Source organism: Perna viridis, chromosome 15 (genome assembly GCF_037379345.1).
Source record: "Perna viridis isolate PV_CMFRI_1.1 ecotype Kerala chromosome 15, ASM3737934v1, whole genome shotgun sequence".
Classification (NCBI taxonomy): domain Eukaryota; kingdom Metazoa; phylum Mollusca; class Bivalvia; order Mytilida; family Mytilidae; genus Perna; species Perna viridis.
Genome location: NC_142459.1, coordinates 18,004,241 through 18,126,136, shown reverse-complemented (window position 1 = coordinate 18,126,136; position 121,896 = coordinate 18,004,241). Strand labels below are relative to the sequence as shown.

The following is a 121,896-nucleotide window of genomic DNA, read 5'->3' as shown; positions in this document are numbered from 1 at the left end:
TTCGCCAGCTACCAAAAATAAAGTGCAAAATGATATTGAATGAGGTAAAACAGTGAAACAGGTTTTCACTGAAAATTTTAATTCTGACCACCAACCTAGAGACTTAAAATATATTCAGAATTTAAAGTATCTAATATAAAAACCTATTCCAAATTTGCAAAGCGCTCCAGATGAGACTAACAAAAATAAAATAAAAATTAGAAAACACAAGTTACTTCAATATCTCTAAATTCAAAAATTGAACAAATTACAAATTTATAAAACAAAGAAAATCCGAAGAAATAATTTGGTCTTTTTAAATTTGCATTTAATTCTGTTATTTTTGGCAAAGCGTTACTGATGAGACTTAAATAGCTGGAACACGTGCCTCAAAATTTTTAAACATTTTTATTTCATTTTAAAATTAAAAAATAAAGAAATTGAGAAAAAAAACCCAAAAAAACCCAAAAAACAAAAGCAAAAACAAAACAAAACAAAAACAAAACAACGATCATTTTGGAACTCTGGTCAACTCTAAGCACGTGTATAACGCAAAAACCACAAAGAAATATAGCATCTTAAATTTGTATATATACAGATGTATAACTTTACTATTAAAGTCACAAAATTTATTTTGCTCAAAGAATCATTTCCTCTTCATTCTTTTGTCACTATCTTTTGTATTTTAACCTTAAATGGCTTATTCATATCAACAATGCATGCGCAAATTGTTTTTTTTTTATAATATAACTTCTTACAATATCAATTTCTTGTTGCTTCTTGACGCTTCTTGTCGGCAATTAGTGAGACCCCAATATTGGTAGTTTCTCTGCTCCCTGCAGTTATACGATGGTGCATTTGTTGCGTTTTACCATACCTGTTCCTTTTCCTTCCGTCTGCCAAATTACAGTGTCACATGTGATACCAATAAATTGTCATTTATTCAGCATGGTCAGAAGATAAGATAAGATCGTTTATTCCCATGAAAAGACCCTTTGATAGAGCAGAGAATTACATACAAGTGATTGACATTATTAATTAAGACATATGGAGACAGTGTGATGGATAAACGATGTTCAATAACAATTGTGGGATGGGGCAGAGCCAATATATAGAGAATATTCAGAATTATAACTATATACATGTAAGTAATTGATTTCAATCATAATAACTATGGTAGTATTTTCTGTGACTTCTTGGGCGATATATTAACCAGATTCAACAAGATAGATTATATGCAGAGTATTGAAAATGAGTATCATTTTGTGCTATAGATGGCCCAGCATATCGCCTGTTAAGGTTAAAATATTTTTTTTCCAATTATTATTGATTATTGTTAGTGGCCAAATCTAAAAAAAAAAAAAATACAACATCGTGTGCTTCTTAAGAGTGAGTTGGGGTATTAGGTCTCATTTACATTCATAGCTATTTACAGTATATCTAAATTACATGCAATTTTGCTCTCTGCAGTTACTAAGTTACTACTCAACCCCGTATAATTGTTTATGTATAATATTTCGTGATTGCAAATATTTTCTTTATTTATATCAAGGATTTACATTTAACTCCTTGTTTATATTATTGTCAAGCCGCTCATAATTGATATTTTTTGTAAATGCTGACGCAATAATGTTTCTTATTCTTCATGTATGATTTTAGTTACTTTATGTTCTTTGTTGTGTATGTCTGTTTTCCATGTCTGGTCTTTTTACCTGGATTACATTTTGTTGATTACCGCTATAACCTTGGTTCTCTTGATTACTCTTTCACTTGTCTTCCAAATGTACTGGTAGATGTGGCCACTTTATAAGTACAAGTAAGAAACTAAATGGCTACTATGAAAATTGGATTTTTTTATTTAAAAATTAAACTTTCAACTTATCAGACATTAATATGCAAACACACTGTAAAATTATTTAATTTCAGTATTAAATGATATAAAAGGTATGATGAAGAACAAATTTTTAAAATTTACAATGGATATTTTCACTAAAAACCTCACTATATATAAAGAGTGACTTTATTTACCGCGACTTTTTTATGTAACTTTTTATACGTCACATTTTTGTGTTGCTTCGTTCCTTAACTCGGGTGTTGATGGTTTAATCTTGTGTTATACACGTCATACGCACTGCAGCCGAATAAAATTAAATGCTGAGAAACTTTCAGATTACATCAACTGCTTGCATTAAATGTTGTCGGCAAGACATGGTACCATACATTATATTTTTTCTCTTAATGCTTCGTACTGTATAGTAACATAGTGCACATATATAATGCATATTTGTTATATTATATGTTTATTTAATCCATTAATTAAAAGTGGGCAAACCAGGATGACACCTAATAAAGTTATCACACCTTTGATCATTTGATACATATTAATTAGTTATGTTCCGGTCTTTGTTTAATCTACTAATCCACATTAGACAGTCATTAAAATTGTCTCTCCACAGTGCCCTGAGGACATATTTAGACACCCAAATATCAACATTATTTTGAATTAGAAAAGGTGTGAAAGTGATTAAGAAAGTGTCAAACAAAAAATTATAAAATAGTGTGTTATAAAGGTGAATTCCTTTCTATTACATTTTGAAACGTATATGAAAAAGCCAAATACATTTTAAAAGTCAAAATAATTGCAATGTAATGTATTTGACAAATTTCCAAAGTAATTGAAAGTATTAAATTATTTTTGAAAGTATGTAAACCCATTCCTGTTCTATAATGATATTTCAACATTGGTAGTAGTATGGAAGAGTAATCAAGGGAACCAAGATTCTAGCGGAAATCAAAAGAATGCAATCCATGGACAAAGACCAGACATGGAAAACGCACACACACACACACAACAAGGAACATAAAATAACCAAAATAATACATACAAAGTAACAAAAGTAAATGAGCAACTCTGACTCCACTAAAAACTGGAAGCATGGACCAGGTGCATTGGAAGGGTAAGCGTCCTCTGCTTTTGACTCGCCGAGTTGCTCATAAAAAGTCAAGTCAAGTGTAGACCAACTATGACACGTCGAACCACGTAGAACAAATCAGTTTTCATGTATGGTGCAGATGCATGGATACACCGTTACGATCCACGAGTTCATGAAGACGACTATAAAACTTCTGTAGTGATGACTTAATTTTGTAGGAAAATACACAGGATATGATCGTGTGTTCATATCATATGTAATAATTCTCTCGTTTAAATACAGGTATAAAGACAGCATGCCACAAACTACAGAAGGTGTATACAGCAAAAAATGAACAGAAACAGTTGCATTGATTTTTTAGGGGTTTCCGGAGTCTTAAATAGTAACTTTATTATTTCTAATGATTGTTTTGCGTGTATATTTCTTTCACAGAAAGGATGTAGGAATCTAATCAGAGGGGTTTGCTCCCATTATCAAATATACAGCCCCACTAGTATATAACCAAAGAGTTAAATATATTTAATTCCTTGATATAGCCCCGTGGTTATATACTAGTGGGGCTGCATATTTGATAGCAAACCCCCATGTTCAGATAGAAGAGTTTTGGCTATTCACATATATCTCAAGGATTTCGAATTTCGCATAGCTGTGTGCATTTTACAAAAGAGCATTTTGCATTAAAGGCTATTTATTTTAGGTTACATGAGTCTTACATGTGTATGATTTTTCAGAAGAGCCTAACTTAATGCAAAGGTGGTCTTTCCCTTAAATGCAAAATTATACCCACATAGAAAATAACAACGAAAGGAAACTATGTACCACCATTTAACAATCAATTTTCCGTATAATCGTATGAAACATTTTCAACTTAGATATTGATAGAATTAGATCGTTTAAAAGAACATAGTTGTATAAGTAAGGTTATAATGAAAAAATGTATGCTTCACGACACACAATGTTTTAGCTTAATGATTGAAAAGTTTACAATTGCAAAAATAAAACTAAAAAGCTTTTTATTTTGTCCCCGTAGACTGCATTTTGTAATATTTTTGTATAGGGGTTATACGATAGTATTCCGAGATTGCTCATACGGTCAATGGTTGAATCACGAGAATCATGGAGTAAACTATTGTATAATTTTATAAAAATAGACGGTGTGTAAATTTAGCACAGAGTGAAAAACATGTCAATAGTGTTGTCTGATGTACATAAAATAATAATAAAAAAAAACTGTATTTCCTTGAATTTACAGAATTTCGACTTTCTAGAAAAGTCTCATGTTTTTGGTATGGGACAAGCTCTGACGTCTTCGGCCCCATGCAGCTTGTCTGGTATATCAGCCGTTGGACATCTCGACATATGTCACACCTCCACCTTACAACTACTGATACAAGTACATGTACATTATAAACAGATAACTGTCCTATGTTTAAGTTTAAGATTGATACAAGTGTAAGTGAATGAATAAGTGCAAAACCAACGGTACTATAAAGCAACTCATAAGTGACAATTGTCTAGAACATAATGTGAAATGGAAAGTAAACCTGATTTCAAATCAAGCCTTTCCTTGCGGGATTCCAGGCTGTACATATTTTTTAATAGACATTTTGAGTTTTGAAAAGAGTCTAGGTCGGGCACTTGATTTCCACTGGCATATTTTAATTCACAACATTCATGCAAATTATCTTTTGAATTACGCAGTGGAAGATTCAAATAGGGCGGAGGGGCGCTCGTGTCCACGTTTTATTGAAACAAATGTATATTTTAGCACGAAATCTTGATCGATTTTCCACAAATTTACCCGGCCTAAATCGTTTGGCTCGATGCGCTCGGCATTAAGGGCATCTAATCTGAAATATTCGCTCAGCCCTTGTAAAAAAATAAATGTGAATAAAAAATCCTTACCGGTTATGTGATAAAAGAAAACGGGATCGAGAGCGGAACTGAGCATGAATTTAGATAAATGTCGTAATTTTAGTATTTGAAATTTTTTGGAATATATTAATTGTTGAAAATCAATGCCATCTATTGACAATACGAAAAAAGAAAAGAAAACGTAAGTAAAGCACATCTCAATTTTTTTAAGAGGGACCATAAATGTTTACGACATTAGAGCGTTTCGCTCAAAGAGCATGCGCAGTAAAAATACCAACAATGGAGATCAAACTAAATCGCTTGATTGTAAAAACTTTTAAATTTTATTCCGTTGAAGACGTTACATAGCTGTGATTTGCAGCATGAATAGTGTATTGGCATGTCAAGATGCATTTAGAGTAGATATTGTTCAAATCGATCCTGTTTTTTGGCCACAAAATGCGAAACAAGCAACACAAATTTCTGACAATGCTAATGTTTACAAAATGTCACCGTCGAATAATAGTGATGTAGGAGAGAAGGAGACAAAATCTAGGTTCTCCCACATAGAGGAAGGCCTCGAATCATCTCTCAGGTAAATTTGTGACTAGATTAATAGCTTGTCATTGCCCAAAACGGGTTGCCAATACATGACAATGATGTATGTACCTTCACTTCAGTGTGACCCAGTTTCATGACAAATAATGAATTACTCATTCCAGTGACTGTATTTTCTTAATTTTGTAGTTCAGTGCTTTTTCAAATGCCTATTTTAACAGTTAACTGTTGTATGTCCAACTTATTTGATTGTATTAGAGGTTAATTTCAGTTAATGGATCCTAATTTACCAGATCACAGATTGCAAAATATTTTTTTAAGAGGAACCATAGATATTTACAACATTATAGTGTTTCCCACAAAGAGCATGTGCAGTATGCATTATTTTTTTAAAACCTTAATTGCTATAAAGGACCCCATTGGAAATAAGCTGTAAAGTTTTTATGGGCCATCCTAGGTTAAATATCAACAACTGTTACATACTTTTATGGCTTAAACTTTGAATTTTTACATTTGGCCTAGATACATTATTGGCTAGGTAATATTTTAAGTATCAATACGAATGTGAACTTAGTAATGTATAAATGTATTTATATTATGATCTAAGTGTATTTATATTGTGATGTGAATGTATTTGTGATGTATGAATGTAATAGTAAAAATGTATGTTGATATTCAATCTAAATAAAGCTATCTATCTGTCTATTTTCAAAATGAAATAAAACAAAAAAATGATATCTTAATATGAGTAAGGCATTTACCTTAAGTGCAAGTGAAGCATTGAATAGGTTCCCTTTTGAATAAAATGGATTAGGAATTAATTTCATTTACCGTTTGTACAACATTTGATTTAGGATAACCCAGAAAAAAAGGACATTCCAAATATTTGTAATTTTATTGGTAAAGCAGTTCTCGGTACAGCAAAGAGTCTTGTTTTACTAAAATCAGAAGTAGATTTTTTTGATAATGTCCCAAGAGTTCCAATCAAATAACATGTGGGTCTTCAAAATGTTTAATTTAGCAGGTGTTTTACTACATTGCAAAAGCTTTAATAGATAGAGATGTAGCCTTTTGCTTTGATTAAAGTTTCTCATGTGGTCATTATGATAAAAATTTAGATGAATTTCTATACATTTAAGAATGAGCTTCATCACCTATTACCATTTAGGCAATTTGAAAAATAAAAATATTGATTATATTCATGGACATGTACATGTACATATGTACATGTGTATTTTGGCCTTATTTTGACTGGTTATGATATTCCCAATCTGCATTATGGAGTTAACAACTTTTTATACTCAGTTTTTATTAGTGATTATAGTTCAGGGTGAGACAAACTTACAAAGAAAGCAGATACGTTTACATGTAGCTCTACTACTCTACAACAACAGGCACTTGCAAATTAGCACAGAATGATGAAAACAAAATTTGCCCTGTCTGGTCTCGCATGGACGGTGTATTTTTTTGGGGACATTACATAATATATAACTTATTTGTATCTGTTTTTTCTAATTGTAGCAAAGAAGCTCAGAATACAATCAACAGAATAGTAGTAAGTGTACACAACATGTATTTAGTACCAATCCATATAAAATTCAGACACTACGTGCAATGTATAGTGGAGGTGATTCATGTCTGTAGAAAAAACCCCAAAGGAACAGAAGGATGCTTTAGGGTCTACATTTGCTACTTAACATTAGTCCTTTCTGTATACAGATCTTTTAGAGAAACCCATGCGTTCATCTCTCACTGAAATCAACCAATTTAAACTGAATCCAAAACAATTTAACTTTCTCAAAGTGACTATAGAATTTTTATCTTGGAAGTGCACAACTGAATAAGGCTAAAAGAAATGCTAGGTTCTCAGGCCCCGCTGCATCCCTAAAAACAATCCTGCATCTGGGGTTTTTATTACGGTAAAATCCATAAATTTGATATCTGTACCGGAAATTTCCATATTCAGTCCAGAATTGACCCTTATTTAGTTAACGGAGTCATCTGCGCGCTTAACAGAAAGGTAAAAAGTATGATGCGAATGAGGCTGTTATTTATCATTGAACATTTAAAAAAGTTTGTCTCGTGGCTGAGAGATGGCTTTTATTACTTGCCACATCTCATATTGCAGTAAAGTTTCAATGCCATGAAGTATTTTATTTAACTTCTCAACCCACTGCACGTTTACAGAATTGTTCAATTCATTGAAATTTCTCAAAAAAAAAAGAAAACTTGCTACTGATCAAAAAAAAATAAAAAAGCCTCCCTCCTGCATCAATTGAAAAAAAAAGTGACATGAGAACTTAGGCATTTTTTTTTGTATGGCCTAAGACTGATTATACGTTCTGTAACTGTTTCTGAATACGAAAAAGAAGTGAATTTGGTACATTAAATTGCAGGTTTTTGAATGAATCACCCCATCTGATTATTAGAGAGATTTCCAAAATTTATATTACATTCCATGAAATTATAGTACAAAATGTATATACATGTACATGTTCAGGTATACGTATATTGCCATCTGTGTTTTATAACAAAAAAAATAGCTTTGATGTGAAGATGACTTCTTTGTTGAAATATTGATATTATTACATCATATATGTCAATTTATTATCTAATAGATATAAAAAGTGAATCAATAAATATTTTGACTAGTTTGGTTAGATATTGTAAATATATAAAGTTACACTTAGTTGATGTTTTGTGATATTTATATTTTAAAAGTAATAAAACCTTTTTCTCTGTGAATATTTATCTGCTTGACATTCAACATCTGCCATGGCAGAAATTTATGCCTTCATCCGAGTTGCTCATTTGCTTTTGTTACTTTGTATGTATGATTTTAGTTACTTTATGTTCTTTGTTGTGTATGTCTGTTTTCCATGTCTGGTCTTTGTCCCTGGATTGCGTTCTTTTGATTACCCCTATAACCTTGGTTTCCTTGATTACTCTTCCAACAATGAGGTCACCATTTGTTGCTGGAAAATGGCATGAGAAATATCACAATGTGGCTTCCAACCAATGCGGTGTTATAAACAATGTGAAACAAACAACCAATCAGATTTTGTAGACAATAACACAACAGCCAATCAAATTTTCTAGAATTTTTATATGATTATCAGGCCAAAAAAGTTGGTGTGTTTTTGATTACCCGACTTACCCTATCTGGTCCCATAGTTTTTTTTTACGCTTTTTGGGGTAAAATAAAAAATCCAGCAAAAAATTATGATATGTCTGTGTTCCTGTCCAAAACAACAATGGCAGCACACTTGTTGGCCACAAGAAGTCTGCTGGCTGTGCATTTGGAAACAACTTGGAACAGTATTCTTTGCCTGCTTACCATCAAACATTGCTGGTTTTCACAATATGCCACAGAGAATTACCTAAATGCCACACACTTGTTGTAGAGTGCAACACGTGCACTGACCCCAAAACCAGAAAATGCTTTTGAGGTACAGTCCCATTTACTAGTTAAAGATTTAGTATGGATTGTATGCAAGTCAAACTGGTCAGTTTTGTGTCAACATACTATGTCCATGTTCATTCAACCCTGTCAAAAAAGAACAAAAAAAATACCTACCTATCCCATTTTGAAACAATGTACTTGTAAATGGGAAACACATATATTTTTATTTTGGCCTTATAGATATTATTTTTGCTTTTTGCTACATGAATTTTTAAACCATTGAAAATTAGGTCTGAATGAATGCTGAAGTAGGCACATTGTACCGAACCATTTTACAAAAATCAATGTCAATTTTACTGTTTTTTTTTTTTGGTTTTTTTTTTCAGAGTGAAGTAAAAAGTTTATCAGATGTAGAGAAGCTGTTTCTGTATCTGAAGTTACCTACAGGGGACTCCTGCAAAGATTTAAGAAAGTAAGAACAAAAGCTAGGTAACATGTAAAAAAAATTTCAGAGGTCCTAGGTCAGAGACTGTTAGTCCCTGACCTCGGACCGACATTAGTTTGCACCTTTGGCAAGTTTGAATAAAATAAGGTTGGAAGAATCAATGAAGATTATAACCAGTAGATATTATCCATCACAGTCAGAATTACCAGATGTTTGAGTTAATAGTAAACATACAATGAACCAAGGCCTATTTTAGATGTAAATGAAAAAAAAAAAATGAGCGATAACTTCTCCTTGTTTGTGCTAACTTCTTCCATTTATCTTTGACAGAAGTTTTTGTAATAGATAACATAGACGAAAAGCCAATTTGTTATTTTTCAAAAAGAATTCACTAAAACTTTTCCTTGTCTTTGATATCTAGATTACATGTATCTAGTTATCAGCACATATACATGTACATGTACATTTTTTTTCTATTTTCTCAGAACTCCTACATCAGTGGGAATACAGAAACCAAACAGAACACAGCAGGCTCAGACATATACATGGATAAAATCACACCTGGAGGAAGATGAACAAATATGTCTACCCAAACAGGATGTCTATGAGGATTATAAGTACGGCTAAACTAATTTTATTTTCCACGCATGTACAAGTCACTAGTTGTGACATCGTTATTACAATACATGTACACTGTTTTGTAAATGACATATTTCAAAATCATTTTTTAAGCAATGTTTCTGATTTTAACATTTTGTATAATTTATTATTATTATTATTAGAATTGCAGAGTGTGAAATAATCTATGTTAATAATGTCACAGACCAAAACATTATACAAAAAAACCAGATTTGCATAAAGGGAATGTCCAATAAGAATGCTTGTTACAAATCAACTTCATGTATATCTATATACTTCAATTTTATTCATATTTTAAAGGTTTATTTAAGTTTTAAAAGACACATTTATTTTTCCAAACAGACCAAAAAATACCCTAATAACCATGAAACACTGTAAATGCTTAAGGAAGTAGACCTAGGGTAAGGGACATAACTATTTAAATCAGTGATATGTTTGTATCATATTCAATTTTACCTCAGCCTACCAAGCCTTCATTTGAAACTGAATGAAATCAGTCCAAGTTACTTTGATGTTTACATGAGATTGATGTAAAATGTTGAATACTAATGTTTCAATGATTTATAAGAGTTATGTTCCTTACCGTAGATCTACCTCCTTAAATCATGATATTTTGTATGACCGGATGTGAAGTTGATTGGGATCCCTTATTCAGAATGCAATGTGACTTTTCTACTGTTAAAGCGGCTTTCTACAAGATTTAGACCACCGTTACTAGTAACTCCAAAACAACAAAATACATATTGCATAAGGACAAAAAGAGTAATCAAGGGAACCAAGGTTCTAGTGGAAATCAAAAGAATGTAATCCAGGGACAAAGACCAAACATGGAAAACAGACATACACTGCAAAGAACATAAAGTAACTAAAATCATACCTACAGAGTAACAAATCTGGGATAAAAATTGTCAGTCGCCAAGTAGTCCATGGCCTGTAGATTTTAAGCTGGTTTACCAAACTTTTGGGTAAAATTTAGTTGAACATAAAGAAAATATATACTTGCTTGTATTTCCTAATATTTACCCCTAAAGTTGGATCAGTTAAGCAGACTCATATGGTTGACACACTTACCTATAACCTTACTTTCAGTGTGCAGTCCTAGGTAATAGAAGCAACTCCTCAAAACACTGAATGTACTAATGTACAATATTAGGTTGTCATCCCACTTGAGCACACTATTGTCAGATCACAAGAGCCATTTTATTTCACAGAAAATTGAACAAAGGCCATGGATCTTTATTTTTACTTATAGATAGATATTTATATTTTTTCAGATGGTATTGTGAAACCCATGATATCAAGGCTTTAAGTACAGCGGACTTTGGGAAGTTAATGAAATCCGTCTTTCCAAACGTTAAACCACGAAGACTTGGGCAACGAGGACAATCTAGATATCCTTGACTACCATCAACTTTAACCGTTCTTTTTGTACTTACTACCTAATATTTTATTTCAGTAAACTGTCGTGGTACTTAAATTGGAAATAAATATATAGTAAAAAAAACGTTTTTTTTGTACTTACTACCTAATATTTTATTTCAGTAAACTGTCGTGATACTTAAATTGGAAATAAATATATAGTAAAAAAAGTTTTTTTTTTGTACTTACTACCTAATATTTTATTTCAGTAAACTGTCGTGATACTTAAATTGGAAATAAATATATAGTAAAAAAACGTTTTTTTTTGTACTTACTACCTAATATTTTATTTCAGTAAACTGTCGCGATACTCAAACATATTATACTGTGATTTACGCTTACAATTTTAAGTAGAATTGACAATGAACAGAGTAACACCAGATTTGAATGTCAGTGATGCTTTTTTTTCCGTTTTTTCACGGAATTCCCTGTTTCATTCAGATTTTACTGTCAGATTCTTTTTTTACTATATATTTATTTCCAATTTTGCCAATTTCTGCTTTGTTTGTAGACCTGGTTAAATCATCCCTGGATTGTCTCAATGAAGCATCACATTTTGTCCTATCAGCCTTATACGGATATTTTCTGTCTTGACGTAAAAATCTCTTATTCTGTGCATGTATTACCGGTCATTTAACCTAAGTTCAAAGTCAGCTCAAATTATTTATGCTCGAAGCTGTCTAAATCTTTTTGAGTGTATTGCAGATATTGAAAAAGTCTTCTGCTCAATTTCTTGATTTTTAATATGGTTGAAATTAATTGAAATTAGAATAAACAATTTTAAGTAATTGTACTTCAAAGTAGATAACTAAAATTTTTAACAGCATGACTGACAAATTAACAATTTTTGATACTGTGAAATTATTATTGTTCGTCAGGTACCATTTTTTTGTTGGTCTTGTAAACCACGAAATTTGGGTTCTCAACATAAAGGAAGTTCCCCATTTGTATGATAGAGTTGTCAAATTCACAAATTCAAGAATCTATGAACTGATCAATTTCCCCTAAACCACAAAAATTGGTACCCACAAATAAAAGTACTTTCACAGTATTCCTGTGAAATACAACTGATAAAAATTGATTAAGAAAAAAAGGCTTAAAATTGTATTTTGTAGGTTTTTTTTTTAAATGACAATATAGAATATATTTTTACACAATAAATCCTTCTTTCATTTGATGTCATTTGTACAGAATGAATTTTTGTTTTGATGTTCACTTGACCTATTTATGACCTATCAAAAATATCGATATTTTTATCCTTGACTCTGTTGCACATATTGTTATGGAGGGCTCAGAAAGAAGCTTGATGTACAGCCTCCTACATTACCAGAACTGGAGATCGCACCCACGACTACTGTAAGTATTGTTTAAGTACAAAAAAAGAAATCAGTTTAAAAATTTGGGTTAATGGATACCTAATTGGTAGTTGGTATGACCCCTTGAATTTAATTTCACAATACTTATTGCTGTTTTCTGAGAGTGGTTTCCTCAGTTTACATGTTTGTGTGTTATATTTTCAGTAATATGTTGATTTTTTGTACTAATCAGTATGGCTATTTAGATAGGCCTATTTATCACACCTATAATATCTTAACTTTAATTGCATTAAAGTAGAAAGAATGTTCTCCCCAGCTTCTGATGACCTGTAGAACTTTTATTCTTCGTTGCTTGGCATTTGGTGGATTACTATCTCATTGGCAGTCATAACACACCTCCTATTATTATATTCTGTCCTAATTGTCTTATTTTCAGTTAGGTTGTGATATAGGAGTTTTAACTAAGACATTTTTGTTCGTACATGTACTCTTACAAACCGTTACAGAGTTATATTGGAATATTTATCCATCAGTGGTCCTTGTAAACTTTACTTACATGTACATCAACTTGTCAATGAATTTGTGATGTGATTTGGAATGAAAGTTGGACATCATATGAAGATATATATGAAGTTAAATGCTTATAAGGGAGATAATCCAAAGTATATAAAGGATGAAGTCCTCATTACTGTACAGATTTAAACTTTAACCTTAGAAGCACTGAAAGTCCAGTTTGAGTCCAACTGGAAGTTAACCTGTTATATTGAGTGAGGATCCTTTTTAGTTTCATATCTTTAACAAAAACAAAATCTTTGTCAGTTAATGACTACCATTTTAAAATTTTGTTAAAATACGAAAAAGAATTTATCATAGTTGATGGAAAACTGTAAAAGGCATGATTATTCAACCTCATCCTCTTATAGATTAAACCTGCTTCATATTAATTGACCTAATGGCAGTCCAATAGACAATATAAGGAATCTTTTGTAAGTTGTACATGTAAAATTAGTTTTAATTAATGATTTCATAAACAAATCATTGTGACTTCAATACCTACAACAAATTTTAGACTGACAACTTCTTGTTTCAGTAATCTATTATACATATTGTTTTAACTTCACAGCCAGGAAATGAAGATGATGAAATCCACACAGCCTCCTGCCAATTAGTCTGTGAATGGGCACACAAGTTACTTAATGCTAACTTCCAGGGAATCAAAGACTTGGCAGAGTACCTCATCAGTAATCTATGTGTTAACAGTAAATCTGTGGCAGCGTTCACTGTCATCGCTGCCATGGAAGATGCCGGCATTCAGAACATTAAAGGTTGGTTTTTCGTGTACAAGTCATGTATGACTTTAAAAAGATTTTATTATTGTAGACCTGTCAGCCAATACTATTTAAGTGTAATGTTCATGACGTTTGGCTCATACTACTGTTTTATGCATTTAAATGTTCATATTACAGTTTAAAAAAAAAAGACCTTTTTTTTTCATTTCTTATCCAAATTTGTTTGATGTTTTAGTTTTTCCAAATATTCAATTTCAATTTGATGCTTCTTGAAAATGCATTTAAATGTTTTAAAGCCAACAGTAGTCTCCTTTGACAAATGCAACTCTCCCCTTCTTCTTTATGCATTTAGAAATAATCAGATGGCTAATATCACTCACTCTGCAGCATGACAATTGCAACCCTCCCCTTCGCTAGGTGTTTTCAGCTCTTCCACTGCTTTTTACTTATATCTCTCAGTTGACAGGTCTTTTATAGTAAAACTGTCTGTCTGTTATTTTCTGTTTACACATTGTAGAATATGATTACATTGTGTAGGTAATGATACCAATAGGTGATAATATGGACTGCACTTATTTTGGAACATAAAATCATTTTCTAAAGCCCGATTGAGAAACATAACTACAAAAAAAAGTGTCACTGTAACTAATCATTGAAATATATGACATTGAAATGAATAAAATACAAGGAAAAGGAAAGGAAAGCTGAACAGTTTTCATGGCACAGATGGATACACCTGAACGATCCACAAGTTCATGATGACGACCATAGAACTTCTGTAGTGATGAGTTCACTACAGAAAAATATAAAACGTACAAACTGAAGAGAAGAAAACTAGACTGCATACAAAACTGATACTGTTGTAACTAACATTCAATCAATAAGTCATTGTAACTGTTGAATGAATCCCTCTGTCAATGGAATTATTTAATGAACCATAATGTAATTGTAACCTATTACTAGCACATCGTTATTTTAAGGAGGTAGACCTAGTGTAAGGGACATATTCAATTTCACCAAAGTCTTTCAAGCTTTCATTGAAGCAGAATAAAATGAATCCAAGTTAATTAGATGCTTATAAACAAAAATGTAAGATTGATGTAAAATTCTGAATACAAACGTTCCAATGATTTTTAAGAGTTGTGTCCCTTACCCTAGATCTACCTCCTTAATCAGTCATCATGTACATGGTATAAGCCTATGTAAGAATCAGGCAAAATGGGAAATATCTGAAACATGCATGTAAGAATGTAGTGATATGCCAATATAGTTTCAATTGAGGAAGTGTTCTCTGTATTAAATTATTTTTTCTTGATATCTGCATCACTGTATATGAAAATTATTCATTAGAATGATGAAAGATTAAGGATTGTGACACAGTTATCTGCCCATGAAATGTTCAATGGCATTGCATTTCAATGATGTTACAGTGTATTCATTAAGTTTTTGAATAGAAGGAACATCTCAGGAAGAAAAGAATTCACGGGCTGGGGAAATCAGAATAACTGGAAATATTACACCAATATCCAGTGATTTTTGCCATCATCCAGCTCTAAATAAAAACACTTATGTTGTAACTCATTTGACCAAAAATAAAAAAAATATTCTTATTCCTTGATCATGATTGTCAAGCTCAACGTGACAGCAGAAGTTCGTTTCCTCTCTTACTTACCGCAGCAGACAGGCCTTTCGAAACTCAGGCGTTATTCAAACCATATGTCATTTGACAATTGTAAAATCATTCACCTTTTCCCGACTTTGCAAGATTCTTGCAATTTAAGAGAAGGCTGGCTGCCGCATCTAGAGTAAATTTTGAACTTCAGACACTTTTAAGTGCTTGCCTGATTGCACAAGAAATACACTGTCAAAATGGTGGGGTTTCACCAAAGGCTTGATTCTTACCTAGACTGATATGTGAAACACTGTGTCATTGTAACTTTTTATCTGTTTTAGAGCCATCCTTGTTTTCCAATATCACTGGTGGAGACAGACGCAGAGAAACACAAATGCTTCTTCAGAGGAAAATACAGGAGGGTAAACTTCTTCGTGAGCAGAAGAAAAAACTTCAGCAGCAAAGAGAGGAAAATGAACTCAAGTTAAAAGAATGTCAGGATAGGCAGACTCCTTTTATCACTTCCCCGTCAGTACATGTGATGAAATCTCCCGCTAAAAGGCTGTTCGAAGATAGCAACATTGGGAGGTCAAAAAGTGTGCAAGGGAAAGTTCTGCAAAGTCAAGCATTTATTGTTGAGCAAAAAAACAGTGAGAAAAATGAACGTTCAAAGTCAATCTCTGATGCTGATGTTGAAATGATTAGTGTTGAAAAGGAACCATCTTTGCAATCAATTAAAAAGGTGCAAAGTAATATATCTGAGCCAAAAATTGATAAACAGACAAAAGATATACAAAATGTGTTCATAGAAAACCCCCAAACTTCTGTTATAACACAAGGCATTCCTAATCAAGCCAGAAGTGTTCAAGTTACAAATTGTGTTGCTAGAAAAACTGAACAAAACAAAGACTTTGGTACTATTCCTTCAATAGATTCATGTGAAATTGGGTCTTTGAATAGAATTATACAAGACGAAAGGAGGACTTCTGATGAAGTTGATGGAAACCGTCCAATTAAAAAAAGTGTTGTGTCTATAGAAATAAATCCTGACAATCTGTCTAGTCCGTCACATCATGTCATTAGGAAACCGTCCGTTATCTCTGCCAATGACTGGCACAATTCTCCGTCAAATAAAAACATTCAGTCTGTCAATGACAATTCAAGAAATGACAATGGTCAGACTAATAGAGAAAGTAATGATAGTGATGCTACGACTCTGATCAAAACTTCCAGCCATTCATCTAGGAGTGCTTTTGTCCCATTCTCTCAGATACACAATAGGAAAGAGGGCAATGCCGATATGTGTAAGAGTCCGCCAATAAGTTTGACACAAAGTGATGGTCAGATTTATGTTACTGTTCCTAATAACTTTGATATCACTAAACTTCCGTCCCACTTACTTGAACAAATAGAACAAGTTGTTGGTCCCAGCCAATTGGTCAAAGTCGAAGATACCAAAGTGAGTGTTTCTGAAATAACCCCCAACTGTGCTGAACCAGTTTCTAAAATAGCATTTCAACCAGTGGTACAGAGTGGGATAATAGCTCCCAGTAGCATGGCAACTTCAGTGGCAAATATTTCCACTAGTGATCAAGTATCTGTTTCCCCAGCTTCACATAAAGCGTTGAATTCTTACGTTGTGAACAATAGCAGCTTAATATCCCAACAAATTGTAGCTGTGGATGGAAAAATTATTCTGCCTGCAAATATCAATATTGGTGGAAGCACGGGCATTATAGTTGGGCAAACTAATTTGCCCGAAATTGGAAAGAATGTTGCCTCTCTGCCAGCACAAGTAATGGCACCTCTTCCATTGCAGGTTCCAACTCAGTCCGTTTCAATTCCAACCAATCAGCCAACTTCATGCCAAGATTCCAAAATGGCACAAAATTTGCCTGGAGTTGTTGTCCAAACTGAAAGCTCACATATTCAAAATATTGTAATTCAGTCAACATCCCAGGCTAATCCAAATATATGTTCAAAAGGTGAAAGTTCAGCTGTTGTCAACAGGTCAAGGCCGTCTCTAGGAAGTGTGGTATCCAGTCTACTATCACCTTGTACCTCTGTACCTATTACAGTAGCCATGCCTTCTGTGACTACTGCCTCATTTTCCCGAGCCGTAGCTTCACACAAGCAGCCCGTCACTCCAACAACACCAATCAGCATCACCATGACAAATATTCCAATTATAGTTTCATCTTCATCTTCTACAAAAGTAGTTTCTTCACCATGCAGATCATCAGCACCATCTTTCACAGGTGTATGCTCAACATCAACAACAAGTTCAATTTCTTCTGCAAGTAGCCTTGTAGAAGTGACTGAAACGAATAGTTCAAATTCAAACAATCCATCCACACCTAAGAAATCCTCAAAGAGTCGATTTGTATCTATTCGTCCTAAAGCTTCACCTGTGAAGACATCCTCTACTATTTCATCAATTTTAAAGGATACAAAAGTCATGCCATCAGAGCCATTTGTTTATGACAAATCTAAATCTGTTTCTGAATTGTTAAAAGAAAAACGAGCAAGGGAAGCTGAACTTAAAAACAAACAAAAGAATTTAGATGCTCAAAATGTCACTGGGACCACTGGCCAAAACATATCATCAATACTGAAGCCTTCTGGTACTGCCAATCCACAGGTGTGTTCAACTGCAGATGGTAAGTCTGTTTTACCATCTGCTGGATCATTCATTATTCCAGCAGAGAGAGGTGATGGGCCTGCTAGCGTGAAAAATCTGTTTGCCATAGGCATGCCAAAACAGCCTACACCTAACACGTTAATTGCCAGTGCTGAAATGATAGAAAAGTTTCAGAGTGGACAGGTTATACCTCCTGGCCTCATTCCTGTTGGCAAGTCTGGGGACATAGTTTATGTAATTAACCCAGTTCCACAGATGGTAGAAAAGGCGCTTGAGAAATCTCCTGCAACCAGACCAAATACACTCTGCTTAGATAAAGATGGTGAGAAGAAAAACGAAGAATCCTGGGAGAAAAAGAAGAGTGTCGAAAGTCCCAACTTGAATGATGAGGACACAATGGATATTGATGATCTGATTAGAATGCAAGGTGGAAAAATGGATGAAGTTAGTTGTGAAACACCATCAAAGTTTGCTAAAATTGAAGATGGGGACCAGATAGTACATTCTAGACCAGGATCCAGATGTTCTTCTGAGATTGAGCCACCTGGTGGTAGGAAAAGAAAGTTCCTTAACTCTGATGGAGCTCCATTTAGATGTTTTGGAAGAAAACGTCTTAATTCTGCTGATGAAAATGATATCATAGAATTGGATCTGTTTGAAGAAAACAATGACAGCAGGAAAGAAAGCAGATCATGTACAATTGAGATAGATAAAGGATATTCTGGTATAATGTCAAAAACATCAGCATTGAAACAAAGCAGAAGCCAGCATTATCCTGATATAAGCATGCTTGAGATTGATGCCTTGGTAGATCTCGATAAGCAAGAACATCCTACAAATAATCATCCACAGAAAATAGTCCAATCTGCATCAGTTGGGGTGAACTCTTTATCATGGAGGAAATCTCAACAACAATTGTTGAAGGAAAAATCAAAGCTTGATCAAAGTGTCAGAACTTTCCTTCAAAAAATGGACAAACATGAGACAGGGTTTAGTCAGCCTAATTCAGTACCTTCTCCACAGCCTCGGCTTAACTGTGCTACAGGTGATGCTATAGTCTCCACTTACGTTTCTACTCATCTCTGTGAGAGTTTCCAGGCAAATCAGTTAGGTGACACCCATATTCTACTAACACCAGCTCAGTCAGTTAATGAAACAGCTACTAAATCACATCAGAATATGAACAATATTGAAAATCTCCAAGAACAAGATCTCTCTAGGATTCTTCAGAGTAGTTCAGGTTTTAGTATGACCTCTGATGAAAACACACCGATGGAAGAAGACAGTGACTTGCCCAAAGATGTAGCTGATTTCATAACAGATATTGTAACGGGTAGAATTTCTGCAGAGATTGAAAGTAACGGTGCCAATTATTCCAGTTTTGATGGCAATAATCAAGTTATTGACAAATTGGGCTTAAAACAACAAAATATGGACTACTCTGAAGGTTTGAACCGGAGCTCAACATTTACAAATGATCTTTCACCTATGGGAAATACTAACACAATCTCAATTCATAGCCAAAGTTTGCCAAGTGCAATGCTTGCTAGTCAAAATTTAATCATGGAAACAAACAAGTCTGGGTCAGTTCAGAGATTTGAAAAACCTACAAATCTGGATGAGGGAAAGTTTGCTAGTCCACAAAGACCAGTCAGTAGAAGACAGAGAACACCATCAGTGGAACGGACCAGTTCTGCTGTTGATAGACGATCTGTTCAAACGCCAACACTTTTCCCTAGTCCAATACATTCCTCAACAATGAAGAGACGGGAACCTTCTGTCGATAGAGTAACCAATCAGACACCATTCTCAGACCCTGGTTATGGTAGCGTAGGGGCAAGCCCTATACTCAATCCCACACCTGTGTCTCATACTCTAACATGTGACACATCAGTTACATCAGGATATAACTCGAGTTTTATGTCAACAAGAGCAGACTCGGCTCAGAGCATTGCTAGTGATGCCAATATGTTCAGTCCGGTATCATTGACTATATCTCCACGTTTCCAAACATCTACTCCTTACCCGTTACAATCGCCTTGCCCGACCCCAAGTCGGAATATTATGCAGAGTCCAATTGATGCTGTTGGACCAGGTCAGTCTTTTGTTCCAATTCAAGGCTCACAACTTCAGATCAGTAGTAATGTAACCCTGATCAAACCAGTTGTTACTGTAGCCAGCTCTCAGCCAAACTCAGCAGTACTCTCCATGCAAGCCAGGGAGCAGGGCAAATTAAGGAAAGATCTTATAGGTATAGGTAGCATTCTACCCAGAAATGAACATTCGTCACAGAGGCCTCCCCCATCTTACAGTGATGCTCTATTGTCACAACTTCAGGGTACAGTTGATAAAAGGGTGTTGCCTAACAACAAGGGAGCATTTAATGCACCACATCAGAAAGAGGCTGTGGTAACGGAGGATCATAATAGTAGTTCGGACCAGGTGCTCGCAGCTCCGTTTTCGTACAAGTTAGCAATGATGTCCAACAAGTATGATTTGAAAAAGTCGCGCCCATCAACAGATTTACACAATCTCTCATTGCCAGAACATTTGTTACAGAGTAATGATGTACGACACAATCTACCTCTGACTGATGACGAAAAGGAAAAATCATTTCAAATTGAGTCTATCAAAGCAAGCTTGCAAAATAGCTCAATGCAAGCTCCCAATTACATTTCAAATTTCAATGAACAAGAGGTTATTTCAGACCCAAGTTCACAGGTCATGAAGCCACAAAGAAAGTTCAGTCATGGAAGAATTGATGACCACATGGTTAATGATGTAGTGGATGATGACATTGAATTTATGGCTGCCAAGAAAAATCTCTCTCTCGATTTAGAGCAGAATACAAGTTTTAATGAAGATGACTTGGAAACAACCCTGGAGGATTTAAAATCCCTAGATGGACAATACTTCACACAAGATAACATGTGTGATTTTCAAAGACAGTAGAACTTGTGTTGTACACATACAAGTTCTTGTTCTAATTTACGTGAAGAAGCTGTGCTAAATTAAGTCTACATTTTCTTAATTCAAAATTTAGTCATACATTTTATTGTTTGATTGTGTTTGTCAGGGAGCAACCATTTAAATTTTTATGGGGATAAGATCAAATTTTCTATCCTGACTTATTATTGAGAAAATATAGGTCCTGCCTTTTTTTTAATTTTTGATACAAAAATATTTTTAGAACAGTAATATATCCTGTCTTCTTATTTTTTAAATATATTGAGAAAATATAGGTTTTTTTTGTTTTTGATAAAAAACATATTTTTAGGACAGTAATATATCCTGCCTTTTTATTTTTTGAAAATTTCAATCCTGCATTTTATTTTAAATTTGATCCTTGCACCTCCACCCATAAAAATCAAGTGGTAGTTCCCTTTGATCAGAATTCAAAATTTTTATTAGTGGATCATGTCAAAAGTAAATTAATTTACCAAATTTTTATTCTTCTAAGGTTAAAAGTACAGGCAGATTTTTTTCTTTAATTTAAGGATATTTGTGTGTGTGTGTGTGTGTGTGTGTGTGTGAAAAACATTTCTGTGCTGTTAAGCACTTTTATTTTTCCTTAACAATATTTGTGGTCTGTCAAAATTTTTTGAGTGGATTTTTGAATAGCCTCTAAAACATCAATGAAAATTTTATATTTGTTCAAGAAACCAAAAATTGAAAAAAAAATGCAAACATTGGTACCCTTGAAACAAGAATATTTTGACTGCAACTTCATGTGTAAATTTAAGGCATTTTTGACCATGACATTTTGTGTCTGTTGTGGGGTAGGTTTGATTTTTGTTTTTTATACATGTATTTACCTGTTTAAAATTGGTAATTTGGGATTTTATTTTTCTGGCATTGTATTTATTTTGGGCAGGAAATTATTGTATACATGGATTTGTGAGCTTTGTTTTAAGTTGAGCACTGCCATTCCAAGTTGCATTTAGACATTTATGTACATTACAGCTAATACCAATTTTTGTCATTTCTACTTGTTCATAGAGTTTGTGTGAGTTTCAAAACCTGCTTAATTCCACCATTTTTAATAGAAATGTGTTTTCATAGTTTAAAAACACAAATGAATATATCCTTTAAGGCACCAACCATTTTATTGGTGAGGGAGGTCCTGTGATTTTTGGAGAAATTGGGGTTCAAAATTTTTGAAAAAAATTTTACTCACCCATTAAAAAAGAATTAAAATTTTGTATTTTCCTAATTACCTTACAAGGCAGATATACAAATAAAAGTATTTTTATGGTTGCTGTGGAAACCACCCCCACCCCCAACATGAAAAAATGGTTGGTATTTAATGATATAGTTCCTTTGAGTTATCATTGTTTGAACAATTTTTCATGTGAACTGATAGAAATGACGCCTTTTTTAGCCACATTGGGGCTGCCTACTGATTCTGTTAAGTGAACAATTGTGCCTCCTTTTTATACAGAGTTACTCGTATATATATGTGTAAACGGTAGGCAGACCCAGTGAAAGATGATAAAAAGGGGGCCTGTCTATAAGTTCCAATGTACAATTTGTGAATTTTTACAAAGTACATATTTTTTACTGAACTTTTGAGAAGTAGTTAGTGCTTTTTATACAAAGATAAGTGCTGTATAAGTGTTCCTTATTACAGAGAAATGCCAATGAGTTTTTTTGTACAGTATTTTTAATTTTAACATGGTATTTGTATATTTTGAATCTGGAATTCTTTTTAATTTTTATATGCCTGTTGACAGACATACAGCCTCTATACCCCTTGGATCAGCCACTGGGGTCTTTGGACCAAGAGGCAGAAAATTGGTTTATTGATGTTTTGAAATTTTATATTTCTTTTTTTTATTCTGTTTTGTGTTCATTTGTACAAATCTATAATAGTTCCAGGTTCAAATGATTCTGTTTTTGATGTCTCTACCATTATCCATTTGTGTTCCCAAGGAGGTAGACCTAGGCTAAGGGATGTAACTCTTGATATTTGTGATGTGTCTGTATCATATTCAATTTTCCAAGGGCTATCAAGCATCTGTTTGAAGAAGTATGAAACGATCCAAGTGACTTTGATGCTCTGATGGGCATAAAATATTATGGGGTGAAACTTGCAATGAAAATTTGTCTTCTTACTGATTTAAGGGGCGTAAGTCTGGCACACCCAGTCCTTGGATCTGCACCCACATATGTCTCATATACAGCTATAACCATCCAGTATGTACAGCAAAACTCTTCATACTATGTCAGTAACTTTGGTTTTTATTTCGCTATTGTTATTATGACAATAAACTTACTCTGGTGCTAACTTTTCTATGGTCTTTTCTAATCATCACATGCAGATGTTACCTTTATTTTTTACAGGTGACATTATTAGAAAATTATACAGTATTTTCAACCAAATAGTCTGTGGTTAATGAACCAATAATTTGAAAAATTAGTAGGTTTAAGTTTTTCATAATTTTTTTTTCTTAAAAAGATTAAGAAGAGTTTGCAACTATATCAACAAAGTATATTTTCGACATTGCACCTATATCAACAAAGTATATTTTTGACATTGCACCTATATCAACAAAGTATATTTTCGACATTACATGAAATTTGGTCCTTTGCTGTACATATAGGATAGATTTAGCTCCTTAGGTATAAAGCCAAATATGAACAACAAGACTTAGAAGTTGAATGTTAAAGCGCTATGTATTGTGTACATTATACTTTAGTTTTTTCATCAAACATTTCTATTCATTTAATATTTGAGAATATATGTAGTTTTGTAATTCCTGCTAGAATGAAGAGAAATCCATTCAAAATAAGTGTACTTTCCGCTGGTGTTGAAATTACTGTTTTTAAGGATCCACTGAAAAAAAGAAAGAAAATTTCTTAAGCATTGGATATCTTTATATTGTTTAATGATATGGTGCTGTCATTGTCCATGTCTTTGCAGTAGATGCTTGGCTTTTTGTGCAATAACTTGAATAAAGATTGTGGACTGAAAAAAAGACTAAAACAAGCATTTGGGGCGGAGGAGGGGGGGGGTTAATTAGACAATAGCTTAAATAATACTATATGGGTCTGTAAGAAATTGTTCTATGAAGTTCAATATCAAATAAGGTTAGACAGTTATTAGTCAACGTTAAGGAGGTAGACCTAGGTAAGGGACATAACTCTTGCAAATCATTGGAACGTTTGTATTCAGCATGTAACATCAATCTCACGTAAGCATCAAAGTAACTTGGACTGATTTCTTCTGTTTCAAATGAAAGCCTGAGAGGCTTTGGTGAAATTGAATATGATACAAACATTTCACTGATTTCAAGTGTTACTTCTACCTCCTGTCCAAATACATTTTTTTCTGAAACATTGTTTACATTTCATTATTCCTGTATCCAATTTCCAATTTTAAAGTACTATTTGTACATTTGTAATTGTATCAAGCTGCACCATGTGAAGTATTTCATTAGTGTTTGATATTTAAGGTAAATTCACTCATTTCCTTTCAAATTGGATTCAGAATAGACGAGAAATTCTCCCAACTCTCAGGAGGGTCATTCTTTTATATATCAGTGTTTCAAATATGTCAGTGTAAGGTTTACATAAGTAATATATAAAATACAATAGCTGTATTAGTTACTTTTTTGCTTAAAATTGTGATTTCTATATAACTAACCAGCGTTAGCTTAAGCAAACCTGATTTTCTCCCGCTTTAATGTGAAACTCCACTTTTTCAAATTCATATATTACCGTTATAATTTTTTTTTACTGTACATTTCCTTCAATTATCGCTTTGTTTGTTGACCTCGTGAAATCAGGTCGGCTTAGAATGTTTGCCTTGTGATATATAGCATGTCTAACAAATGTAGTGAAACTTGGATCACACCAATCAGGGGAGTCCAGCTTTAACTGAATACTGGAAAGTCACTTTTATTTAAAGTAACTCATCTGTTCAGTAACTAATTTCAAATTTTGTTGACATTTTGTTGTTTCTTGTATTTAAGTAAACAATTAAAGTTTTGAACTTTTCAATTCATGGTTTTATCCAGCTATGAAAATTATAAAATTGGATCCGTGCTAACTGTAGATCTTCCACCATAAAATGTTTTAGAAAGAAAGAAAAAAAAACTCCAGAAATGGTCCAGATGTAGATTGGTTGGTTAACATTGATGTTAATTTAATTTTAACTGCAGCCATCTTACAAAAGGGGATATTGGTCTGGTGCCTATATGTGCCTTCGTGGTTGGCTATGATTTTTTTCAATTTTTTGGCTTAATTCAAAGAACGTGTATGACAAAATTGGGAGTATTACAATCTAGACAATTCTTTTTTTTTTTTTTTTTGGGGGGGGGGATGGGGAAGTATTTTTCCCCATGTTTTTAAAATCCTGGATCCTGCCTAGGTGAACCCAGGTTTCACTGTACAGAATTGTTCCTTGTTATATATAGTAAAGTATATATAGTTTGTATAGTGATAATTTATATTTCCTTGATCTCATTGTTACATGTATATCCTTTTAATTAATCAGTACTAGTTTTTATTGTTGTGTTCAGTCCTCTGATAGGCAAAACTAAGTCTGCAAAAAAAGATTTGCAGAAAATAAGAAGAAATATTTATTTACATGAGTCAAAAATGTTGATGAACAAAGATAGTCCGCATCAGAACAAATTTCTTGAAATTTGGAATAAGGTTAAGATTTTATATATAGGAATTAGATACATTATTACCTGTGTTGAGCCTTTCTTTGGGAACAGTTATTGGTGCATACAGTTCTAACATCTCAGGGGAACTGTCAGAAGAGGTGGCTCTATGACAGTTCTACAGGTGTCATAGAACAGTTATAGAGCCAGTTCTACAAGCAAAACCAGCTTTGCAATAACAGTTCTACTACTAGAGCCACTTCTTCTGACAGGTGTAGCAGAGCCAGCTCTTCAAGAACATTTTTACTAATAGAGTCGGCTCTGCAAGAACTGTCAGATGAGCTGGCTCTAGAACAGTATGCGAACTGTTCTAAATCTGTCAGATGAGCTGGCTCTAGAACAGTATGAGAACTGTTCTAAATCTGTCATAGAACTGTTGTTTTGACTGTTCTAGAACAGTTGTTTTGACTGTTCTAGAACAGTTTTATGAGAGGTTAAAACTGATCTCATCTGTAGTTTCTTCGTTTCAATAATTGACCTCTTGCCTTACCTTAAATGTTGGTCTTTAACTTGTTGACCATTTGAAGCATGTGAACCCCCCTCCCCCTTGAAAGATTTGATGCCCTTGTATGGTTATGGTTCAGTAATTTTTCATAAATTTTACCCTAATAATTTATGTCATAATCAGAGATAAAAATTGCATGCTTTATTCTGTTTTATGTCGGAAGATTTTATTGTAAATTGTTTTAAAAAAATTATCTCACTATGTTTATTACACAAGAAAAATTGCAAAATGTTTTGAGGGATTCCTCGTTCATTGAAAACCCACGGGTTGCCTTGAGCTGACTTTTCTCATCCTGGTGGGGTGCTGTCTCTGTGAAATATTCTCCTTATATTTAAAACAGATGGAATCATTTTTTTAGAGCCATAGAAGGTTTTAGTGCCTATAAATCCAGATGGAAGAAAATGTTTTCAAAAATTACATGAAAATCACATCGCTTCCTAAAGAAGACTTATAATCATCATATAATTTTCAACAACTTGTTTTTCATGAAGTTTTAAGCATTTGTTTTCATGGTAGTACTTTACAAATGAAAAACACACGAGAACTTTGTTTTCAGGTGTTTTCAATACATACGCAGGGCATAATCTAGGATTCAATGAATAGGAGAAGTGACTTCTCCCTTTCAGGAGTGATAGGGAGAAGTGAGTCTGGAAAGGGGAGAAATGATGTGTTACAATTTTTCTTGTGTACACTAAGTGCAACCATGTATTATGCCTTCCTATATTTCTTTGTTACAAGTTTCTGTTTGTTTTTTTTTCTATTTATAGAAGTATTTATGTGTAGTTTTAATACTCTCTTATTTAACATAGCTATTTATTTTATTTTCATTCCATTGAGTTTTTCCGTCCATATTTTAAGTTAATTCCTGCTTCATTTTCTCATCCTAGAGTTAGTTTTACCTTAGAATTATCTTCAAATTTACATCATCCCTTTGAAAGTTTTAAGTCTGTTTTAGCCATAGCTAGAATTTTTAGGTTAAGCTACATCACTGAAATATACAACCCAGTTTTTCTTTTGTCCCAACATCTAACTTATTTTTTAACTCAGTAAACTTTGCTAAAAGTTCTAAATCCGGTGTAATCATTGTATTCCTGATATCTTAAAGTTGATTTTAGTTATGGGTTTTAAAAAATACCCATTTTTGAGACGTGAATATAAACCAACCTCTCAAAATGATATACCTACCCCAACCCCACCCCCTCTCACTCTGAGTGATGAGTGAGCTGTGGTATTTTTGTAACAACTACCCTATCTGTCATTCCATGATCCATCATAAGTTTGTCACAATTATGTCCCCTCCCAATGGATGAATTTTATTTCAAATTTGGTATCGGGCTTTATATTATAGATGGAAAGTAATTTTTTGTTGTTCAGTACTAACTTCCTGTTTCGTGAGATTTGTAAAAGTGGGGGTATACCTAGCACGACAACACGTGGATCTTCGTGTAGTGGTCATGTTGTTAAAATAATTCTGAATGGTTACTTTATTACTATGGTTTCCATTGGTTATTAATTATACTGTGTATTATAATATTCAGTGCTTTAGAAATGGAATGCATGATTCATTTTCTAATTCTTTTCTTGTTAGAATGAATCAGATCATTGTTAAATTTATTGTAATTGTCCATTATTGTGATTCTATGCTGTTTTAAAAATAGAATTTTTATGAATACAGATTTTATGTAGATTTGTTTTATTTTCTTTTACCTCACCATACACCTGCCAGACATATTGTTTTATAAGGGCCCTGCCACCAAAAGTGGCAGTTGTCCTGCAGTAATCATCCTGTCTGTCTGTTACAAACTTGTGTCCAGGCTGTAATTTTGTTTGTTTTTCGAAGTAGGCTAGTGGGTAGATCACCCGAAAACAATGCATTGCATACCATGGATAGTGGCCTATGACCTTGAACTTAGACCTCAAGGTCAAATTTCTGTTTTTCACTGACTAACTCGTGACTGCGCGGACTTTTTTTTTATCTTTTGATGTGGGCTTTTCATATTCGGCATGTGGGTAGATCATGTAATGGCAATGTGCCCCGTACCATTTATAGTGGCCAATGAACTTGAACTTTGACTTAAGGTTAAAATTCCTGTTTTTCAGTAACAAACTTATGTCAGGGCTGTAATTTTTCATCTTTCAGTTTAGGGTTTAGATATTTGGCATGATTAAATTATGTAAAGATGGTGTGTCACGTACCATCGATAGTGGCCTATGACCTTGAACTTTGACCTCAAGGGCAAATTTTTTTTTCACTCTTGTCCAAGGAGGTAACTTTTTTGTCTTTCGATGTGGACTATTGATGTAGGTAAATCACCTAAATCGTATTTCCATTTCACATATATGGCTTAATTGCCACCGCGGGGCCCACGGAGATCGATTTGATTTCTAGTATTCCTCTGCTTTTCAGCTACTGTTTCCCAAAAAAACTTGCCATTCTAAGTATGATTGTTGGTATGTGAGGAGCTAAATGGGATGCTGATCAAGGTGCCTGTTCTTTCCTTTTTATTGATTTTTGATGGTCACAAACATTTGACCTAATTGAATTTGTATGCTTAGGGTATTTTTGCACCGCCCTTTTCAGATTTGATATTCGAGATACTATACAATTATGGCAACCTAGTAAATGTGATATCGTATTTTATGGAACATTTAAAAGGGATATTCTTTTTATATTACTGAGTTACATGTATGCTGAGCCATTACTTATAATGCGCCAATGATCCTTATTATTTATTTATGCCTCGTACTGAATTGGATTCTGATGAATTTCGACTACCAAATTACAGTCGGATAAAAAAAAACACTTAAAATAGGAGTATGGCACTAATTCTGAATTTTTATATGATAATCTTAGGTTTTATGAGCTATAATATTTTATTTTAATCACTGATAATTGCGGGTAATACATTAATATTTTAGAAAGAGTAATCAAGGGAACCCAGATTCTAGCGGAAATCAAAAGAATGCAATCTAGGGACAAAGACCAGACATGGAAAACACAAGCACATCAAAGAACATAAAGTAACTAAAATAATACATAGAAAGTAACAAAAGTAAATGAGCAACTCGGACTCCACTAAAAACTGGAATCACGGACCAGGTGCATCGGTAGGGCAAACACTGGGACAAGCGTGTCCTCTTCTAGAAACACCCTTTGAGTTGCTAAAAAAGTCAATTCCAGGGTAGCCGAAAGAGGAGTGGAAAACTATGACACGTTGAACAAATCAGTTCTCATGGTGCAGTTGGATTTACCGCAACGATCCACGAGTTCATGACGACCACAAAACTTCTGAAGTGAGGACTTTAATTTTGTAGCAACATAGCCCGCTGCAGAAGCCTAACCGCAAGAAAAGTCCAGCGCGGTACAAAAAAGGTGCTAATAGATACGACAAGCTCTGGCTTAACATACGAGTTGTGATATGAAAACTTCAAACGCAGGTGTTGAAGGGATGTTGCCGAAGATGAAAAGAAAATTGACAATACGTTATAATTAAAGGGTTCAGTATTATTCTGTATCATAAAAAGATATTTGTCGACTTTCGTTCGAAATAGTTAATTTACGCTTACCCTACCGGTGCACCTGGTCCTGCTTAAAGCCCGGTAAAAGTCTGTCTGCGTAGTAACGGCAAGCTCTGGCAACGTACGAGTTGTGATATGAAAACTCCATACGCATGGTACGGAAGGGATATTACCACAGATGAAGGGAAAATTGACAATACGGAATGAACAATCATCGCGTTTTTCGTATGGTTTGGTCAGTAGTTTTCTTTTACCATCTATCTCTTAATGTAGGTCAAGATATAAGGCTGACTTCACAGTGTCTGTAGTATTCTTTATCTCAAGTTCTTTGGGTAAATGCGATGAATAAAATCATCGAAACTAGGATTGTTCAACGATAATACGTAATATATATAGCGGAAACTGAGATTAAAAGATCTAGTTAAACGATGTTCCTTCTTCTGGGTCTGGTCAACTATTAAATCAGCCTCATAACAGTGAAGAAGTATAGGAGCACAATTTGTTCCCATTGAAATGCCGACCGTTTGTTGAAAATGACGCGTCCACCATACTGAACAAATATATTGTCGATCAAATTTTCAAGCATTTTGAAACATCTTCGGTTTATTTGGAAGATGATTTTGAATTGTTTTTTTTACAAAGTATGAGGAATCTCTACCATCAACTACATATTTGTATCTAGATGTACCGTCTTTTCTGGAGTAACAACGATGTATAATGTTTTTGGGGGTCGGGATTTTAACTAAGTAAGGGAAATAGAAGTATAAAGAGTTGAAAAATCATAGGTTTTAATGGTATTATATTCTGAAAATAATCTTTAATTGCGAGTTTCCAGATGATCTTTCGAATTTTTCAGGATCCACATTGAATTAGTACCATTACAGTGTCGTGGTAGGAATGGAGATCTTCTCTGACAGCTGTGAGGATAGAAATAAAACGTTTTCAAAAGGCTTGGTGGTACATTTTGCCGATCAAGCTATGTAGCATTATTTGTATGGATTCGTGTGGAGTTTAGGAATCCGGTACATAGACGATAGAACACAACCGTCGTCTTTGGTGGAGAGACCAAAAGAGGATAGCACGGATTTATGGTTTTCCACTATTTTTTCTTGAGAGAGTACTAGCAGTATAGGTCTTATTACTGCCTCTATTTTCTATGTCTACCTCTGATGATAAACATTGCATGGATGTAATACGTCTTTGCAGACAATACAATGTTGTTTTGGACTTCGTCTGTTGGTGCGACATCATATTTGTCATGTACAGTAGACAATGTTAGAAACACTCCTCAAGGTAGCTCATACCTAGTAGTTACGTTTTCCTAATTTGTCTGAAAAAAAAAAACGACCTTGGAAAACATTCTGTAAAATTTTAAGACAAAAAACAAAGGTCACCGAACTTAATATCGAGACAATTGAGCCGTAATATATGCACTTTTTTACAACATTTTATACAGATTATGTAATGCATTTTCACCGTTTCACTAACTATTATAGAACTGGTAGATCAGATTTCTTAAAAATTTGTATAAAGAATACTGATATTATTTCATATTTCGAAAAGAAAATTGGGGTCACCAAACGTTTTGTCTTGTAAAATTGGAAATAATTAAAATTCTAATTATATCCCCCTTGAAAGAAGGTTTTTGAACATAGTGCTTATCATTTTAACTTATTGGTTCATGAAATATCTTTTATTTTTGTGTGTGTGTAAATTCAAAGACACATTTTCTGGATCATTTCAAACTCCTTTTGCTCATTGCTACTGTATATATTTTTCAAGATGACAGAAAAGATTGACCGGTGTGTTAGATTTGATTTTACTTAATGTAATTGACGCAAAATAATTCCTCCTGTTCGCGGTATTATTTAATGCGTCAAGGAGACAAAATTAATGTTTTTTTTTGTTTTTTGTTTTTGTTTTTGTTTTAATTAATATGAAATGAATGCCTCAAGTCGACGCCATTATAAAAATGTACATTTATATCATGTTTTAACCAAAATAATTATTATTAATATGAGGTAGGTGTCACCTGTAGGAAGACAAAGTTGAATATAATACATATATTCAAAAATATCCTGGTGGCTTTTTCTAGACTTGGTGTTGGCTCTTGTCACTTCTCAAGACACTTCTTGTCGCTAATTAGTGAGGCCGGACGGTATTACTTAGTCAATCTCCGAAACAGAGGCTGGTAGCTCCTTCGTCCCTGTACTTTGACGTAAGAGATACATGGACCTCTGTTTCGGAGATTGATACTTAATGTTCGTACTTCGGCATTTCTTGCTCAAAAGCCAAACAAGCCAACTCTTATGCATATGGCATGTCGGAAACGAAAAATAAAACTATATGAGTTTAAATAATTATTGAAGACCGTATAACAAACGCTTTTCAGTGAAAAAAGATACAAGAAAATATAAGCGCCTGAATTCATCAGATATGTTGGGCACACCATTAGTTTAGATATGTGTGCCTAAAACATGACTTTCACAGGGTCTGTATGGTGTGAATTAGAATTCTTTTTGATACTGAGAAAGGGGTAATATTTTTAACATTTTTTGAAAACTCTTCCTTGAAAATTAGTTTTTCGTGGTTCATTTAGGGACAAATGTAGCAAATTAAATTATCAAACGTAAGACAATTTAGTTAAGCAATAACTTGTAGAGCCGAATTTATACGACTTTTTAAGAAGAAGTCGAAAATCCCATCTTATGCATTTTTTGACAAAGTCTGGATATGAAAATTGCCACAAGTCACCAAAAGAACCCCAAGAAGTATAAATTGTGTTGGTACTAAACAGGAAATACCAAATAGATCATTTTTTACTGAAGCATAAATATTCTAGGGTTTTTGACATTGAAAAATATGTCAATTTAAGTGATTTTTCGGTGAAGTATGGGTACATTTTTTTCCATTTTACTCCAAGCCCTACCGATAAGATCAGACCTGGCGTTTTGATTACAAATTATACTAGTATTGCACGGCTAATTCACCTCAAACTTGTTTCCTGTGTAAGAGTCAATATTAATTGGTCAAATATCTATTTGTGGTATTTGCCTAAACTTGTTCACTTAAATCAATTATGGCAGCTCACTGAATGCAATATTATATTTTATGGAACACTGAAAAGAGGTATCGAAATCGGCCATGGGCCTCGTTAATTTTAATATCTCTTAAGTGTTCCATAAAACATGATATCGCATGCACTGAGCTGCCATAAATTGTACAGTATATCGAGATGATATCACGAATATCACCGAGTGAATATGGACCTTGTAAACTGATAATGATAAAGAGTAATGTTTTTGAATTTAAAATATTTTAATATGATTGTCATTTGTTACATTAGGAAATACAGTATATAACTTAGCATGTTAGCTCGTAGTACTTTTAATTACTTTCTCACGAAATACGATACACTCCACTACTTCTCGAATTACATGTCTAGAAGACGTAATATCAGACATGTATTCAAGAATGAGTGCACTTGATTCTATACCTGGCATTGTGAAACAACTTTAATCATTACCCGCCATTAATGATTGACTATCAAGGATTGAGTATCGAGAGTGAAATGCGTCAAATGAAATTAGATATGGCTCATCTGAATGAAAGGCTTTCAGGTACAGAGGGTAACTGCATGAACATGAATCGAAGATTAACAGATATTGAATATGAGAGATGAAATGCGCAGAGAGAACGAAAAGGTGAGGGAGCGAATGATAGATATTCAAGAACGCTCGATGAGAGATAACCTGCTATTTAGCGAATTGAGGAAATCGCTAACGAAAAGGTGATTGGTGCTGATAACGTAAATTATGTATACTGAAAACTGAAAACGTCGAGCATACGATCATTAAAGAAAACTTAATATTGAAGCACCTATTAAAGTTCACGTAGTCCATCGATTAAGACCACGAGATGATGGAAATCCAAGGGCTATAATGGCAGAATTTGAGTCTCGAAAAGATCGGGACAAAGTTCTGAAGCCGGCGCCTGTCCAACTGAAGGACACAAATTATAGCGTTTAAACAATTCCCTAAAGAAATTACAGAGAGGAGGAGCAAATTGTATCCGATATTTAAACGCAAGGAAAGATTGGGCAGTAAGAATATGAAGCTGAAAAAAGATAAGCTATTCATCAATGGCCGCCGTTGGTATCCTTGATCACTTCCTCGAGATGATCAAAGTATAGATCAGATCAATTCAGACGGAATGAAAATCAACCAATATCACAAGTCTCAAACTGACAGGATTGACAAGGTCGGGAGTATAATGAGCCTTCTGTTTTGGACAGACATTTTGACCCACCACAAGGTGTACATAACATGGCCAGGTAGGCCAGGCATACAAGATGCCAGTCTGGAGATCCCAGTGACCTGAAAATAGCTTATGTAAATGTATGTGGTAAACTTCTTAGTCCAGATTTGTTTGAAACCATTAAATTGTATGATATTTTTGTATGTGTTGAAACCAAAACTGATAGTTATGATGTATTGAACCATCCAACCTTATACTTTTTATGCAAAACATAGGAAAATTGTAAACAAAAGTCAGGTGGTATGATAGACAATTTTAAAAAGAGTTTAAAAAGGTATATTGAATTTATAGAGAGTAATTGTGGTTTTGTACTTTGGTTTACTTTTGCAAAAGTATCCAAAAATGATTTATCTTTATTGTTGGGGTTGGTTTATTTACCACCTGATGGTTCAAAATACACATGGAATGAAGCTTTTGATGAATTGGAGAATGACATTTCTGCACTTAAATCGAAATATTCGTTTTGTGGACTGATAGGAGATTTTAATAGTAGATGTAGTCGATTATCAGATCATATTGTACCTGATGAGGGATTTGTTCAATTTCTTAATTATGATAATAATACTAATGAAAACTCCATGTATAATTACAGAAAATTGTTGTTGAATAATATACCATTAGATAGATCATCACAAGATCTCACTAGGTGTAATACATATGGTTATTATACAAATACTGCCTGTTATTGAGGGTGGTATACTGGATTACCACACGAAGGAAGAATATTGCCCGAGACGTAGTCGAGGGTAATATTCTTTCCTGAGTGTGGTGATCCAGTACATCACCCTCAACTGCAGGCAGTATGTGTTATATTATACTGAATATCTTTTTAACCAGTATACCACTCTTGATAAACAAATATCAAAAGATCCATTGTCTTAATATTTCTCATTGTGAAGTGTTTTTTTTTCTTCTGCAAAACCATCCTTAAATAGGGAGGTCGGTAGTGCGTTTATCGATATTCTTGCGAGGGCAAAATTCTCAATTTTGAGTCAACTTTAACACGTTAGAAAATGGTCAAAAATCCATTGCATGACAATAAAAAATATATGTAATTAAAGTTGAGACATTTCTCTTTCTAAATATACAACTTTCATAGTTATTGGAGTTGATGGTCATTTGGTACAAACGTTTGAAGTGACGATCCTTTGAGAAAAATGGCCGCCGGAAAAACTGTGTGTCAAAGATCATACCTATTTCAAAATTCATTCCGCAAGCTATTACTGGACCGATTTTCTTCATCTATGGCTTAAATTTTTGGAAATATCTTCAATTTTGATAATCCGGTTGTCAGGCTAATTTTTTGGTTCAAAAACATATTTTTTACGTAATTTTAAGGAACAACATGTTGAAAAAAAAAGTTTTTGCGTACCAAGAATGCACTGACAGTCGGATTCCGAAAATTTAATCCTTTCAGCGTCCATCCGTAACCCTGGTTTCAGGCTTAAAAAATGTCTGTTTTTGTTTTGGGCGGAAATTAGAAAATGTGCAGTAATACCGGACTGCGCAACGGTAACGACAAGATACATTTCCGGTCGGAGCGGGTGGTATACTCGAGGGAAGGGTGGTATACTCAAAGGAAGGGTGGTGTATTGGAATACCACTTATCCTTTTATCCAATCGAAATTTATAGAATTTAGTATGAAGTATAATATAAGCTTATACATTTTTGTAGAAACAATAATATGTATATAGCCAACGGTAGAGTTGGCAATGATACTGGTATTGGTAAAACTACATGCAAGGATTCTAGCATTGTAGATTATTTATTATGTGATTCAGATTTACCCCCCTTGGTTGGGGAATTTAGTGTATTGGATTATAATCCGATTTTTTTTCAGATATCCATTGTAGATTACATGTCACTTTGTCCTTGGCATTGCCGTTGATTGACAATAGCCGGTCTGTTAAGGTGTTAAACCTGTTCGGTGGGTCGCTGAAAAACAAGGTGAATTTGTAAAACGGTTCAATGAAGCGGAATTACTTGAACAATTTACGGGTGGTCTCGACTCAATTGGTCCTGACGGCGATACTTCACGGGAGGATTTAGATTGTTTTGTAAATAGGTTTAACTTAGCATTTACAGATTGCGCGTGTAATACTTTTGGACATAGAACTTCGAAATGACCTCGCGGAGATACCGAGCAACCTTGATTTAATGAAAATTGCCGCCGAAAGAGAAAGCTTTTTCATGAAGCTAAACACAGACATTGTGAGCTAAAAACCGAAGAAAGCAGAGTGGCATTAAAATATACCGGCAAAAATTATCGACAAGAACTTAATAAGAGTTTCGCGGACTATCAGTTCAGATTAGAAAATCGTCTACGCGATACGGCAAAAAAACGGATCCCGTGATTTATGGAAGCTTTTAGATAATTTCAACAGAAGCTCCGATAGTGGTCCACAGGTTTCTTTGGATTCTCAGTATGATTTTTTTCAGAAATCTTAACGAAGATTCAGAGCATGATTTTGATTTTGTTATACCCGATAGTGATGAGACTTATCGCTGACGAGTTTGTGCGAGCTGTCAAATCTTCATAGAATGGAAAGGCTGCGGGTTGCGATAATGTCGCTAACGAGTATCTTAAGTCCACTATTGATTCCCTTTTGCCTATTTATGTAAAGCTCATTAACCTAGTTTTGAATACTGGCACCATACCGGAAGTTTGGACCAGGGGAATTATCATTCCTATTTACAAAATTAAGGGGGATCCTACGAATCCAGATGCATACAGAGGAATAACATTAGTGTCTTCTATTGGAAAAGTCCTTACTTCTGTATTAAATAATAGATAATCTGAATACGCTGATTTATATTCTTTGGTTCCGGAAAGTCAGGCCGGGTTTAGAAAGTGATGTGCTACCACAAGTAACATTTTCTGCTTGCATGTATTGATAGAGATCTATCTGGCTATGGGGAAGAAACTTTTTTTGTACATTTGTCGATTTTAAAAAGGCCTTCGACACTGTTTGGAGGCTTGGGGTATGACAAAAGCTGATTAAAAATAATGTCTCTGGTAAAATATTTGATGTGGTATATAAAATGTATCGCAGCATTAAATCGTGTGTAAAATTGGGAGGTGATGTATCTGGACTTTTTTCTTGTAATATTGGAGTACGTCAAGGTGAGAATTTGTCTCCTTTTTTGTTTAGTATTTTTTTGGGTCAGACCTAGAAGAATATTTTGTTCATAATGTAAATGGGCTGCAGGATATTAATGATAAATATAAAGATATGCTTAAAACATACATAATGATATTCGTATTATTTTATGCTGATGATACAGCAATTTTAGCTGAAACGCCAGATGACCTTCACAATTGTTTGAGAGTTTTTGAACATTATTGTAGTGAATGGCGTTTTGGTATTAATGTTGATAAAACTAAAACTCTTATATTTACAAAGAGGAAGTCAAAACGTAATTATGAGTTCAAACTGTTTGGATCAGTAGTTGAATGAGTAATCAAGGGAACCAAGGTTATAGCGGTAATCAAAAGAGTTTAATTCAGGGACAAAGACCAGACATGAAAAACAGATATACACAACAAAGAACATAAAGTAACTAAAATCATACATACAAAATAACAAAAGCAAATGAGCAACTCGGACTCCACTACAAACTGGGAGCATGGACCAGGTGCACCGGTAGGGTAAGCGTTCTCTGCTTTTCTAGAAACACCCGCCGAGTTGCTCATGAAAAGTCAAGTCCGGGGTAGACAAACGAGGAAAGGAAAACTATGACCCGTTGAATAAATCAGTGTTCATGGTGCAGATGGATACACCATAACGATCCACGAGTTCATGGTGACGACCATAAAACTTCTGTAGTGATGACTTCAATCTTGTAGCAACAATCCTGTTCCAGAAGCCTATTTGTTAAGAGTTCTAGCGCGATACAAAACGTCTACGTAGTTTCGGCAAGCTCTGGCATAACGTTTGAGTTGTGATATGAACACTCCATACGTAGGTGCTGAAGTGATGTTGCCACAGGTGAAAGGAAAGTTGACAATTCTGAATGAAAAGTCATCACGTTTGTCGTAAAGTTTGGTCAATAGTTTTCGTTTACCACTGATTTCTAAGTGTAGGTCAAGATTTGAGGCTGAAATTGTAGATTCCTACTCTTATTTAGGTATCATGTTTAATTATAATGGAAAATACACTGTTGCAAAAAATAAGTTACAGCGCAGGCACAGAAGGCTCTGTTTGCCTTACATACAAAATTGCGTAATATTCCAATCCCTGTAGGTAACTTTGTTTGATTCCCTTGTTTTACCCGAAGTACTTTATTCTTGTGAAGTGTGGGAATTTGAGGATATTCAGGTTTTAGAAAAGATATACTTACAGTTTTTGAAAAGAGTGCTTGGGGTACACTCCAGAACAGCGAATTATATGGTTTATAGGGAGACAGGTGCCTACCCGTTGGCAATAAAGGTTAAGATTAGAATGTTGCGCTTTTGGTCAAAACTGCTCACAAATCAATCAAAACTATCAAGTATTTTATATCAATTACTTTACAAAATGCACTCCACAAATCTTTTGAAGTCATAATGGATCGATTTTAGATTACGCAGGTCTGAGTTATATTTGGGACTGTCAGTGTGCCCTGGAATCAATTCATGTATACAACATATTCTAAATGGTCAATTTATACAGAGTTGGTATTCTAATATGTTGAATAGCTCAAAGGGTCAGTCCTATAATTCATTTAAAATCGAGTTCAAGTTAGAAAAATACTTTAAGAAATTAAAGAAAAAGAGACGTCAGAGTTATACGAAACTTCGATGTAGCAATATACGAGTTCCTATAGAAACCGGACGATGGAATAACATTCCTCGTGAAGAGCGTTTCTGTCATCTTTGCAATGATACAGTGGTTGGCGATGAGTTTCACAACCTATTTGTATGTACAAACGACGTTGTACACCAACTGCGTGTGAAACTTATACCGATCTACTACCACAAGAATCCATCTCTGTCGAAGATGCAAGACATGTTGTTATGTAAATATAAATGTTACCGTTCTAAACAAAATGCCTTATTTATAGACAACATTGGCAAACTTTTTACTTAAAATGACATTACTGAAATCAATTCTCCCCTGTGCACATCGATTATACCTTGCACATATATTGCAGCCAGTACTTTTTATTAATTGTGTTCGAATGTTACTTGTATATATGTTTATTACACTTCTGTAATGTTCACCACACATGTAGTATTGTATCTTATAGTTGACTGTCTCTTGTTACAGTCCTGTGCTGTCTGAGTGTATAATAAAATCTAAATCTAATGTGACATTACTTGAGCTTTGTTAGTTTGTGACAGAAAATAAATTATGTAATAATATTTGAAAGATTAATCAAAGTGAAACTTAGCTTGAGTAATACTAATTACAATGTCTATTGAGTTAAAGCTGCATTAGCTGCCAAATTTGTTCAGTTCTAATTCTACTGAATTTTGCTGATTCAAAGAAATAAGTTTGTAGTAAAGTGATTGAAGCAATAAATGTCGATAATACCTACAGAATATTGTGAAAACAACGTTATTTTTTCCATCAGAGAAGATCGACAGCTCTGATCTAATTATTTTTCGTCATTACTTCCGAAGATTGCATACGAATTTATCTAGGTCGATTTTTTGTCTTACAAGACAATAAATATATAGACACCTACTTCATGTATTTAATGCATTTTATTTGTGAATATCAAATGAAACTATGCAGGAAAAGTACAATTTGGTCGAAATAATTCAAAGTTAAGGTATATTTCAACAGAAACAAAAATTTACGAAAATGGCAGCTAATGCAGCTTTAAATCTGTAACTTTTTAGGATATCTTAAGTTGTCATGTCAATTGAGTATTATCGATTATTTGAAATGCTTTAAATACTGATGTAAAATTTATATTGATATACAATTAATATTGGATCAGGTTTTATACTGTGAACTTTCACACAATAAAAAAAAAAAAAAAAAAAAAACAACAAAAAAAAACCAAAAAAAAAAAAACATTGCACGAACAACTTTGACCAAAAGCCGCTTGGTTATATAATGTTTGATTGATAAAGGCTTGTAAAAGATGTGAAATAAATATTTAAACATATCGTCTTAAAATATGTAAATTAGCAACCAGGTAAGTAATGTTTCCAATAATACAATATGAAAAATGGTCATTCTACAACTTATAGGCCAGTCCATTTTATTAATATTCAAATTAATCTTGTAAGTTATAAAGTAGCAGGACGGAGTTAGTTCAATATAAATCTGTTTTTTACTCTAAAAAGACTCAAATTAGGAAAATGCAGCATCAATATTGAGAAACCACTTGGATCTTTAGGAATCAAAACTGAAGCTTTTTTTAAAATTAAGCTATAGGAAATTTTGCTTACCGGCAGGCAGGTGTGAACTAAAGAAGAAAGTAGGTCTTTACAAACATAAAATACGTTCTTAAGGAACAGTGAGAACTGAAGGACTTAATAAGAATGGCCAGGGTAGTCGAAGAGTATTCTTAAAATACACTTCCGTGAGGAAAGTCCTTTTGGTCTTCTTTAAGTTTTATCTCACTGAGGTATTTGACATGCATGCCCAATTACATTATCGTGCGTGTGGTGACGTTAAGTGTGCGTTTACCTCGTGCGTGCGTGAAACCTTTTTTCCCTTTAAAAATATACTTTATTTGGCAAAGCAGTTATAAAAACCTTACAGTTACAGCTTTCACTTTTAAGGTACCCTGGAATGTTAATACATGTAAGTACATGGTATATTACAGGTAAAATCATTATTGTTATTTTCACAACACACAAGTACATTTAAACGAAAACAATAATAATTTCCGCCAAAGGTGGACATGAATTAATGGGGCGTGACTTTTGACGGAGTTTTGGTATAAGTCTAGAAACCACTAATTCCACTTCCCATAGGCTTCTATGCTAATTTCACAATATTAAATGGCTTCTCTGGACTTTACCTTAACTTTAACATGCAGAGGACTATATATCAGCATGATTCTACATATGTCAGCTCACAATCCTCAGAATGGCATGCGGGGTTAGCAGACTTGCAGTGCAGTACTGGTCACCGGAAGTGAAGTGTCTATAAATAGCATGGGAAATCCCAGTATTTTCACAAGATAGGGGTATATTTAAAAATCATTATGGAGATTAGGCTTCACATCACAAGAAGCAAAATGCACCTATAAAATGTACAGAAATGTTTTTCCTTTCAGAAACTGTTTATTTTTTTTAAAGAAGATGAGAACTTTTTTCACAGCACTATGAGGAACAGGTGTAATTTCTGCGTAGGACTATTTTTGCGTACTTTCCAAATGCTCATTGGTTGAATTGGTGGTCTGTAACCTGTAATTTGTGTCCGGGAACGTTTTTCTTTGGATTACCTAATATTTATCTTCCTTATGAAATTGGAGCTATGTGAGTTAATGAGATTACTTTCAAGTGTCTTAATTAAGTATCACAGGGAAGCAATGATTACGTGTACATACTTATGATCAATGCAAAATAAGAAGTAATTTACCCAAACTTGTATTCAGTTTCTTGATAGTGACATACTGAATAATTTCATTCTTAAAAGACTAAGAATATCAATTTGCTTTGTTCTTAGATTTTAATAAATTTTAATAATACTCATAAAACTAGTGAAACCAATAACGGTGAATATAATGTTGATGGCCGAATAGTTTTGATCTTGTATTTTATATCCTATGACTAGATGTTTCAACATGATTTCTTTATCATAATAAATTTGGTTAAAATTTCTCTTACTTTGCTCCAAAATTCTTTGACAGCTAAGCAATCCATTAAAAAGTGTTGGTAATTATCAACAGTTTTATAAATAATGCAGTTCGGTGAGGGCTTTGTTCGCCATTTATGCAGGTTTTCGGTTATTGGTAATATATAGCTGATTAATTTCCACCTAAACATGCTAAGTTTATTGCACTTTAGGCTGTGTATAAAAGTACGACTTTTATCTTGTTAAAAGTAACCGAATTTCTTTTTCCATTTTTCGATACCCCTATTTTTAGCTTTTTTGTTTTTATTAGGTATTTATAAAATGTTAGAGTGCTCGAAACTTGTTCATTCCGTTTCTAAGGACGTTTTTAATAATACTGACTATCGTTTTTCTTGACTCTTCAGTCTTTCAAGACGTGCGGGAAACTTAATCGACTCAAGGAGTGTAAATTAAGGGTATTTATCTCAAATTGAAATAGGAATCAATATTTAAGAAGGATCTACGAAAGACATTTATTTTATATTTAGAAACGGTGAATTATGTCCACATACAGCTAAACGGATTTTGATAATTTTTAATATGGCGTTAAATTTAGATATAAAATGAAAATGTTCATTGTGTGTCCCTAAAGACAGACAAGTCTAAATTAAGGAATTTGTATGTCAAAAAACGTATATGTGCAACTGCTCCACTACTGTTCAGTACACATGAGTAATTTAGATGAAATTGTTTAGGAAAACTGCAATAAATGCATGAATGAAGTAGCAGTGCAATGGAAGACTATCTTATTTAACAGTCTAATATGATTTGAGTCATCTAGAAGCTTTGGAGAGTTTGAACGATATATTTGCATTCTATATACAATTTCCTTTATTTTAGTAACCATTAAAAATATTCACTTTTTGCTTATTTTATTTTACATTACAAACTGTATTCTGCCGCATTAAAGCAGTTATTTATATATTTATTTCTTTGACATAAAAATTCCCATCCAATACTTTCATTGGATTAATGTTGCAATTTCCAATGCAAAATTTTACTGTAAATATTTGATATCTACCTGTAATCAAGGAAAATATTACTATCAAAACATCTATTGTATTTTGTCATTTGGCATTCCGTGAGGGCTTATATTCAAAATGTTGACATTCCCTGAACACACCGCATGTAAACGCATTGCGCAACGCATGGTTTCCATGAATGGTAAGAAACATGCGTATTACACCTGTTACTTATTCGTGTTAGGTCCACGCGTGACAAGTGTGGCATTTTTAACCTAATAAGGGGTTTATGGCATTTCAAAAGCTATACCCTGTATAAACATCTTCAATCTTCGTACATCTGTCATAACATGGGAATACTTGTTACTTTTTTATAATAAAATGTGTACATGTAATGTTTGGATGATAGCAAGCTGTCCTCCTGAATGTGGTCAGGTGTCGCATGTACGCTTTCTACAGATTAAAACAAATTGTATGATTAAGCCTTAGGCACGGACCATATGATTTGTTTTTGTGCTGGAGCTGGGATTTTTCAGAAAAAAAAATAAAGTTTAGCCCTGATTTTTGTAAATATAGAATTTTACCAGCACCAGTAGTAAATATACCAGCCTAATGGTACCCATTACAAGTAAATGTCCTTGTATTGAGTATATTCACAAAAAAAGATAAATATATGGCGGGCATGAATATCCAAGCCCCGAAATTAAATGGGCCGTGCCTTATATATACGTGACCTTTTATTTGGATTACACGAATTTTCTGTTAAATCGACCCTCTGTTTAACTTTCGCACATAATACAAATTATTTTATCAAAAAGAAGAAAAAAAAACCTTTTGACCGTTTTAATGTGAAACCGTGATTTTAAATCCGGGTCAGGTAAACTGTTGCGGTCTATGTAGATAAGTCACAAGATCGGGTATACCCCAGGTTAATGAATAATATTTATTTTTAAGTTCATTCATAAATATTTAAAGCTCATTTCATATAAGACATGACCTGATAATGCCAATTAAATTAGATGTCCTATAAAATGTGTTTACAAATTTGAAATAACCTATAGCCAGATATCCAGTTCGGTTTGTTTACAAATGACGACGGATCATAAGACTAAAAGGATTATATATTTGGGTTGCCAATTAACAAACCGCGAAGGGTAACTCTTCTGATACAACTATAAGTTAAAAGGTGAGATTTTATAATTTTTCACTTCAAAGTTGCAAAAAGAATTATTATATTCTATACTCAAGTGAACGAAATTTAAAACAACGTTAGTTGTTTAGACAAACAACAGTTGCGGTTCTAGCGTGAGAGGTGCGGGGTTGGAATCCCCTTTTTAGAAAGTTTGTTAATTTTGTGTATGCATGTATATATCTTTATTTCTCATCACAATATTACATATGTGCATACTTAGGACCAAAACTTCTGTAATCTTTCTTTTTCTTAGTTTTTTTTCTGTATCGGACCATCTTTAAATCCTCATTATCGTTAATTTGATTCGAATTTATCAGATGACCTATGATCTTAGAAGCATTGAGAGCCTGATTTCAGACTGACAGGAACTTGAATTGTAATGCCAAGGTCATATTTTGTTTCGCTCCTTTAACAACATTAAATGTTTAAACCTCGCGCCTTAAATTGTGTTAAATTATGAACAAAAATTAATCGCAGTTGATTAAAACTGTAGAAGCCATTATTATTTTTTTAAATATCAAAATATTTTACTTCGTCCTCTTACATGTTACACCTGCCTCATAATAAATTTCTAGATCAATATAAAGGTATTATTTGCAGACTTCCGGGGTCGTCGGATATTACTGTAGGAATGCCTTCATCTTGCAGGCGATAATACGTAGGTCCTGTTCTATGTGAAATTAGAATTATAAATTCTTAAAACCTTAAAATATGTTTTACTCAGAATAGTTTCAGACGCAATATCATTTTTTTTTAAAACTTAAGCGCTATACTTTGAACCTGAATTATCTGGTCGGTCATGGCGCATTTTGCAAGGTTATGGCCCATTTTCAAATTTATCCATTATTATTTCTAACTTGGTCGCCTTATAAATTAAATATATTTTCAATGAAATGCACCGCGACTTTACTTTTCAAGGACAGTACAAGTCAATCAAAAGCCTCAGTTTTGTAACATTCTTAATGGAAAAGTTTCAAGCATATCCGTTGGTGCAGGGATTAAAAAGAAGTCCTGTCAAGTAGGAGAGATTTCGTCGGGGTTTAAATTGTCAGATCGGCGGGGTTTTGACACACATGTTAAAGACTTTTACTATTTAGCAAGATTCTTCTAAAGACTTTTACCGTGGATTTAATTACTTTTGTTGTTAATGCCTTTCAGCACTTACTTAAAGGCTCGTTTACACTCGTTGAAGACGTTACGTGATCTCTGAAAGTATTCAATATTTTATATTCAGGTTATACCCTGGCGTATTTGTTGCGTTTCACTATATCCGCCCTTTTTTCTATTGGACATATACCCGTGGATAAATTACCTTTTTGGATATTACTTTCAGGATGAGAGAAGGAGAATACGCAGAGAACGGAAATCAACATGCGACTGACGTACCAAATACACAGGTTACAAATTCTGCTGGTGCCTATGGTGTTTATCAATACACCACACCTACAATAGTCGTACAGGTGAAGAAGCACGAGAAGTCCGTGTTAGATGCTTACGTCCTTGCTATTCCTCTCGGTTTACTCGGGGCGCATCATTTCTATCTTCGTAGACCAGGGTTTGGTGTGCTATATTTCTTCACCTTTGGACTGCTTGGTGTTGGATACCTCGTTGATCTGTTTCGGATACCTTTTCTTGTGAAGGATGCTAACAAAAAAGCAAAAAACACTAGTACTGAAACGCAGGACCGAAAGAGACTAGATGATGCGTACGTCCTCTGGTTTGGTCCTTTCGGGTTTCTTGGTAAGTATGTGATCGTGGAGGATCCAGGATGGAGATTTCTTTGGTTGGGCATCCACCTTCTGTTTAAAAAATTCCAAATTTTGTGCATAATTTTTGAAAAACAAGCAAAATGTAAGCACGAGACCCCTTTCTAATTTTTTGGAATATTTCTGGATTACCATGTAAGTTAATGATTAAAAACGGAAATATTCGAATCAATGAAGAAAATCTTTGTCTTCATTATATAGATAGCACTGATTTACCAAATTATGTTCCCAGTGTAATAAAAACATCGATATTTCAAACTTTTAATTTCACTCTTGGACTTTCTCATGTCAAAACATCACAAAACGTCATGACACGAATATTTATCCGCCGTTCATAAAACAAAAAATTAAAACTTAATGTCGAATATTGCAACGAATTATAGAAGAAATTTATATAATAAATAGGGTAATCAATTGGTTATTATGAAAAACCGAAGTAGGATCACTCGTGCCAAGAACGCAATAAGATATAACGCATGCGCGTAACAAGTTCCGCACACTCATTCAATCTAGGCGTGATCATATTTTGGTCATTCACTCTTTCCAATGAATTATCCTATTATTAGCTATTTAATTCCACTAAAACATTAACACTATTAACTTGACAAGATCCTCAATTTGACTCCGATAAAGTCGAAGAAAGTGATTTTTAAAGTACCGAAAATGCGAACGAGGGAAGAAAGTCCTCGGTCAAAGGCGACACCGTGAATACCCTTACACAAAATGTGTTGAAAAAATCGTACAACGTCAAGACTCTCCAAATAATCATAAATAAATAAAATAACACTACACTTAGAAAAAACTATCAGCAAAAATGTTGTAACCAACTTTTATCGATAAAAAGTGTTGACGTGCACATAAACACGTAACACAACAATATATACAGAAGTAGATTCATGAGTTCAAGATTAAAGTTAAACTAAATATTAGCTCATTTAACATAATAAAATGCGCATCACTATCCGTTGTTTGACCCCACCTCCGTTTTGATGGACAATTTTGTTCATTTCGTGAAAAATGAGAAAATTATAGCCTAGTCCTCCCCTTTTTCAAAATCTCTAACTTCATGTGTCAGATAACTCAGGTCATTATTTTTATCGTAACGGTATGTAGTCTGAACATTGTAATTTTCAGGATTTCATCATATCTATTTGCGGAACTATGGTTTAGCAATAGGTTATTTCTGCACATGCGGGCTCTTTGGAATTGGTTGGCTTGCCGATATGTGCCTCATGCCTTACCACGTGAAAAAAGCCAATGAAAGAAATGCAGTCCCGGAAGTAAAATCCATGTGCGTAGCAGAAGCTATTGCAGTGTCACCATTCGGAATTCTTGGGTTTCATCATTTTTACCTCAATCGTCCAGCTTTCGGATTCTCACATTTCTTCACTTTCGGTCTTTTTGGTATAGGGTATATTGTAGACTGGTTCCGCACTCCAATTTTGACCAAACGGTACAACGAGGAGCAGTTGGGTACTCGAGAACCAAACCGCAAATACTTAGACGACGCATACATATTATGGCTACCGTTCGGAATAATCGGATTTCATCATTTTTATTTACAAAGATATGGCTGGGGAATCTTGTATTTTGTAACCTTTGGTCTATTCGGAATAGGCTGGCTGATAGATGGGTGTCGAATGATTTGTTTGGTTAATGACTTTAACAAAAATAACGAAGAACGGCAGAAGCTTCCAGTTCATCAAGGAGTAGGAAAGCTGTCTTTTACACCAGTGTATCCCGGAGTTGTGTTATCGCCAGGTAAGAAAATTAAGTGTGATTCATTTGACATATTTCTGTTACAAACAATGCAAAAAAATAATTATATAGGCCCATTTTTTCAAGGGAAAATGCGATTTCCCCTAATTTGGTTTCTGTTGGTTGAAGAGTATACAATTATAGGATATTACTTATATAATAGTTGTTGATAAACTGGTCAATATCGTGATATTTAGACTGCCAACAGGACAGCGATATTGACTAAGACCGTGTTAATGACCGAGCCGTAGGCTTGATCACGAATGCGTTTTAATTAGGGGGATGTAGGGGATTAATACCACATGTAAATGTTTAATCCAATTGAAATTACTAATTGTTTTTACTGATATGAAATAATAACAGATTAGTTAATAATCGTGAAGGCAATGTCACAAACTGTAGACTGCCCAAAGGTAGTGATACGAACCACGAAATCTGATATTGCCCGTGTCGTAAGCGAGGCGTAAGATCAGTTTTCTGGTCATACTGCAACCCACAGGCAGTCTGAATTGCATGATGTTGCCCTCATCATATCATTTTCTGTTCCGTTTATTGCATTTGAGAGCCATACACAAATATACAATAATTTTTGCTTCTGTTCATTTTTATTGTGTTCCTACATTACCTGTTTAGTTGTCATATTTGTAGTATATATGTATAAAAGATTGATTTTTTTTTTTTTTTTTTTTTTTTTTTTATATATATATATTTATATATAAATGTCCATTATTAGGAACTGATAGACAATCAAACTGAAAACAAAAGGGCTAACTTAATTGCTCTGTACACTATTAAATTTCCCTTGATTTCACTTTTATTGTTAACTTTTATTTTTTTAGCATCTTTTCGTTTTGTTTTTGTATTTTTTGTGTTCATTTTTCATTTCTCCTGTATTTGTGGTATTTGACATATTTCTGTCGTCTGCTTATGACAACGATGACATCAAAGTCACCAATGCGATTTTAGAAATGGAATAGCTTAACAATAAGTTTGGTATTGACTTTGGTATTGACCGTCAGTACAAGATAATCGGACCGGTTACTTTCAATACGTTGGTATTGATCGTCAATACAAGATAACCGGACCGGTTACTTTCAATACTTTGGTATTGACCGTAAATACAAGATAATCGGACAGGTTACATTCAATACTTTGGAACTCTACACATCATCTGATCAACGTTTAACCAATAGAATTGATTACTGATATGTAATAAATGATAAATGGTTCATATAAGCCCGAGACATACTTATGGATCGACACTAACTCGTACCGCTGTGACCTCTAGGGCAACACCGCCTGCAAAAAGTCCAGCGCCCTTCACCACTCGGCCACCTAGAAACATGGCTTTCGCTGTCCGGATAAGTGCCTACTAAACATACATTGTTATTTTCAGGTAACATTGGTCAATCCCCTCACCAAACACCAGAGTCTATAATGACTCCTCCTCCGTATGTTCCTGGAAACCAATACAACAACAACAACCCTGTACAGTGCGGCCAGCCACCTTATCCACAACAAGGAGTCATATATCCTATATATCCTACTGGCCAGCAAGAACAACATGGCGTCATGGCGTATCCAGGCCAACAAGGGCAACATTCTGGCTTTAATAATCCAGGTATAAATTGATGTCATAAGAAACATAGGTTTATTTTTATACTCGTTCTTGGCAGTAGGTGTATGTTTGTCAGGGTGTCCGTTCATCTGTGCTTCCACAACTTTTTCGCTACAGTTTTCTCTACAACTATCAATCTCTGCCATTTGATATTTTGGCAAAAGCTTTATACTGGTACTATAGAATGTTGTGATGGGCGCGATTTCAGACTTAAGAGACATGTTTCCATTTTGACCATATGTTTTTCTGAGGTTAAGGAGTGGGAGTAGTCTGTTCATAGCGAGCTTTGCACACACATGTTCTAGTTGTTAATTAATTCTGTAACATTTAAGAAGTGGGTAACAAAAATGATTTATTAATCTAATTACAAGGACTTGTTCTCACTATCAGTTATATAGTCCGAGTGGCATATTGTCGGGCTGCATACTTGACAGCGGAGGCTATTTCCCTTTGTCTTATTTGAAAGTCTGTTGTGTTTTCCCATCGTTTATGTAGCTGTTTATATTTTAAGTTGTTTTTAGCATTCAAAACATTAATTCTGTCTTTTCACATCGTCATATTTCCCCTTAGAAACAGGAACAGAAAATATAAACTTTATTAGGATTACTATGCGCTTGACTTGAGTGATTGAGCTGTTTTATTTGATATGACAATAAAAGTGACACGTTTATTTTTTGTGTTGTAGGTTATCAGGCAACTTCAAATGTAGGCAATCCTCCGCCATATCAGGAACTACAAGCGAACGAACTCCCTCCAAAATACGATCAGTGATATTATTTTTATTCAACTGAAGTGAAATAGTAACATAACTTTTAGAAAGGTTTTTAGCCACTCATGTTTCAGGTCCCCTATGCATACACGTATACATATATTCGACTTATCTGATACTTTGTCTCTAACAACGTAAAACATGAGACGACCATTGTCTCTAACAACGTAAAACATGAGACGACCATACTAAGGCCAAATAAAAGTTCACCTCTGTTTCCTATTACATGTCAGAAAAAACGGGTCAGTAGGTCAGTTATTTCTTCCTAAACTCATAGAAAACAACTTCTAAAACATCACACGGACTTTGTGAAAACCGAAAATTGACTATCGTCTTTAAAATGTCGGGTCGTTTGGTGGTACTTTTTGTTGTTAACTTAAATATAAGTCGGTCAAGGCGTGAGTCGGTCGGGTAACAGGAAACAGAAGTATCACTTTATTTGGCCTAGGTGGCAACCTTCCTTGTGTGAATGTATTCACATATCAAATAAAGCTACTTCATTTTGAATTTATGTGCCAAAGACAACATTTTGTACCTCACATTTCATTATTAAAATTTCAGACTTTGCACTTCAGGATTCTGACTTCAAACTACATTTCAGGGTGTTGCATAGGTAGACGAGGGATACTTGTAAACAAAGCTTTGGCCTTATTTCAACATGTTAAACAGGATATTAGCCTTATCAAGATTTTCCATCTTATTAGATATTATGATAAAATATAACGTAACACACTAAATACTGGTTCACAGCACTTTACACCCAGCCAGTCAACAAGAAAAAAGGTTACATTGTACTCACTGATTTGTCGGTTGAATGATAATAGATAGTGATTACATCATGTCAAAATCTGCATCACAACTCTAGACCCCTATATTTCCCGAGTCCATCGATCCGAGTCGTCATATTAGTCCAGGGATCATACAGCACGTGATAATTTTTTGACATATTACTATAAACATATTAATTTATGTATTAGTTGTGTTCGTACTGCTTCTGTTCCACCTCTTACTTTTAACAATTCACACATTTCTCCTTGTACTAAGTTTTGTTCTCTCTCTTGATCACGTCTGCACTGTACTTTTGCACTTCTCTCTAAAACATGCTCGCATGCATATCCTTCTCAATCACATCACTTTACTCACTGAAGAGGTTTACTTGTCACTGTTGTATAATTTTTGTACCGATCTCTCTTGACAGGCTTATTTTCCAAACCAAACTTCTCTTAAATGATCTCGATGACGGATGATATAGCTACACATGAAGAGAGAATCGGACTGGTTTACTCATTATCGCGTAAAAGGAAATCTAAGAAATGTCTCTCCTTGTTCGATCTCATATTCATTTATTTATCACTTATGTATTAGCCTCTGTCTCGCTGATACTTCTTTTTATCATGAGCGAAATCGAGAACTAAATATGTGTACAAAAGCAAGTACCGAGATAAAGAGGACAAATATATCAAGTTAACACTCAGTCTGTTCCAGACTTTCCAATAAAAACTGAAATTTTCTACTACATGATTGCTTGCATTTTATTGATAATTGCTGGCGTTAAACCTAATCCTGGGCCCTCGTCTACATCCATTTGTAGCACAGAACCATTAAATACAAGCTCCATCGCTTCCTCCAGCTTAAACCTAAGTTATTCGCAAATCCTGAAGAATTCTGTATCTTTTCTTCACTTGAACGTGCAAAGCATTGAAGGAAAACTTGAGCAAATATCAATTGAATATAACGACTTCGATATCCTCTCATTTACGGAAAGCTGGTTAAAACAGACTGTACCTAATAATGAAATATCGATAACAGGATACCAACTATTCCGCAAAGATAGGCTAGTTCGTTTGAGTTGGGGTGTTGTTGTGTATGTTAGATCCAACATCGACTGTATATGGCGTCCCGACCTTTGCGTTGGTCAGTTTGAATGCTTATGGTTAGAAATAAGACTTAAAAAATCGTGTTATACGGTACATTCTATGTTTCACCAAATAGTAACGATAATTATGGGGAAGAAGTCTCCGAGTCTTAGAATTAGCCCTGAATACTGATAAAGACATTATTGTAACAGGTGATTTGAATATTAATCAACTATCTAATTCTCCAAACAATAAAATTAAAGATCTACTTCATATGTTTAGCCTTCAGCAGTTAATCAGTGAACCTACTCATTTTACTGAACACTCATCATCCCTTATTGACCTTGTCATGGTAAATAATCCAATCAACATGTTGATCACTGAAGTGGGTCCGCATCTCTTAGATCAGGTTCGCTTCCATTTACCCATTCTTGGAATATTAAATCTCCGAAAATATAACCCACAAATACAAATATAAAGACAAAAAGCTTTATTTAACGTCAATATTTTAAAACAATACAACATGAGCTCCTGGGAGCTTTTAAAATCGACATACATGCAATACATTCAATAACATTTACATCCCAAGTACAATACATGGCATTTATCGGGTCCTTTTCATGCAAACATACATAAATCATCAGTCAACATACAAGGCAGATAGTAGCAAATGTAATATAGGATTAAAACGAAAGACCAGCACCATAAATAGTCAACGACGTAAAAGCATAAAGCAGAGCTGTTATAAATAGCAAACAGAACAATGACATGACCTGTCGTTCCACGAGTTTAAAAGACTCTTAAATTGAGTAAAAGACGATTCTCTACGAAAGTGGTCTGGCAGATCATTCCAGGATTTTGCAGCAAAATATTTAAAGGAGTTTAACCAATACCTTGAAGTTCTGACACTGGGTAGTTTTGCTCTGTTCTGATATCTGAAATTATATATATTATCCTTTATTTCAATTAGGTCATGTAGATATACTGGGCTCAGTCTATTTATTATCTTGGAAGTTTCAGCTACAATATATCTAATTCTTTGTACTTTCAGTGAAAGCTCCTCATATGTGCTAGTATAGTCGATATAGATGAATTTAAAGGCCCTTTCTTGATTTTTTCCTATTTTATTAGTATTAGCCTCACTACAAAAGTGCCAAGTGACAGGACAATAATTAAAATTGGACAAAATAAAAGAGTGGTAAATTGTTAACCTTCCCAGTTTATTTAAGTGTTTCCCTATCCTTTTTAAAACATTTAACTGTTTTGAGGCCTTTTTGCTAATGTTTGCTATATGAGCATCAAATTTTAACTGGTAATCTATTGTTACTCCCAAAAGTTTTACTTCATCCTCACATTTTATAGTATTATAGATCCCCAGGATCGAAAGAAATGTTTTATCAGAAGTTTTTCGGCCAATGACAAGTGCCTGAAATTTATCAGGGTTGGCTTTCATCTGATTCATTGCAAACCAATCTATCAATTTCAAGCTATCAGACCCCAATTTTGTTTTGACTTCATCGAGAGTTGTAGAAAGAAGAATCCTGAATGAAGTAAAATAAAATTAAAAAAAAAAACCTTTAAAAGAAAAATCTCTCCATATGAACAAGCAGATTATAACCTACTGAGAGATCGTTTAGCTAGAGTAGACTGGGACTCCCTATTTATAAATGAACAGAATATTACGGATAAAATTGTTTCTGTCTGTGACGACGTTATATCACATCATCACTAGTATAAACAAGAAAGACCCACCTTGGATTAATTCTCGCTTAAAAAAATAATTCGGAAGAAAAACCTATAATAACAAGGCAAAAAAGCATGATAGTCCGGATAGTTGGGAAAAATTCAGAACAATAAGAAACAAGTGTAATCTAGCCGTACAAAAATACGAAATCTGACTATAATAGCAACATATCAAACAAAATAATAAATGATAAGATTGACGGAAAAAAAAATGGTGGAAATTAGTAAAATCACTCTCGGGGAAATTTTAATAAACATAAAATACCTCCTTTAAAGATTGGTGACGATCTAATCGACGATGACAAAGAAAAGACATTGATTTTTAATGAATATTTCAATGATCAATGTAGGGTAGACAACTCGAATAAGACCCTACCAGAACAAATAGAACAAGAAACTATATATTCCCTGCCCTCTATTAGTATCACTGACGGAGAAGTTGAAATTATACTCAAATGCTTAGACTAAAGCTGTTGGTCCTGACAATATAGGTCCAAAAATTCTAATAGAATCATCTTCTGTTTTGAAGTCCCCCCTAGCAAATTATTTACCATGTCCTTGCGTTTGCGTAGATTCCCTACAAGTTGGAAACTGGCAAATGTAAAATGTAACCCCTGTATTCAAATCGGGTTCTCAAAACGAAATAAACAATTACCGACCCATACCTTCAATAAGTGTCGTTGGGAAAGTCATAAAAAGATGTGTCTTTAAACATCTATATAACTTATTAACGACCTTCGGTCAAAAGAAATAATGACTTGTAACCAGTCTAGATTTACACCATGAGATTCAACCTTCAAACATTCAGCAATGCCCGAGGCAGTATCTTGTACAATGTAAAATCTAGATAAATGGTGAACCAGGAAAATGCCAACTCTTTCAGATCGAGATTCAACCGTCAACCAAGTAATAATTACATGTATAACTAATGAATTTGGAAAACCACTTGAGGAAAAGGAAGTAAGAGTTATCTTCTGTTATACATATCAATATTCTAATTATTTTCTACCTTCCACTATTCGATTATGGAACATATTACCAAATGATATTGAGACCTCGTCATCAGTAAAAATTTTCAAAACTCATCTCGAAAATGAGGTAGTAAAAAAAAACCAATATAATATTATTACAGATCACTAAAAGGTCAAATCCTACATGCCAGACTTCGTCTTCCGTGTAGCGAGCTAAATAAAGATCTATTCGACAAGAACATTATTCCATCCCCATTATGTCAATCCGGCGAAATAGAATCTTAGAATCATTTCTTACTCTTTTGTCCATTATATTAATCGCTTAGGAGACAACAAATCTCAGCACTTCAACTTCCTGATCAGCTGACTTCAAATATTCTCCTATTTGGATCAGATGATATATCTGATGAGTATAACATTGAAATGTTTACCAAGGTTCAAAACTTTTTGATACATAACAAACGCGTCAAATTAACAACCTGAATTACACAATTACTTCTTTTGAATAATTTTGATAATTTCTTATGACCTGAGTAAATAAATAGAACATTACACATCAAACTCTTCGCTTTGTACCAAACTCACCAAATGCACGTTATAAGGACTAGAGCACTATTTCCTCGAGCTATGGTATATGATATAATAATTATTAATGATTTCAGGAGACGGATTGATATAAGACTTTAAGTCTTGTTTCTGAATCCTGTGATTAATTTGCTATTGTTCGTTTCATTCTATTGTTTTGGTTTGATTTTAAAATATGCAAATTACTTAATAGATATGTCTAAATTAAAGATTAAATGTTTTTCGGCTTCAAATGATTAGCGTTATGTAGTGAAAAAAATAAATTTCGCGGGTACTATTTTTCGTTGAAAAATGAGAAAATCAACACATCGCGAAACTGGGTACATTTACAGTACTAGACTTAGAAGACATAATCGTACACAAACAGTAATTTGCACACACCCCCCCCCCCAAAAAAAAAAAAAAAATTAAAAAAAAGAACGAAAACAACAAAAACAAAATCAAAACAAATAACGCAAATTTAAATAAGAATAAAAATACAGCAGTAATTTGAAATTGCATTAATACTTGATATAATTTTATCATTTATACAAAACAAAAACAAAAAAATAGACAAAAAACAAAAAACAAAAAACAAAAAAAAAACAAAAAAAAAAACAAAACATAAAAAACACTGTTTAGAATGTGCTTAGAAATTTAGGAAAATTTTGAGCCATTCAGATCACCTATATACCTACACGAACGTTAGACATTTCTGCCGCGTTGTCCCAAACACCACGTACTAAAACATAAAACAAATATACAATAATAACTTTTCATGTCTACGTTTTAAAACACGTTTAGGTCAGAATAACATTATTTAGAATATGTTTAGAACATGTTAGACACTTAAAATGTTTTAAGATATAGAGGTCATATTCTTTTGTGGTGTTTTTTATTGCATTGTCACTCATGTTGATTTTAATACACGTACTTTTTTATCAAGCCCTTTTAATTAATTGAATAGAAAGACATATTTAGACCCCCCTCAAGCTTTTGGAGTGTGGGCGTTCACTGCAAAATCAAGACAATAGATTTTTTTTTCGTCTTATAAAATACCTGTAGGTATTAAAATTCATCATTGTTGAAGATGTTTGCTGCTCTGTCTAAAAATAGCAAGGTCTTTAAAGGGTTGTGAAATATTTTAAGTACTTCTCCGTCTAAGAATCAGGCGAAATATGTATAAGGTGTGGCACATGAAGAAAAAGGACCCAGAGATATTATTGCGCTATCCAAGTATTTATACCTCATAACTTCAAAAAATATTGTCTAAGTGTTTGCAAAGTTTGCCTTTTTAAGATATTGATAGGTCAAGTTTAGTTGAAATGCACCATGGAAAAATGGCGGGTAAATTTTCCCAAACTTTCTCCTTATACAAGCAGTCAAAAAACATCTACGTCACCAATGCTTCAGGATAAATTTAAATAGTTATTCACTTGTTTTCTAGATGTATTTGAATATGTTTGGGGCAAAAAAGACCAAAATTGAGAAATTTGATGTGTCACCCATTGCCTATTTCTTACACAGAATGGTACTTCAGATAGTTCATGCTTAGAACACTATGAGTAGAAAGAAATGATGCGTACTCGTTTTTGAGATACATGTAAAAGCATTTGAATTTTTTGCAGGAAAAAGGTTGGTCTTGTTTTTCCATATGTAGTCTATTAAAAATCGGATGGAATAACAAGGATTTCATAACAACTGAACTTTTAAAGATGTGTTTAATGAAATTATGAAAAGAGATGTGAGGATCAATTGGCAAATAAAATTAATGCTATGAACTGGATAAAACCAAAGAAATCCGAAAATCTGGAAAGAACTCGGGCAGTGAACATAAAAAATGATATAAAATGAAATATTTATTAATACTATTTTTCAATGTCATTCATTTAATGATGTATAAGAACATGTACAATTTACATAATAGCCACCCCCGCCCCCCCTCCCCCCCAATAAAAAAAATGCATGAACTTTACTAAGGATTTAGTGACTATAACGTGGAAACATACTATGTGAGTACATAAAAAAAATCAGTAATTGAAGTCTAAACTCTTTAACAGCATTCATTGTCTCATGATATTTATGATAAAATCAAATGATCTTAATTGAACCTACATTTGCATCAATTGTCACCGGGTTTATTGATAAATTTCTTTAATCACTCATTTCTTCATTCATTCATCCATTCATTCATGCATTACTTTTATCATATTGACGAGTTCCAGACAGTATGAAGAAACGGACTTAAACTTACGGACGGACTATATTTAACGGTATGTGCTTTCGCGCGCTACACTAACTGCACGAGTACCCACGCTGCAATGATATTTAAAAGTTGGTGACATGTTGGGCGGAGAAATAACATCGCCATCTTTCAGGTAGTTATCTTAAAATTCATATTTGTTAATTGATTTCCAGGCTTAGGCCTGTAAAAATGCCCACCCCGTCCGAGCAACCTCCAGGGATGGCAACCCCTCAAACACTTTAATTGATCATAGAATATTAAAGTCAAATGACCAGGAAGAATTTATATACTGAGAATTATCTTAATTTTTAAGTCAAAAACAAATTGTATTCGTGCGTAAAATACACGTTAATTAAAGAGTTATTTAGTCCTATAAAAGACAAATCTATGTTTGTTTTGTTCTACCGAAATCTGTTCGAATAGCCTTCCTCTTGCAGGCAGAGTTCTCATCAAGAACAAAGATATTGCTGCCCTTATTCGTTAACAATATCGATATCTACATGCTTTCCCCTTCTTGACCTTCCATCATGTTGTGATGTTTCCCGGAGTATTTGTTTATACTTTTGTTTAATTTATTAACAGACTGTTATTTTGTCATTAATTATTTAGTACTAAATATCTCTTGCAGATAACCTTAACATAATAATAACAATTTTGAAAGATAAAACTAACCTTGAATGATAATAATAAATCAAGTTTATATTAAATCCATCAGTTTTCTACCGTTGCTTACAATTACGAGTATTTATTATTTTTTTTTATAAATGTACGTCAATTACATCACGTGATCAAGTTAAGGTGCACTCGACTATAAAACGAGATAATACCAGTACTAAAACGTGTAACTACGCCCGAAACCTGTTTTTGGTTCATGAAATAAATTGCGGGTAATCGGCCTATCAAGAAGTACCGTACAAATTCGTACCCACTTTTTCCTTTCAAAACATTTTTTTTTGTAATAATGTACATGTATAGTTACATTTTTGTAATTGTCTTTCTCAATTTTTGTATTTTCTATATAGGTTAAGTTTAACTAACCGGGGTTGTGCGAAATTCATTGTCGTGCAGCGGACTTTTTTTAATTGTTATTATGATTCTTTTTTTAATATGAAAATGGGCAATGATCTATGTTCATATAGAGCTTCTACAAGCCGTTTTTACTGCAAAACATTTTGTCGTTTGGCATGAACAATGTATTTCATGGTACAAAGTTTTTTTCTATTTTCTGTATGTTTACAATTGTGTTATTACAAATTGTATGTGTAGTTGTTATAAACTGTATTATCATACTTTTTAAGTCGCCAATAGCGTTTGCGACTTCTTGCACTCGTAATTTCTGTATTTAATATTCGCATATGAAGTGTAGTTATACGCCACATAATCCAGCAGGTCTTCGCCGTGTTCACCGCCACAGCGTCATAGTTCTAGCTTCATACGAGATAAAAATGTACCTCTTAAATATCATACACGTGTATTCTACGTGTGTTTCTTACTTGTATGAGAACGGGAAGTTTACATGAAATGATCAGTTAGCTTTGAACATTACCCGATTCAGTAACTGAGGCTAGTTATAAGACTATATAGGCCATATATATTAGCACACCCCGATATTTATGAATATTCATTGCCAGCTGCTAAATCTGGATCATAAACTGGACGAGGTTCTATGTCAATATCATAAGCGACCAAAATATCGCTACAACGTACCTTTTTTGTAAACATATCATACACATGTCCATGCGTGTTTTTTGCTTGTATTAGAACGGAAAATTTACATTAAAAGATAAAATGATCGGTTAAGCATTGAACTTATGTAATATTACCCACTTTCGGATTCAAACACAAGCATTCGTTACAATTGATTATATAAAGGCCATATATATTATCAGGACACCGATATCTATATGTAGCCATTCGGGTCGGTACAAAAGAGTAGGCAATAATATCAAGGGAACCAAGATTTTAGCGGAAGTCACCCGATTTTAAAGCATATCACATTTGTACCATTTATGTTAAAATCAGTGACAGTGAATATTTGACAATTAGCGACTTCGAAAACTTCAGTCTTTGATTTTATATAATTCCTTGCCGACAGTTGTTACACTTGCGTTAATTTTGCTATCAAATGAAGTTCTACTAAATCCAGGACCTGATCAATGCGAAATACAAAATTTTCTATTTAAATGTATTTATTTGCTCAATAATACAAGCAAGGGGATTGGACTCAAGTTAAAACAACATTATGGAGGTCCTCTCCCATACAAACAATACAACAGATCTAAATGTTGATCTCCTAACTGAACGAAACCATAAACTTAATTATATAATGAATCTGTACAATTTGACCAATAAATAACCGATCCCACTTGAGTAAGTCCAAAAAATATATATATTTGTTTCCTGTTTTCCGTCCGACCTGGATTTTTTGTTCCGAAATTTCCGGAAAAAGTCGTTTCCGTAACCAAAATTTCGGAATTATTATCATCTCCGTTTTGTATCTCACTGACAGCTTCACACATGCCTCTCAAAATTCTCGGACAGTTTTCAATTCAAACATCGGTTGACAGTCGGATAACGTCGTGTTAAATCATTCACTTTTCCCGACTTAGCAAGATTCTGAGAGGGCTGGCTGCAGCGAAAGTCAGACGCCGTTTCGGAGCTTGGGGGAGTAAGTTCCGACTATCTGTGAAAACGGAACGGCTATCGCCGCTTCATTCAGTAACGCACAGAAGTTTTCAGATATTTGTTAAGCAATTATACCATGAACCAAAAAAAAAGCAGAGGTAAGCGTATCGGGAGTAGGTAACAGCCATGGAAAATCGCTGGAAGTACATCCAATTCAACTATTGACCTCACTGTTAGCCCAACAACTTGATATACTTCCTTAGTGCAGAGTTTTTACATTTTAACTTTGTATTTTTCACATGGTCACCTCCTCATGACACTTAAGAAGTAGTTCCTACATCCTCAATTTCTTATTCTGGTCCCACTCAATCCTAGATGCTGCCTCTTTAACTCCCGACTCCACTCTTGACATTGTGATTGAACTTTTTTTTTTCGACGCAATCGGATTAGTTTCGTTTTTTACCCTTTGACCTTTAGGACGCTCTTCTATGGAAACGCAAGTCTACTGATCGCAATTCTGTTTCCCGATTGGCCAAATACTGATAATTTAGTGGCGTTAAAAGAAGGTATCGAAAACTTGAAATAGCTTTCAAAACTGTATCGAAAAATAAAATTGCGTGCCACGTGTTTCTTGAAAGAAATGTAGAAGTAAAATTTTACTGCGTCGGCTATCTTTTTATGAAAGATAGTACTTGTTATACATTGGGCTATGTTTGGCACACTTTCCAGTAAATTATTTCCCGTTCATTGTGAAAGATGCTTTATTTATTTTTGTGTTCCATTCTCTCAGCTGCCCTCCATACCATCATCCGAGCATCATTTTTTTACCATATGTAGTTTCTCAATCATGTGATTGTAGTTTATAATTCTCATTTTTCCGTCCTCATAAACATTCTAAGCAACCTCTAGTATTAAGTTTCACATTAAAGGTATATAATTTCAGGTCTTCCACACTTCTATTTCATGTGTATTTATCCACATACTCAGTGATGGCAACTACACTGACTTAAGATAGAAGTTTGATATTTTATGTAACTTATTAAAGTATATAATCCCGTTCTAAATTTTCAATTGAAATTACAACAATATTAAGTATGACTTAGACAAAGAATTCTGTTATGACCAACCCACTACGGTATACAGGGGGCATGCCGTGTTCGGATCTGTCTGTCCATCCGTTGCTCAAAACCCTGTTTATAAATCTTACGTTTTAATTTTCATTTCCATGAGAAAAGTGTGCATAAGTCTTTTATCTGTACTATGTATGTCTTGGCACAAATTTTAGTATTCGTTTATTTCAAGAAATACACGAATATGGGTCAATGCCAACAAATAATGCACACGTCATATTTAAGTACAAGGATTATTTACCGTGTCCAAAAAAAAAAAAAAAAGCATTCCCTACCTACCTACCTGGATTTTCCCCCGCATGAAACAGGAAACAAACATATTTTTTTGCCTAATGACATTCTTCAAATACTAAATCTTTAAAAAGCACACGGACCCGATTCAATCGGTCACCACATGCTTATATACCAAATATACAATATTTTTCCGTTATCTGTGCTTTTTAATTTACCCCTTTCAACAGCCCAATTTCTTTGAACTGTGGAAGACCGCGACCGTGATCCCACTTTTTAAATTGCGGAGAGAGACTCGAAATTTTTAACTATAGAATAACTCACTTATATCATCCGTCGACAAGGTTTTTGAAAAGATTGTATTTAAGCAGATGTTTAATCATTTGTTCATCAATAACTTACTGTATAAATATCAATCAGGTTTTATCCCAGGTCATTCTACCGTTCACCAGCTTATAGAAATTTATCATAAAATAACGAAGTAAGAAATATATCTTCTTTTGTTTTCTGTTATGTATCTAACGCTTTCGACCGCGTTTGGCACACAAATTTACTGACAAAACATAAAGCATACGGAGTAAGCGACAATTTGAAGAACTGCTTTAAAAACTACCTACCGGACAGCATTCGAAATGTTTTATTGGCCAATTCAAAATCTCCTCTGAAGCAAAAAATGCTGCAGTACCACAAGGCTCTGTTCTTGACCCTCTTTTTTTCTTTTTTATATTAATGATATAGCTGATGATCTCACCAGTTTTACCAGATTTTTTTTCGGATAACACATTGCTATCATACTCCGCACAATTATACTCTACAATCGAAGATGTGATGAGTTTAAATCTAGAAAATATAACAAAGTGGTCTAAAAAAAAGGTTAATACTTGGTCTATTTGAACAGATTTCAGTGGAATGTAATTTGTATATATGAAAGTTGAAATTTCCTACTGGTTCGGTTAGGCGGTTTTGGCGTAACAATAAAATATTTGTTGGCTGGTGACGAAAGTCTTGCATATGATGAAAACAAACACATGTTTGCTTGTGTTCATCACATTATCAAACGATCTAAAAGGTTTGAGTAATACTGCACTTACATATAAAATGACTATATCCCACCTTACCCCGCCCTTTTTTGCCAGACCTCCTTTTTATTCCATTTCCTTATTTTAGTTTCATAGACAAGACAAAACAGTTTATTAAAGTCTCACCTCTCACATAAAGATAGAAACAAATTTAATAGTATATACAGACATTTAGTATATATACAATTGAGAGCCACCTCTTTAAAGAGTTATGAGAGACTACCTTTACATTTAAAACATATAAAATAAACATTTTCAAATAAAAAAAATCAGTATAAAAATTAACTATACAAAATATTTTTTCCTTGAATTAAAATATCATGGCATATTTTGGCAGTATAAAACATGTTTTCATAACTAAATAAATATATAGACTTTTTCATCATCATATAGAGTTAAAAACTGAGGATAAGAATAGCTTGCTTGGTCGTATAACTCAGTTCGTAAAAGTGAATAAAAAGGACAATTAAGTATAAAATGTTTTTCATAGTCAATTAAGTTGTTTAAAACACACATGTCATTAAAACATCATCTATTCATAACATCGAAACCCTCATAACGACCAGTTTCAATTATGATTGGCGCAGCACCACATCTAAATTTAGCAAATGCGCTTCTATATTTACCAGACATATTAATATTCAGATAAGGTTCTTTGCCATATTCTTGTTTGAACTTGTATGTTCGAAGTTTACTTCTATCCTTTAAATTCAGATCATTATGCCATTTATCTTTGTATACATTAAAAGTTATATTTTCTACATTTTTTTTTATCACATTCTTATTTAAAATAAATTCTGTATTATTCAAATATGACATAACAAGCTCTCTAAATTTACTATAAACTCTAAAATTCCAGTTCTTTATTTTACTATTACAACTTCTATTTGCCCATAAAAACACTTTCTTATTGAATCTCTTATTACACATCTTTGTATATCTGGACCATGTTCTTAAAATGCATGACCATTGTTTGATTATACATAGCATACAGCCCATATCACCATACAGAGACAAATTTGGGGTGTATTTTCCTACCCCATAAAAAAACCTCATTCCTCTGTTTTTTTACAGCATTAATACAAGCAGAGTCTTTTGCACCCTATATAGATGCGCCGTATTCTATAACTGACATTACAAGTGAATCAAACAATTTTGTAAAAACAGTGTGTTCAAAACCACCATTTGCTTTACATTTTGATATTAGTAAACCAAGTGACCTACTTGCAGACTTTGCTACTGCTGTTGCAGTTTCATTAAAATTGAAAAATTCATATCGTTCATGTTAATTTGCATTACCTTTTCATTTTTTATTGTTATTTTTAGTTATATCTAATTGCCGTCATTATGCATTCTTTGTTTGTATGGGAGAGGACCTCCATAATGTTGTTATAACTTGAGTCCAATCCCTTTGCTTGTATTCTTGAGCAAATAAATATGTTAAAACTAAAAATCCCTTCCCTCGTCGGAGTTTTTGTAGACCTTATAAGAATTCATTATCGATGTATTCAGGGGACGATCATTTGAATCTAAGGGGCTGGCAGTTTTTTTTTATTAAATACCTTGATCTGGAAAAAAAAAAAGAAAAAAAAAACAGAAACATTACGGTCGAATATTATTATAGAGCTGTCGTCGTCGTCGTCTTCCGTAGACGCGCGATAACGTCAGTTTTACCACAAAAGGAAGGTATGTATTAATATGGGAGTTATGACCCAAACCGTTTTAGAATTAGGTACCTGCATTTAACTATACATATATAACTCCAATAAAAGCATAGCAATGTGTATAGTATTGTTCCATTTATACCACAATGGTCAGACTGGGATTGATTGTCGGCGTAAAGAACTTAGGGGCCAAAACCGGGGACAGAAACATTAATTTTCCTGATGTCTAGACGATTGAATGAATCATTCATTCCGAAAGGTGCTATACCACAAAAGGAAAACTGGAATTGATTTTCGGGGTTGTGACTCGAGACAAGTAAGAATAAAGGGCCATAGAGAGAAGGATTTTTTTTCTGATTTCCTGACAATAGCTTGTTTATTTCTGTTCTAATTTTTGAATTTTAATGAATAGATTTCTCATGAAAACTCTTGCCTGCTTCTTTCAATCAGATTTCAGGTATCTTTGACAGATTTTAAGTCATAAGGGGCCACGCCTTAAAATATCTGTTTTTTTCATTTTTCGTGCGATTTTGAAAAAAAAATTCTAAAAAAAATCCTTGCTTGCATTTTTAAATCATATTTCAGATATCTTTAATGATTCTAGAGGACCACGCCCCAAAAAATGGACTTTTTAACTTTGGTGCGATTTTGTTTTGTTTTCAATGAGTTTCATATGAAAATCCCAGACTAAATAAAAGAGCATTAAATTGAAGTATACTAACCAAAATAGCCCTGTCATTTACTGTTTTTGAAATAATGAGATACAAAGTGATCCATGAATACACCCTGAAGCAGTCTTTTTAAGAATCATGCAAAATCAGAAGAATGTGATACACACCAAAAAAGGCTACATATTTTTATTTTTGTAATTAGGTTGTTTTATGGGTCTATACTATGAAAGGTGTAATTATTCATTCAAATCTGCCTGCTCTTATGAGATAATCCACATTGAAAAACCAGTAGATTCTATTGTATTTTAGTGCCATTTACAGAGTTATTTTCCTTAATTTTGAAATCTACAGTGCATTCTATATAATTTTTATCTCCTATGAACATGGGCTATATGAAAAACATATGTAACTTTAAGTTTACTATGACATTTCAAACAAAATATCAAAAATAAAAATATGTAGGCTTTCCAGCCATGAATCACATTTTGCATGATCCTTAGCTGGAGTACTACTTAAATTGAATTTCAAAACATTGTGTCCAAATATGACTTGTTATACCATAATGAACTGTAAGTCCCTTTCTTGACCGTCTCAAAACTAATATTGTGTCTACACTTGCCTCAAATAAGCAGAGCTCAACTGGCTGCGGTCGGATATTGATGCACTCGGCGAAGTTTTTTATTGTCCAAATGACTTGTTATGTCCATTATCATAAGTGTGTCAAAAACTAATATTGTTTCCACATTTGCCTCAAGTGCATAATGTTCAACTGGCTGTGGTCGTATCATGCTGCCACTACATAATCTTTTTATTATTGAAATGTAGGTGCAGTTCTAATTCAGGATTAATGAAAGCAGGGAGCAGGGAAGATCCTGTCAGTTAGAGAATTCCATAACAACTTTTACCCTGCGTTTTCTTCCCCCTAAATTTCCATTATAAATTCCTTAAATTTGGGGATGACCTAGGGATAGTATAGATCAGTAATCCTTTGAAGGGCTCTTTTTGCAGACAGGCATAGTTTTAAATAGCACTGCAACTAAGAATCATGCAAAATGTGATTCTAGGGCGAAAAGCCTATATATTTTTATTTTTGATATTTTGCTTGAATTTTTGCCATAGTGAACAGAAATTAACATTCGGTTTTTAATATAATCCGTGTTCGTAGGAGATAAAATTTATATGAAATGCACTGTAGATTTCAAAATTAAGGGAGATAAGTCTGTAAATGACACTCGAATACAACAGAATCTTTAGGAGATGGGTTTATAGCACATTTTTCAGATTTTGCATGATTCTTACACAGACAGCTACTTAAGTTAAAAAGCTTGGTATTAAAAAAAGATAATTCTGCTTGTTTGTGCTTTTTTTTTCTTCTGATGAGAATGTGGTCAAATATATCATACTCCTGGCTGTCTACGTTTATGTCCTCAAAATTCTTGACACTTTACACTTAAGGAGGTAAACCAGGGTAAGGGACATAACTCATGAAATCAGTGATATGTTTGTATTATATTCTATTCCACCAAAGCCTGTCAAGCTTTCGTTTAAAGCAGAATAAAATAAATCCAATTTAATTAGATGCTTACATAAGATTGTTCTAAAATGGTGAATACAAACGTTCCATTGAATTTTTAAGAGTTGTGTCCCTTACAATAGGACTATCTCCTTATATCAGCATTTCTTTTAAAATATGATATCCACTGGTAGTGAATATTAGATGAATTTTTAAAGTAAGAATGAATCCACACTTTGAAATATCGGGTTGGAGATTAATGAAATAGAAATGAATCCCATAGACTGGAGAAAGCTGAACTAGGACCTGATGACCAAAAAAACTTACCCATATTCGTGCTCACTTTGACAAAATTTTTTTTTTATAATAGATGAAATGTACAAATATGTCAATATCGTTAATGTTCAAACAAAATTTACCCGAACTCTTCCTTGTCATTGTTGTCTAGGTTAAGCCCTTGTGTTAAACGTGTTGAAACGGTGCCCCCCTTTTTTTTTTACAAAAAATGGTTACATTTCTCTAGGAATAGATACTTTGCAGTTTAAAGACTTATAAACTAAAATCACCTTTGTACCTCATAGATTTGAGCAGTAAAAGGTTCCAATTAAAATGAAAAGTCAATGATATAGAGATGTGGTAAATGCTGGAAATATGATGTCTTTATCACCAATGTATTTTGAGTATAAATCCATCTTTTTTTTCTCCAAAACAAAAAGGTTAGTAGTGAACCCAAACCCACGAGAACAGGAGAACCACTTTTTATGATCAATCACTATTGTGCTTAGGCTGAGTGTTTTATACCTGTCTACTTTCAATAATATATTGCATTACTTTCATTTTTTTCTGCCTGATTGTTTCACAAAAACATGTATGTATAAGATTTCAATACTACTAACTCTTCTGTTTTGCAAACAAATAAGTGCTATGGAATCAGGTTTCATGGTTGTATAGTTTTCATTAAGATATTGTTGATATATACATTTACAGCTGCTTCATGCTACACATACATGTTCCAACACTTGATAATCATGAACTTAGTTCCATGCTTAAGTACTTCTCCGTTTAAGAATCAGGCAAAATGTGTATAAAGTGTGGCACTTGAAGGAAAAAACGCAGAGATTTTATTGCAGTAACCAATTATTTATACCTGATAACCTCCAGAAATAACCATCAAAGTGTTTGTAAAATTTGCCTTTTTAAGATATTGATAGGTCAAATTTATTTAAAATGCACTATGGAAAAATGGCGGGAAAATTTTCCCGTACCTTTTCCTTATATAAGCAATCAAAAAGTATCTTCGTCACAGATACTTCAGTATAAATTTAAATAGCTTTTGAGTTGTTTTCTAGATGTAATGAATATATTTCAGACAAAAAAGACCGAATTGAGAATTAAGATGTGCCACCCATTGCCTGATTCTTACACAGAATGGTACTTACATAGAGTCCCAGCACAAGAAGGTCCGTTTTGCTTTTGTTTTCTTACCACTACATCTAGTGAAACATTTAAGTGATAACCACCGAAAAGAAATCAAGAAAAAGATCATAACAGTGTCTTTGATAAATGCACTATATTACAATGTAATTTCATGAAAATATAAATGTAATTGAACCACATGATATGGGAGTACGGAAATCCTCTCTTGTTGAGAAACATTGTTATATGTACATATACTTTCGTGGAAATCAGGCAAAAATAAAGGTTGAGACGGTTAACACCGTCCCAGTATTTTCCTGGTTTTTAAACCACCCTGTCAATATTCCCATGGTGGTCAATACTGGTCGATTGATATTTTGAAAACAATATTTCTGTTTCTGTCATTATTCATAATTTTTGTTCTACATTAAAATATTAATATAATGAATATCTTTACTATATTTCAGTGCTCTAAAGTTTTATTCTTAAAATATCCGTATCAGTTGTATCAATTAGGAAATATAAACATTTCTTTCTCTAAAATAATTTAAATTTATCTTAATTAAAACATAAACTTTACAAAAATGTACAGTGTACTTCATTATCAATAACTGCTGATAACAGGTAACATAAGTAAGAGTAGAACAGATTACTTTCCATCTGTCATTGTTAAAACAACATCCCATCATAACCGGGAAGATAATAAAAGTGAAGTGATCAGTTTAAATCAATAAATTAAAGTCATTTCATGTAGCACACAAAAATCTTCTGAATACAGAAAATGGAAAGTTTGCCAATGATATTGCTTTAGGGTTTCTTCCATGTATGGGTTTTAGTTACCTGCAATGATGATATATAATGATATCTGGACCCCCATTTCAAATCTCTGGATCCATTCTTGTATGGTGATTTATTTATGAGGAATTAATGCCACTTAATAAAGTAGAAAACAAATAAGATACATGCATTACTATATCACAATTATCATAATTTCAAGTACGACATTTTTAATTAATACTTTACTGTATATGCCAGTAACCATTGTTAGAGTACAGGTTCATGCCTTTTTGTAGTTTACAGTGTTAATTTCCTGTTCACAGACAGACATACATATGCTAAACTGCAAATTTTGCTAAGAAATATGACTATACTGTTCTACACTAGCAATGTTAAAAAATATGACCACTGTTCTACACTAGCAATGTTAAGAAATATGACAACTGTTCTACACTAGCAATGTTAAGATTTATGACTACTACTTTATACTAGCAATGTTTACAGTGTACCTATTACAAGTCTTGATAATTTTGAATCGTCGTGTACATACAAAGTATATGAACAAAAATGGATAGCTTATAGACTTCCTTAGTACATTGTACATTTATGAATGTCCCCGAAAATCAAGTCTCAGGAAAGGTCTACTTTTGGATGCGTTGATATCCATCACATTTTCAATGCACTTTCATGGACAAAGAACTTGTAACCTCATTGCCTGCTTTATATAAGTGTGATGAAAGATATACGATTTAGGTTAAGGGGTTTGATATAGCGTACATTTGTAAAAGATACATTCTAGGGGTGTGATAAAAGAGTTTGAAATAGGGTTTGCAATAAAGGTCTAGTGTTTGGATATAAAGGAGGTGCGCAATAGGGTTTGCAATATTGGTCTAGGGGTGAGATATAGGGTTTGTGATATAGGTCTATAGGTGTGCTATAGGGTTTGCAATATTGGTCTAGGGGTGAGATATAGGGTTTGCAATATTGGTCTAAGGGTGAGATATAGGGTATGTGATATAGGTCTATAGATGTGCTATAGGGTTTGCAATATTGGTCTAGGGGTGGGATATAGGGTTTGTGATATAGGTCTATAGGTGTGCTATAGGATTTGCAATATTGGTCTAGGGGTGAGATATAGGGTTTGTGATATAGGTCTATAGGTGTGCTATAGGGTTTGCAATATTGGTCTAGGGGTGAGATATAGGGTTTGCAATATTGGTCTAAGAGTGAGATATAGGGTATGTGATATAGGTCTATAGGTGTGCTATAGGGTTTGCAATATTGGTCTAGGGGTGGGATATAGGGTTTGTGATATAGGTCTATAGGTGTGCTATAGGATTTGCAATATTGGTCTAGGGGTGAGATATAGGGTTTGTGATATAGGTCTATAGGTGTGCTATAGGATTTGCAATATTGGTCTAGGGGTGAGATATAGGGTTTGTGATATAGGTCTATAGGTGTGCTATAGGGTTTGCAATATTGGTCTAGGGGTGAGATATAGGGTTTGCAATATTGGTCTAGGGGTGAGATATAAGGTTTGTGATATAGGTCTATAGGTGTGCTATAGGGTTTGCAATATTGGTCTAGGGGTGATATAGGGTTTGCAATATTGGTCTAGGGGTGAGATATAGGGTATGTGATATAGGTCTATAGGTGTGCTATAGGGTTTGCAATATTGGTCTAGGGGTGAGATATATGGTTTGTGATATAGGTCTATAGGTGTGCTATAGGGTTTGCAATATTGGTCTAGGGTGAGATATAGGGTTTGCAATATTGGTCTAGGGGTGAGATATAGGGTATGTGATATAGGTCTATAGGTGTGCTATAGGGTTTGCAATATTGGTCTAAGGGTGAGATATAGGGTTTGCAATATTGGTCTAGGGGTGAGATATAGGGTTTGCAATATTGGTCTAGGGGTGAGATATAGGGTTTGCAATATTGATCTAGGGGTGAGATATAGGGTTAGCAATATTGGTCTAGGGGTGAGATATAGGGTATGTGATATAGGTCTATAGGTGTGATATAGGGTATGTGATATAGGTCTATAGGTGTGATATAGGGTATGCGATATAAGTATATTTTTGTGATATACGGTATGCAATATAGTTCTATATGAGTGATATATTCTGTGGGGGTGTAATAAAGGATATACGATTTAGGTCTAGGGGTATGGTATAGGGTATGTGATATAGACTTAGAGGTGTGATATACAGTATGCAAATAAGTCTAGTGTGTGATATATAGGGTATACAATATAGGGTTTGCGAAAAAAGTCTAAGGGTGTGATATATACTGAATATTACATTCAAAACATTGTTTTCTAGTATTCTAAAAAAATAAAGTAGTCCGGGTTTTAGGAACATGTACAAGTGCCCATTATGTACGTTTAATGTCATGGCTCCTTTGTCCACTTTTGTCCCACGGACATTGCGATTATGCATGCATGGACTGACCAAAATATATTACATAATATGATTGTACTTACCAAACGACTAACATTTATTCAAATCACAGGCCTGCCAAAATGATAATGATTTCAAATTTGAGAATGGGACAATTTCTTATACAATCAAAATGTAAATAAACCATTTTAAACATGGTATTAGGAACATTTCCGGTAGGGATGTTGTACCATAAGCAGGGTTCTATACGCTCAAAACGTTTGTTTGGCCACATATAAATATTTTATTTGGATACCACCCCCACCCCGTTATTAATAGTTCAAGGTGCTGAAAATGCCACATGACCTCCTTTCATCCCTACCAATGAAACAGTGACAATGTGTATGTCTCTGTTTAAAAATCATACTACTTTACAGTTCGAATATCTATTTTCTATTTTACATATAAAAATGTAAATGTTTCATTCTTTGCTACATGCATGTATGCTTACTATCATATTTTATTCATGTACAAACAAACATGTACACATTGCTTGCATTTTATGTACAGAAGTTAAATGCCTGGGATCAAACCAAACATACATAAAATGTATAGGATATATATATGTTTTGAAAAGAACAATGTGTATAAAGTATATGAACAACTTGAAAACTCTTAGCATGAATAAATATTTTCTCAAAATACCTGTAATTTACAAACACTAGAACACTTTCAAACCTTCAGGACCCATCTTGCCAACTTGTAATCACAGAGGCGGATTCAGGCACTTTGAAAAGGAGGGGTTTCAGCTGGATTTTCTCAGAAAAAGTGGGTGCTAGGACATTATTTGCCATTTTTGTCAATTTTACACATGTAAATTACGAATTTCTCAATAAAAAGGACGGATGACAACCCGCGGCACCCTACCCTGGATCCGTCATTAGAAGCTTCCGACATCCTCATTGACAGGGTCAGATCTAGAGGAATAAATTGGCAAACAATTTACGATTGAGTTTTTCTCTCTCCCTTTTCCACGCGCTTGAGAATGTTCGGGTAAATTTCACAAAAAGTAGTCAAACTCTTTGCGTCAAAATTTGAAAAGGTAATATCATATATTTGACACGGTGTATGATCGGCGGCGGTGCGATATCTTAAGGAGAATAACATGCGGAATGCTATTTTGGTAGTTATATGTGGAAATGTCTACCCTGATTACGTATATCTGTTTGCCGACGATCTCTAAGTCAAGTTCAGACTACAAATAGTGTACCTTGATTAAACTGATATACTGTCCGTGCTAGACCCGACAGGGTAGTAAAGAACGTTAAAAAACCCCTCACTCAAAACAATACCCTAGTTAGACTTATATACGAGGTAAAGGAATTCGTATATCTTTTTTATTTCTAGTCAAAATACTGTTATTGTCTTTATGCTGCAATCCTAATCATTTTTAAAATCAGGATTGATTTTTATACGATACATTTCTTCCCCACCTGTGGCCCCTGGTAAGGACGCAACAATTAAGTAGGAAAGAAGGCGGAACTGTAGTGTTACATACTCTCAATGACCGTACATCACCAATAAAGTTTTGGTTGCTCCAATAGAACGATTGCAGTGTAAATCTGTATTAGTAAACTACAAGTCTAACTAAATGTCTTGAAGTAGAAGCACTATAACCAACCTCTTCATATAATCTATATTTCATTATTATTTTTTTAATTACAGCTATAGACCTTCACTTTCGTTAATGCGGTTGTAATTACACATATGATTATTCAACGGGACGCCATGAAGATAAGTATTACCCTGAGGATTGTATCTTGTCTCCTTATATTGATATCTATGCTTCATCTCGTTCCTAAAAGTGTTACTAAATTCTTACACAGAAATATCACCAACAATCACAATGACACCCGTACGATGAATGCCTATGGAATCACTGGAACTCTGAAAGCTGCTAATAAAACAAAACAAATAATGAGAAATGAAGAGACTTTGCAGAAGACGGCGTTAACTATGGATGAGCTATCACAAATAAAGCGGCGATACTACACATCACCCATAGTAGTCGAACAGTACAAACTTATATTCTTTTGGAACGAAAAGTGTGGATGCTCCTTTTGGAAGAGTATTTTACGATATATATCAGGTCTTGAAAGCGATGTTAAAAATATTCATGATCCTAAAGAAAATGGTTTGAAGTATCTCTGTTACTACAGCAATAAAAATATTTCCTCTATGATATTAAATAGCACGTGGTTAAAAGTAGCATTTGTTAGAGAACCAAGGGAGAGAATCCTGTCGTGTTACGGCGATAAAGTAATTAATAACAATTACTTTAAACACGTTTGTGGAGAAAGTTTCAAATCGTTCAAAGTTTTCCTCCAGGTAATTAAAAAATGCAATGATGTCCATTGGGAATCTCAAGTACGTGCTCCAAAGTGGTTGTACCAGAAAATGATGATTGGAAAGATGTCAAATATTTCAGATTTTACCGTTGCTTTGCTGAAGAGAATTGGCGCATGGGATATCAAAATCCAGGAGAAACTAAACAAATATAGATATGATCATCAGATAACAAATGCTAGTACAAAACTGTTGCATTACTATAATGACTCTAGATTTCAAGACACTATTTTTGAAATTTATAAAAAAGACTATGAAATGTTTGGTTTTGAAAAGGACTATTTCAAATGAACAATTATGGCGAAACAAACTATTTATTTTTGTTTGTCCTTAACATGGTGTTCATATTTTTGGACACCCTTCCATTTCTAAGTTGCAAATTGTTTCAAACATTTTATTGTCAGTCACATAGCAAACTGGAAAGAATAAAGTATTTAAGTCAGATCGGAGAAGGAAAACAAGCACACATCTTTGTATTATATAGATATTTCATTCACAGAAATACAACTAATGGAAACCAATTTTAACAGACTTCCTTTACAGGTAATAAAATAATTTCAAAATAAAAAGAAACTAACACCTATTTCTCTGTAGTCACAATCACCAAACAATCATTATATTTTTTGTTGGTAATTAATATAAAGACAATTTCTCTATTCATCTAAGTAAAGAACAGTTCCGATTAAATTTCATGTGATTCAGGGTAGGACTATGTAGTACCGTGAATCCTCTTGAAATTTACACAGAATAGCCCGGAAATCTGTCTAAACGAAATACCTGAAAATGCCTTTTCAGTAATTAAAATATATTTTGAACATTGGCAAAATTGACTGAAATTTCAATAATCTTAACATCAGAATTTATTTATTTGGAAATGTTTTCATCTTAATAGGGCAATATGTATCCTTTTTAAACGGTAATATGCTACATAAAACACATAAAACGTTGATATCTTAGGTCTCACTAACCACTTCTAACGTTTCCATTACTTTACATGTTAAAAAAATAATTTTCAAAGTCTCACTGTGAATTCCCAGGACAAATGACACCTTAAAGCTGCATACCGTTGCGAAGCTTGGAAAATAAGGCTTCCAAAATCATTATGCTAATGGTACGATGATAGTAGAAATTCTTCACAAAATTGACTTGAATAAATAATACTGAAAATCCACATTTTTACCTGTTCTGCTAACTGACAGCATGGAGGCAAATTACTCACACATGTAAACAATATTCATACACTTTTATAGTTAATTACATATATGGTTTTAAAGTACACATTCTCAGCTTTATTTTGACTACTTTTAATCATAATACACACAAATAATGCACTTACAATGCATATGTCTAGGTTCAGTGTGTTTTTGGTACTACATACGGGGGTGGCCATTTGACCCGGAAGTGGTTAGTGAGACCTTAAAAACATTTTATGAGTTTTTATATTTTTCTGTTTTTACATTTTATGAAAGCTTGTGGTATTGTGAGTCTAATAAGACCAAAACTATCAAAATCAGACGTAGGACTACAAAGAAATGGTCATTTTTATATCATGCCCCTCAGTGATATTTTCCCTAAATTACAATTTTAACTAACTTGTCACACCAAATTGATACCTATGATAATTCAAGAAGTTGTAATAGTAAATATCATTTATCATTATGAAAAAAGAACAGATTTCAACAATTTATATCATACCTATTTCATTACTGTGTGATTCCAAGTCTGTGCTGTGTGACTATTTGAGTACTTTGAATATCCCAAGCAGTGACGTTGTATATTTCATGGATGACGTCAAGTTATGAGTCACTGTTACTGATAAAAATCTTGTTGCTATGTTGTTTTTTAAAATACCTTGCACAATGCACCTCTTAAAATATAGCCAGATTACCAATATCACTATACTGATTTTATGGGAAAATGGAAATAATGACCAGGAAAGGCAATTTTCCTCAAATTATGCATTTCTCTGAAATATGCCATAATTTAATTTATGGTCTCACTAACCACTTCTAACTTTTCCATTACTTTACATGTTAAAAAAGTAATTTTCAAAGTCTCACTGTGAATTCCCAGGACAAATGACACCTTAAAGCTGCATACCGTTGCGAAGCTTGGAAAATAAGGCTTCCAAAATCATTATGCTAATGGTACAATGCTAGTAGAAATTCTTCACAAAATTGACTTGAATAAATAATACTGAAAATCCACATTTTTACCTGTTCTGCTAACTGACAGCATGGAGGCAAATTACTCACACATGTAAACAATATTCATACACTTTTATAGTTAATTACATATATGGTTTTAAAGTACACATTCTCAGCTTTATTTTGACTACTTTTAATCATAATACACACAAATAATGCACTTACAATGCATATGTCTAGGTTCAGTGTGTTTTTGGTACTACGTAGGGGAAGGGGGGGGGGTGGCCATTTGACCCGGAAGTGGTTAGTGAGACCTTAAAAACATTTTATGAGTTTTTATGTTTTTCGTTTTTACAGTTTATGAAAGCTTGTGGTATTGTGAGTCTAATAAGACCAAAACTATCAAAATCAGACATAGGACTACAAAGAAATGGTCATTTTTATATCATGCCCCTCAGTGATATTTTCCCTAAATTACAATTTTAACTAACTTGTCACACCAAATTGATACCTATAATAATTCAAGAAGTTGTAATAGTAAATATCATTTATCATTATGAAAAAAGAACAGATTTCAACAATTTATATCATACCTATTTCATTACTGTGTGATTCCAAGTCTGTGCTGTGTGACTATTTGAGTACTTTGAATATCCCAAGCAGTGACGTTGTATATTTCATGGATGACGTTAAGTTATGAGTCACTGTTACTGATAAAAATCTTGTTGCTATGTTGTTTTTTAAAATACCTTGCACAATACACCTCTTAAAATATAGCCAGATTACCAATATCACTATACTGATTTTATGGGAAAATGGAAATAATGACCAGGAAAGGCAATTTTCCTCAAATTATGCATTTCTCTGAAATATGCCATAATTTAATTTATGGTCTCACTAACCACTTCTAACTTTTCCATTACTTTACATGTTAAAAAAGTAATTTTCAAAGTCTCACTGTGAATTCCCAGGACAAATGACACCTTAAAGCTGCATACCGTTGCGAAGCTTGGAAAATAAGGCTTCCAAAATCATTATGCTAATAGTACGATGATAGTAGAAATTCTTCACAAAATTGACTTGAATAAATAATACTGAAAATCCACATTTTTACCTGTTCTGCTAACTGACAGCATGGAGGCAAATTACTCACACATGTAAACAATATTCATACACTTTTATAGTTAATTACATATATGGTTTTAAAGTACACATTCTCAGCTTTATTTTGACTACTTTTAATCATAATACACACAAATAATGCACTTACAATGCATATGTCTAGGTTCAGTGTGTTTTTGGTACTACATAGGGGGTGGCCATTTGACCCGGAAGTGGTTAGTGAGACCTTAAAAACATTTTATGAGTTTTTATGTTTTTCGTTTTTACAGTTTATGAAAGCTTGTGGTATTGTGAGTCTAATAAGACCAAAACTATCAAAATCAGACATAGGACTACAAAGAAATGGTCATTTTTATATCATGCCCCTCAGTGATATTTTCCCTAAATTACAATTTTAACTAACTTGTCACACCAAATTGATACCTATGATAATTCAAGAAGTTGTAATAGTAAATATCATTTATCATTATGAAAAAAGAACAGATTTCAACAATTTATATCATACCTATTTCATTACTGTGTGATTCCAAGTCTGTGCTGTGTGACTATTTGAGTACTTTGAATATCCCAAGCAGTGACGTTGTATATTTCATGGATGACGTTAAGTTATGAGTCACTGTTACTGATAAAAATCTTGTTGCTATGTTGTTTTTTAAAATACCTTGCACAATGCACCTCTTAAAATATAGCCAGATTACCAATATCACTATACTGATTTTATGGGAAAATGGAAATAATGACCAGGAAAGGCAATTTTCCTCAAATTATGCATTTCTCTGAAATATGCCATAATTTAATTTATGGTCTCACTAACCACTTCTAACGTTTCCATTACTTTACATGTTAAAAAAGTAATTTTCAAAGTCTCACTGTGAATTCCCAGGACAAATGACATCTTAAAGCTGCATACCGTTGCGAATTCGCTTGGAAAATAAGGCTTCCAAAATCATTATGCTAATGGTACGATGATAGTAGAAATTCTTCACGAAATTGACTTGAATAAATAATACTGAAAATCCACATTTTTACCTGTTCTGCTAACTGACAGCATGGAGGCAAATTACTCACACATGTAAACAATATTCATACACTTTTATAGTTAATTACATATATGGTTTTAAAGTACACATTCTCAGCTTTATTTTGACTACTTTTAATCATAATACACACAAATTATGCACTTACAATGCATATGTCTAGGTTCAGTGTGTTTTTGGTACTACATAGGGGGGTGGCCATTTGACCCGGAAGTGGTTAGTGAGAACTTACCTTTTAGCGCTTCGTCTCCTCCCAATTTCGCTTTTAACCTATCTTTTTTCCTTTTTATTCCTTCATTATAATTCTTTTTCAACATTAAATATAACAATAAAAACTTATCGTAGATTGTGTAACGAATTGTGACGAAAGTAAAAATATGTATTTAGACAGAATAGTCGAATAATTAATTCTGACAATTCTGTGTAAAATACTGTTGTGCATATTTCTAGCTATAAACTATAAACATAAAAAATTCTTTATTTTTACAAGGTGCCGTATTCGAATGTGGCATTTAAACAAATTACACAATTTATTGCACAATTTCACCAGTAGACTTTTGATCAAAGGCAACTGATATCGACTACAAAGTGAGTGTAGTTCAGAACAATGTTTGACTAGAAATACTCATAAAATATATTAAAGAATTCAAAAGGTATGAAAATATTAAAGTAGATCGGGTGGCAGGATACAGAAAATTGGTGTGTTTTTAACCCTAAAAAGTAAGGTAAATCTGATCAAAAATGAGATAGATATGTTCTTTTTAAATATTTAAACATGTTACTTTGGTTTATATATGTATAGATATATATAAACGTCTCGGAATGTGACGACTCTATTCGCTACACTGCTCCATCGGATCAAATTGATACAGGGAAGATATGAAAACGTATAGAAAGGTCTGAAAAATTCCCAACGATGTTAGAACTGTCAAATTTGCGAAGTAAATTTTTGGTCGTTCCCTTCGCCGGACTCGAACTCGTACCTCTGTGACATCTATGGCAACACAGCCTGCACTAAGTCCAGCGCCCTAGACCATTCGGCCAGCTAGGCTATATAAAAATACAGCTTTCGCTGGCCGGGTCATTCCTCCTCGTAGGATTAATCTAGGGCTCTAACTTAGTACAAAATGTATGGTAGTACGGGACAGTTCATCTAGGTGTTATTATGTAGGATAGAGGATAAAATTAATGATGCATGTCACAACAAATCAATATTATACAACGTCTCAGAATGTGACGACTCTATTCGCTACACTGCTCCATCGGATCAAATTGATACAAGAAAGATAACGTAAACTTTTAGAAGAGTCTGAAAAATTCCCAACGATGCTAGAACTGTCAAATTTGCGAAGCAAATTTTTGCTCGTTCCCTCCGCAGGACTCGAACTCGTACCGCTGTGACATCATATATATATACTTCTTCTATTGCTTTTGAGAACGAGTTTTGAGATGGAAAGTAATCAAGGAAACCAAGGTTCTAGCGGTAATCAAAGAAATGTAATCCAGAGACAAAGACCAGACATGGAAAACAGACATACGAAACAAGGAACATATAGTAACTAAAATAATATATACAAAGTAACAAAAGCTAAAGAGCAACTCGGACTCCACTGAGAACTGGGAGCATGCTTCAGGTGCAACGGTGGGGGAAGCGTCCTTTGCTTTTCTAGAAACACTCACCGAGTTGCCCATAAAAAGTTTCGTCCAGGGTAGTCGAAAGAAGGAAGGAAAATAATTATGACACATTTGACAGATCAGTTTTCATGAAAGAATATAATTATAATCACATGATTAAATATGTTAAAGAATATAACATTTCATAGTACGGTGTATGGGTGCTCGTAAGAATGGCATATGGGCGCTGCGCCTAAATTAAATCTTATAGATATTACATAAGTTCCTTATATAGTTTTAAGACATACTGGCATTACATTACTTTCAAATGTAAAATATCTCGATTCCAAATTAATGGATATTTTTCATGTTCTCAAACTAATCCAACCATAACACCATCGATTTTCTTTGTTTGAATGTTGCAAGTTTTTTTTTATCTCAAAACAGGAGCTTCATCTTAGACAGAACATTTTATTCTCTAGGGTGGGGGTGGTATGAGGGAGCGGAGTGGGATTTTTTGTTGAGTTAGCGCGAAAATAAATGTATTTTTTTCAGCAGCGTTAAGTTAAACAATTTCATTTGGAAATCTTTGTTAAGTAATGAGGATATATTGAATCAATTTTTTTCTGTCCATGGATGAGTAAAAAACAAATGCTCAAATTCGGAATAATTTTTTTTCGAAATAATCCCAGCTCCCCTTTATGATTATAGTCGGTGCCTGACCTCTTTTATCGTGGTTTTGTAAATGTCGAAAGTTTTTAAAGGAATCTTAAGTATTCGCAATAATTAAAGATGTTTAGAAATGTGGTGCACAACAGACTAGAACAGAATGTTCATGTTAAATATCACACAAACTAAGCTAAAAATAGAATAAGAACGGATATTATGAAACGTAACTGGTGCACTAGCGTTTAAAATAAATACAAAATAGTAAATACTTTCAGAGATCACCAAAAGGTCTTTATTAAGTGCCAACACACCTTAAAGTAAGGCCTGGAAGGTCTCGACATCAAAGTTATAAAATCCACGATATTTGAACGATCTTCAAAATCAAACCTAAGAGTAATATAAAAATATAAAGAACAAAGACGCACTTATGACCAACATCTGATTTTGGACAGGCGCATGCGGTTAAACTAATTTGATAAGGTCCTCACAACCCCTTTATTGTGAAGTTAAAAATGAACTGAAACAAGAAATAAACACACCATAAAATTTATTCAATAACACATCAAAATACATGTCCATGGAATACCTCAAACCATATAGACAAATGATATATACACTTAAAGAACACAAGGAGTTACTGAAAGCTAGCTCAGAAAATATTAAAGAATGAATTACATCACAACTATCATCATTAGAAATAATCGGTCACTACAATTCCAGTAGTCTAGATTTGAAGTAGTAACGTCAAATACTAAATAGGTAAGATTCAATGTAAATTACCAAGTTTTTACAAAGGAATGCATTAAATGATCGAATATCTCTAATTGAAAATTAAGATGAAACTAATCGAGCCTATCAATTGTTGTTTCTGTTGTTTCAATGTAGTTGTACCTGTTCCCTTCATAAGTTTAGATTAGACTTATCTCCTTCTAATACTTACCCCGTTATGTTTTCTATTTTAAATAAGTTGAATAAATTATGTTATTATATAGATAGCAGTGTTTTATCGAATGTTCCCAGTGTAATAAATTTCGATATTTCACAATGTGAAATAAATTCAGTAATTTCACTTGCACTTTCTCCCGCCATAACGTCACAACTCTGATATCAATTCGCCAATCACAGTCAAACTTCTTCTTGAAAAAAAATCGATAATTATGAAGAAACTCTATATCATAAATAGGATAATCAATGGGTTATCGTGAAAAACCAAAACATGGTCACCCGTGCCAAGAACGCTTGAGGATTTAACTCATGCGCGGAACAAGTTCAACACACTCGATAAATCTAGGCGTTATACGGCACTCGTGATAATATCTAGGTTATTCAGACTTTCCAATTAATTATCGTATAATGCCATGAAAATTCTAGTAACTTGCTTTATGTCACTAGTTGGTTGGTCTTACTACTGACATCACGACAAAATTCGTTATATAAGAGTAAGATTTGTTAAAACATTTATGCCTATTACTGAGTAAGATCATTTACCAGAAAATACACCAGAATCATTCAACTTTGCCCTTTGAACCTTTATTGTAGTTCCCTTTCCATTTGGGGAATTAATATAATTTGATGAAAATAGATATTACATGTATATGATTTTTCTTACTTTTTTAAAAATTGAAATTTAGTCAAATTCAGCAGGTTAAAGCACAATTTACCAAAACTTTGTCAAATTGGTAAAAAATTATCCTAAAGGGATGACAATTGGTAAATACTTCATGAACTTTGGTAAAATCAGATATTAAAGTGAATTTTCCTAGTTATTTAACATTTGTACTTTAGACAATTTAGCAAAATTTAGCAAAGTTTAGCAAATTTTAACAAAAGTTAGCAAATTTTCGTTTGATTGGTGAAAGTTATCCTTATGAGGTAACAACTGGTAAAACTTCATGAAACTTGGTGAAATCTCTATACCATATGGTGGATACGTTTTTAACAAACGGTCGACATTTTAATGTGAACAAACTGTGCTTCTCTACTTGCTGACATATTGCATCACTTACGAGGCTTACTTTAAACTGATCCAAAAGAAGAAACATCGTTTAGTTCGATCCTTTAATCTCAGTTTTCGTTATATAGATGACGTATCATCGTTAAACAATCCTAGTTTTATGGATTTTGTAAATCGCAAATACTTGAGTTAAGGATACTACAGACACTGTGAAGCCTCATATCTTGAATTACACTTGAGATCGATGATAAAGGAAAATTATTGAACTAACTGAACAACAAAGGCGATGACGTTTCATTCCGTTTTATTAACTTTCCTTTTATTTGTCAACATCCCTTCAGCACCTTCCAATGGAATTTTCATATCATAATTCATACGTTATACCAGAGCTTGCCGAAACCACGCACAATTTTTCATTTTTTTATTTATCACAATTTGGCTTCTGGAACAGGGTTATTTTGTTACAAGATTTTAGTCATTACTACAGAAGTTTGATGGTCGTTATCATGAATTCATGGATCGTTATGGTGTATCAATATGCAACATGAAATCTGGATTGTTCAACGTGTTATTTTGTCTTTCCTCTACCCTGGACTTGTTTTTTCAGAGCAACTCGCCGGAATAAAAGTAGTAGAAAAGCAGAGGACGCTTACCCTATCGGAGCACTTGGTCCATGCTCCAGTTTTATGGTCGCTATGAACTCGTGGATCGTTACGGTATATCCATCTCCACCATGGAAACAGATTTGTTCAACGTGTCATATTTTTCTTTCCTCTTTCGTCAACCCTGGACTTTACTTTTTATGAGCAACTCTGCGGGTGTTTCTAGAAAAGCAGAGGACGCTTACCCTACCTGGTCCATGCTCCAAGTTTTCAGTTGCTTATTTTCTTTTGTTACCTTGTATGTATTATATTGGTTATTTTTTGTACTTTGTAGTGTTTGCCTGTTTTCAGTGTCTGGTGTTTCTGTTCGTGGATTACATTCTTTCGATTTCTGCTAGAATCTTGGTTCTCTTGATTACTCTCTTAGCTGTATCGATACTATATGCAGAAGTACTGAAACATCACCGTTCTGAGTGAACAATTGAACATTTTATATTTACCTTCCCGAAATTTAAACACTGACACTTGTTCTAATTGCCTCGCACTCTAAATTAAAAGTCCCGATAATAGAATATTTTTGTCACCTGATTTCGGGTTCTACATATGAAGTTTACGCTTCATATTAAAAGGACACACAGTTGGTAACATCTGTACATTTTCAGTCATGTATGCATTACTACATAGACGATTACTAAATCAAGCGCCATGAAAAAATATGTATCAGTTCTTCAGTTCGTTAATAATACAATTGCGCACATATTCATAAGCAGACATTTCATCCACAGCTATATTCCCGAACAAGAAAGTACATGTTAGTCCCGTCGTCCAAAGTATCTGACAAAAGTATCTTACACGAAGATTTATCGAATAAGATCAAAGGCTGATAATAAGGATTTTTGCATTCCTTCCACAACTTAGTTGAATTCTGTCTTTTCATTGTATGAGACCAAATTGGAACATCGAATCGACACCAATATCATAGTTATATCATACATCAATTTCAAATATTGTGTCGTCAGTCCCATAGCAGGCGAAAAGGAAGTATATAGTTTTAGTGAGAATCGGATCGGAGATGGAAAATATGCCGAAATTTGTTGTTTTGATCACAGAAACTAGTAAAACCTATTTTTACAACCTTTCTGTCCAAGTAATGAAGTCCAGACAAAATGAATACGACTGATATATATTTTTAAGAAGCCTCATTCACCAAAATTTCCAAATAAATAAATAAAATAGGAATAAATAAATAAATAAATTACAGAGTGGTGTAGGAAAATTGTTTCAACGTATAACTTTCCACTTAATGATATAAATATCATTGTCATAAGGCGGCTGTGGTGTTCCATATATCTTAATCATCCCACAGCTGATGCTTCAGTATTTGTTTGCCGATACTTAAAGTAGATCATGACTATACTCGTGAAGCTGATATACGTAAAATGTATTAGGTACGTTTTGTGACAAAAGTAAATAATATTTCTTATAGAGTAAAGTGTCTGACGATAAAGTCTAGCAAACAATGTGTAAAATTGCATAAGAAATGCAAATCTGCGTTTACACATTTGCTCCAATACATGACATCTCGCTTTCTTATAATGAACCTCGATTTATGTTTTACAATTCAAATATCAAAGTATTGAGTGAAAATTCTGCCTTATTTTTACAAATTAGTGTATTTGAATCATTCTTTGAACCTAAGTAAATATTGTACTGACAGGATATTGATTAAAGGCCTATGACAATTCAAAACTTAAACTAAACTAAAAACCATAAAATATTTAAGTAGGTACGGTAGCAGGATACGGAGGAATGTAGTGTTAGTCTCACGAAGTGAAGTAAATCTGACGAAACCGTGACAGAGTAATATAGGTATGTTCTCTAATTCTTTCTGTTCATCGATAAAAGTTATTTTCAAAACAACACTCTAAAACAATTAACTACAGTTAAAGTCGTCTCTTAATAATAATAATACAAACAGCGCATCATAAGCTTATCTTTCTAAGTGAACATTTACGAATTATATACATGTCATTATGTTTTGTTAATTCCTGTTGCACTTTTAAAAACAATTTTACTTCTTCATCTTCTCTTTTCCCGGGATATAGACGACCTCTCTTTTAAATTACGAACATAAAAACTCAATTGAACTCAGCTATGATGTGTTCCATATCGCTGAGAGTGACTAACTGGTCCAAATATTGCCATATAACCATCCGTAATATGTGTTTTTAGGAAAATAGCGAGTTCTATACATTCATTTTCAGACAAGAACCGCAGCATTCCGAAATTGACTTCGATAATAATACATTGTTGTCAAGTGACAGCACAAAGTCACGGATTTCGATCATTTTAAAAATTGTTGTTGAAACTGCCAAATGGATATTACAGAGATTGGAATAATATCGATTAGCAACAATTTAAGAATAAAAATATAGATGTGTGGAAAAAAATGGGTGGGAGATGCACTGTCATTTACAAAGATATAATAAGATCAGCTCTGCCTGAATTACCCAATATCTGGAAGATAAGGTACCACTGTTGTCTTGATATTATTATGTTTGTCCTGGAAGATAAGCTTGTACTATTGTCCTGAGCTTTTTATGTTTGTCCTGGGGATAAGGTTCTACTTTTGCCATGAGCATTTAGTGTTTATCCTGAAAGATAAGGTTCTACTATTGTCATGAGCTTTTTGTGTTTGTCCCGGGAGATAAAGTTCCACTGTTGTCATGGACTATTTGTGTTTGTCCCGGGAGATAAGGTTCTACTTCTGTCATGGGTTTTTGTGTTTGTCCCGGGAGATAAGGTTGTACTGTTGTCATGAGCTTTTTTGTGTTTGTCCCGGGAGTTAAGGTTCTACTTTTGTCATGAGCATTTTGTGTTTGTCCTGAAAGATAAGATTCTACTGTTGTCATGAGATTTTTTTGTTTGTCCCGAGAGATAAAGTTCCACTGTTGTCATGGACATTTTGTGTTTGTCCCGGGAGATAAGGTTCCACTGTTGTCATGAGCTTTTTGTTTTTGTCTCGGGAAATAAGGTTGTACTGTGGTCATGAGCTTTTTCCTTGGAGATAAGGTTATACTGTTGTCATGAGCTTTTTATGTTTGTCCTGGGAAAAAAAGGTTCTACTTTTGTCATAAGTTTTTGTGTTTGTCCTGAGAGATAAGGTTCTACTGTTGTCATGGGCTTTTTGTGTTTTGCTTGGAGATAAGGTTCTACTATTGTCATGAGCTTTTTTGTGCATACTGAGTGAGAAGATTCTACTTTGGTCATGATTTTTTTCGTTTGTCATGAGAGCTAAGGTGCCACTTTTGTCATAAGATTTTTGTTTGTTTGTCCTGAGAGATAAGGTTCTACTGTTGTCACGAGCTTTTTCAAATATAAAATTTTGGTCGATATCAGATCTAGACCACTTCAATTGTAGATTAATATTTGTAATATAATGCTTGTGTCTATACTACACATAAGGATGTCTGAAAAAATCATTGCAATTGTTAAATGGTTGTCGCATTTTACATCTCACCAACTGTTGCAATATGATGTCTGCTATGGAGAGCGCTTTTCATGACATTCAAGTTTTTTTACGGTATTGGTTTCGTATTTTTTAAACATTGATCGCCATATGATTTGTATGAAATATCAACAGAGTTTGAGCTGTATAAAAGACATTAATATATGGTAAATCGATATTCACATATTCTAGTAAATGCAATTACTTTATATGATTATAAAGCATATCCTCGTAGTATTAAGAAAGCTGTTCAATCATTTTCGGAAAAGAACAGATGCATTCCACAATTGACTTTTATATCATTACACTATTGTCAAGTGTCACCACAAATCGGCAGGTAACAATCACATCAAAATACATTTCATTTGTTGTTAAAACGACCAGATTACAACATGTATTAAACAGTTATTTGAGATTGTATGATTTAATAGAACGAACAAAAACCAGCAAAGTTGGCCAATATCTTTTAATTTGGGAAATAATGCCTTGTGTCTATAAAATCATATACGGATGTATTAAACAATACCTTGAAAGTATCATTGTTCGTGGGGTACAAATTTTCATGGTTTTCGGTGGTTCATTAAACCACGAAATTTAGTTCCCAACGAAAAGAAAAAAAATAACCATTCATTTCTCTGATGAAGTTGTCAGATCCACGAATTCAATAATCTACGATCTGATGATTTACCCCTAAACCACGAAAATTGTTACCCACGAAAAAAAGTACTTTCACAGTGATTACTATATGATAAAGGATATACGTTTCTGTTGGTGAATATTGCCACTTATAGAGCACAATATGAATGGTTCTGCATTGGGACAAAATGTACAAAATGCAAAAAATAAAAACATAAATGTTTACTACTTCATGACAAGCCTTCAGTCAAAATTTTTGTATTTATGAAATAAGGTACTTCAATATTTTCTCTCTTTCATATTTTCAAATATTAAAGGACAATAAAAATTACCTGCATCAAGCTTTGCATCTGGTAAGAGTCCTGATATTGTTTAATCTGGTTCACTGGTCAATATTATAAGCGACCCTAGGATCGCTAAATATAGACTCAGGTCACCACGGATGGATATGCACAATATATGAGTAAATTGCCGCTTACGAAATAAAATAAAAACCAAGATGAAATAATCTAAATTAACTTATCAATAGTGCATTTGTATCGTTGGGTAATCGATGTAGTTTGAAAGAAACATTTAACGTTGCTTTTAAAAATTTGAATATTTGAACGTATAAAATAAATAAAATAACGTCATATCCACTCAGCCAATAATAATAACAGAAGACGTCACCCGGGGTTATATTTGAGAGAAACTTGTGGAACGAAAATGTTACCCAGGCTTCCAGGTTATAATAATAAACAAAATGTTTCTTTTGTTATTGAATAGATCGTACTTGACGAAGTACGCATTAAATGTACGTTCAAGCTTCGTTATTTCTAGTTTAATTTGCAACAAAATATTGATACGGAAAGCAGTTTTGGTTCAAATCAAGCGTTTGTTTTTCCTTTCCCTATTGAAACCCTGTTTCTCAAGCACTAATTGCAGTATTGAACAGGATTTGTGATCTGTCAAACAAATACATGTAGTTTTAAGTGTAAAAATAGTCGTATCTTATGACTTAAAAATATTTCTGATATTATGACGTCATAAATAACAACTACTTTAACAAGTACGACTTTTATGACTACGGAACTCCGGAAGGGTAACCTTGTCCTGCTCCGCTGGAGGCATTATATACATTGTCACATTGTAAGTGAGAAAATCAGATTAACGCTTAGTTCAGTTGGTTTTAAATAATTTAAGACGTGAAATCTAACTGCAGAAATCTTCTTTTATCTGAGAGGTGAACCGTTCATTCAACCATAATGTTATAGCGATAATATCATGAAAGAGACAAAATATGGAAGCATATCTGCTTATTTGAAAATTAATAATTATTAAAGCCAAAAGTGTGGATTTATAATTTTGGTTTGCTGAGAATTGAAATTATGCTTCACACTAAGTCCAGTGTCTTATATAAATATACGATATAATGATCTTTGTCTGTGGTTTTTCAACAAAATTTGAGGTTTTTGAATAAATACTTATAGGATTATTAATTGGAAAGAGCGAATAATCAAAATATGATCTCGAGTGCCGAAGAACATATAGATTTAATGAGTGTGCTGAACTTGTTAAATGTTAATGCGTTCTTGGCATGAGTGATCATATTTTGATAATTCATGATAACAAATTGATTATCCTATTTATTTTACACATTTTCTCCCTTATTTGTTGCTATTTTTAACATAAAATTCTAATTTTGTAAAAGGCAGATTATTTACATGTTGTGATGTTTTGTGACTTTTTTGTCGGGAGAAAGTCCGAGAGTAAAATTATTGAATTTATTTCACAGTGTGAATTATCGAAAATTTTTACACAGGGAACATTCGGTAAATCACTGCTATCTGATTATAAAATATAATCACACGCATTTACTGTGTTAAAAACAGGATATTTCTCATTATATTGTACAGTTTTGAGATTTTAAGGACAATCAAACTCATTTTCATCAGTCAACTTTAAACATAATGTATATTTTTTACGATTTTAAAATTAGCAATGCTTTTCATTCTCACAAGCTAATACAAACCAAAACTATAAAACAGTAAATGTTAATGTTTTATTGCTTCAGGTAGAAAATAACAAAAAAGTTCTTTGTAAGAATCAGGCAGAAGCTGAAACATGGTATTAGAAAACCCATCATTTTGATACTGTAATTTGACTATTTGCACGATCAGAATCAAAAGGAAAAAACAAGATTTTCCATACCATGTTTCTGCATTGAAATATTAATTTATTGAAATGCACCAAAATTAACATTTAAGTAGCAGTTGTTATAAAAATCAGACTGATGGTCATTCTTGCATGTAAAAAAAACCCATCGATTTCAGTTTTTGTCTCGTTCAGAAACCATTACAGATCACATTTCCAGTCTTAGTTTTTCATTTGGCGTTTGCGCTTTTGAGATCAAATTGATATAGATTGTACATGCAATTAGCGCTTTACAAGAGTTATCGTTGATTTTAGTGGGAAACTAAACTTTAGATTTCTCAAAAGTACAGATCTAAGTACAGCATCATCTGACCCATTGGTATTTCTACACCATGAATCAACTTATATGATTTTATATGGACGAGTACTTAAATGGCAGATTACTAATTTTTTAAACATTTTATTGAAAAAAATACGAGCAAATTCAATGATGTAGAGATCAAATAATGGTCGTTTCAAATAGAGAAAGCATCCTTGAGTGAAATTATAATATTATTATTATTGTCAGATCAGTTTGGTCTTGACATGCAGGTTTCTGATTTCTCCATTTTGCCGGTCTGATTCTTATAAATACTTTCACTTATACCTCTTGTACAGTATTTTGTTAAAACCTGATAGTCCAAGGCATTGGTGCAAATTTGAGTACTTTGTGCACTTTGCATTACAGGCAGCAAATTTGGCACAAATGTGCATCTTGTGCTAATTTATATTTCAGATTGAGAGCAACTGTGAAATATTGCAATCTTTTTAAAATGGCAAATTGCAACCAAATCAATGTACTCATGAAAATGTCCGAGTTTGTTTTCAAATAAAGATGTTTGTTTCTGGTTTAAACACACCATAAGTAAGAAAAAAGTCCGGTATATTTATAATGATCGACCTTGAATATCTATCCAACAAATACCTTAAGTAATTATTTTAACTTAAATTTATATTTGTAAATTTCAACGTCTGACTTCCTATCTGCACATAGCACATTCAAGCATGACGCATGCAAAGGGATCATGTGTTATGTGCTATCATAAGTAATAACATAGATGAAATGGAATTTCTAAGCTAAAATATTTGATTGTAAATGATCGTGTAACGTGTACTACTTGTATACATATAAATAAGTTTAAGGTGGTCTGATTGAAACGAATAGTTACGCCCATAAAACCCGAAATATACTTATATATACAAATTTTGTGATGGTAAATATTTCACTTTTTACCCTTTATAGAAACAAGAACAACATTCTGATTTATGTATGCTGCAATCGATTTAATAATGACTTTTCGGAATTATTTTCTTCGAGTCTGAGTGGCAGTGAGGGAAATAGTTGCATGTAAGAATACACATGAATCAAACAAAATTTGGAAAACAAAATACTGGTGAAATACAAGGAAAATTTCTATATGCCAAAGTCTAGCCATTTAAAGAATACACAACTGTTTTGTATAGAGAGTCAACCAAACTTCTGAGAGATGTATAAATTATTGAGGCCTCTATTTTTTGTTGCAATTAGTTGTCACGTAAGAAAATTAGTAGTACTCGCATTGATTCAGAATATACCATGCATTCATCATATGAACATCCCATTTTGATAATCGTTTTGATTTAGTTCCAAGTGAGAAGCAGTTAATATAAGAATCATGCAATATAAGGAAGAAGTGACTAATGAATAAAATGGTCACACAAATATGTTTTTCTTCTTAATGTGTTTATTTGGGTTAAAAACTTATCCTAAATTTATAAGAGCTTCAATTGACCCCGGTCATGGATTTTATAGTTTGACTGGTTATAAGGAAGAAAAGTACATGAAAAAAATTTCTGCCAAAATATATAAACAATCAAAATACACCTCCCACTGAAGTCGTTTAATCTAAAATAAAAAAAATCTCGAGATAGTCTATGAATCTGTTCAAATACCTTTGTTATGTCCTAAAAATATGTTCATTTCTTGTGATCTACTTTATACCGTAAAATATGTTTTGACTTGTTATAGTATAAAAAAGTTTTGGTGGGAAATTTTCCTATACTGTTCTGTAGTAGAACATTACAAAATTTTACGTGTTAATATCTTCAGTGGCAACTTTCAATTCATTTCTACTTTTGATACAATTTCTATGAGGCCTACTGAAAGGTTTCTGAAAAATAAATTGAATTAAGAAATTCATGAATCACTAGGCTTTAAGGCAAAACTGCACTAAACAATGAGGGATTTGTTTTCTAGACCAAATTGAACAGATTACCAAAACAGAACCGCTATAGCGTTTTTACTCACGACTCCTTTGAAGTAGCTGATACTTAACGTTTGTTTGTATATGCCTTATTAACTCGGCCGGTGTTTCTAGAAAAGCAGAGGACGGAAATATCCGTCTAAATCTAAAAGATATTAGCTTTTCTTAACGGAAAACAACTTACACCTCAATTCCGTCAGTTACAAATGCGTGTAAGGCAAAAGAGTAATCAAGGGAACCAAGGTTATAGCGGTAATCAAAAGAATGTAATCCAGGGACAAAGACCAGACATGGAAAACAGACATACACAACAAAGAACATAAAATAACTAAAATCATACATACAAAGTAACAAAAGCAAATGAGCAACTCGGATTCCACTAAAAACTGGGAGCATGGACCAGGTGCACCGGTAGGGTAAGCGAAACACCCGCCGAGTAACTCATAAAAAGTCAAGTCCATGGTAGACGAAAGAGGGAAGGAAAATATGACACGTTGAACAAATCAGTTTTCATGGTGCAGATGGATACACCGTAACGAGTTTATGATGACGACCATAAAACTTCTGTAGTGATGGCTTCAAACTTGTAGCAAAATAATGCTGATCCAGAAGCCTATTTGTTAGAATTCTAGCGTGATACAAAAAGTCTGCGTAGTTTCGGCAAGCTCTGGCATAACGTATAAGTTAAGATATGAACACTGCACACGCAGGTGCTGATGAGATGTTGACACAGATGAATGTTAAGTTGACAATTCTGAATGAAAAGTCATCACATCTGTCGTAAGGTTTGGTCAATAGTTTTCCTTTACCATCGATTTCGAAGTGTAGGTCAAAATATGAGGCTGACCTCACAGTGTCTGTAGTATCCTTTATCTCAAGTTCTTTGGGGTAGATGCGATGTATCAAATTCCCAAAATTAGGATTGTTTAAAGATAATACGTCATCTATAGAGCGGAAACTGAGATTAAAAGACCTAGCTAAACTATATTCTTTCATCGGATCAGACCAGCTATAATGTAAGCCTCATAAGAGTGAAAAAATAGGTCAAGGGAGCACAATTTATTCCCATTGGAATGCCGACCGTTTGTTGAAAAACGCTTTCACCACACTGGACAAATATGTTGTCGATCTAAAATTCCAGTATTTAGAAAACATCTTCTTCTGTATATTTGGAAGATGATTTGGAATTATTTCTTACAAAGTATGAGGAATCTCTACCAAGAACTATATATTTGTATCTAGGTATACCATCTTGTTTGGAAAAACAACGATGTATAATGTTTGAAGTCGGGATTTTAACTGAGTATAGGGAATAGAAGTATATTGGTTGCAATGGCTGAAGTATAGGAATATGAAATAATTGGTATAGATTTGTCTTTGAAATATGGGCGAATTTGTGGGTAACGTTTTTGTGATGGAGGATGTTGGCCAAATTAATTGCATCTGTACCTTTGTTGACAAACGGTAGTGGAAGAAATGATCGTTTTTCTTCATCTTGACTTTTCACACAAACGGGATTAAAGAGCCTGTGGAAACCATTATCCAAAATGATGACAAGAAGTCTGTATAATGATGAGGTGGGGTCAGAAACAGGAGTGTCTAGACTTGTTTTGTAAAGGGAGTGAAATAGAGTGAGAGGTATAGAAAAGAGTTTGGTTCTAATGTGATGACGTCCAAGAGGTTTTTGTATGAAAGGAAGGAGACCATCTATAGAGACATCATGTAAATTAGGTGACGTATAGTGGCGATGACATTGACTCCTTTCCCGTCCCGGAATTTTGTCAATTAAATTCATCACATTTATGCTATTGTTATATTGGTTTGAAAAGTTTCCTATACTTTTGAGGTTGTCATTGCATCCGTAAGGTCTTGCAGTACCTAGTCTGCGTATCCAGTACTCCTATCTTTCCCTACGATAGTTTTGACTTAGAACGGGACTGTTCGCAGGATGGTATTTTTTTGTCTAGAATACGAACTTTCATAGAGAGGATTGAATGATCTTGTTGATTGAATTGTTGATAAAATGTCGGGAATTGGGTGGTATTTATTCCTGAACGATGACCACACGTTCTTTTGTTTAATCGTTCTTGTTTCACCGACATATATTAGACTGCATAAATAAGTTGCATTCTAATCCATATATTATGTTTGTTGACTTGTAACTTAAGTCATCGTGACTTCTTGTATGGAAGCTTTTGTTTGTAAGGGAACTAGAGAAGTAAGAGTCATTAATAAGAATGTTGCATGGTTTGCAACATTTTGATATAGTACAATGTAGTCCGTCATCGTTGTAGTCAAATATATCATTTAAAGTGATGGAATATGGTTTGATTATTTTGAAATAGTCAGAATTTTTGTATTGGAATAGGTGGTCTACAGACTGAACATGTCATAGGGTACTTTTTTGTTGGAATGGTCGGGGCACTATCCATACCAGATGTGAGCTTGCTGAGATTCCCATCTGAAGACACCACAGTCTTACAAGACAACAGTGTGTCCGATCTGCTGTCGGTGCGGACCTTTTTATAATGGGCGACATCCGAGGCAGTTCTTCTTTCATCCCACTTGTTAAAACCATGAATATTTAAACTGTATTACTGGGTTGATGATGCCCTCGGGTATCATCAGCAGCGGTGTTGATCCAGTGATATGAAAGAGTAATCAAGGGAAACAAGGTTATAGCAGTAATCAAAAGAAACTTAGAAAATAACCGTGTCTTGAATAACAAAGACTGAATCACTTCTTTGGTTGCTTTTAAATATGATCATAAAAACCCATATCATCCCATAGCATTCCAATCAGCAAACAAAGAAGATTGATTGATATAAAAAGTAAACAACGACCTAGAAATTTCATAATATCAAATATTTCTGCCGCATTTTACTCACTCTTTTAAAAAGTAAAGCTTGCATAAAAAACGATCACTTCAAATTTTTAAATTGTATCATTATCGTCATTTCATGATGGACTCTCCTCCCAAATGCAATTACAATATCACCCAAAGGAAAAAGAGGATAAACAAATGCCAGTTTTTTTTTATACCAAACAAAATAAGTTCCTTAACTCTAGCGAATGGAGGGTAACTTTTTCTTTATTTCTATACAAAATCGTTTCCGCGCTAAATACGGGTAGGTACGCTGTGGAACACACTCCACAACCCCGCCAAACTTTTCAGTATATAATTATAACCTTTATTTGAATATTTAACCACTAAAAATAAGAAAAAAATACCTCAAATTCGGGTAGAAACCTAGGAAAAAATTAGACGAGAAATAAATTTTCATAATGTAAAACTGACAACTCAATTTCTTGATAATTTTAAAGTCTTTATGTTCTGTAATAATTAATATTTGTGGCCAAATAAATGTTACTTGGGGTACAGACAAAATGTTGGTACATATTGTGAACTAAAATTAATTTCGAATGTCTCTGGGGGGAGATTGGTACATATAGTAGCCTGTCATCTTCATGTTGTATGGCCTAAACTGAAATGCATTGTAAAATTCGTATTATAACTGTCTCCTAAGGGACTGCCTTATAAAGTTATTGGCTTAAAAAATTGGCAGAATGGTATCATGATACAAATTAAGGGTTGCCCCAAGTAAACTCTTGATTACACACCTGCGAAACCCACCATTTTGAATTAAGGCGGAGGTTACTTCCTTTTCAATGACTATTTTTTGTATTTGTGATCACAATAGGCAAAATTGAACAAAACACCAATTTTAGCAGTCAATATATATATATATATATATATATATATATATATATATATATATATATATATATATATATACTCTCTCCATTTCCATCGAAAATTCGAAAATTCGGTACCTGTGGGCTGACCATCCGCTATCTTGTAATTTTACGGAAGTGTGAAATATTTCTGATTGGCTCCATATCTCATTTGGATTAGTCGGATGAGAAGTTCATTTGCGCCTAGATTCATGCTTATAACATAAAGAGCACAATTTTTCCTTGGCCACAGGACTAAAAACTAAATCAATGACTATTTGGATGCTTTCAACACACATGTTAATATTGTTGATTTGTAGTCCTCCAATCCTCTTTGAAGTCATTGAAATGATATGTTGCTATAGCTATACAATAAAGTATCGTCTGAAGTAAAGAAACAGTATGACACTCAGTGAACAGATAAAAATCATATATTTACCTTCTCTGTAGTTCACATTGACATTTATTGACATAACCTCGAAACTTAAGTAACACACCAGCTAGGATCTTGTAAAATTTGATTTATGGGTGAAAGGCCTACTTATTTTTATTTGGATATTTTGTTTAAATTGCCATAGTTTTTTTTCATATAATCCGTGTTCTTAGGAGATGAAAATTATATAGAATACACTATAGATTTCAAAATTAAGGGAGATACATTTGTAACTCTGTAAATGACACTCAAATAGGATTTTTAAAGTTGATTATCTCCTAAGAGCAGAGAGATTGGAATGAATAATTACACATTTCATAATATAGACCCATAAAACAACTTAATTTAAAAAATGAAAATATGTAGCCTTTTTGAGGTGTATCACATTTTTCAGATTTTGCACGATTCTTACAAAGACAGATACTTAAACTTTAAATGTCTGGATGATGGAATATTTTTCTTTACCCGATCACGGCTTTTCATTTTATCATTTCCTTCTTTTTATATTTAGTGATTATACATCTTGAATACAACAGTACATCTTCAATCGTTAATGACTTTGAAACTACATAGACGATTAATTAGTCAAAATGAAGAAACAAATCTTCCTTATCCTGTGGATGGTAGCTGGCCTCCTTATAGTGCTATCAATATTTGTTAATAAATGGACGCTCACATTTGTAGCTAGACATTTTATCCACAATCATATTCAAACAAGGGATGCCTATTCGACCACTGACACTTTACAGAAGACTTTGTTAACTGTGGAAGATCTATCGAGAATAAAGCGGCGATCCTATTCATCACCTATAGTAGTAGAAAAATACCAATTAATATTCTTTTGGAACGAAAAATCTGGATGTACCTATTGGAAGAGCATTTTACGGTATTTATCAGGTCTTGAAAGCGATGTTAAAAATATTCACGATCCTGAAGAAAATGGTTTGAAGTATCTTTATCAGTACAGTAATATAAACATTTTTTCTATGATATTTAATAACTCGTGGACAAAAGCAACATTTGTAAGAGAACCAAGGGAGAGAATCCTGTCGTGTTATGGCGACAAAGTGATCAAAGCAAATTACTTCAAATCAATTTGCAATGAAAGTTCAAAATCGTTCAACATCTTTTTACAGGTAATTAAAAAATGCAATGATGTTCATTGGGAATCTCAAGTACGTGCTCCAAAGTGGTTGTATCAGCACATGTTGATCGGAAAGATGCCAAATATATCAGATTTCACCATTGATTTGCTGAAGAGAATTGGCGCATGGGATAGTAAAATCGAGGAGAGACTAAAAAATTATAGATATGACCACTATGCAACAAACGCTAGAACAAAATTATTACATTACTATAATAACGTTACACTTCAAGACACTGTCTTTGAAATTTATAAAAACGATTACGAAATATTTAATTTCAAAAAAGTTTATTTCAAATAAGCATCAAACTTATTAAAATATGATCTATCAGTTGTTTTATTCAGTCACTGCAATTAGAAGAATTGATAGGTATAATTTCCAAGAGATTTATTGTGAAAATATTATGTTCGTTGGGTACCAAGTTGTGTGGTTTTCGTGTGTTTGGTAAATGACGAAATTAGGTTCTCAACGAAATGGAAATTTCCCATTCGCTTGTATGTTATAGTTGTCAAATCAAGAATTTACAAACGTATAAATTCTCTTTAAACCGAATTAAGCGAACGAATTAGATATTTTTGTTTATACTAAACTAGATGTTTCCATTTTTTGTAGAACCGTACTTTTCATAGTGGCAGACGCGCGGGTTTAAAGTAATTTAAGGGTAAAAAAAAAGAATTGTACATTTTATTGGCCTGTAAGACACTAAACGGATGATTTGTTTTTCATGAAGTGACGGAAGAGTTCATATATGTCAAGTTTACCAAGTATTCTGACAATATTTACGAGCATGCGAGGCTAACAAACGACGTTCAGTCAAACCGAATTGGTATCAGACAGACCCGCAGAAATGGGTCAAGGAAGTGAAAGTAGCCTTTAAATTGGTTTAAAACTAAAACATGCAGTTCAAAAGCAAAGGAATTATAATAAAGAAAAAAATATTTACAGTATCTAGATTCGGTATGCTGAATTATTTTTTTTTTAAATGGACAATCATTGACCTATCCTTTCTCGTCCCTTTCAGCTAATATCCCATTTTCAATGATTTTATACAAAAAGAAGAAAAATATGTATAAGTGCGATGCTCAGTTGTAGGCTGTGCCTAACTCATATCATCTTACACATCATTTAATAACATAGATGAGTAGTAACGATTTTGAATGTCTTCCGTGAATAAATGGGGTTCTGGCTTTTCCATAGCAAAGCACGACAGCAATATGAAATGACGTATAATACCACATACGAACAAATAAAGATAACTAGGCTTGTGCATGTTTTGTTTTGAGGTAAATACAAAGCATTAGTGCTCCATCATATGTCTTTTTAAGATTTCGCTGCCAGTAACATAGCAGCCAAACCGGAAATAGGTAGAGTAAGTGTCATTCCGGAGTAAGAAAACAAGCTTGATTCTTTGTTATTGGTAATTAGATGATTGCAATCGCCCTAATGTAGCTAGTGAAAAAGTATTTTTACTAGCTTTTACTTTCATTTAAATCCATACAAATCTAAATCAATGGAAACTGATACCCATGTCATGGTAGCCATTTTTTACGCAACAACCTCTTCATTGTTTCAATTAACAGGTTGAAACTAACTTATTCTGCTTCCAATTTGTCTTGTAAAGTGCCTCTATCAATCTGCATGAAACGGACTAATGATGGTCCACAAATACTAATGGAAAGCAGAGCCCAATAAATGTACCAAGTTATAAAGGATTTATCTTTATGTTCACTCTATATTACTCTCTTTCAAGGTAGGAGTAAGGAGTTTTTATTAGTGGAGGAAGTTTATTTCGTAAAAGACTGAAATTTCAACTTTTCATTTGTTCTATGTTTTACAGCCTGACCATTTTCTGTGAAAGTGCTTTATTCGGGAATATCAATTTTCGTGAATTAGGGACGGAACACAAGTTCGTGGAATCTTGAATTCGTGGTTTTGAGGTTTTCAGTTTACACATAAATGGAAATCCCCTTTTGATGGGAACGAAATTGCGTGGTTTGGCTTTGCCACGAAAACCTCGAAAATTAGTACCCCTCGAACACTAGCACTTTCACAGTATTCAGTTTCCATATGTTTGTAGTAATTAAAAATTGAAGTTCATTTATTGTCATTCGCAAATATCTGTCGAATCAAATAACAACAGTTACAATCACGTTTTTTCAGAATTTCTGTATTTCAGACAAGGAAGAAGCTTCTGATTTCTTGAGTATGTAATATGCCGCAGGGCTTTTTTAGTGCCATTTAAAAAGGTATCTCTATACACGTTGTTTTTCAGTTTTTGGGTTTCAAAGGATGCCATAAATTGACCTTTACCAAGGCGAACTATTTTAACAAGCTTAACAGAATTTAATGTCTATTCATTTGAAGGCATTAATTACAGCTACAAATAATTTGTTGCAAATATATCATTCAGCAAAGTTGAAAAAAAAACTTTAGCGTCTGTCATCACGGAGGCAAAATACCCAAAAGCTATTAAATTGTAATCACTAGAATGAATATACAATAATGTTATCCCTGATATTGCAAAAACGTTTCGTATTTTAATGTCTTCATTTTCTTAATATGTAAATGACACATATTTTTACAGTATGTTACTGTAAAAATTTGCATTAGTTGAATATTACGTAATGTTTCAAATTATTATTGTCTCTTTTAAATCACAATTTAAATTGTCAACTCCTTGAAATTCTTCCTTAAATCTTCATTTTCCAGCGATCTGATTGGTTAAAATCGAAGATTACATTAAGGATTGATTTCTACTTAAAGTTTAAGTGATTATTCGGCAAATATTAATTTGATATGTCGTAATTTTCGATTGTAAAATAAACCCAAGATCTGACTTGCTATGTAAATTGAAATTGAAATTACATTAGGAACCACCAGGGTAGAGTGAATTGAAAAAAAAACCGATTGCACCCACTGCCTAAAATAATTCTATCAATATTTACAAGCTTTTAAAAGTACTTTTTTGTAAATTTCCTTATTACTAGCAAACCTGATCCTGTGCGTGTGAAACAAAGATTGATACAAAGTTCACAGGTAATGCCATAGCCTATTGAAGCTACATATTTTTGTAGGGGGTTTTATATTTTTATATTTTTATATTTTATATTTTTCAAAGGTGATGTTTTATATTTTTATATTTTATATTTTTCAAAGGTGATGTTTTATATTTTATATTTTATATTTTTCAAAGGTGATGTTTTATATTTTTATATTTTATATTTTTCAAAGGTGATGTTTTATATTTTTATATTTTATATTTTTCAAAGGTGATGTTGCAACAAGACTTAAAGTCATCAGATTAATCACAGAGTTACATAGGTAATTAAGATTCAAGCGCAAAAATTAAAAGAATATATTCAAGATAAAAAACTTGAAAAAGAAAACAAACACAATGAAGAACAAGATAAAACTAAAACAACACGTCCAAAGAAACAAAAGTAAACGAGCAACGTTGACTCTACTAAAATCTTGGAGCATGGACCAGGTACACTGGTAGACTAAGCGTCATTTGCCTTTCTCGAAACACTCGTCGAGTTGCTCGTTTAATGCACAGAAATGGCTGGAGGAAGTTCTCAGTCTTAATTTCCCCCCAAATGATCCTAACATGTAGTATGATTTATAACATGCAATTATTATGTATCCATGTGGAGTAAGAAGATTTTCAATGCGCGAAACTAAAGCTTTACATGACTTTCGAGTGCATGGTAGTTTATTAACAAAAAATATAATGACTTTGTTGTTCACGTTTTGTACATTGAATGCGTATGACATGATAAAAAACCTCATCTGAAATCAGCAAATTATTTGATTTACTCGTGAAAGGTCATTTTTGAGAACAACATATCTAAATTACAAGTCTATGTAAGAAACAGGTAGATAATGATATACTTTAGATTATGGCGGGAATATTTGCAGTGTTTTTATCACTTCAACTTCACTGCACCATCAATTATTTGCATTTAAATAGTTTAGATAAAAAATATGTTTGAAAGTATGAGTAAAATTAGACATAAGAAAATTATAATGATAGTGCATTTTACTATACTTCCATTCCAATATACCGATAAGATGAATTTTTAATTAAAATGTTCTGAAGCCTTTTTAAAATGAAATATGATCGATTTGGCCACCAAGAATGCCCTGCATAATTTTTGAGTGGAATGCTATTTAACAGGGCTTGTTTTATTCTTACACGGGTCTGTATTTAAGCCAGAAGCTGTCTGTTAGATAAAATATGTTCTATAACAGCAACAACCAATTTCAATTAAAAGATTTTCCAGTTTATGGGAAAATCCCCTTATCGCTGAAAAACTGGGGTGTTTGAAAATTGGCAAACCGGTTTGTAACATATCTTACATCGATGACTGGTTATCTTGATGGCATTTTTCCTTCAATAATAAGGCCACTGACCCTGAGGGAAAAGGTACTAGAAAGGCAAATCATCTCTCGTTTACATAAATTGTCATCAAGGACAAGATCAGCATTCCTGGAATTGGATAAAATGTACCTTTCTTTTGGTCGCTAGGGATAGGGACAGGGAGAAGAGAACAAAACAAAACACCCGCATGTATTCACACAAATATTAAGTACCATTCTATGTAAGAATCATGCAAACTCTGTAAAATTTGATACACCACAAAAGGCCTACATATTTTCATTTTTGCGAATACAGTTGCGATCACTTCTAACCTCTCTTCGATCCTGTCAGGATTCGCTGTCATAGAACAGTTCTAAACTGTCAGAAACTGTTTTGACCCGCGACACTCCTTGTCAGAGTCTGTCAGGACTTTGGACAAGCTCTATCATAATATGTCATGGGTCCCGACACCCTCCTTTCAGGAACTGTTCTAGGTAGAACAAATATGTGGATTAGAAGAATTTCTGACAGATTCTGACAGTCAGTAGCTCGAGAATACTTTTCTGAACGAATTACTTACAGTACATGTACACGATCAGGAAAAAAGGCGGGAAGGAAGATTTTCTATGTTTAAACTTTTTTTCAATTTTCACCCAACTTTAATGTATAGCATGCAGTACCAACAAAAAATATTGCTTACCGTACGTGCTACACCCCTGACAATTTTAAACAGTTTATACAGAAATTTTAGACCTTTATGGAACTTTAAAGTGCTCACACTCATATATATATATATATATATATATATTGCAAGAATAAGATATTTCTAAAGAATTTTGACTCCAACAAATGTGTCACAGCCACCCCCATGATAGTTTAGCATTTTAGTCATTAATTTTAGACCCTTATACAAATTAAAAGTGTGCACATTCATGCATTTTGCAAGAATATGACATTTTTAAAGAATTGTGACTCAAAATAATATGTCGCAGCCCTTATATGATAGCTCTATTGAAAAAAATAGCATTTTAGTAATTAATTTTAGATCCTCATGGATATAAAAAGTGCTAGCACTCACACATATTACAGGAATATGACATTTTTAAAGAATTTTGACTCAAAACAAATTGTCACAGCGACCACATGATAGTTATATTAAACAAATTAGCATTTTAGTCAATAATTTTACACCCTCAAGCAAATTAAAAGTGTGGGCATGCATATAGTGTGCAAGAATATGACATTTTTAAAGAATTTTGACTAAAAATGTGTCGCAGTTACCACATGATATTTAGATTGAAAAATTTAGCATTTTGGTCATTACTTTTAGACCCTCGTGGAAATAAAAAGCGATTGCACTTATACATTTTGCAAGAATATGACATTTTCTAAGAATTTTTACTCAAATTAATGTGTCACAGCCACTATATGATAGTTATATTGAAAATTTTAGCATTTTAGTCATTAATTTTAGACCATCAAGCAAATTAAAAGTGTGGGCACTCATAGATATGCTGAAATATAACATTTTTGAAAAAGTTTGACTGAAATAAAGGTGTCACAGTTACTTATATGAAACTCACATTTTCAATTTCTACATATAAGACCTAGACCATTTAGGGAAATTGGAAGTGTTCAAACTCATAAACTTTAACTTGGTCAATCTTAAACTGCGTGAGAATTACGAAACATCTGAAAGTTATAAGTTATGACTTTTACACTTAGAACAAAGATATAGACCATAGACCTTTAATTTTATTAAAAAGAATGATTTAATTAATACTACAGTTGTATGACAGAATGTAAAAACAAATTATAATTGTAAACAATTATATTTTTGGAATGATGTGTGACTGGAACGTGATCGACGAATTGGAACATGAACAATGATCGAGTTACTGTGGGGTGATAATCACGACGAGCTCTATATATAAAATTGGTAATTCAATGTAAATTTGAAATAAAGATATTTTCCTAATCGGGTTAGATAATTTACATTAGTCACACAGTTTCATTTATTAATCGCGGACTTCCTGTTCTAAATAACGTCACACAGATTAGAAAAATTTAGTGTCAGGTCTGTCCATAAAGACAATGTAGAACAGCTTATCGTATTTTTTTTGTCACGACCAAGGACAGTTTTTGTCAGGATCTGGCAGGGAATAGGGCAAAATGTGTTCTGACCCAGGACAGCCTCTGTCAGACCCTGTCAGAATTTCTGTTCTATCTGTTGTCGTGGAACAGAAATCCTGACAGATTCTGACAGAATTTAAGAGAGGTTAGAAGTGATCGCAACTATAAGTTGCTTTATAGGTCTATATGACTAAATGTATAATTATTCACTCCAATCTATCTGCTCTTAGGAGATAATCCACATGGAAAATCCAGTTTCTATTGTATCTTGGTGTCAGTAATAGAGTTCTCTCCCTTAATATTGAATTGTACAGTACATTATATATACTTTTTAATGAACAGGGGCTTTATGAAAAGCCATATGTTATTTTCTCTTTACTATGACATTTTAAACAAAATATCAAAAATAAAAATATGTAGGCTTTCCAACTATGACACAAGTGCATGATTCTTATCTAGAGAGCTAGTTCAATCTATCCAATAAGTTTTTATTGGATTATTTAAATTATTTGGTAACATTAAGATGTTCATCCAATGATTATGCTTGCTATCATTTTATGTATTTTATTTTGTATTTGTTGCTTCTCCTTTATTTAACCTGGAAACCTGGGTAATGTTTCCGTTCCACAAGTTTCTCTTAAATATAACCCCGGGTGACCAGTGACGTCCTCTGTCTTTTGATTGGTTGAGCGAATATGACGTTATTTTATTTACTTTATACGTTATTATATTCAAATACGTTTAAATATTTTTTTATCTAATTACTTATAACATCTTTCGATATAAATGCACAATAATTAGTGAATTTAGATAATTTCGTCTTTGTTTTTATTTTATATCATAAGTGGCGATTTACTCATATATTGTGCATATCCGTCGCTGGTGACCTGAGACAATATTTAAGCGATCCTAGGTTTGCTTATGATATTGACCAGGGAACCAGATTACTCCTTTATTATTATATACCGGATTATTGAGCAACGATGTAAAATTATAGGGTTGAGGCTAGTACCGTGAACTTTTATCCTATGACTTTTCTCTGTAATTTCTAAGATACTGTTCTTCTCTTCTATAGAATTATATTGTTGCTAAGTCCGGATATTGTATGAATTTGGCATGCATTCTGGCTTTGTTTCCTTAAAAAGTATAAAAAATGTATTTCTGTCCCTCGGATAAATAATATAGTCGACCCCAAATTTAAATGTTAATATGCATTGCTCAAAAGGAGTATTATTTTCTATTTTGATAATATTTTTTTGCAGTTTATAACACAGAATAAATTTCCTTAAAAAAAATTCTGTTTTGTTTTTGAAGTGTTTTGTACAAGGACAGCATACCTTATCCTGGATATTTTTCAACCATAAATTTGATTCTATCGTTTTATTACTTAAACTTTAGTCATGGCCAACTTCCACGCAAATACATATCAACTGTTCGCTTCCAGACTATTAAAACCGCGGTATTGCTAAATTCACTTTCATCTAAGCAAGGTTTGGAGAGACAAATAGACATAATAAATCTGATAACAGACAAACCCCTCTGTTGTTTTTTTTTAAAACTTGCGGCGAAATACATAAATGGACAATCTGTTTTTGGATGCTACACTAGACATTCCTAGAAACGTGACGTGTAATATATTATAGCAAGTCTGTTATTGACAAGGAACAAACTAACTGAACTTAATCCGATTTATTTCCCATTACATATTGACATAACCAAAGACATTATTGCCCCAAAGTGACATGGTGAAAATAGTTCATGTAGTAATTCGCTCTTTTCATGTATTTTTACGACAAGATATCGTGTTTTTCTTGTCTGGTTAAAATGTAGTTCAATCATGCAGTTTGTTTTTTGTTTGTTTCAAAATCAGCCTTATGACTCTTTAGGACAGATCATATAAAACCCAGGTAGTGTTGGAAATTTTATTGTTTTTAAATGTGGTGAACTATTACTCCATCAAACGGGCAAATCACTTATTCTTTTAAGACATTTTAGTAAATAAATTAAAACAACTTTTAATTCTAAATTACGTACATTTGTTCATGAGTCAAATAATGAAATCTCAATATGTCTCGCAATTGAAGTGCATGTTTTTCATAAACCTCATGCCTCCTACAAATAAATTGAAATAGCTTTTAGAAATTTCATCAGAGAATCACTTAACTAATTAACAGGCTGCTTCTTTATAAACAAATAATATATGTACACATGTGCCGTGGAATAATGAAGGAATTAAGAATGGAAGAGACAGAATGTATCGAACTTACTAACCTATTTATTCCTCTTTGTCGCGAATGAGACGTAAGGCTTCTCTTCTTTAATGTATGTATTTTACAAGCTTCTGTGCCTCCTTTCCGTGTGAGCTCCCTCTATCTTTCATTTCTGCCACGACTGTTATGCTTCATGTTTTTTTGCCTGCCAGGTGTGTATCTTTCAGCAGGTAAGGTAAATCTTAGATCAACTTTTGGTACTAGCTAATGAACGGACATTCGGTTAGAACAAATTTGGAAGAAAACTTATCAGATTTGTGAAACAAGACATGCACCTATGGAACGACTTAAGGAAGTAGACCTAGGGTAAGGGACACAACTCTTAAAAATCATTGGAACGTTTGTATTCGACATTTTACATCAAAATTATGTAAACATCTATTTAACTTGGATTGATATTATTCTGCTTCAAAAGAAAGCTTCAAAGGCTTTGGTGAAATTGAATATGATACAAACATATCATTGATTTCAAGAGTTATATCCCTTACCATAGGTCTACCTCCTCAAGTGTTAATCTATGTAAGAATCAGGCAGTGGGTGATTAAATACACCATTTTGAATGTCTGATTTGGATTTCGCACCATCGCAATCAAGGGCAAATGACGAGATTTTCCATAACACTTAGGTAAATTGATTATAAAACAACGTTCGTTGAAATGCACTGAAAATTAACATTTCAAGGGCAGATAACTCTGTTAAAATCTCAATTTTGTAACTTCTATTGAACAATTTCTGAGCAAATTCAATGATGCAGAGATCAAATAATGATCTTTTCAAATAGAGAAATTATCCTTGAGTGAAACTATATCGTCAGATCGGTGGGGTTTTGAAATGCATGTTTCTGATTGTTTTTCCAGTTTGCCTGATTCTTAAAAAAACTTTCATTTAAAAAAAATAACGATACTATGTAAAATATGCATCAAATTTGTAAACAAAATCACTATGAATTAGTTTGGAACGAAAACAATATGTTCATATACGAATTATTTTACTTAACACTTAATCAAAATTATGAAATAAAACGGAATATGTTTTAATTGTTGTCCATTCATATGGACACTGCACCGCGAATAGAAACTGAAGCCTTTGCGTTCCAAAACCCAATTATAGGTTTTTTTTACAAGAATTCACAGAAAACCCTTTCATAATTATAATACATAAGTGTACAACAACGCATTTAAAGTATACGTTCGTCAGCACTCGTAATAACATTTTTATCAACTTCCAAAGCAATTATCACATGACCATGTTTTTTGCAATGGCAATATATCTTAACCCGAAGTTTGATTTCAACTGTAATTGTAAATCGTTTTAACGTTTCTCTGTGTGCTATATTTTATCCTCATCGTATTTTAATTAACTGTTGACAACGTGACAGACATGTTACTACATTATGGACAAATTTTGGTGCCAGAATATATTACTTTTAGAAAATAAATAGTTTAATCACGTCTCACCAAGGTTAAAATCAGTCGTAAAAATGAATAAAATCCTCCATTATTATTGATGCCCAGACATAGACATATCTACTACTCCATAAATCATATATCTGTATGTATCATAACTAAAATAAAGAATGATATTTTGAATCGGAAAACATACAAGTCAGTTGGGTCATTTTGACGACCTTTTATTGTCACGCACTGTAAAAATCATGCAGTTGGTGAAACATGGTATGAAAAAAAACCATCATTTTGATAGTGTAATTTGACTATTTGCACCATCAGAATTAAGGAAAACAGACAAGATTTCCATATCATGCTGGATCATTGAGTAAGAATATCATTAAAATGCACTGAAAATGAACATTTCAAGGGAAGATTACTCGATCAAAAACCTTAATTTTCTAATATTCTATTGAACAATTTCTGAGCAAAGGCAGTGATGTAGAGATTAGATAGAGAACGTATCCTTGAGTTTTCCCATTTTGCCGGATTCTTACAATTAACAATTTTGAGACAGAACCTGTATATGTAAAACCACTATATCTGCTGACAGTATGAAAATTCCGCCAGGGTTTGAAAGTCTGGAAATGTAATTACATATCATAAATACGTGTAGAAATCTATGAAAACGAAAGCTCATTAACCCAACCACAGTTAAATATATATATATGTTGTAGTTTAGTACATATGTTACCAGGCCTTGATTTCTTGAAGTATCCAAATTGAGTATTGTTCTTAATTCACTAGGTTTCCCACGGTTCACCAAATTCTTTTCCATATCTGTGTGTGTTTTGTTTACATTGTATTTCATCGCTTATTTTATTATTTTTCATATGTAAATTTCATGTTATAGTGTCCTCCTGTTTAGGTGTACTTAACCTTTACAATTATATATATGTAGATAACTCATGTGTGTGATCTTTATAGACGAAGTACTTCAGCTAAGAATCATGCACAATGTGATTCATGGGTAAAAATCCTACATATTTTTATTCTTAATATTTTGTTTGAATTGCTTAAGTTAACAGAAATTAACATTCAGTTTTTCATATAAATCGTGTTCGTAGGAGATAAAAACTATGCTTTGTAGATTTCAACATTAAGGGAGATAACTCTTGTATGTATGTTATTTTGATTTTCAAAACTACAGTCAGATATCGACAATGACAACATACAAATTCATGACATTCTGTTTAGTAAACTTTCTGTACACTGGAAACTTTATATAAAAAGAATGGCACGTTTTTAATTGAATAGTTGCCTCTTAAGATAATAGATCACAGGAATGTTGAAGTAGATATCTTAACAAATCTCTAGCAGCAGTCTGTGAATCTATTCTAAAATAAAAACAAATTTTAAGTATCAGTCTATGTTAGAATCAAGCAAATGAAATATGTGATACACCACAATAAGACTCCATATTTTTTATTTTTGCTTTTAAGTTGCTTTATAGGTCTACATGATGAAATGTATATTCTTTCATTCTAATCTGTCTGCTCTTAGTATATTACTCACATGGAAAATACTATGGTTTCTACTGTATTTCAATCCCGCCTATAGAGTTATCTCCCTCAATGAATTCTACAATGTATTCTATGTAATTTATAGCTCTTATGAAGAAGGGTTCTATAAAAAATCCATATGGTATTTTCAGTTTACTTAAGCATTTGAAACAAAACATAAAATAAAAATATATAGGCATTCCAACCATGTATCACATTTTGCATGATTATTAGCTAGAGTGCTACTTAATTAAGAAACAGCAACGGACCAATTGACCATTTTTCGGTCGGCGACTATCGAGAGACAAATGATAGAGATTGTGTATGAAATCAGAATTTTGCAATAAGTGTACTGATTATATATAAAAATGACTCTTCTTACCATTAACAGTGTCTGAAATGTCTGCAAAAATGACAATAACAGATTAGAAAAAGAATATCAATTAAGAAATAAATCACAGGAACTCCATGCATTATATCGCTTTTTTTTACCACGGACTGGCCATTTATGTTGCATTATTACTACAACAACAAGTACTACTAAAATATAGATACAAAAAGAAAAAGAAAAAAAAAAGAAGCGAATTTAAAAAGTCATGTATTGCATTGAATGACATAACATATAATAAGAACACTTCCACACTAAAGTAGTTGTTCACGTTTAAGAAACAAAATTTTATGAATCAAAGCTATACTCATGTGGAATCCATAGGGATGTATGCAGCGTCGTCATGTATGTTTATATTTATATATATATTGTTAAAATGGGAAAGGGGGCTTTTGTTTGGAAGACACCCGAAGATGATCGCTTTAGGTTCAGACGACCAAGCTCCGAACAGCTTCGTACGTTCCGAAGTCCCTCTAGCCGCTACAGACAGCCCTCACAGAAAACGCAAGAGTCTTGTAAACTCGAAAAAAAGGAATGATTTTACACGACGTTATCCGAGGGTTAAACGACGCTTTATATGTATCATGCCCAAGAATTTCGAAAGGCCTGTCTGCAGGGGTTACTAAAAGAGGAAACGAACGTTCGACCGCTGCGCAGAGCTTGACAGTCAACACTTAAGGCAGGCATCGGTAGCACAGCAGATGGTATTTTATTTTTCTGTTTTTTTTATTATTAAAGGAGAATGGTTTGAGTATAGGGATATGAAATTATACAAGGTGGATATCGAAGTAAAAGGGGAATGTAAATATAACAGTTACTGATTCATGTATACATGTACATCATGAAATCCCTAAATGCGGTCTTCTTTGACATTAATATGCCATACACTTATAAAGATAGTTGTGGATAGCGATAGAAGGTTTTCTTTTGAGCAGGTTTTTTTTCTGAATGCCTTACTTTCTTTTCAATTGTAGTTGCACTGGGAAAGACTAGAAACAAACATTAACATAAAAAGGAAGTCGAAGTTAAAATAGTTAGTTGTGATTTAAAGCAGGTTGGTCTGAACTATCATGGGATTCGCTTAAATATAACAGCCTTTCAATGTGCGAATATTTCATGTAAAATGCGAGTTTACTAGATTATGTGGATCAAAATGTACGGTCTTGAAATATTCAATGTGTGTAAATGCCCCAGTAGGTATTACAGAGAAACTTAAATATCCCTTAAAATAATAATGACAGGCTATCTCTGCATCTTTATGTAATTGAGATACAACAATAGCTATTTAAAACTAAAATATTGTAATCTTTAGGGAGTCATATTAATGTATGACATCAGTTGGACCAGCGGCTTTTAATGCCTTTTTTCTTAAATAGGTTAGTTTTGTAATCCCCATCTGTTGATAACTGTTTTCCAGACAGATTAGAAGAATGTTATAGCAACTAAGCAGTGGGAAAGCGACATAAACATTATAAGATAATTTAACACCATATAAAAATGACGATTACAGTTAGGTACAATTGCAATCCTCTTAAGAATCAGGCAATGGGGGAAACTTGAAAAAAAACCACTTTGACAGCGGCTGAGCATGGTACAAAATAGGTTTAAAAAAGATAATGAGTACAAAAATCTTGTAAAATAAATACTTGAACAGTGCCATTTAAGGAGGTAGACCTAGTGTAAGGGACACAACCCTTACAAATAATCGGAACGTTTGTATTCATCATTTTACATGAATCTCATGTAACCATCAAAGTAACTTGGATTGATTTCATTCTTTGTCAAATGAAAGCTTGATAGCCTTTGGTGAAATAGAATATGATACAAACATATCACTGACTTCATTAGTTATGTCCCTTACCCTAGGTCTATCTCCTTAACTATCTTTATCATGAGAGTCCATTCAAAGCAGAAGTGTTCTGAACCTGGGTTTGCTGAAAAAAGAGAATGTATTGGTCATTTCAAATAAATTAAACCTGCCCAATCAGTTCTCCTTTTGATGTAGAACAATGTAATGTAGATTGTTATGTACAACTTTCAAATACGGTTTCACAAGGCTCTAGCTTGTTGTATATATGACTCTAGAATTTTTCCTTGATAATTCAAGAGCTGCTGACTGATTCACATATTTACTATGGTTCAACGTCTATAGAGATAAATCATGCATTTTAAGCAGAGCCTGCTTTGTACAGGTCCGATCCACTGAGAAGAATCTTTATAGTGCAAAATCAATGGTAGCAACATTCTTTAGCTATCTATATATAGGCATATTATTCACTCGAGCACATTAATCTGACTCCGTATAAACCAGTTATAACATATTTCTTCTTTTTGTATGTTTTAAGTTTATGGTGTAACTTGGGCGGGATAAATCCTAGATCCACTGCCCTCGTTAAAACAGGTACCCTGAGATTATCGAATGTATGAATATGAAAGTAAGGTGTGAAAATAAAATAAAGCAGAAGAGAAGATAGTAAAAACAAGAGGCTCCCAGTAGCGTGAATCGCTCACATGATTTTTCAAGGGCAATAAATTTAACAAGTTGTCCAACAAGTTTGACTCAAGAAGACATTGGTAGGACTTATCATATGGATCACTTCAGCGATAGAAAGTTTCTTTCTATCTATTATAGTTTTTAAGATATTGTTTGAAAATTGTACAAAAAACGTCATTTTTAATCTCTCAAGGGCAATAACTCTTACAAGAAGTCGCCTGACTTGATCCCTTTTGAAGGCCTTATAATAAGGGTCAATTCAGCAATTGAAAGAATTGAATGCTTTTGGAGATATATGCAAAATAGACTACTTTCTGACTCCTCTAATCTTCTTTTAGTAACATTGGCCATGTTTTTCAACGGATCAAAACTCACCATGGCAGTTCTATGCAAGATAACCAAAGGAACATTCATACCAAGTTTAGTTAAAATTGGTCCAGTAGTGTCAGAAGAGAAGATTAAAAAAAAACTTTGAAAAAGGGCAATAACTCCAACATGGCTTAACATATTAAATTGGTCAAGTAGTGTCAGGCAGAGCCTAATCTAGAAGTAGAAATGAGTAAAAACTTCTCCTTGTTTGTGCTCATTTCTCCCTCTTGTCTTTGACAGGAAAAAGTTTTTGTAATAGATTACATGACAAAAATGTCAATATTGTAATTTTTAAAATAGAATTTACCAAAAGTTCTTCTTGTCCTTAATGTCTAGAAATAAGCCCTGGTGTCAGAGGAGATGATTTTTGGAAAATTGTTAACGACGACGACGACGAAAAACACAATTAGACTTGAAATATAAATTTGTCTTGTTATTTCAACTCAAGTACAACACATGCTTCATCGTATAACCTTTAAAAATAGCAAATACATACAGAGATCACCTAAGTAAGTGTGAACAAATCTACAAGTAAGGTCTGAAAGGTATCGACAACAAATGCAGTAAAATCCACGGTAGCAAAATGATGACACTATTTTAAAATAAACTTGAAATTCAAATAACGACACAAAGACACATTGCTGACCAACATTGTCAAACATTACGGACAGTATGGCAAAATTATTCATTTCTTACCAAGTTTCATGCAACTATCGCAGCAGTCAACTTTAAAATTGCAGATAAACATAAGACATTTATAAAATTAGGTAAATGCACAGAACTGTCAACATTAAATATATGCCATACATAAATTATGTTTTGAAAATTTTTCATGTACTCCGAAACATATAACGTGGAAAACATAATTATGTATAACTTATTGGATATCTTTTATATAGTCAGAATAATAAAGAAAACCTTACATCATCACCGGACTAGGATTCAGTAGACCTTTTTTATATTCCCGTCTTTTACTTGTTTTTTCTTTAGTTTTGAGATAAAGGAAGTAACTTTCCAACCAATGGAGCAATGGACAGCAGTAGACTTTAAATTCAAATATCTGCGGAAAGTAGATGGATACTTTTTTTCAAATCATGTAGCTCCTCACAAAAAAAAGTTTATCTTTCTACATTTCCCCATTAGTCCACCAACCAGGTTGTTGTGTTTGTATGTAACCTCCATTTGAAAGAGTAAACAAGGGAACCAAGGCTATAGCAGTAAAAATCCAAGGACAAAGACCAGACATGGAAAACAGACATACACAACAAAGAATATAAAATAGCTAAACATACAGAGTAACAAAAGCGAAAGAGCAACTCGGACTCCACTAAATACTTCCTAAAATGTCTTGCATTTCATTAGTATGAGAAACGACTATACAGATGAGATCAGTTCTAACCTCTCACAAAACTGTCTAGAACTGTCAAAAGAACAGTTATCTGACAGATTTAGAACAGTTCTATGACAGTTCTAGAGCAAGCTGTTCTGGTACACAGGCAAAATCATTTCACATGATTTTCACACGAATTTCACATGATTTTCACCTGAATTGAGCAAATAAACTAAGTGACAGAGTTCACGTGAAATTCGGGTGAATGGAGCCTTCACGTGAAATTCACACGAAATTTTCACATGAAATTCGTGTTTAGTGAATTTCACATGAAAATCATGTTAATTTCATGTGAAGCTCGATTAACATGAAATTCACGTGAAAAATATTAGCCTGTATAGGTCTAGCAAACCCGGCTCTTGTAGAGCTGGTTCTAGTAGTTCTTCTGACAGTTCTCGTAGAGCCAGTTCTTCTGACAGTTCCCGTTGAGCTGACTCTAGAAGAATTGCCTTCGTACTGGATTTGTGGAAGTGTGAGGATATAATTACATTAAATATTATTATTAAGGATTTAACAACTTAGTTTAAATTGATTGCGCTGATAGCGGCGATATTAAACACAAATCAATACAAGGATGTCACCACGAGTGACCGAGACTCTTCTGAATACAAAAGGAAATATAGATGTCCTCGAAATTATTTTAAGTTTCCTTACCAACACTGTATCAATCTCGAATTCATTTTAAAGTAATTATTCAAATTTAATGATATTGTATTTTACATTTAATACAATACATATCTTCTATTTTGGAAAACAAATATTAAAGATGTGGGAATTTTTAGCACTTGTTTGGCTTTTTTTTTTTTTTTTTTATCAAAGTAGACTACCAAATTGATTAACAATCAAACGAAACAGTAGATATTTACTGTTTATTTCAATATTTGAGGTGTTCAAACCACTTAAGAGTAATCACACTAGCAAGTATTGACAAAACGTTGCTAAATGCATTTATTTTATTGCACTTCATCCAATGTTGACATCTTCACGGAAATGTCAATTGCTCCCAGTAATAAAAGCTATATTTCTCTTCATCTGATATAGATTGTAAACATTTTACAGGTGATTTTACATATTTGAATCTTCTAACAAGGAAATTAAAAATGTAGCACAGTTTTAACACTTCTTATTCCTTTATATGTCTAAAGTATTCTATCAAACAAACAAAAAATATTTACTTATTATTCCCATTTCTGAGGTTTCAAACAATGTTAGAGTTACCGAACTAGCAAATAGTAACAAAAAAGTCTAAATGCATTCATTTTATAGTGTTTCATCCAATTGGAGGTTTTTGCAGGAAAGTAAAGTGCTTGCACTCATCAATGAAACTCAGAATTGCGATATATCTCATCTGTTATTTAAGAAAAAAAATCACGGATGGGGTAGATTTGTACTCCTTTTAACATGAGTACAGCATTTCTATTCGATTATTTAACACCGAGAGACAGCGAAATGCGAAATAATATAACAAATACGGTAATTTTTGTGACAAAAATTTTCCCAGGCGTAGCCATAATAACGGCTGTTCCGTGTAACCTCCCCGTATGGAAGTTGGATTAAATTTGTATATTTATATCATCGTATGTGTTCAATGTGTGTATTTATATAATTGATTTCAATAAGATTACCTTTCAGTCGTTAAATCATCTCGTAAAAGTTTTTGAATGAACGCTTTGTCTCGAAGCAACCACGAAAGAAAACAGACAGCGCACAGGTGCTAAAGGTGGGTGTTGTACCGACATATACTGTTATGAAGATATGAAGACGTCATTTTTTATTCACCGTTTATGTGTATTTTTCATATTCAAATCTTTTACTAGGAAAATTGTAAAATGTTACACAGCTTGTAGCCTTTAATTTTGCTTCTCATGTCTAAAGTATGCAAACAAACCGTGATTTTTGGCCTTTTGTATTTGTACCCATATTTGAGGTTTTAACAATTGCAAAAAGTAGGCAAATAAGTCTATATACATTCTTGTCATACCTTTCAAACTAATCGCAAATTAAAATAAGTGTTTGCACTCATCAAAGAAACTAAAGACACTAAGAATATCAGTATTCCTCCTTGTCTGACATATCTTTTGAATAATTTATTGGCAGTTTTTGATTTTTACATATTTAATCAAGAAAAAAGGGAGATTTGACATTTAAACGTAGCACTTATTTTTGCTTCTCATGTCAAACATACAATAACAAAATGATGCATAAGCAAAAAAACAATGAACATCGATTTTTTTATCCCAATATCTGTGAGTTTTGGTTACCCTACCTGTGCACCTGGTTCATGCTCCTAGTTTTTAGTGGAGTCTGAGTTACTCTTTGTTACTTTGTATGTATGATTTTGGTTGCTTTGTGTTCTTTGTTGTGTATGACTGTTTTCCATATCTGGTCTTTGTCACTGGATCACATTATTTTTAGGCTGATTTCACATTTTTATTTCTTTGACGATGAAAACTTCAGGCTGTATCCATGTACATGTACATGCATTTTAAGTATATAGTCCTTGTTAATATTTTAGTTTAATTCTTGAGTATGAACAGTTATTATTGAAGAATTAAAGTTATCGGATGAAATGCCAGTTGTTAACAAGGAAAAAATAAAGGTCTTTGAAATCCAATAAAAATGATGAAGTTTACGATCATTTGTTCAACAATTTTACTATGTGTGTAAATGTACCTGGGAAAGTTTTCTACAAAATTGGACTTTTTTAAAAACGTAAGTTACTAGGCGAATTGATATGTAAAGATTTACGAGAACTGCACCAAGAGACGAAAAAAAGTCTTCTTACAGTTCCAGCAGAGCCAGCTATTCCGACATGTCTAGCGGAGATGCTGGTAGGAGAACAGAAGAAGAACTGGCTCTGATAGAAGTGTCAGAAGAGCTGGCTATATCACTGTTCTAAAACACATTTAGAACTGTCCTAGAGCCAGATCTTCTGACAGTTTGACTGAGAGGTTAGATCTCATCTATAGGGTTGTTTCATCATTAACTCAACAACACAAAATGTGATTTTAATTACGACATACTATTTGTCACTGATTTCAATATACGTGAACGTATAGAAAGGTCTGAAAAATTCTCAACGATGTTAGAATTGTCAAATAGGCGATGCAAATTTTAGGTCGTTCCCTCCGTAGGACTCGAACTCGTACCGCTGTGACATATATGGCAACACCGCCTGCACAAAGTCCAGCGCCCTAGACCACTCGGCCAGCTAGGCTATATAAAATATGGCTTTCGCTAGCCGGGTCTTTCCTTCTCGTTAGATTAATCTAGGGCTGTAACTTAGTACATAATATATGGCAGTACGGGACAGTTCATATAGTATATATATAAATTAGAAACAGCAAATCAACAACACATCTCTTATCTTTGCTCTTTCGCCTTGGACCTTTTATGAGCAACTCGGCGGGTGTTTCTAGAAAAGCAGAGGTCGTTTACCCTACCGATGCACATGGTCCATGTTCCCAGTTTTTAGCGGAGTCCGCGTAGCTCATTTACTTTTGTTACTTTGCATGTATTATTTTTTTGTTCTTAGTTGTTTGTGTCTGTTTTACATGTCTGGTTTTTGTCCCTGGATGACATTCTTTTGATTACCGCTAGAGCCTTGGTTCCCTTGATTACTCTCTATAGATTTATCTCGTCATTTGAATCATATTGCTTTAAAAGAAAATCTTTTTAAAGTTGAGTAAGTCAATATCAAAAATGAAATCGCGCAAATAGGCCTTAAAAATATGTATGTCTTATATATTACACTTAATAATCACTATGTCATAGACCAGGCAGTACGTTAATCTATTTGGACAATTATAAAAAATAGTGTGGATTCTGTCCTAATAATATCTTAATTGCATAATATAAAGTAATCCCACGCTACAAATAGGCAAAAATAGTAGGAAATTGGACAGATGAAATTAATCAACTATTAGGTAATGTCACTGACAATTTGTAAATTGTATCTGATGTATCAATATGATGGTGTAAAAATTGTTCATGTACAATGATTTTCATCATTTAGATTAAGAAAACGATTATCGCCGATTTCTAGAAGTTTTAATTTATATAAAAAAATGAATTAAAAAAAGATTGCTTAGTATCACCAATAAAGTATATTTATTACCATATATTATTTACATTGATGTTTACAAAAAAATTATCATTTAGGTGTATGTCTAAAAGTCAGATCGTGAATCTAATGTTCCGGTTTTTGTATATGTATATAGTGTGTTGTAATGATGTTTGATAAATCTTTATTTAATTTGTCTATTTAGGATGATTTTCCATCATTGCAGTTTTACTTACTTTATTAACATAATGATACACATGTACTTTGTTGAGCCCAAGTATGACTTGTTCATGATTGACCTCTTTGTGTCACGTGTCAGGAAATTGCATTATTATTGGAAGAACCTAACCAGATTATACTCACATAATATGACGTGTGCCAATGGCGGAACAGGTCATGCTTAACCATCAGGGGACCTGGTGTCCGTCTATCCTTGGTTTGTGTGGAGCCCATAATTCTAATATTGTAGTTGTTTGAGTTTTATTTACCCTGTTTTCATTTTTATTTGCGCCCTGTGCAGGTCCGGGTGTTAAAAGAATAGGCCTGCAGCAGCACTCAGCTTGTCGTAAAAGGCGACTAAATAGTGCTCAGAACCCTAGCCGGGGGCTAGGACGCTTTGCCCACAGAGCAACTGGGATGTGTGCCCCAGGTGGTTGAATGGGGTACCCTTAGCGTGTTACATGCTGGGCTATAATACGGAAAACCTGACCGCAAACCATAGTGGTGCACCGTGTTGGGAAAGATGCCACGTTCCTCGCGCGTTAAAGAATCCTACTGTGGTATTCTCCCGGAGTAGGAACCATAGGGCTCCGCCACAGGAGGCTACCCTACCCAACTCTCCCTATTTCCAGTGGCAATCAAAATTTGTCGACCCCACTGTCCTTGTGTCCCATCCCTTTTTCATTTCATCATCATTGCATGTTCATTTTATCATCAATTTCATGTTCATCGTCTGAATAAAGCTGAAATATTGCTGCTCGGACGTTAAACCCCAACAATTTCTGTCCGATTTTTTATATTTTGATTGTAGATCGTATTTGATTTCTGATTTCACTTTCATGCCGTGTACTTGTATTCTGACATATTTGAATTGTCCTATTATTGGCGCTTCGTTATTGTTTGTCTAACTCTAGAACTTTTTTCAGATGCATTATTTAGACCAATGATTTTAATGTGGTAAAGTTCTGGTATTCTATTGTAGCCTTACAGTGCTTTAGAAAGTTCATGGCATATTTCCCCGCGTCGATGGTAGCAAAGTCGGCTCGAATTTGAAAGATCACGGGTTCAATTCCTGGCTAATCAGTCGACATGTTTCAAGCTTCAAAATTGTAATTTAATTCCATTGTTTGAAGTTTTGCAAGTTTTTGTTTTCGTATACTATATATAAAATAATAATAGAACATAATATAGGGTCTGCGAGGTACTAACCTCAATCACGTGGTGCACACAAATTAACCTGCGTCCTCCACGGGCATTAATTAGATTATTTCAAATAAACCAAAAAAATATAACAGTAATTCATTATAATTTAATTTTAGTATCAGAATGTGAGGAGTAAATCAGCAAAAAAAGGTTGATGACGTGACAGTCACAGGAATAATTTGGTCTATGAGATGATGGACACAATTTTTTATCCAATCAAAAAGATTGCACATCTAAAATTAAATTATCATAAGTTAACATTTTGGTGTTTCAAGGCGTAACAAAGAGCATCAAAAGTCGATGTGTTAATACTGTTATCAGGACAAACAGGAAAAAATAGACCCACACACAACTAAGACTCGAAAGAAGCAAAATATCATGTACATAGAAACATACTTAAATGCAAAAATACCAATGACATACGTTGCTAATTTCGATATGCTGTACCCGTATTTCAGGGAGGAACCACTCCTAAGCAGGATTATAATAACATTTATGAGTGATCTAAATCCAAAATTTAATCATATACAAGAATACCAAAACCACAAATGAGCTACGCGGGTTCCAATAAAAACTGGGAGCATGGAACAGGTACAGGATCGTCTTCTGTTGTTTTTTTTTAGAAACAACCACCGGGTTTCTCATAAAATATCACATCCAGGATAGAGGAAACAGGTTCGGAAAACAATGACAATTTGAAACTCTTTTCTCATGGTGCATGACTTGATGTGCTACTTTTCAACCTCAGTATTTGCACTTTTTCGTAACAGTAATGGTAAATACTTCAACAAATATAAGAAAATAATAGATACAGTTAGTAATAAGAGTCAATAACCTAGACATGAACATCCCACATGTCCGATTCCCATTTTACATGATGTCACAATTGATATCATCAAATTGTGTCTAGTTTTACACACTTGATTTATCAGGTCTGATAACGGATTGAAATCGTTTAACGATTAATTTTCTGTGGTAAGAGAGGTAAACTTGCATAATACTTAGTTATAATTCAGAGTCCATAGGTGAGTGATATTACAAGTACATTTATCACATATTTTTCAGTCTTTTGAAAATTCGCAAGGAAAAAGTTAATTTCAACCTTTCATCAATATCAAAAACTTAACAAATATTCTAAAAGATCCTAGAGTAAATAATTTGTGGGATGGTTGTGTAGATAAATAGTATATGCATTCTATATGTTTAAAGTCGAATGAACTAGATTCGTTATTGCTGATTCTGAGATATTTCTGGTGCTACATTTTTTTCAGTGACACAAAGAAAATCTAATGATAATTGTTTTTCAATTATAAAACAGCCTATGTAAAATAAGAAAAGAAGAAAGATCACGAACTTGCGAGGTTAACCACCGCTCTAACAGGAAGTTGGCTTTGAATAACAACTTAAAATTGCTGTTCAGGTATGTCAAGCGGGACCCAATATTTTTATCACGTTAATTTTCTTAATCATTCAATTGTAAAAAAGAGAAATGTAACTAAACAGGACGTTGACATCAAACCGCAACGAAAATCGCTAACAACATATTAACCATCTATATAAAGTGATATACCAAATTTTAAATCAATCCGTATACTGAGAGCCGATAATTTGTGATTAAAAAACTGAACGGACGAACGGACCGGCGGACAAGGTGATTTTAAAAGAAGAATCCATAAAACAACGCTACATAGCTGGATCTGTGAAATGTTCCACCAAACCTCTTTCAAAACTTTTAAAATCTATACACACACTTGTCAAAGAGGGTCTCCAGTCCTACCACAACAGAAAAACAGAGGACGCTTACTCCACCAGTGCAACTGGTCCATGCTCCAATTTTGTAGTGGATTCCGAGTTCCTCATTTATTTTTGTTGTTTTATATGTTTTAGTTTAGGTATTTTATGTTTTTGTTTGGTTGTCTGTTTTCCTTGTCTGGTCTTTGTACATGGATTACATTCTTTAAATTTCCGATAAAATTTTGGGTCTCTTGATTACTCTTTTACCTATACAACCTACTAGACATAGTTAATAGACGGAATCGGTTGTCGGATTACTTTCCAGTATCATTAAAAATCATTCTTTTATGGAACGATTTTAATGCCAATGGAGCCATATTATCACCGATATATAAATACACAATCATCTCTGCTGATAATGGCGTATTTGTCTACAAGTAGTCGTTACTAATAGTGATACCAATAAATGTAAACATACACTCGCCTAAAAAAATGATAACAAATCTTTACTTCATTGCCCACTACGTCGTTACTAATAGTGCAACAAATAAATGTATATGCACATACTCCCCCAAACTAATAAACACACACACACACACACACACACACCTTGGCTACCCACGTATCACATTAATCGATCTAACTGTACATTAACAAATAATCACATTATTTACATTGATGATAACGATGAAAATAAATAAATAAATCACAATGAAAAGAAAGGAACAATACAAATTACATATCGTGATCAGTCGAAATCTACGAATTTAAAAATCCACGATCATCAGTAGTTGAAAGTACTTTGACAGGACAAAAAGAGCCAAAAAAGAGCATCGAATAGTATTTCCTTGCACGCAATGTGTCAATGGCATGTTTATTTAAGTGTAAATATTTCTAAGAATCAGGCAAAACGGGAAAAATCAGAAACTTATATGTTAAACCCCACCGTACAGACAATATAATTCACATAATAATGCTTCTTCTATTTGAAAACATTTTTTTTTTATCTGTGGATTTGCTCAGAAAATTTTCAATGGAATGTTAGGAAATGGGTTTTTGGACACAGTTATCTGCCCTTGATATGTTTTCAGTGCATTTCAAAAAAATTATATCTAATTTACCATGCTCCCACTTTTTAGAGGAGTCCGAGTTGTTCATTTGCTTTTGTTACTTTGTATGCATGATTTTAGTTACTTTATGTTCTTTGTTGTGTATGTCTGTTTTCCACATGTCTGGTCTTTGTCCCTTTGTCCATTCTTTTGATAACCGCTATAACCTTGGTTCCCTTGATTACTCACTCTTAACAAAATGATATTGAAAATCTTGTTTTTTTTCCGTGATTCTGATGGTGTAAATAGTCAAACTAAACTTTCAAAAATGCAGGGTTTTTCCATACCAATTTCACCCACTGCCTGATTCTTACAATGACTTACACTTCATTAGGATTTAAAAATTAGTTCACATAAATAAACGTGCAATAATTACTAGATAAAAGATGGCTGTTTTATAGATAACATTAGTGCTTATCCCTTTTTGATAAAACTAGACGTAAACAAAACAATTTTTATACTAGAATAGTTTGAGTCATTTTTTATAGAAATAGGTCAAAATTATTCTATCTATTGATCAATTTGCACAAACATGCTTACGTAACACAAAACTTATTTTTTCATTCTCAAAGCCAGTCATGAAGTCTTTAATTAAACTATCTGATTTTATAACGTCTCTGATAGCACCAATAAGACTGTGTTAGATGTCGCCTTCCTTTTATCTTATATTAGATTTGATACACATTGGAAACCTATTAAATTTAATCAGCGTTGTAACACCTGTTCTCTATTACAAGAACATGCATTTAACATTTGTGATAGCGTTATCACATCGTTATGGTTACCACTAACACATATTATATCATAAAATTGACCATTAACCATATCATGATGTTCAAAAATAAATGCATTAAGAAAGATCTGATTGAATAATGATTTTGCACCAGTAGATGGTATGTACTACCTATATAGAAAGAGTCATCAAGGGAACCAAGATTCTAGCGGGAATCAAAAGAATGTATTCCAGGGAAAAAGACCAGAC

At 33.3% G+C, this 121,896-nt stretch overlaps 3 protein-coding genes, 2 long non-coding RNA genes and 1 pseudogene across 5 annotated transcripts in view; 4 read left to right on the top strand and 2 right to left on the bottom strand.

Moving 5' to 3' along the window:
• The first annotated feature begins 5,037 nt into the window (after positions 1–5,037).
• LOC148597310 (uncharacterized) lies at positions 5,038–21,183 on the top strand. The gene is made up of 8 exons (XM_088562934.1): positions 5,038–5,361; positions 6,846–6,879; positions 9,114–9,199; positions 9,658–9,789; positions 11,086–11,206; positions 12,509–12,586; positions 13,670–13,871; positions 15,789–21,183. Exons 1-8 carry the CDS (start codon positions 5,150–5,152, stop codon positions 21,038–21,040), a joined length of 6,117 nt encoding a protein of 2,038 aa, XP_088419060.1. The 5' UTR covers positions 5,038–5,149; the 3' UTR covers positions 21,041–21,183.
• A 9,370-nt stretch (positions 21,184–30,553) lies between these two features.
• Positions 30,554–35,558, bottom strand: LOC148597309 (uncharacterized). Its single transcript, XR_015919103.1, has 2 exons — positions 35,293–35,558; positions 30,554–31,112 (listed from the first exon to the last, which is right to left on the bottom strand). It is a non-coding gene; the product is annotated as an uncharacterized LOC148597309 (long non-coding RNA).
• An 8,315-nt stretch (positions 35,559–43,873) lies between these two features.
• On the top strand, positions 43,874–50,515 carry LOC148597308 (uncharacterized). The gene is made up of 5 exons (XM_088563598.1): positions 43,874–44,029; positions 45,369–45,775; positions 46,936–47,562; positions 48,956–49,180; positions 49,863–50,515. Exons 2-5 carry the CDS (start codon positions 45,370–45,372, stop codon positions 49,946–49,948), a joined length of 1,344 nt encoding a protein of 447 aa, XP_088419724.1. The 5' UTR covers positions 43,874–44,029; position 45,369; the 3' UTR covers positions 49,949–50,515.
• Positions 50,516–62,671: 12,156 nt separating this feature from the next.
• On the bottom strand, positions 62,672–66,569 carry LOC148597307 (uncharacterized; annotated as a pseudogene).
• A 17,580-nt stretch (positions 66,570–84,149) lies between these two features.
• LOC148597306 (carbohydrate sulfotransferase 9-like) lies at positions 84,150–96,574 on the top strand. The gene is made up of 2 exons (XM_088563402.1): positions 84,150–84,232; positions 95,602–96,574. Exon 2 carries the CDS (start codon positions 95,681–95,683, stop codon positions 96,533–96,535), a length of 855 nt encoding a protein of 284 aa, XP_088419528.1. The 5' UTR covers positions 84,150–84,232; positions 95,602–95,680; the 3' UTR covers positions 96,536–96,574.
• Positions 96,575–119,000: 22,426 nt separating this feature from the next.
• The window catches only part of LOC148597305 (uncharacterized), a 7,547-nt gene continuing 4,651 nt past the window's right edge, over positions 119,001–121,896 (top strand). Inside the window, exons 1-2 of the long non-coding RNA XR_015919175.1 lie at positions 119,001–119,096; positions 119,390–119,491. This is a non-coding gene — a long non-coding RNA (uncharacterized LOC148597305). The remainder of the gene's footprint in view (positions 119,097–119,389; positions 119,492–121,896) is intronic.

Excerpts from the sequence above, each read along its gene's own strand:
- LOC148597310 (XM_088562934.1), top strand. The coding sequence starts at position 5,150 with ATGAATAGTGTATTGGCATGTCAAGATGCATTTAGAGTAGATATTGTT. Across the intron at positions 9,200-9,657 it reads TCCTGCAAAGATTTAAGAAA|AACTCCTACATCAGTGGGAA; the intron begins GTAAGAACAAAA and ends CTATTTTCTCAG. Across the intron at positions 13,872-15,788 it reads CGGCATTCAGAACATTAAAG|AGCCATCCTTGTTTTCCAAT; the intron begins GTTGGTTTTTCG and ends TATCTGTTTTAG.
- LOC148597308 (XM_088563598.1), top strand. The coding sequence starts at position 45,370 with ATGAGAGAAGGAGAATACGCAGAGAACGGAAATCAACATGCGACTGAC. Across the intron at positions 45,776-46,935 it reads TGGTCCTTTCGGGTTTCTTG|GATTTCATCATATCTATTTG; the intron begins GTAAGTATGTGA and ends TGTAATTTTCAG. Across the intron at positions 47,563-48,955 it reads CGGAGTTGTGTTATCGCCAG|GTAACATTGGTCAATCCCCT; the intron begins GTAAGAAAATTA and ends TGTTATTTTCAG.
- LOC148597306 (XM_088563402.1), top strand. The coding sequence starts at position 95,681 with ATGAAGAAACAAATCTTCCTTATCCTGTGGATGGTAGCTGGCCTCCTT.